Genomic DNA, 144,179 nt, shown 5'->3' with positions numbered 1-144,179 from the left:
CTCTGTAATATACCAGTGTCTCTCCTGTCTTCTGTCTCTGTAATATACCAGTGTCTCTCCTGTCCTCTGTCTCTGTAATATACCAGTGTGTCTCTCCTGTCCCCTGTGTCTGTAATATACCAGTGTCTCTCCTGTCCCCTGTGTCTATAATATACCAGTGTCTCTCCTGTCCTCTGTCTCTGTAATATACCAGTGTCTCTCCTGTCCTCTGTCTCTCTGTCTCTGTAATATACGAGTGTCTCTCCTGTCCTCTATCTCTGTAATATACCAGTGTCTCTCCTGTCCTCTGTCTCTGTAATATACCAGTGTCTCTCCTGTCCTCTGTCCTCTGTCTCTGTAATATACCAGTGTATCTCCTGTCCTCTGTCTCTGTAATATACCAGTGTCTCTCCTGTCTTCTGTCTCTGTAATATACCAGTGTCTCTCCTGTCTCTCTGTCTCTGTAATATACTAGTGTCTCTCCTGTCTCTCTGTCTCTGTAATATACCAGTGTCTCTCCTGTCCTCTGTCCTCTGTCTCTGTAATATACCAGTGTCTCTCCTGTCCTCTGTCTCTGTAATATACCAGTGTCTCTCCTGTCCTCTGTATCTGTAATATACCAGTGTCTCTCCTGTCCTCTGTCTCTGTAATATACCAGTGTCTCTCCTGTCTTCTGTCTCTGTAATATACCAGTGTCTCTCCTGTCCTCTGTCTCTGTAATATACCAGTGTCTCTCCTGTCCCCTGTGTCTGTAATATACCAGTGTCTCTCCTGTCCCCTGTGTCTGTAATATACCAGTTTCTCTTCTGTCCTCTGTCTCTATGTCTCTGTAATATACCAGTGTCTCTCCTGTCCTCTGTCTCTGTAATATACCAGTGTCTCTCCTGTCCTCTGTCCTCCGTCTCTGTAATATACCAGTGTCTCTCCTGTCCTCTGTCTCTGTAATATACCAGTGTCTCTCCTGTCCTCTGTCTCATGTCTCTGTAATATACCAGTGTCTCTCCTGTCCTCTGTCTCTGTAATATACCAGTGTCTCTCCTGTCCTCTGTCTCTGTAATATACCAGTGTCTCTCCTGTCCCCTTTGTCTGTAATATACCAGGTTGGAGGTTCAGGCTTTGGAAGGAGAATGAGGGATAGTTGGGAACGTCTGTCTCTCTCTTTGAGAACGTCCCTGAACTCTCTGAAACCTTTCCATGACGACTGGCAGAGGCCCAGACAGCACACACACACACACACACACACACACACACACACACACACACACACACACACACACACACACACACACACACACACACACACACACACACACACACACACACACACACACACACACACACACACACACACACACACACACCACCACAACAACATTCTTTCTCGGATGTTTTATGGGTTATGAGATGATGGGAGAGAGAGAGATGATGGGAGAGAGAGAGATGAGGGGATAGCGAGTAGAGGGAGAGAGAGATGATAGAGATGAGGAGAGAGATGAGGGGAGAGAGAGGAGAGAGAGAGAGATGAGTGGAGAGAAAGGAGAGAGAGAGAGATGAGGGGAGAGAGAGGAGAGAGATGAGGGGAGAGAGAGGAGAGAGATGAGGAGAGAGAGAGGAGAGAGATGAGGGGAGAGAGAGAGGAGAGAGAGAGAGGAGAGAGATGAGGGAGAGAGAGAGGGGAGAGAGAGAGATGAGGGAGAGATGAGGGGAGAGAGAGAGAGATGAGGAGAGAGAGAGGAGAGAGAGAGGGAGGGGAGAGAGAGAGAGAGAGATGAGGGGAGAGAGAGAGGAGAGAGATGAGGGGAGAGAGAGGAGAGAGATGAGGAGAGAGAGAGAGGAGAGAGATGAGGGGAGAGAGAGAGGAGAGAGATGAGGGGAGAGAGAGGAGAGAGAGGAGAGAGATGACGGGAGAGAGAGGAGAGAGATGATGGGAGAGAGAGGAGAGAGATGACGGGAGAGAGAGGAGAGAGAGAGATGAGGGGAGAGAGAGGAGAGAGAGAGAGGAGAGAGATGAGGAGAGAGAGAGGAGAGAGATGAGGGGAGAGAGAGAGGAGAGAGATGAGGGGAGAGAGAGAGGAGAGAGAGGAGGGGAGAGAGAGGAGAGAGATGAGGAGAGAGAGAGAGGAGAGAGATGAGGGGAGAGAAAGGAGAGAGATGACGGGAGAGAGAGGAGAGAGATGAGGGGAGAGAGAGAGGAGAGAGATGAGGGGAGAGAGAGGAGAGAGAGGAGCGAGATGACGGGAGAGAGAGGAGAGAGATGATGGGAGAGAGAGGAGAGATGACGGGAGAGAGAGGAGAGAGAGAGATGAGGGGAGAGAGAGGAGAGAGAGATAGGAGAGAGATGAGGAGAGAGAGAGAGAGGAGAGAGATGAGGAGAAAGAGAGAGAGGAGAGAGATGAGGGGAGAGAGAGAGGAGAGAGATGAGGGGAGAGAGAGGAGAGAGAGGAGAGAGATGACGGGAGAGAGAGGAGAGAGATGACGGGAGAGAGAGGAGAGAGAGAGAGATGAGGGGAGAGAGAGGAGAGAGATGAGGGGAGAGAGAGGAAAGAGATGACGGGAGAGAGAGGAGAGAGAGAGATGAGGGGAGAGAGAGGAGAGGAGAGAGAGAGGGGAGAGAGAGAGGAGAGAGGAGTGAGATGACGGGAGAGAGAGGAGACAGAGAGAGATGAGGGGAGAGAGAGGAGAGAGAGAGAGATGAGGGGAGAGAGAGGAGAGAGATGAGGAGAGAGAGAGAGGAGAGAGATGAGGGGAGACAGAGAGAGATGAGGGGAGAGAGAGGAGAGAGATGAGGGGAGAGAGAGGAGAGAGATGACGGGGAGAGAGAGGAGAGAGATGAGGGGAGAGAGAGAGAGAGAGATGAGGGGAGAGAGAGGAGAGAGAGGAGCGAGATGACGGGAGAGAGAGGAGAGAGATGATGGGAGAGAGAGGAGAGAGATGACGGGAGAGAGAGGAGAGAGAGAGATGAGGGGAGAGAGAGGAGAGAGAGAGAGGAGAGAGATGAGGAGAGAGAGAGAGAGGAGAGAGATGATGAGAAAGAGAGAGAGGAGAGAGATGAGGGGAGAGAGAGGAAAGAGATGACGGGAGAGAGAGGAGAGAGAGAGATGAGGGGAGAGAGAGGAGAGCGAGAGAGATGAGGGGAGAGAGAGAGGAGAGAGGAGAGAGATGACGGGAGAGAGAGGAGACAGAGAGATGAGGGGAGAGAGAGGAGAGAGAGAGAGATGAGGGGAGAGAGAGGAGAGAGATGAGGAGAGAGAGAGGAGAGAGATGAGGGGAGACAGAGAGAGATGAGGGGAGAGAGAGGAGAGAGATGAGGGGAGAGAGAGGAGAGAGATGAGGAGAGAGAGAGAGGAGAGAGATGACGGGAGAGAGAGGAGTGAGAGAGAGATGAGGGGAGAGAGGAGAGAGATGAGGGGAGAGAGAGGAGAGAGATGAGGGGAGAGAGAGGAGAGAGAGGAGCGAGATGACGGGAGAGAGAGGAGAGAGAGAGAGAGAGAGAGAGAGAGAGAGAGGAGAGAGATGAGGGGAGAGAGAGGAGTGAGAGAGAGATGAGGGGATAGAGAGGAGTGAGAGAGAGATGAAGGGAGAGAGATGAGAGAGAGGAGAGAGATCAGGGGAGAGAGAGGAGAGAGAGTAGAGAGATGAGGGGAGAGAGAAGAGAGAGAGGAGAGAGATGAGGGGAGAGAGAGAGAGAGATGAGGGGAGAGAGAGTAGAGAGATGAGGGGAGAGAGAGGAGAGAGATGAGGAGAGAGAGAGAGGCGAGAGATGAGGGGAGAGAGAGGAGAGAGATGAGGAGAGAGAGAGAGGAGAGAAATGAGGGGAGAGAGAGGAGAGAGAGAGGAGAGAGAGAGGAGAGAGATGACGGGAGAGAGAGGAGAGAGATGAGGGGAGAGAGAGGAGAGAGAGAGGAGAGAGATGAGGGGAGAGAGAGGAGAGAGATGACGGGAGAGAGAGGAGTGAGAGAGAGAGAGGAGAGAGATGAGGGGAGAGAGAGTAGAGAGATGAGGGGAGAGAGAGGAGAGAGAGAGGAGAGAGATGAGGGAGAGAGATGAGGGGAGAGAGAGGAGAGAGATGACGGGAGAGAGATGAGGGGAGTGAGAGGAGAGAGATGAGGGGAGAGAGAGGAGAGAGATGAGGGGAGAGAGAGGAGAGAGTAGAAAAATGAGGAGTGAGAGAGATGAGGGGAGAGAGAGGAGTGAGAGAGATGAAGGGAGAGAGAGAGAGAGAGGAGAGAGATGAGGGGAGAGAGAGTAGAGAGATGAGGGGAGAGAGAGAGAGAGAGAGATGAGGGGAGAGAGAGGAGAGAGTAGAGAGATGAGGGGAGAGAGAGGAGTGAGAGAGAGATGAGGGGAGAGAGAGGAGTGAGAGAGAGATGAAGGGAGAGAGATGAGAGAGAGGAGAGAGATGAGGGGAGAGAGAGGAGAGAGAGTAGAGAGATGAGGGGAGAGAGAAAAGAGAGAGGACAGAGATGAGGGGAGAGAGAGTAGAGAGATGAGGGGAGAGAGATGAGAGAGAGGAGAGAGAGAGAGAGAGAGAGAGAGAGAGATGAGGGGAGAGAGAGGAGAGAGTAGAGAGATGAGGGGAGAGAGAGGAGTGAGAGAGAGATGAGGGGAGAGAGAGGAGTGAGAGAGAGATGAAGGGAGAGAGATGAGAGAGAGGCGAGAGATGAGGGGAGAGAGAGGAGAGAGAGTAGAGAGATGAGGGGAGAGAGAAAAGAGAGAGGATAGAGATGAGGGGAGAGAGAGTAGAGAGATGAGGGGAGAGAGGAAAGAGAGAGGAGAGAGATGAGGGGAGAGCGAGGAGAGAGATGAGGGGAGAGATGAGGGGAGAGAGAGGAGAGAGAGCAGAGAGATGAGGGGAGAGATGAGGGGAGAGAGAGGAGAGAGAGTAGAGAGATGAGGGGAGAGAGAAGAGAGAGAGATGAGGGGAGAGATGAGGGGAGAGAGAGAAGAGAGAGAGAGATGCAAACACACTACTTACACACATAATGCGTAAGTATTCAGTTCTATACTTTTAACCAGGGCCTAATAGCCTTTTGGAAGCCTGGCTGAATACAGACCAGTTCCACCTGTTTACATGGACCATTTTACTGCCACCAGTTTGTAAACAGCAGCACCGCGAAGTGGACTTAACTTAACCAGTTCTGTATGATAACATGTCTTGTTATTGTGTGTTTTCTGTTTAGACCTAGGGGTTGTTGTGACAACATGGACCAGCTAACCCAGGTCTGACTCAGATTAGAAGAATGAAAACCAGAAATAGAAGAGAAACCTCAAATGTGTTTTAAGTCGTGATAGATGAGAATCACTTGTTTCAATGTTAACTGGCGGAACACAGAAGCCAAACATCACAGAAGTGTTCTCGTCCTTGGCTTGGAACCAGCTTTAAAATTCACCCAAGATGCAGCGCTGGAGGAAACTGTTATTGTTCCCTGGGAACTCTGGGAAAGGGCTTTCTCTGGCGGAGGAATAATATGATTCACACACACACACACACACACACACACACACACACACACACACACACACACACACACACACACACACACACACACACACACACACACACACACACACACACACACACACACACACACACACACACACACACACACACACACATCTAATGAAACAAGAGTGTTAAGTGCAGTTAGCTGTGGGAACTGCATGTTTGACTCAGAGCCTGCAATCCAAATGGAACCTTGTTCCCTATGTAGTGCACTACTTTAGACCAGAGTCCTATGGACCCCTATTCCCTATATAGTGCACTACTTTAGACCACAGTCCTATGGAACCCTATTCCCTATATAGTGCACTACTTTAGACCAGAGCCCTATGGAACCCTATTCCCTATATAGTGCATTACTTTAGACCAGAGTCCTATGGAACCCTATTCCCTATATATAGTGCACTACTTTAGACCAGAGTCCTATATAGTGCACTACTTTAGACCAGAGTCCTATGGAACCCTATTCCCTATATAGTGCACTACTTTAGACCAGAGTCCTATGGAACCCTATTCCCTATATAGTGCACTACTTTAGACCACAGTCCTATGGAACCCTATTCCCTATATAGTGCACTACTATAGACCACAGTCCTATGGAACCCTATTCCCTATATAGTGCACTACTTTAGACCAGAGGCCAATGCTGAATAGGATGCCATTTGGAACTCAGTCCAGATAGACTGGCAGGGGGAACAGAATCACACATTCCTCTCCACAACACTGGAGCGAGTGGTCGCATCGGCGCTCCCGCTCCCGCAGGTAGTAGTATAACTTTTTACATTTCATTATATTTCATTATAGCACAACGGTTTGATTTGTCTAATCTTGATTTGTTTGATCGTAGCTAGCTACATAGCCGTCTTTGTATCAAAGATAATTGTGTAGTCTAGAGCGATTTTCTAGGTTAGCTAGCCAGCTATTGTCGTTCTTTTAACGCAACGTAACGTAAACAACACTACTAGCTATCCAGCTAGCCCCCGAATAGCAGCACTGTAGAAACTATTACACTCAACGGAACGACTTGATTAGTGTAGTGTCAACAACGCACCCACTGCCAGCTAGCCTACTTCAGCAGTACTGTATCATTTTAATCATTTTAGTCAATAAGATTCTTGCTACGTAGCTTAACTTTCTGAACATTCGAGACGTGTAGTCCACTTGTCATTCCAATCTCCTTTGCATTAGCGTAGCCTCTTCTGTAGCCTGTCAACTATGTGTCTGTTTATCCCTGTTCTCTCCTCTCTGCACAGACCATACAAACGCTCCACACCGCGTGGCCACGGCCACCCTAATCTGGTGGTCCCAGCGCGCACGACCCACGTGGAGTTCCAGGTCTCCGGTAGCCTCTGGAATTGCCGATCTGCGGTCAACAAGGCAGAGTTCATCTCAGCCTATGCCTCCCTCCAGTCCCTCGACTTCTTGGCACTAACGGAAACATGGATCACCACAGACAACACTGCTACTCCTACTGCTCTCTCTTCGTCCGCCCACGTGTTCTCGCACACCCCGAGAGCTTCTGGTCAGCGGGGTGGTGGCACCGGGATCCTCATCTCTCCCAAGTGGTCATTCTCTCTTTCTCCCCTTACCCATCTGTCTATCGCCTCCTTTGAATTCCATGCTGTCACAGTTACCAGCCCTTTCAAGCTTAACATCCTTATCATTTATCGCCCTCCAGGTTCCCTCGGAGAGTTCATCAATGAGCTTGATGCCTTGATAAGCTCCTTTCCTGAGGACGGCTCACCTCTCACAGTTCTGGGCGACTTTAACCTCCCCACGTCTACCTTTGACTCATTCCTCTCTGCCTCCTTCTTTCCACTCCTCTCCTCTTTTGACCTCACCCTCTCACCTTCCCCCTACTCACAAGGCAGGCAATACGCTCGACCTCATCTTTACTAGATGCTGTTCTTCCACTAACCTCATTGCAACTCCCCTCCAAGTCTCCGACCACTACCTTGTATCCTTTTCCCTCTCGCTCTCATCCAACACCTCCCACACTGCCCCTACTCGGATGGTATCGCGCCGTCCCAACCTTCGCTCTCTCTCCCCGCTACTCTCTCCTCTTCCATCCTATCATCTCTTCCCTCCGCTCAAACCTTCTCCAACCTATCTCCTGATTCTGCCTCCTCAACCCTCCTCTCCTCCCTCTCTGCATCCTTTGACTCTCTATGTCCCCTATCCTCCAGGCCGGCTCGGTCCTCTCCTCCCGCTCCGTGGCTCGATGACTCATTGCGAGCTCACAGAACAGGGCTCCGGGCAGCCGAGCGGAAATGGAGGAAAACTCGCCTCCCTGCGGACCTGGCATCCTTTCACTCCATCCTCTCTACATTTTCCTCCTCTGTCTCTGCTGCTAAAGCCACTTTCTACCACGCTAAATTCCAAGCATCTGCCTCTAACCCTAGGAAGCTCTTTGCCACCTTCTCCTCCCTCCTGAATCCTCCTCCCCCTCCCCCCCTTCCTCCCTCTCTGCAGACGACTTCGTCAACCATTTTGAAAAGAAGGTCGACGACATCCGATCCTCGTTTGCTAAGTCAAACGACACCGCTGGTTCTGCTCACACTGCCCTACCCTGTGCTCTGACCTCTTTCTCCCTCTCTCTCCAGATGAAATCTCGCGTCTTGTGACGGCCGGCCGCCCAACAACCTGCCCGCTTGACCCTATCCCCTCCCCTCTTCTCCAGACCATTTCCGGAGACCTTCTCCCTTACCTCACCTCGCTCATCAACTCATCACTGACCGCTGGCTACGTCCCTTCCGTCTTCAAGAGAGCGAGAGTTGCACCCCTTCTGAAAAAACCTACACTCGATCCCTCCGATGTCAACAATTACAGACCAGTATCCCTTCTTTCTTTTCTCTCCAAAACTCTTGAACGTGCCGTCCTTGGCCAGCTCTCCCGCTATCTCTCTCTGAATGACCTTCTTGATCCAAATCAGTCAGGTTTCAAGACTAGTCATTCAACTGAGACTGCTCTCCTCTGTATCACGGAGGCGCTCCGCACTGCTAAAGCTAACTCTCTCTCCTCTGCTCTCATCCTTCTAGATCTATCGGCTGCCTTCGATACTGTGAACCATCAGATCCTCCTCTCCACCCTCTCCGAGTTGGGCATCTCCGGCGCGGCCCACGCTTGGATTGCGTCCTACCTGACAGGTCGCTCCTACCAGGTGGCGTGGCGAGAATCTGTCTCCTCACCACGCGCTCTCACCACTGGTGTCCCCCAGGGCTCTGTTCTAGGCCCTCTCCTATTCTCGCTATACACCAAGTCACTTGGCTCTGTCATAACCTCACATGGTCTCTCCTATCATTGCTATGCAGACGACACACAACTAATCTTCTCCTTTCCCCTTCTGATGACCAGGTGGCGAATCGCATCTCTGCATGTCTGGCAGACATATCAGTGTGGATGACGGATCACCACCTCAAGCTGAACCTCGGCAAGACGGAGCTGCTCTTCCTCCCGGGGAAGGACTGCCCGTTCCATGATCTCGCCATCACGGTTGACAACTCCATTGTGTCCTCCTCCCAGAGCGCTAAGAACCTTGGTGTGATCCTGGACAACACCCTGTCGTTCTCAACCAACATCAAGGCGGTGGCCCGTTCCTGTAGGTTCATGCTCTACAACATCCGCAGAGTACGACCCTGCCTCACACAGGAAGCGGCGCAGGTCCTAATCCAGGCACTTGTCATCTCCCGTCTGGATTACTGCAACTCGCTGTTGGCTGGGCTCCCTGCCTGTGCCATTAAACCCCTTCAGAACGCCGCAGCCCGTCTGGTGTTCAACCTTCCCAAGTTCTCTCACGTCACCCCGCTCCTCCGTTCTCTCCACTGGCTTCCAGTTGAAGCTCGCATCCGCTACAAGACCATGGTGCTTGCCTACGGAGCTGTGAGGGGAACGGCACCTCAGTACCTCCAGGCTCTGACCTGCTCGCCTCCCTACCACTGAGGAAGTACAGCTCCCGCTCAGCCCAGTCAAAACTGTTCGCTGCTCTGGCCCCCCAATGGTGGAACAAACTCCCTCACGACGCCAGGTCAGCGGAGTCAATCACCACCTTCCGGAGACACCTGAAACCCCACCTCTTTAAGGAATACCTAGGATAGGATAAGTATTCCCTCTCCCCCCCCCCTTTAAGATTTAGATGCACTATTGTAAAGTGACTGTTCCACTGGATGTCATAAGGTGAATGCACCAATTTGTAAGTCGCTCTGGATAAGAGCGTCTGCTAAATGACTTAAATGTAATGTAAATGTAATGTAATGTCTGGTTTAGGAGAAAACCTGTCATGTTATGAAACACTCATACTTCATACTGTATGGGTCATACTTCAAACTGTATGGGTCATACTTCATACTGTATGGGTCATACTTCATACAGTATGGGTCATACTTCATAGTGTATGGGTCATACTTCATAGTATGGGTCATACTTCATACTGTATGGGTCATACTTCATAGTATGGGTCATACTTCATACTGTATGGGTCATACTTCATACTGCATGGGTCATACTTCATACTGCATGGGTCATACTTCATAGTATGGGTCATACTTCATACTGTATGGGTCATACTTCATACTGCATGGGTCATACTTCATAGTATGGGTCATACTTCATAATGTATGGGTCATACTTCATAGTATGGGTCATACTTCGTAATGTATGGGTCATACTTTATGGGTCATACTTCATACTGTATGGGTCATACTTTATGGGTCATACTTAATAATGTATGGGTCATACGTCATAGTATGGGTCATACTTCATAATGTATGGGTCATACTTTATGGGTCATACTTCATACTGTATGGGTCATACTTTATGGGTCATACTTCATACTGTATGGGTCATACATCATACTGTATGGTTCATACTTCATACTGTATGGGTCATACTGTATGGTTCATACTTCATACTGTATGGTTCATACTTCATACTGTATGGTTCATACTTCATACTGTATGGGTCATACTTCATACTGTATGGATCATACTTCATACTGTATGGGTCATACTTCATACTGTATGGGTCAAACTTTATACTGTATGGGTCAAACTTCATACTGTATGGGTCATACTTCATACTCTTACGGTCAAACTTCATACTGTATGGGTCAAACTTCATACTGTATGGGTCATACTTCATACTGTATGGGTCATACTGTATGGCTCATACTTCATACTGTATGGTTCATACTTCATACTGTATGGCTCATACTTCATACTGTATGGTTCATACTTCATACTGTATGGGTCATACTTCATACTGTATGGGTCAAACTTCATACTGTATGGGTCATACTTCATACTGTATGGGTCATACTTCATACTGTATGGGTCAAACTTCATACTGTATGGGTCAAACTTCATACTGTATGGTTCATACTTCATACTGTATGGGTCATACTGTATGGTTCATACTTCATACTGTATGGGTCATACTGTATGGTTCATACTTCATACTTTATGGGTCATACTTCATACTGTATGGGTCAAGCTTCATACTGTATGGGTCATACTTCATACTGCATGGTTCATACTGTATGGGTCATACTGTATGGTTCATACTTCATACTGTATGGTTCATACTTCATACTGTATGGGTCATACTTCATACTGTATGGGTCATACTGTATGGGTCATACTTCATACTGTATGGGTCATACTTCATACTGTATGGGTCATACTTCATACTGCATGGGTCATACTTCATACTGTATGGGTCATACTGTATGGTTCATACTTCATACTGTATGGGTCATACTTCATACTGTATGGGTCATACTTCATACTGTATGGGTCATACTGTATGGGTCATACTTCATACTGTATGGTTCATACTTCATACTGTATGGGTCATACTTCATACTGTATGGGTCATACTGTATGGTTCATACTTCATACTGTATGGGTCATACTTCATACTGTATGGGTCATACTTCATACTGTATGGGTCATAATTCATACTGTATGGGTCATACTTCATACTGTATGGGTCATACTTCATACTGTATGGGTCATACTTCATACTGTATGGGTCATAATTCATACTGTATGGGTCATACTTCATACTGTATGGGTCATACTTCATACTGCATGGGTCATACTTCATAGTATGGGTCATACTTCATACTGTATGGGTCATAATTCATACTGTATGGGTCATACTTCATACTGCATGGGTCATACTTGCCAACATTATAAGAATATGAAGTTTTAGGTTCTTATAAGCATCAGCCAATTCAAATGATTGACTATTTAAAAGTATTGACTCATGAGCAAAGGCAATGCTGTTTCAATTATATTACATTTAGTCCTATGCTAACCTCGCGAGGTGGCAGGGTAGCCTAGTGGTTAGAGCGTTGGACTAGTAACCGAAAGGTTTCTACATCGAATCGCCGAGCTGACAAGTTAAAACAATCTGTGGTTCTGCCCCTGAACAAGGCAGTTAACCCACTGTTCCCCTGAACAAGGCAGTTAACCCACTGTTCCCCTGAACAAGGCAGTTAACCCACTGTTCCCCTGAACAAGGCAGTTAACCCACTGTTCCCCTGAACAAGGCAGTTAACCCACTGTTCCCCTGAACAAGGCAGTTAACCCACTGTTCCCCTGAACAAGGCAGTTAACCCACTGTTCCCCTGAACAAGGCAGTTAACCCACTGTTCCCCTGAACAAGGCAGTTAACCCACTGTTCCCCTGAACAAGGCAGTTAACCCACTGTTCCCCTTTACGAGGCAGTTAACCCATCGTTCCCCTGAACAAGGCAGTTAACCCACTGTTCCCCTGAACTGTTATGCAGGTGAAGGAGGACCCAAACGCGACTTAACAGAAACAGAGTTTATTAATGCTCAAAACCGAATAACTGAAATCCTCTAGATAGTAGAGGGGAAAACAACTGGAGAAGCGGCCACAGACTGCAGGTCGCTTCGGGTAGGCGCAGGCCGTAGTCAACTGAGACACCTGCTCACACGCAGCGTCTGAAGAAGGCACAAAACACGACAGGACAGGGTGATACACAATCACGGCAAAAAACACGACAGGACAGGGCGAAACGCAATTACAGCATGGAATACAAAACAAGGAACCGATGGAACAGGAACGGATCACAAAGGAATAAATAGGGAGTCTAATCAGGGGAAAGGATCGGGAACAGGTGTGGGAAGACTAAATGATGATTAGGGGAATAGGAACAGCTGGGAGCAGGAACGGAACGACAGAGAGAAGAGAGAGCGAGAGAGTGAAAGGGGGAGGGGGAGAGAGAGGGATAGAACCAAACAAGACCAGCAGAGGGAAACGAATAGCATGGGGAGCACAGGGACAAGACATGACAATAAATGACAAACATGACAGTACCCCCCACTCACCGAGCGCCTCCTGGCGCACTCGAGGAGGAATCCTGGCGGCAACGGAGGAAATCATCGATGAGCGAACGGTCCAGCACGTCCCGAGACGGAACCCAACTCCTCTCCTCAGGACCGTAACCCTCCCAATCCACTAGGTATTGGTGACCCCGTCCCCGAGAACGCATGTCCATAATTTTATGTACCTTGTAAATAGGTGCGCTCTCGACAAGGACGGGAGGGGGGAGGGAAGACGAACGGGGTGCGAAGAAAGGGCTTAACACAGGAGACATGGAAGACAGGATGGACGCGACGAAGATGTCGCGGAAGAAGCAGTCGCACAGCGACTGGATTGACGACCTGGGAGACACGGAACGGACCAATGAACCGCGGAGTCAACTTACGAGAAGCTGTCGTAAGAGGAAGGTTGCGAGTGGAAAGCCACACTCTCTGGCCGCAACAATACCTTGGACTCTTAATCCTGCGTTTATTGGCGGCTCTCACCGTCTGTGCCCTGTAACGGCAAAGTGCAGACCTCACCCTCCTCCAGGTGCGCTCACAACGTTGGACAAACGCTTGAGCGGAGGGAACGCTGGACTCGGCAAGCTGGGATGAGAACAGAGGAGGCTGGTAACCCAGACTACTCTGAAACGGAGATAACCCGGTAGCAGACGAAGGAAGCGAATTGTGAGCGTATTCTGCCCAGGGGAGCTGTTCTGCCCAAGACGCAGGGTTCCTGAAAGAAAGGCTGCGTAGTATGCGACCAATCGTCTGATTGGCCCTCTCTGCTTGACCGTTAGACTGGGGATGAAACCCGGAAGAGAGACTGACGGACGCACCAATCAAACGACAGAACTCCCTCCAAAACTGTGACGTGAATTGCGGACCTCTGTCTGAAACGGCGTCTAACGGGAGGCCATGAATTCTGAATACATTCTCAATAATGATTTGTGCCGTCTCCTTAGCGGAAGGAAGTTTAGCGAGGGGAATGAAATGTGCCGCCTTAGAGAACCTATCGACAACCGTCAGAATCACAGTCTTCCCCGCAGACAAAGGCAGACCGGTAATGAAGTCTAAGGCAATGTGAGACCATGGTCGAGAAGGAATGGGGAGCGGTCTGAGACGACCGGCAGGAGGAGAGTTACCCGACTTAGTCTGCGCGCAGTCCGAACAGGCAGCCACGAAACGGCGCGTGTCACGCTCCTGAGTCGGCCACCAAAAGCGCTGGCGAATAGACGCAAGAGTGCCTCGAACACCGGGATGACCCGCTAACTTGGCAGAGTGAGCCCACTGAAGAACAGCCAGACGAGTGGAAACAGGAACGAAAAGGAGGTTACTAGGACAAGCGCGCGGCGACGCAGTGTGCGTGAGTGCTTGCTTAACCTGTCTTTCAATTCCCCAGACTGTTAACCCGACAACACGCCCATAAGGAAGAATCCCTCGGGATCAGTAGAAGCCACAGAAGAACTAAACAGACGGGATAAGGCATCAGGCTTGGTGTTCTTGCTACCCGGACGGTAAGAAATCACAAACTCGAAACGAGCGAAAAACAACGCCCAACGAGCTTGACGGGCATTAAGTCGTTTGGCAGAACGGATGTACTCAAGGTTCTTATGGTCTGTCCAAACGACAAAAGGAACGGTCGCCCTCCAACCACTGTCGCCATTCGCCTAGGGCTAAGCGGATGGCGAGCAGTTCACGGTTACCCACATCATAGTTGCGCTCAGATGGCGACAGGCGATGAGAAAAATAAGCGCAAGGATGAACCTTATCGTCAGACTGGAAGCGCTGGGATAGAATGGCTCCCACGCCTACCTCTGAAGCGTCAACCTCGACAATGAATTGTCTAGTGACGTCAGGAGTAACGAGGATAGGAGCGGACGTAAAACGTTCTTTTAGAAGATCAAAAGCTCCCTGGGCGGAACCGGACCACTTAAAACACGTCTTGACAGAAGTAAGAGCTGTGAGAGGGGCAGCAACTTGACCGAAATTACGAATGAAACGCCGATAGAAATTAGCGAAACCTAAAAAGCGCTGCAACTCGACACGTGACCTTGGAACGGGCCAATCACTGACAGCTTGGACCTTAGCGGAATCCATCTGAATGCCTTCAGCGGAAATAACGGAACCGAGAAAAGTAACGGAGGAGACATGAAAAGAGCACTTCTCAGCCTTTACATAGAGACAATTCTCTAAAAGGCGCTGTAGAACACGTCGAACGTGCTGAACATGAATCTCGAGTGACGGAGAAAAAATCAGGATATCGTCAAGATAGACAAAAACGAAAATGTTCAGCATGTCTCTCAGAACATCATTAACTAATGCCTGAAAAACAGCTGGCGCATTGGCGAGACCGAACGGCAGAACCCGGTACTCAAAATGCCCTAACGGAGTATTAAACGCCGTTTTCCACTCGTCCCCCCTCTCTGATGCGCACGAGATGGTAAGCGTTACGAAGGTCCAACTTAGTAAAGCACCTGGCTCCCTGCAGAATCTCGAAGGCTGATGACATAAGGGGAAGCGGATAACGATTCTTAACCGTTATGTCATTCAGCCTCGATAATCCACGCAGGGCGCAGAGTACCGTCCTTCTTCTTAACAAAAAGAACCCCGCCCCGGCCGGAGAGGAAGAAGGCACTATGGTACCGGCGTCAAGAGACACAGACAAATAATCCTCGAGAGCCTTACGTTCGGGAGCCGACAGAGAGTATAGTCTACCTCGAGGAGGAGTGGTCCCCGGAAGGAGATCAATACTACAATCATACGACCGGTGAGGAGGAAGGGAGTTGGCTCGGGACCGACTGAAGACCGTGCGCAGATCATGATATTCCTCCGGCACTCCTGTCAAATCGCCAGGTTCCTCCTGAGAAGTAGGGACAGAAGAAACGGGAGGGATGGCAGACATTAAACACTTCACATGACAAGAAACGTTCCAGGATAGGATAGAATTACTAGACCAATTAATAGAAGGATTATGACATACTAGCCAGGGATGACCCAAAACAACAGGTGTAAACGGTGAACGGAAAATCAAAAAAGAAATAGTCTCACTGTGGTTACCAGATACTGTGAGGGTTAAAGGTAGTGTCTCAAATCTGATACTGGGAAGATGACTACCATCTAAGGCGAACATGGGCGTAGGCTTATCTAACTCTCTGAAAGGAATGTCATGTTTCCGAACCCATGCTTCGTCCATGAAACAACCCTCAGCCCCAGAGTCTATCAAGGCACTACATAATATATGTAGCGCCCGAACCGGTCCAGCGTAGGTGGACCGACAAAGTAGTACAGGACTTTGATGGAGAGACTTGAGTAGTTGCGCTCACCTGTAGCCCTCCGCTTACAGATGAGCTCTGGCTTTTACTGGACATGAATTAACGAAATGTCCAGCAACTCCACAATAGAGGCACAGGCGGTTGGTGATCCTCCGTTCCCTCTCCTTATTCGAGATGCGAATCCCTCCCAGCTGCATGGGCTCAGTCTCAAAGCCAGAGGGGGGAGATGGCTGCGATGCGGAGCAGGGAAACACCGTTGATGCGAGCTCTCTTCCACGAGCCCGGTGACGAAGATCTACCCGTCGTTCTATGCGGATGGCGAGAGCAATCAAAGAGTCCACATCTGAAGGAACCTCCCGGGAGAGAATCTCATCCTTAACCACAGCGTGGAGTCCCTCCAGAAAACGAGCGAGCAGCGCCGGCTCGTTCCACTCACTAGAGGCAGCAAGAGTGCGAAACTCAATGGAATAATCCGTTATGGACCGTTCACCTTGGCATAAGGAAGCCAGGGCCCTAGAAGCCTCCCCACCAAAAACTGAACGGTCAAAAACCCGAATCATCTCCTCTTTAAAGTTCTGGAAATCGTTAGAGCAAACAGCCCTTGCCTCCCAGATAGCTGTGCCCCATTCTCGAGCCCGGCCAGTGAGGAGTGAGATGACGTAAGCAACCCGAGCTCTCTCTCTAGAGTATGTGTTGGGTTGGAGAGAGAACACAATCTCACACTGCGTGAGAAAGGAGCGGCACTCAGTGGGCTGCCCGGAGTAGCAAGGTGGGTTATTAACCCTAGGTTCTGGAGACTCGGCAGGCCAGGAAGTAACAGGTGGCACGAGACGTAGACTCTGGAACTGTCCAGAGAGGTCGGAAACCTGAGCAGCCAGGTTTTCCACGGCCTGGCGAGCAGCGGACAATTCCTGCTCGTGTCTGCCGAGCATGGCTCCTTGGATCTCGACGGCAGTGTAACGAGCGTCAGAAGTCGCTGGGTCCATTCTTTGATCGGTTCCTTCTGTTATGCAGGTGAAGGAGGACCCAAACGCGACTTAACAGAAACAGAGTTTATTAATGCTCAAAACCGAATAACTGAAATCCTCTAGATAGTAGAGGGGAAAACAACTGGAGAAGCGGCCACAGACTGCAGGTCGCTTCGGGTAGGCGCAGGCCGTAGTCAACTGAGACACCTGCTCACACGCAGCGTCTGAAGAAGGCACAAAACACGACAGGACAGGGTGATACACAATCACGGCAAAAAACACGACAGGACAGGGCGAAACGCAATTACAGCATGGAATACAAAACAAGGAACCGATGGAACAGGAACGGATCACAAAGGAATAAATAGGGAGTCTAATCAGGGGAAAGGATCGGGAACAGGTGTGGGAAGACTAAATGATGATTAGGGGAATAGGAACAGCTGGGAGCAGGAACGGAACGACAGAGAGAAGAGAGAGCGAGAGAGTGAAAGGGGGAGGGGGAGAGAGAGGGATAGAACCAAACAAGACCAGCAGAGGGAAACGAATAGCATGGGGAGCACAGGGACAAGACATGACAATAAATGACAAACATGACATGAACAAGGCAGTTAACCCACTGTTCCCCTGAACAAGGCAGTTAACCCACTGTTCCCCTGAACAAGGCAGTTAACCCACTGTTCCCCTTTACGAGGCAGTTAACCCATCGTTCCCCTGAACAAGACAGTTAACTCACTGTTCCCCTGAACAAGGCAGTCACTAACTAACGACAGACCCCTTACCAACCTGTGTGTTGCCGCTTTCCATGTTGTCTGTTGTCTGTAGCTTGTGAGGTGTGGAAACACTTTGTTGCTTTTATGAATTTTGTTTTGCTGCTTTTTGTTCTATGTTGCTCTGTCTGTATGCTATGTCTTGCTTGTCCTATGTTGCTCTGTCTGTATGCTATGTCTTGCTTGTCCTATGTTGCTATGTCTTGCTTGTTCTATGGTGCTATTGTCTATATTGTAATTGTTTTTAATAACCTGCCCAGGGACTGCGGTTGAAAATTAGCCGGCTGGCTAAAACCGGCACTTTTACTGAAACGTTGATTAATGTGCACTGTCCCTGTAAAAATAAAATAAAATAAAATAAAACTAAAACCAGTCACTAACTAACGACAGACCCCTTACCAACCAGTCACTTTTGACCTCTTTCCAGAAGTTGGGTGTTTCAAACTATTTTGAGGAGGGTTTATTTCCTCTAGAGCCCTGTCTGCTTTCACACTGTAAACCTGACAGTAAAGAGGAGAGGAAGACTGAGACATGATCCCTCCTTTCTCTCTCTGGCGGAGGAGTGCTGAATGCCAAGGGCTTGCAGCGACACCACTCAGGTCACAGAGTCAGGGAGAGAAATGTCTCTATTCCTTTGGAGCTTCTGTGGGTGCATTTGTTACTGTTCGTTTTTTTCCTCCAGCCTTACAGCAGCCTTTTCCCTCCAGTCTTACAGCAGCCTTTTTCCTCCAGCCTTACAGCAGCCTTTTTCCTGCAGCCTTACAGCAGCCTTTTTCCTGCAGCCTTACAGCAGCCTTTTTCCTCCAGCCTTACTGCAGCCTTTTTCCTGCAGCCTTTTCCTCCAGCCTTACAGCAGCCTTTTTCCTCCAGGATTACAGCAGCCTTTTTCCTGCAGCCTTTTCCTCCAGCCTTACAGCAGCCTTTTTCCTCCAGCCTTACAGCAGCCCTTTTCCTCCAGCCTTACAGCAGCCTTTTTCCTCCAGCCTTACAGCAGCCTTTTTCCTCCAGCCTTACAGCAGCCTTTTTCCTCCAGCCTTACAGCAGCCTTTTTCCTCCAGCCTTACAGCAGCCTTTTTCCTCCAGCCTTACAGCAGGCTTTTTCCTCCAGCCTTACAGCAGCCTTTTTCCTGCAGCCTTACAGCAGCCTTTTTCCTCCAGCCTTACTGCAGCCTTTTTCCTGCAGCCCTTTCCTCCAGCCTTACAGCAGCCTTTTTCCTCCAGCCTTACAGCAGCCTTTTTCCTGCAGCCTTTTCCTGCAGCCTTACAGTTTCCTATATTACAACACAGAGCCTCTCTGACATTCTCTCTCTCTCTCTCTCTCTCTCTCTCTCTCTCTCTCTCTCTCTCTCTCTTCTCTCTCTCTCTCTCTCTCTCTCTCTCTCTCTCTCTCTCTCTCTTCTCTCTCTCTTCTTTCTCTCTCTCTCTCTCCCCCTGCCCCCCTTCCCTTCCCCTCTCTCTCTCTCTCTCTCTCTCTCTCTCTCTCTCTTCTCTCTCTCTCTCTCTCCCCTGCCCCCCTTCCCTTGCCCCCTTCCCTTCCCTTCCCTCTCTCTCTCTCTCTCTCTCTCTCTCTCTCTCTCTCTCTCTCTCTCCCCCTGCCCCCTCCCTCTTCTCTCTCTCTCTCTCTCTCTCTCTCTCTCCTCTCTCTCTCTCCCCCTGCCCCCCCCTTCCCTTCCCCTCTCTCTCTTTCTCTCTCTTCTCTCTCTCTCTTTCTCTCTCCCTTCCCTTCCCTTCCCTTCCCTTCCCCTCTCTCTCTCTCTCTCTCTCTCTCTCTCTCTCTCTCTCTCTCTCTCTCTCTCTCTCTCTCTCTCTCTCTCTCTCTCTCTCTCTCTCTCTCTCTCTCTCTCTCTCTCTCTCTCTCTCTTTCTCTCTCTCCCCCTGCCCCCCTTCCCCTCTCTCTCTCTCTCTCTCTTTCTCTCTCTCTCTGTTTGTCTCTCTCAATTCAATTAAATTGTCTTTATTGTCATGACTTAACAATGTACATATTGCCAAGCTTACTTTGGATATTTACGATATTAAAATAATAAGAATAAAAATTGTCAACGGGACAACAGTGACAACAACCAAGGGTCAAAATAACCATACATTGAACAATAACAATAAGTATACAGTAGAGGACATGTGCAGGTTGATTAGTCTGTCAGACACTGTCCCTCATCTTATGGCAGGCAGCAATGTGGTGCGCTGCCAACCCACAGCTCTCTGCCTTGAATAAGGGTTTCAAATTTGGTGAAATGACTCTGATTCTTTTATATTTTTTGACATTTTGTCAGAAAATGCAGCTCCGTCTAAGGTTCTGCTATTGTGCAGTGGTTGAACAGCCTTTCCTCTACAGGGAGCCAGGTTCTGCTGTGTCTAGCCTTCTCAATGGCAAGGCTGTGATCACACAGCATATACTTTGTCAGGGATTTTCAAAGGTTTTGATCAGTAATCATGGTCAAATATTTAGCCACGGTGTTGATTTAGGGCCAGATAGCACTGCATTTTGCTTTGTGCTTTGTGCTTGTGTTTCCCAATAAGCAATAGAGTTTTGTTTTGACTGTGTTGTAATTTGGTTTATCCTGATTGATTGGATGTTCTGGTCCTGAGGCTTCAGTGTGTTAGTAGAACAGGTTTGTGAACTCAGGACCAGCTGGATGAGGGGACTGAGGCTTCAGTGTGTTAGTAGAACAGGTTAGTGAACTCAGGACCAGCTGGATGAGGGGACTGAGGCTTCAGTGTGTGTATTCTACTACATTCCTTTCACATTTCTATAAACCTCAACGTGTTTCCTTTCAAATGGTACCAATAATATGCATGTCCTTGCTTCAGGGCCTGAGCTACAGGCAGTTAGATTTAGGTATGTCATTTTAGGAGAAATTTTAAATAAAAAGGGCTAGTCCCAAATTCTTCGGGATCGGTGTCCCTTCCATGGGACGGTTGAGCTAACTAATGCGATTAGCATGAGGTAAGTAACAAGAACATTTCCCAGGACATCGACATATCTGACATTGGCAGAAAGCTTAAATTATTGTTCATCTAACTGCACTGTCCAATTTACAGTAGCTATTACAGTGAAATAATACCATGCTATTGTTTGAGGAAAGTGCACAATTTTGAACATGAAAAGTAATTAATAAACAAATTAGGCACATTTGAGCAGTCTCGATACAACATTTTGGATCAGTCTAAAACTGTGTACATACACTGCTGCCATCTAGTGGCCAAAATCTAAATTACGACCTGATCTGGAAAATTACATTATGGCCTTTTTCTTGCATTTCAAAGATGATGGAACAATGAAAAAATACAAAATAACTGTTGGTTTTCTTTGTATCATCTTTTACCAGATCTAATGTGTTATGTTCTCCTACATTCCTTTCACATGTCCACAAACTTCAAAGTGTTTCCTTTCAAATGGTACCAAGAAAATGCATATCTTTGCTTATATATACCTGGCTTCAGGTCCTGAGCTACAGGCAGTTAGATTTGGGTCCTGAGCTACAGGCAGTTAGATTTGGGTCCTGAGCTACAGGCAGTTAGATTTGGGTCCTGAGCTACAGGCAGTTAGATTTGGGTCCTGAGCTACAGGCAGTTAGATTTGGGTACTGAGCTACAGGCAGTTAGATTTGGGTCCTGAGCTACAGGCAGTTAGATTTGGGTCCTGAGCTACAGGCAGTTAGATTTGGGTCCTGAGCTACAGGCAGTTAGATTTGGGTCCTGAGCTACAGGCAGTTAGATTTGGGTCCTGAGCTACAGGCAGTTAGATGTGGGTCCTGAGCTACAGGCAGTTAGATTTGGGTATGCCATTTTAGGAGAAAATTGAAAAAAAGGGACTGATCTTTTTTAAACAAATATATTTTAGATTTAAGATTTTTCAAAGTAGTCACCCTTTGCCTTGATGACGTAGGCCTCCTTGTTGTCCCTAGAACTTCAAAGCAAACAGCTGGAGGCAGGGCTTTCTCTATTAGAGCTCCATTTTTATGGAATGATCCGTCTATCCATGTGAGAGACGCAGACAGGGTCTCGACCTTTAAGTCTTTATTGAAGACTCATCTCTTCAGTAGGTCATATAATTGAGTGTAGTCTGGCCCAGGAGTGTGAAGGTGAATGGAAAGGCTCTGGAGCAACGAACCGCCCTTGCTGTCTCTGCCTGGCCGGTTCCACTCTTTCCACTGGGATTCTCTGCCTCTAACCCTATTACAGGGTCTGAGTCACTGGCTTACTAGTGCTCTTCCATGCCGTCCCTAGGAGGAGTGAGTCACTTGAGTGGGCTGAGTCACAACCCCTTGGGTTGTGCTGTGGCGGAGATCATTGTGGGATATACCTCAGCCTTGCCTCAGGATGGTGGTTGAAGATATCCCTCTAGTGGTGTGGGGTCTACACTCGGCCTTGTCTCATGGTAGTAAGTTAGGGGTCTGTTGATATCCCTCTAGTGGTGTGGGGTCCACACTCGGCCTTGTCTCATGGTAGTAAGTTAGGGGTCTGTTGATATCCCTCTAGTGGTGTAGTGGCTGTGCTTTGGCAAAGTGTGTGGGGTTTATAGCCTGCCTGGATGGCCCTGTCCAGTATCGGTGGACAGGGCCCCCCCGTCTCAGTCTCCAGTATCTATTCTGCAATAGTTTTTGTCGGGGGGCTAGGGTCAGTCTGTTATATCTGGTGTAATTCTCCTGTCTTATCCGGTGTCCAGTGTGAATTTAAATATGCTCCCTCTAATTCTCTCTCTCTCCCTCTCTCTCCACCCCCGGGGGACCTGAGCCCTGGGAACCTGCCTCAGGACTACCAGTCCTGATGACTCCTTGCTGTCCCAGTCCACCTGGTTGTGCTGCTGCTCCAGTTTCAACTGTTCTGCCTGCGACTATGGTACCCTGACCTGTTCACCGGACGTGCTACCTTGTCCCAGACCTGCTGTTTTCAACTCTCTCTCTCTACCACACCTGCTGTCTCTAACTCTGAATGATAGGCTATGAAAAGCCAACTGTTGCACAACCACTGTGATTATTATTATTTGAGCCTGCTGGTCATCTATGAACGTTTGAATATCTTGGCAATGTACTGGTATAATCTCCACCCAGCACAGCCAGAAGAGACTGGCCACCACTCATTGCATGGTTCCTCTCTAGGTTTCTTCCTAGGTTTTGGCCTTTCTAGGGAGTTTTTCCTAGCCACCGTGCTTTTACACCTGCATTGTTTGCTGTTTGGGGTTTTAGGCTGGGTTTCTGTACAGCACTTTGTGACATCGGTGATGTAAAAAGGGCTTCATAAATACATTTGATTGATTGATTGATTGATTGATGACAGCTTTGCAGACTCTAAGCATTCTCGCAGCCAGCTTCACCTTGAATGCTTTTCCAACAGTCTTGAAGGAGTTCCCACATATCCTGAGCACTTGTTGGCTGCTTTACCTTCACTCAGCGGTCCTACTCATCCCAAACCATCTCAATTTGGTTGATGTCGGGGGATTGTGGAGGCCAGGTCATCTAATGCAGCACTCCATCACTCTCCTTCTTGGTCAAATAGCCCTTACACATTCTGGAGGTGTGTTGAGTCATTGTCCTGTTGAAAAACAAATGATTGTCCCACTAAGCCCAAACCAGATGGGATGGCTTATCACTGCAGAATACTGTGGTAGCCATGCTGGTTAAGTGTGCCTTTAATTTACCCACACCATCACACCACCTCCTCCATGCTTCACGGTGGGAACATTTCACCTACTCTGCGTCTCAGAAAGACACAGTGGTTGGAACCAAACGTCTCCAATTTGGACTCATCAGACCAAAGGACAGATTTCCACTGGTCTAATGTCCATTGCTCATGTCTCTTGGCCCAAGTAAGTCTCTTCTTCTGATTGATGTCCTTTAGTAATGGTTTCTTTGCAGCAATTCTACCATGAAGGCCTGATTCACACAGTCTCCTCTGAACAGTTCATGTTGAGATGTGTCTGTTACTTGAACTCTGTGAAGCATTTATTTGGGCTGCAATTTCTGAGGCTGGTAACTCTAATGAACGTATCCTCTGCAGCAGAACTCTGGGTCTTCCTTTGCTGTGACGTTCCTCATGAGAGCCAGTTTCATCATAGCGCTTGATGATTTTTGCGACAGCACTTGAAGAAACTTTGAAACTTCTTGAAATTTTACAGATTGACTGACATTCATGTCTTAAAGAAATTTAACTGTAGTTAAACTGTAGATGGACTGTAGTTTCTCTTCGCTTATTTGAACTGTCTTGCCATAATATGGACTTAGTATTATGTAGTATTATTAGTATTAGTATTATTATTAATACATAGTATTTTACCACCTCTACCTTGCCACAACACAGTTGATTGGCTCAAACGCATTAGGAAGGAAAGAAATTCCACAAATTAACTTTTAACTAGGCACACCTGTTATTTGAAATGCATTCCAGGTGACTACCTCATGAAGCTGGTTGAGAGAATGCCAAACGTTTGAAGTATCTCAAATATAAAATATATTTTATTTTGTTTAACACATTTTTTGGTTACTACATGATTAAATATATTAAATATATATAATTTAATGTTTTTGGATTTCTTCACTATTATTCTACATTGTAGAAAATAGTGAAAAATCAATAAAAACCCTTGAATGAGTAGGTCTGTCCAGACTTTTGACTGGTACTGTACATAGTGGAAGGTGATCATACAGTCATATTGTTACACAACAGTTTCAGAACAAGCAACAAGCAACAGTTCCAGAACAAGCAACAAGCAACAGTTCCAGAACAAGCAACAGTTCCAGAACAAGCAACAGTTCCAGAACAAGCAACAGTTCCAGAACAAGCAACAAGCAACAGTTCCAGAACAAGCAACAAGCAACAGTTCCAGAACAAGCAACAAGCAACAGTTCCAGAACAAGCAACAAGCAAAAGTTCCAGAACAAGCAACAAGCAACAGTCCCAGAACAAGCAACAAGCAACAGTTCCAGAACAAGCAACAGTTCCAGAACAAGCAACAAGCAACAGTTCCAGAACAAGCAACAGTTCCAGAACAAGCAACAGTTCCAGAACAAGCAACAAGCAACAGTTCCAGAACAAGCAACAAGCAACAGTTCCAGAACAAGCAACAAGCAAAAGTTCCAGAACAAGCAACAAGCAACAGTCCCAGAACAAGCAACAAGCAACAGTTCCAGAACAAGCAACAAGCAGCCGTTCCAGAACAAGCAACAGTTCCAGAACAAGCAACAAGCAACAGTTCCAGAACAAGCAACAGTTCCAGAACAAGCAACAGTTCCAGAACAAGCAACAAACAACAATTCCAGAACAAGCAACAAGCAACAGTTCCAGAACAAGCAACAGTTCCAGAACAAGCAACAAGCAACAGTTCGAGAACAAGCAACAAGCAACAGTTCCAGAACACAACGGCCTTGTGTTAAGGTGCAGAAATACCAGGAGTTTATGAAAGACATAACATCACATAGACATACCAGACAATGTTTCAGTGTACACACAAGACAATGTTTCATTGGACACACCAGACAATGTTTCAGTAGACAGACCAGACAATGATTCAGTAGACACACCAGACAATGTTTCAGTAGACACACCAGGCAATGTTTCAGTAGACACACAAGACAATGATTCTGTAGACACACCAGGCAATGATTCAGTCGACACACCAGACAATGTTTCAGTAGACACACCAGACAATGATTCAGTCGACACACCAGACAATGATTCAGTCGACACACCAGGCAATGATTCAGTAGACACACCAGACAATGTTTCAGCAGACAGACCAGACAATGATTCAGTAGACACACCAGACAATGATTCAGTAGACACACCAGACAATGTTTCAGTAGACAGACCAGACAATGATTCAGTCGACACACCAGACAATGATTCAGTAGACATGTGGACAATGTTTCAGTAGACACACCAGACAATGTTTCAGTAGACAGACCAGACAATGTTTCAGTTGACACACCAGGCAATGTTTCAGTCGACACACCAGGCAATGATTCAGTAGAAAAACTAAACAATGTTTCAGTAGACTTTTTTTATTTTTTATTTTTTTATTTCACCTTTATTTAACCAGGTCGGGTAGTTGAGAACAAGTTCTCATTTACAACTGCAACCTGGCCAAGATAAAGCATAGCAGTCCGACACAAACAACGACACAGAGTTACACATGGAATAACACAATAGAAAAAAATCTATATACAGTGTGTACAAATGAGGTAAGATTAAGGAAATAAGGCAATACATAGGCCATGATGGTGAAGTAATTACAATATATCAATTAAACACTGGAGTGATAGATGTGCAGAAGATGGATGTGCAAGTAGAGATACTGGGGTGCAAAGGAGCAAAATAAATAAATAACAGTATGGGATGAGGTAGTTGGATGGGCTTTTTACAGATGGGGTGACGAGCTAAATATACCCGCTGTAGCGCGTGCTACGGGTGGGTGCTGCTTTGGTGACCAGTGAGCTCAGATAAGGCGGGGCTTTACCTAGCAGAGACTTGTAAATGACCTGGAGCCAGTGGGTTTGGCGATGAATATGAAACGAGGGCCAGCCAACGAGAGCGTACACGTCGCAGTGAGGGGTAGTATATGGGGCTTTGGTGACAAAACGGATGGCACTGTGATAGACTGCATCCAATTTGCTGTTGGATGCTGTTTTGTAAATGACATCGCCGAAGTCAAGGATTGGTAGGATAGTCTGTTTTACAAGGGTATGTTTGGCGACATGAGTGAAGGAGGCTGATTCTAGATTTAATTTTGGATTGGAGATGCTTAATGTGAGTCTGGAAGGAGAGTTTACAGTCTAACCAGACACCTAGGCATTTGTAGTTGTCCACATATTCTAAGTCAGAACTTAGTAGTTTTGTAGTAGTGAGTAGTGATGGCAGGTGCAGGCAGCGATTGGTTGAAGAGCATGCATTTAGTTTAACTTGCATTTAAGAGCAGTTGGAGACCACGGAAGGGGTGTTGTATGGCATTGAAGCTCGTCTGAAGGTTTGCTAACACAGTGTCCAAAGAAGGGCCAGAAGTATACAGAATGGTGTCGTCTGCGTAGAGGTGGATCAGAGAATCACCAGCAACAAGAGCGACATCATTGATGTATACAGAGAAAATTGTTGGCCCGAGAATTGAACCCTGTGGCACCCCCATAGAGTCTGCCAGAGGACCGGACTACAGGCACTCCGATTTGACACACTGATGAACCAGGCGAGGCAGTCATTTGAGAAGCCAAGGCTGTTGAGTCTGCCGATAAGAAAGTGGTGATTGACAGAGTCGAAAGCCTTGGCCAGGTCGATTAAGACTGCTGCACAGTACTGTCTTTTATCGATGGCGATTATGATATCATTTAGGACCTTGACTGAGGTGCACCCATGATTGCATAGCGGAGAAGGTACCGTGGGATTTGAAATGGTCGGTGATCTGGCCATGAAGTCATGGGTGAACAGGGAGTACAGGAGGGGACTGAGCATGCACCCCTGAGAGGCCCCATGTTGAGGATCAGCGTGGCAGATGTGTTATTACCTACCCTCACCACCTGGGGGCGGCCCGTCAGGAAGTCCAGGATCCAGTTGCAGAGGGAGGTGTTTAGTCCCAGGGTCCTTAGCTTAGTGATGAGCCTTGAGGGCTCTATGGTGTTGAACGCTGAGCTGTAGTCTATGAATATCATTCTCACATAGGTGTTCCTTTTGACCAGATGAGAAAGGGCAGTGTTGAGTGCAATAGATGTCGCATCGTCTGTGGATCTGTTGTGGCGGTATGCAAATTGGAGTGGGTCTAGGGTTTCTGGGATAATGGTGTTGATGTGAGCCATGACCAGCCTTACTAGACGATGTTTAAAAATTTGCGGCCAGTGCAGCATACTTAGTTTTGGGAAAAGTTTACGCCAAAGCTTATTGAATTCAAATGATCTATTTACAGGTCTACAACATTTTTCTTTCATAACATTTTCAGGCTTAATTCCATTTCTACAAAATTATACAGCAAATTATATGTCACTATTGTCACCATAAAAGGTGAGTGAGTTTTCAGTCATAATGAAAGGTGAGTGAGTTTTCAGTCATAATGAGTCATTTCTTCCAAGATGGCGTAGCAGTCGGACGTCTTGTCGTGTCGTGTCCCTTGTATTTATAGTTTTTTTAAACATATTTTTCTTCACATATCTTTTAAAACATTTCGGTAAACCTCAACTTCGAAATACTAATAATATAATAATATCTGCTTTCTTTTCTAAAGTACTTATATTTACTTCGGATCCGGAACCCCTCAACTGAAGCTAGCCAGCTATCTACCAGCAAACCATTGCTAGCGGTCATCAGCTAACTGGTCATCAGCTAACCTTTAGCTCGGAAAGCTCTCGCCAGTTCGAACAACGCGACTCTAACCAGAGCATAACGGACCTATTATTTTTTGTATTTTTTTTTATCCCCGGATTCCCACCGCAAACGGAACATTTTCAGCTGGATCTTCACAACTAGCTAACTAGCTAACCGCAACCCCGGAGGATTACTCCTGGCTAGCGTTTCCATCCACTTAGCTTGAAGCTAGCCCGGCCAGAGCTCCTGTGCTACCACCGAAGCATACTCCTGGGCTACAATATCCGGACCCATGACCGGTCTATCGATGTCACCACATGAAGAGGCATAAACAGACTCACCCCATCGCGACGTCCCCCAAAGACTAACTTTCTAGCCCTTGCTATCTGCTTGCTTGCTAATTCGGCCTGCTAACTGCTAGCTTGTTTAGCCCCGGTCCGCTAACTGCTACCTTGCTCAGCCCCGGCCTACTAACTGTTAGCTTGTTAGCACAGGCCTGCTAACTGTCTGAATCGCCGCGTCCCCAACCACTCACTGGACCCATATTTACTTTCAATCTCTTTTAGATTTTTAATTTGTTTATACCTTCCGGTAAACTGCCTCATCCAATGTGATACGGAATCGCTATTATTTTTAATTTTTAGAACACATTCAAGAACCTCCAGAAGCTAACCAGCTAACTAGCTACAAGCTATTTGTTGTTAGCCACTGCTAGCGGCTTTACCTTCTGCACAGCCAGACAGTTTTTTTTTTACCTGGATAATACTCGCCAGTCCCATCCACCGCTGCCCCCTGGACACTGATCACTTGGCTACATAGCTGATGCATGCTGGACTGTCCATTAATCACGGTACTCCATTCTGCTTGTTTATGTTGTATCTGTCGGCCCCAGCCGCACTCAGGCTCTGTGTGTAGTTAATCCGACCCTCCCTGCCAACACCATTTTACCTGCTGTTGTTGTGCCAGCTGATTAGCTGTTGTTGTCTCACCTCCTGTTTAGCTAGCTCTCCCAATTCAACACCTGTGATTACTGTATGCCTCACTGTATGTCTCTCTCAAATGTCAATATGCCTTGTATACTGTTGTTCAGGTTAGTTATCATTGTTTTAGTTTACAATGGAGCCCCTAGTTCCACTCTTCATACCCCTGATACCTCCTTTGTCCCACCTCCCACACATGCGGTGACCTCACCCATTACAACCAGCATGTCTAGAGATACAACCTCTCTCATCATCACCCAGTGCCTCCACTTATCTCCGCTGTACCCGCACCCCACCATACCCCTGTGTACGTATTATGCCCTGAATATATTATACCATGCCCAGAAATCTGCTCCTTTTACTCTCTGTCCCCAACGCTCTAGGCGACCAGTTTTGATAGCCTTTAGCCGCACCCTCATACTACTCCTCCTCTGTTCCACGGGTGATGTGGAGGTAAACCCAGGCCCTGCATGTCCTCAGGCACCCTCATTTGTTGACTTCTGTGATCGAAAAAGCCTTGGTTTTATGCATGTCAACATCAGAAGCCTCCTCCCTAAGTTTGTTTTACTCACTGCTTTAGCACACTCTGCTAACCCTGATGTCCTTGCCGTGTCTGAATCCTGGCTCAGGAAGGCCACCAAAAATTCTGAGATTTCCATACCCAACTATAACATTTTCCGTCAAGATAGAACCGCCAAAGCAGGAGGAGTTGCAGTCTACCGCAGAGATAGCCTGCAAAGTAACTGTTGCCGCCTGCTGTTGCCGCCTGCTACCAACCCCCCTCAGCTCGCAGCTGTGCCCTGGACACCATTTGTGAATTGATCGCCCCCCATCTAGCTTCATAGTTTGTTCTGTTAGGTGACCTAAACTGGGATATGCTTAACTCCCCGGCAGTCCTACAATCTAAGCTAGATGCCCTCAATCTCACACAAATCATCAAGGAACCCACCAGGTACAACCCTAAATCTGTAAACAAGGGCACCCTCATAGATGTCATCCTGACCAACTGGCCCTCCAAATACACCTCCGCTGTCTTCAACCAGGATCTCAGCGATCACTGCCTCATTGCCTGTATCCGCTACGGAGCCGCAGTCAAACGACCACCCCTCATCACTGTCAAACGCTCCCTAAAACAATTCTGTGAGCAGGCCTTTCTAATCGACCTGGCCCGGGTATCCTGGAAGGACATTGACCTCATCCCGTCAGTTGAGGATGCCTGGTCATTCCTTAAAAGTAACTTCCTCACCATTTTAGATAAGCATGCTCCGTTCAAAAAATGCAGAACTAAGAACAGATATAGCCCTTGGTTCACTCCGAACCTGACTGCCCTCGACCAGCACAAAAACATCCTGTGGCGGACTGCAATAGCATCGATGTCATGTTTGTCATTTATTATCATGTCTTGTCCCTGTGCTCCCCATGCTATTCGTTTCCCTCTGCTGGTCTTATTTGGTTCTTTCCCTCCTTCTATCCCTCTCTCTCCCCCTCCCTCTCTCACTCTCTCGCTCTCTCTTCTCTCTATCGTTCCGTTCCTGCTCCCAGCTGTTCCTATTCCCCTAATCATCATTTAGTCTTCCCACACCTGTTCCCGATCCTTTCCCCTGATTAGAGTCCCTATTTATTCCTTTGTGATCCGTTCCTGTCCCGTCGGTTCCTTGTATTGTATTCACCATGCTGTGATTGCGTTTCGCCCTGTCCTGTCGTGTTTTTGCTGTGATTGTGTATCGCCCTGTCCTGTCGTGTTTTTTTGCCTTCATCAGATGCTGCGTGTGAGCAGGTGTCTCTGTCGACTACGGCCTGCGCCTACCCGAAGCGACCTGCAGTCTGTGGCCGCTTCTCCAGTTATTTCCCCTCTACAAGTCTAGAGGATTTCTGTTATTCCCCGTTTGGACTTAAATAAACTCTGTTTCTGTTAAGTCGCTTTTGGGTCCTCTTTCACCTGCATGACAGAAGGAACCGACCAAGGAATGGACCCAGCGACTTCAGACGCTCGTTACACTGCCGTCGAGATCCAAGGAGCCATGCTCGGCAGACACGAGCAGGAATTGTCCGCTGCTCGCCATGCCGTGGAGAACCTGGCCGCTCAGGTTTCCGACCTCTCTGGACAGTTCCAGAGCCTACGTCTCGTGCCACCTGTTACTTCCTGGCCTGCCGAGCCTCCAGAACCTAGGGTTAATAACCCACCTTGCTACTCCGGGCAGCCCACTGAGTGCCGCTCCTTTCTCACGCAGTGTGAGATTGTGTTCTCTCTCCAACCCAACACATACTCTAGAGAGAGAGCTCGGGTTGCTTACGTCATTTCACTCCTTACTGGCCGGGCTCGAGAATGGGGCACAGCTATCTGGGAGGCAAGGGCTGATTGCTCTAACAAATTCCAGAACTTTAAAGAGGAGATGATTCGGGTTTTTGACCGTTCAGTTTTTGGTGGGGAGGCTTCTAGGGCCCTGGCTTCCTTATGCCAAGGTGAACGGTCCATAACGGATTATTCCATTGAGTTTCGCACTCTTGCTGCCTCTAGTGAGTGGAACGAGCCGGCGCTGCTCGCTCGTTTTCTGGAGGGACTCCACGCAGTGGTTAAGGATGAGATTCTCTCCCGGGAGGTTCCTTCAGATGTGGACTCTTTGATTGCTCTCGCCATCCGCATAGAACGACGGGTAGATCTTCGTCACCGGGCTCGTGGAAGAGAGCTCGCATCAACGGTTTCCCTGCTCCGCATCGCTACCATCTCCCTCCTCTGGCTTTGAGACTGAGCCCATGCAGCTGGGAGGGATTCGCATCTCGAATAAGGAGAGGGAACGGAGGATCACCAACCGCCTGTGCCTCTATTGCGGAGTTGCTGGACATTTTGTTAATTCATGTCCAGTAAAAGCCAGAGCTCATCTGTAAGCGGAGGGCTACAGGTGAGCGCAACTACTCAAGTCTCTCCATCAAAGTCCTGTACTACTTTGTCGGTCCACCTACGCTGGACCGGTTCGGGTGCTACATGTAGTGCCTTGATAGACTCTGGGGCTGAGGGTTGTTTCATGGACGAAGCATGGGTTCGGAAACATGACATTCCTTTCAGAGAGTTAGATAAGCCTACGCCCATGTTCGCCTTAGATGGTAGTCATCTTCCCAGTATCAGATTTGAGACACTACCTTTAACCCTCACAGTATCTGGTAACCACAGTGAGACTATTTCTTTTTTGATTTTCCGTTCACCGTTTACACCTGTTGTTTTGGGTCATCCCTGGCTAGTATGTCATAATCCTTCTATTAATTGGTCTAGTAATTCTATCCTATCCTGGAACGTTTCTTGTCATGTGAAGTGTTTAATGTCTGCCATCCCTCCCGTTTCTTCTGTCCCTACTTCTCAGGAGGAACCTGGCGATTTGACAGGAGTGCCGGAGGAATATCATGATCTGCGCACGGTCTTCAGTCGGTCCCGAGCCAACTCCCTTCCTCCTCACCGGTCGTATGATTGTAGTATTGATCTCCTTCCGGGGACCACTCCTCCTCGAGGTAGACTATACTCTCTGTCGGCTCCCGAACGTAAGGCTCTCGAGGATTATTTGTCTGTGTCTCTTGACGCCGGTACCATAGTGCCTTCTTCTTCTCCGGCCGGGGCGGGGTTCTTTTTGTTAAGAAGAAGGACGGTACTCTGCGCCCCTGCGTGGATTATCGAGGGCTGAATGACATAACGGTTAAGAATCGTTATCCGCTTCCCCTTATGTCATCAGCCTTCGAGATTCTGCAGGGAGCCAGGTGCTTTACTAAGTTGGACCTTCGTAACGCTTACCATCTCGTGCGCATCAGAGAGGGGGACGAGTGGAAAACGGCGTTTAACACTCCGTTAGGGCATTTTGAGTACCGGGTTCTGCCGTTCGGTCTCGCCAATGCGCCAGCTGTTTTTCAGGCATTAGTTAATGATGTTCTGAGAGACATGCTGAACATTTTTGTTTTTGTCTATCTTGACGATATCCTGATTTTTTCTCCGTCACTCGAGATTCATGTTCAGCACGTTCGACGTGTTCTACAGCGCCTTTTAGAGAATTGTCTCTACGTAAAGGCTGAGAAGTGCTCTTTTCATGTCTCCTCCGTTACTTTTCTCGGTTCCGTTATTTCCGCTGAAGGCATTCAGATGGATTCCGCTAAGGTCCAAGCTGTCAGTGATTGGCCCGTTCCAAGGTCACGTGTCGAGTTGCAGCGCTTTTTAGGTTTCGCTAATTTCTATCGGCGTTTCATTCGTAATTTCGGTCAAGTTGCTGCCCCTCTCACAGCTCTTACTTCTGTCAAGACGTGTTTTAAGTGGTCCGGTTCCGCCCAGGGAGCTTTTGATCTTCTAAAAGAACGTTTTACGTCCGCTCCTATCCTCGTTACTCCTGACGTCACTAGACAATTCATTGTCGAGGTTGACGCTTCAGAGGTAGGCGTGGGAGCCATTCTATCCCAGCGCTTCCAGTCTGACGATAAGGTTCATCCTTGCGCTTATTTTTCTCATCGCCTGTCGCCATCTGAGCGCAACTATGATGTGGGTAACCGTGAACTGCTCGCCATCCGCTTAGCCCTAGGCGAATGGCGACAGTGGTTGGAGGGGGCGACCGTTCCTTTGTCGTTTGGACAGACCATAAGAACCTTGAGTACATCCGTTCTGCCAAACGACTTAATGCCCGTCAAGCTCGTTGGGCGTTGTTTTTCGCTCGTTTCGAGTTTGTGATTTCTTACCGTCCGGGTAGCAAGAACACCAAGCCTGATGCCTTATCCCGTCTGTTTAGTTCTTCTGTGGCTTCTACTGATCCCGAGGGGATTCTTCCTTATGGGCGTGTTGTCGGGTTAACAGTCTGGGGAATTAAAAGACAGGTTAAGCAAGCACTCACGCACACTGCGTCGCCGCGCGCTTGTCCTAGTAACCTCCTTTTCGTTCCTGTTTCCACTCGTCTGGCTGTTCTTCAGTGGGCTCACTCTGCCAAGTTAGCTGGTCATCCCGGTGTTCGAGGCACTCTTGCGTCTATTCGCCAGCGCTTTTGGTGGCCGACTCAGGAGCGTGACACGCGCCGTTTTGTGGCTGCTTGTTCGGACTGCGCGCAGACTAAGTCGGGTAACTCTCCTCCTGCCGGTCGTCTCAGACCGCTCCCCATTCCTTCTCGACCATGGTCTCACATTGCCTTAGACTTCATTACCGGTCTGCCTTTGTCTGCGGGGAAGACTGTGATTCTGACGGTTGTCGATAGGTTCTCTAAGGCGGCACATTTCATTCCCCTCGCTAAACTTCCTTCCGCTAAGGAGACGGCACAAATCATTATTGAGAATGTATTCAGAATTCATGGCCTCCCGTTAGACGCCGTTTCAGACAGAGGCCCGCAATTCACGTCACAGTTTTGGAGGGAGTTCTGTCGTTTGATTGGTGCGTCCGTCAGTCTCTCTTCCGGGTTTCATCCCCAGTCTAACGGTCAAGCAGAGAGGGCCAATCAGACGATTGGTCGCATACTACGCAGCCTTTCTTTCAGAAACCCTGCGTCTTGGGCAGAACAGCTCCCCTGGGCAGAATACGCTCACAATTCGCTTCCTTCGTCTGCTACCGGGTTATCTCCGTTTCAGAGTAGTCTGGGTTACCAGCCTCCTCTGTTCTCATCCCAGCTTGCCGAGTCCAGCGTTCCCTCCGCTCAAGCGTTTGTCCAACGTTGTGAGCGCACCTGGAGGAGGGTGAGGTCTGCACTTTGCCGTTACAGGGCACAGACGGTGAGAGCCGCCAATAAACGCAGGATTAAGAGTCCAAGGTATTGTTGCGGCCAGAGAGTGTGGCTTTCCACTCGCAACCTTCCTCTTACGACAGCTTCTCGTAAGTTGACTCCGCGGTTCATTGGTCCGTTCCGTGTCTCCCAGGTCGTCAATCCTGTCGCTGTGCGACTGCTTCTTCCGCGACATCTTCGTCGCGTCCATCCTGTCTTCCATGTCTCCTGTGTTAAGCCCTTTCTTCGCACCCCGTTCGTCTTCCCTCCCCCCTCCCGTCCTTGTCGAGAGCGCACCTATTTACAAGGTACATAAGATCATGGACATGCGTTCTCGGGGACGGGGTCACCAATACCTAGTGGATTGGGAGGGTTACGGTCCTGAGGAGAGGAGTTGGGTTCCGTCTCGGGACGTGCTGGACCGTTCACTCATCGATGATTTCCTCCGTTGCCGCCAGGATTCCTCCTCGAGTGCGCCAGGAGGCGCTCGGTGAGTGGGGGGTACTGTCATGTTTGTCATTTATTATCATGTCTTGTCCCTGTGCTCCCCATGCTATTCGTTTCCCTCTGCTGGTCTTATTTGGTTCTTTCCCTCCTTCTATCCCTCTCTCTCCCCTCCCCTCTCTCACTCTCTCGCTCTCTCTTCTCTCTATCGTTCCGTTCCTGCTCCCAGCTGTTCCTATTCCCCTAATCATCATTTAGTCTTCCCACACCTGTTCCCGATCCTTTCCCCTGATTAGAGTCCCTATTTATTCCTTTGTGATCCGTTCCTGTCCCGTCGGTTCCTTGTATTGTATTCACCATGCTGTGATTGCGTTTCGCCCTGTCCTGTCGTGTTTTTGCTGTGATTGTGTATCGCCCTGTCCTGTCGTGTTTTTTTGCCTTCATCAGATGCTGCGTGTGAGCAGGTGTCTCTGTCGACTACGGCCTGCGCCTACCCGAAGCGACCTGCAGTCTGTGGCCGCTTCTCCAGTTATTTCCCCTCTACAAGTCTAGAGGATTTCTGTTATTCCCCGTTTGGACTTAAATAAACTCTGTTTCTGTTAAGTCGCTTTTGGGTCCTCTTTCACCTGCATGACAATCGAATAGTCCCCGCGATATGCAACTGTTCAGGGAAGTCAGGAACCAATACACACAGTCTGTCATGAAAGCTAAGGCCAGCTTCTTCAGGCAGAAGTTTGCATCCTGTAGCTCCAACTCCAAAAAGTTCTGGGACACTGTGAAGTCCATGGAGAACAAGAGCACCTCCTCCCAGCTGCCCACTGCACTGAGGCTAGGTAACACGGTCACCACCGATAAACCCATGATTATTGAAAACTTCAACAAGCATTTCTCAACGGCTGGCCATGCCTCCCGCCTGGCTACTCCAACCTCGGCCAACAGCTCCCCCCCCCCCCCGCAGCTACTCGCCCAAGCCTCTCCAGGTTCTCCTTTACCCAAATCCAGATAGCAGATGTTCTGAAAGAGCTGCAAAACCTGGACCCGTACAAATCAGCTGGGCTTGACAATTTGGACCCTCTATTTCTGAAACTATCTGCCGCCATTGTCGCAACCCCTATTACCAGCCTGTTCAACCTCTCTTTCATATCGTCTGAGATCCCCAAGGATTGGGAAAGCTGCCGCAGTCATCCCCCTCTTCAAAGGGGGAGACACCCTGGACCCAAACTGTTACAGACCTATATCCATCCTGCCCTGCCTATCTAAGGTCTTCGAAAGCCAAGTCATAAAACAGGTCACTGACCATCTCGAATCCCACCGTACCTTCTCCGCTATGCAATCTGGTTTCCGAGCCGGTCACAGGTGCACCTCAGCCACACTCAAGGTCCTAAACGATATCATAACCGCAATCGATAAAAGACAGTACTGTGCAGCCGTCTTCATGGACCTTGCCAAGGCTTTCAACTCTGTCAATCACCATATTCTTATCGGCAGACTCAGTAGCCTCGGTTTTTCGGATGACTGCCTTGCCTGGTTCACCAATTACTTTGCAGACAGAGTTCCGTGTGTCAAATCGGAGGGCATGCTGTCCGGTCCTCTGGCAGTCTCTGTGGGGGTGCCACAGGGTTCAATTCTCGGGCCGACTCTTTTCTCTGTATATATCAATGATGTTGCTCTTGCTGCGGGCGATTCCCTGATCCACCTCTACGCAGACGACACCATTCTATATACTTCCGGCCCGTCCTTGGACACTGTGCTATCTAACCTCCAAACGAGCTTCAATGCCATACAACATTCCTTCCGTGGCCTCCAACTGCTCTTAAACGCTAGTAAAACCAAATGCATGCTTTTCAACCGTTCGTTGCCTGCACCCGCGTGCCTGACCAGCATCACCACCCTGGATGGTTCCGACCTTGAATATGTGGACATCTATAAGTACCTAGGTGTCTGGCTAGACTGTAAACTCTCCTTCCAGACTCATATCAAACATCTCCAATCGAAAATCAAATCAAGAGTCGGCTTTCTATTCCGCAACAAAGCCTTTCGTTCCAGTTCTCTGCTGCCTGTGACTGGAACGAATTGCAAAAATCGCTGAAGTTGGAGACTTTTATCTCCCTCACCAACTTCAAACATCTGCTATCTGAGCAGCTAACCGATCGCTGCCGCTGTACATAGTCTATCTGTAAATAGCCCATCCATTTTTACCTACCTCATCCCCATACTGTTTTTATTTATTTTATTTTCTTCTCTTTTGCATACCAATATCTCTACCTGTACATGACCATCTAATCATTTATCACTCCAGTGTTAATCTGCAAAATTGTAATTATTCGCCTACCTCCTCATGCCTTTTGCACACAATGTATATAGACTCCTTTTTTCTACTGTATTATTGACTTGTTAATGGTTTACTCCATGTGTAACTCTGTGTTGTCTGTTCACACTGCTATGCTTTATCTTGGCCAGGTCGCAGTTGTAAATGAGAACTTGTTCTCAACTAGCCTACCTGGTTAAATAAAGGTGAAATAAAAAAAATAAAAAATAAAAAAATGTACGCACAGTTTTACATCAGCTCTGATTAACTCATTAAAGGAAAAGCGTATGTATGGTGTGAGCAATGTCTAAAAATCGGAGTATTATTCTACAGTGGTATAGACTGGTGTAAACGAGGTCCCAGGTTGACCTCACTGTGCTCCGTAGACTGGTGTAAACGAGGTCCCAGGTTGACCTCACTGTGCTCCGTAGACTGGTGTAAACGAGGTCCCAGGTTGACCTCACTGTGCTCCGTAGACTGGTGTAAACCAGGTCCCAGGTTGACCTCACTGTGCTCCGTAGACTGGTGTAAACGAGGTCCCAGGTTGACCTCACTGTGCTCCGTAGACTGGTGTAAATGAGGTCCCAGGTTGACCTCACTGTGCTCCGTAGACTGGTGTAAACGAGGTCCCAGGTTGACCTCACTGTGCTCCGTAGACTGGTGTAAACCAGGTCCCAGGTTGACCTCACTGTGCTCCGTAGACTGGTGTAAACGAGGTCCCAGGTCTCTCCAAAGTTAGTATGACCTCACTGTGCTCTGTAGACTGGTGTAAACGAGGTCCCAGGTCTGTCTGTAGTTAGTATGACCTCACTGTGCTCCGTAGACTGGTGTAAACGAGGTCCCAGGTCTCTCTGTGTAGTTAGTATGACCTCACTGTGCTCCGTAGACTGGTGTAAACGAGGTCCCAGGTCTCTCTATAGGATGACCTCACTGCGCTCCGTAGACTGGTGTAAACCAGGTCCCAGGTCTCTCTATAGGATGACCTCACTGTGCTCCGTAGACTGGTGTAAACGAGGTCCCAGGTTGACCTCACTGTGCTCTGTAGACTGGTATAAATGAGGCCCCAGGTCTCTCTGTAATTAGTATTACCTCACTGCGCTCCGTAGACTGGTATAAATGAGATCCCAGGTCTCTATGTAGTTAGTATGACCTCACTGCGCTCCGTAGACTGGTATAAATGAGATCCCAGGTCTCTCTGTAGTTAGTATGACCCTGTAACGGTGTGTAACTGTGTAGGATAATGTATGTGTTACTTTCTGATTACGGATCTACGCTCTATGTAATCCCAACTGAAATCATGCAAATGACTTGTAAATGTAAATCTCAAGATCACGGTCTTCATTATAACTTTATGAATGGGAACTTAAGAGTTTTACTGAAGGAACATGTTACACGCTGACTGTTCTTACAGTAACACCGTTGTATCTCGTACGGTCACATAGATGAGAGGACAAAGGGGAAAGGTGTGAGTGAGTGAGTGAGTGAGTGAGTGAGTGAGTGAGTGAGTGAGTGAGTGAGTGAGTGAGTGAGTGAGTGAGTGAGTGAGTGAGTGAGTGAGTGAGTGAGTGAGTGAGTGAGTGAGTGAGTGAGTGAGTGAGTGAGTGAGAGAAAGAATGAGGACAAGGGAAGAGTGAATGAGAGGGGGTGACTGCAGGTTTTAATCTTAGTGAGGAGAGTCTAGGAGAGATGTTTTAATCTTAGTGAGGAGAGTCTAGGAGAGATGTTTTAATCTTAGTGAGGAGAGTCTAGGAGAGATGTTTTAATCTTAGTGAGGAGAGTTGAGGAGAGAGGTTTTAATCTTAGTGAGTGAAAGTGAAGAGTGTAGGAGATTTTCCCTTCCCCTCTAATCAGGGACTGATTCTGACCATTAATTAATCAATGAACTGCCAGGTAAACAAGACGAACAGCAATACCCTGGCTCTACAGGGCCATTGAATAGACCTGAGGAACAGTGGAGCTCTCCAGGTGGGCGGGGAGAGAGAGGTGGGTAGGCACTAGGACCTGCAGGCAGCCTAACGGGCGGGTGGGACAAGCTTTGAGAACCCTTTAACTTTCAGAACAATTCTTTCCCAAAGAGAGTGGGAGACCAACCAACACACACAGTGGATGGATCGGGAGCTGCGTCTAAGGCTTTAAAAGAGGATGCCAGATTGGGTGTTTGGGATCATTCTGACAGGGAGCAGAGCAGAGCAATAGGTGGACTATATTTTTCCCCTTTCACTGGGATCTGTCTCTCACTGGGGGGAGGAGAGAGGAAGAGAGGGACAGACGGAAAGCATAGACGGAGGTAGGAGCACATGCAAAGTTTTCAGTGTGTGTGTGTGTGTGTGTGTGTGTGTGTGTGTGTGTGTGTGTGTGTGTGTGTGTGTGTGTGTGTGTGTGTGTGTGTGTGTGTGTGTGTGTGTGTGTGTGTGTGTGTGTGTGTGTGTGTGTGTGTGTGTGTGTGTGTGTGTGTGTGTGTGTGTGTGTGTGTGTGTGTGTTGTATAGGGCTGTAGGTTGTGTGTGTTGTATAGGGTTGTAGGTTGTGTGTGTGTTGTATAAGGCTGTAGGTTGTGTGTGTTGTATAGGGCTGTAGGTTGTGTGTGTTGTATAGGGCTGTAGGTTGTGTGTGTTCTATAGGGCTGTAGGTTGTGTGTGTGTTGTATAAGGCTGTAGGTTGTGTGTGTTCTATAAGGCTGTGGGTTGTGTGTGTGTTGTATAGGGCTGTAGGTTGTGTGTGTTCTATAAGGCTGTGGGTTGTGTGTGTGTTGTATAGGGCTGTAGGTTGTGTGTTTGTGTATGTGTGTGTATACATGTTTAACCTGAAATACCCACAAGAATAGTAAACTAAGACTAATTTGACAAACTGGGGACATTTTCTTGGTCTCCACAAGGGAAACAACAGGATTTTGAGTGTTCCCCCACTAGGTTAGTTATACACGACTCTCTCTGTGTGTGTGTGTGTGTGTGTGTGTGTGTGTGTGTGTGTGTGTGTGTGTGTGTGTGTGTGTGTGTGTGTGTGTGTGTGTGTGTGTGTGTGTGTGTGTGTGTGTGTGTGTGTGTGTGTGTGTGTGTGTGTGTGTGTGTGTGTGTGTGTGTGTGTGTGTGTGCCTGTCATTGAGTGAAAGTACATACTCATTTGTAGCAAACCGCTAAGTTGGATCGAAGGTCCCACAGACAGCCCATGGTATGTAAACTACATGATGACCAGCATAGCAGTGACTGGTAAGTAACCAGGGTGTTTTCCTAGTATGTCTGTATGTCTATAGAACAGAGTTTCAACAGTGAATTGTGACAGACAGGTTTTTGAGGTAAATGGTTGTACAGAGATAAATGTGATCCTGGTCTCTATAGTGTGATCCTGGTCTCTATGGTGTGATCCTGGTCTCTATCTATGGTGTGATCCTGGTCTCTATAGTGTGATCCTGTGGTAGTTGTATTGATCCTGGTCTCTATGGTGTGATCCTGTGGTAGTTGTATTGATCCTGGTCTCTATAGTGTGATCCTGGTCTCTATGGTGTGATCCTGGTCTCTATGGTGTGATCCTGGTCTCTATGGTGTGATCCTGGTCTCTATGGTGTGATCCTGTGGTAGTTGTATTGATCCTGGTCTCTATAGTGTGATCCTGGTCTCTATGGTGTGATCCTGGTCTCTATGGTGTGATCCTGGTCTCTATGGTGTGATCCTGGTCTCTATAGTGTGATCCTGGTCTCTATGGTGTGATCCTGGTCTCTATGGTGTGATCCTGGTCTCTATGGTGTGATCCTGGTCTCTATGGTGTGATCCTGGGCTCTATGTTGTGATACTGGTCTCTGTGGTGTGATCCTGTGGTAGTTGTATTGATCCTGGTCTATGTGGTGTGATCCTGGTCTCTATGGTGTGATCCTGTGGTAGTTGTATTGATCCTGGTCTCTATGGTATTGATCCTGGTCTCTATGGTGTGATCCTGTGGTAGTTGTATTGATCCTGGTCTCTATGGTGTGATCCTGGTCTCTATGGTGTGATCCTGGTCTCTATGGTGTGATCCTGGTCTCTATAGTGTGATCCTGGTCTCTATGGTGTGATCCTGGTCTCTATGGTGTGATCCTGGTCTCTATAGTGTGATCCTGTGGTAGTTGTATTGATCCTGGTCTCTATGGTGTGATCCTGTGGTAGTTGTATTGATCCTGGTCTCTATAGTGTGATCCTGGTCTCTATGGTGTGATCCTGGTCTCTATGGTGTGATCCTGGTCTCTATAGTGTGAACCTGTGGTAGTTGTATTGATCCTGGTCTCTATGGTGTGATCCTGTGGTAGTTGTATTGATCCTGGTCTCTATAGTGTGATCCTGGTCTCTATGGTGTGATCCTGGTCTCTATGGTGTGATCCTGGTCTCTATGGTGTGATCCTGGTCTCTATGGTGTGATCCTGTGGTAGTTGTATTGATCCTGGTCTCTATAGTGTGATCCTGGTCTCTATGGTGTGATCCTGGTCTCTATGGTGTGATCCTGGTCTCTATGGTGTGATCCTGGTCTCTATAGTGTGATCCTGGTCTCTATGGTGTGATCCTGGTCTCTATGGTGTGATCCTGGTCTCTATGGTGTGATCCTGGTCTCTATGGTGTGATCCTGGGCTCTATGTTGTGATACTGGTCTCTGTGGTGTGATCCTGTGGTAGTTGTATTGATCCTGGTCTCTGTGGTGTGATCCTGTGGTAGTTGTATTGATCCTGGTCTATGTGGTGTGATCCTGGTCTCTATGGTGTGATCCTGTGGTAGTTGTATTGATCCTGGTCTCTATGGTATTGATCCTGGTCTCTATGGTGTGATCCTGTGGTAGTTGTATTGATCCTGGTCTCTATGGTGTGATCCTGGTCTCTATGGTGTGATCCTGGTCTCTATGGTGTGATCCTGGTCTCTATAGTGTGATCCTGGTCTCTATGGTGTGATCCTGGTCTCTATGGTGTGATCCTGGTCTATGTGGTGTGATCCTGGTCTCTATGGTGTGATCCTGTGGTAGTTGTATTGATCCTGTTCTCTATGGTGTGATCCTGGTCTCTATGGTGTGATCCTGGTCTCTACCAGGACAAAATGCAATCAGGAAAATGTTTTGAACGCTATGTTGACAGTAAATTTTGGAATTATATGACAAGGGAACAACATCCCCATCTTTCTCATTGACAAGGGAACAACATCCCCATCTTTCTCATTGATAAGGGAACAACATCCCCATCTTTCTCATTGACAAGGGAACAACATCCCCATCTTTCTCATTGACAGGGGAACAACATCCCCATCTTTCTCATTGACAAGGGAACTAAAATCCCCATCTTTCTCATTGACAAGGGAACAACATCCCCATCTTTCTCATTGACAAGGGAACAACATCCCCATCTTTCTCATTGACAGGGGAACAACATCCCCATCTTTCTCATTGACAAAAAGGAATTTTCACTGGTTTATTTTTTATTTCTTTATCCCAAAATGTTGTCATATCCAATTGGTAGTTACAGTCTTGTCCCATCACTGCAACTCCCGTACAGACTCAGGAGAGGCGAAGGTCGAGAGCCGCTCCTCTGAAACACAACCCAGCCAATCCGCACTGCTCCTTGACACACTGCCCGCTTAACCTGGAAGCCAGCTGCACCAATGTGTCAGAGGAAACACCGTACACCTGGCGACCATGTCAGTGTGCATGTACCCAGCCTGCCACAGGAGTCGCTAGAGCGCGATGAGACAAGGACATCCCAGCCGGCCAAACCCTCCCCCTAACCCTGACGACACTGGGCCAAACCCTCCCCTAACCCGGACGACACTGGGCCAAACCCTCCCCTAACCCGGACGACGCTGGGCCAAACCCCCCCCCTAACCCAGACGACGCTGGGCCAAATCCCCCCTAACCCGGACGACGCTGGGCCAAACCCCCTCCTAACCCGGACGACGCTGGGCCAAACCCTCCCCTAACCAGGACGACGCTGAGCCAAACCCTCCCCTAACCCGGACGACACTGAGCCAAACCCTCCCTAACCCAGACAACGCAGGGCCAAACCCTCCCCTAACCCAGACGATGCAGGGCCAAACCCTCCCCTAACTCAGACGGTGCTGGGCCAAACCCCCCCTAACCCGGACGACGCTGGGCCAACCCCCCCCTAACCCGGACGACACTGAGCCAAACCCTCACCTAACCCGGACGACGCAGGACCAAACCCTCCACTAACCCGGACGACGCTGGGCCAAACCTGAGCCTCTCGGGAGTCCCCAATAAGCTCACTGGTTTGAGAATCTCTACCTGTATACTAAAAATACTCTGTTTGACGAAAACTTGTTCGGAGATACAATTATTAAGATATGTAGGTTCATTATAATTTCTACACACTTTCTACCTTGTTTTAGTTGTTTAAAATCAGATTGGATACATTTTTTCATTTTATATAAAAAAATATATATATTTAAATGTTTCGGGGGGGTGCCCTCGGCCCAATAAAAACCTCCCGCAACCCACCAGTTGAGAATCACTGAGTTAAACAGTCTTACCAGCTGGAGAGGGGGGAGAGAGAAAGGACGAAAGGAGACGAAGGGAGAAAAGAGAGGCGGGAGAAGGAGGCAGGGGTTGAACAACTTCAACGTGAGCAAGTTCAGTTCAGTTTAGAGTTTAGAGCTGTAAGAAAACTCTAGAGACATCAGGTTACACTAGTGACATCAGGTTACTCTAGAGACATCAGGTTACACTAGAGCAATCAGGCTACATCAGGTTATACCAGAGACATCAGGTTACAATAGAGACATCAGGTTACATTGGGTTATTCTAGAGACATCAGGTTACACTAGAGACGGCAGGTTACACTAGAGACGGCAGGTTACTCTAGAGACATCAGGTTACTCTAGAGACATCAGGTTACTCTAGAGACATCAGGTTACTCTAGAGACATCAGGTTACATCAGGTTACTCTAGAGACATCAGATTACACTAGAGACATCAGGTTACTCTAGAGACATCAGGTTACACTAGAGACATCAGGTCTCTAGAGACATCAGGTTGAACTAGAGACATCAGGTCACTCGAGAGACATCAGGTGACACTAGAGACATCAGGTTACATCAGGTTACTCTAGAGACATCAGGTTAAACTAGAGACATCAGGTTACTCGAGAGACATCAGGTTACACTAGTGACATCAGGTTACTCTAGAGACATCAGGTTACACTAGAGCAATCAGGCTACATCAGGTTATACCAGAGACATCAGGTTACAATAGAGACATCAGGTTACATTGGGTTATTCTAGAGACATCAGGTTACACTAGAGACGGCAGGTTACACTAGAGACGGCAGGTTACTCTAGAGACATCAGGTTACTCTAGAGACATCAGGTTACTCTAGAGACATCAGGTTACATCAGGTTACTCTAGAGACATCAGATTACACTAGAGACATCAGGTTACTCTAGAGACATCAGGTTACACTAGAGACATCAGGTTACTCTAGAGACATCAGGTTGAACTAGAGACATCAGGTCACTCGAGAGACATCAGGTGACACTAGAGACATCAGGTTACATCAGGTTACTCTAGAGACATCAGGTTAAACTAGAGACATCAGGTTACTCGAGAGACATCAGAATACACTGGAGACATCAGGTTACATCGGGTTATTCGAGAGACATCAGGTTATATCGGATTATTCTAGAGACATCAGGTTAAACTAGACACATCAGGTTACACTAGAGACATCAGGTTACACTAGAGACATCAGGTTATATCAGGTTACTCCAGAGACATCAGGTTACTCTAGAGACATCAGGTTATATCAGGTTACTTTAGAGACATCAGGTTACTCTAGAGACACCAGGTTATATCAGGTTACTCTCGAGACATCAGGTTACTCTAGAAACATCAGGTTATATCCAGGTTACTCTAGAGACATCAGGTTACTCTAGAGACACCAGGTTACACTAGAGTCATCAGGTTACATCGGGTTACTCTAGAGACATCAGGTTACACTAGAGACATCGGGTTACATCAGGTTACTCTAGAGACATCAAGTTACTCTAGAGACATCAGGTTACACTAGAGACATCAGGTTACACTAGAGACATCTGGTTACTTCAGGTTACTCGAGAGACATCAGGTTACTCTAGAGACATCAGGTTATATCAGGTTACTCTAGATACATCAGGTTACTCTAGAGACATCAGGTTATATCCGGTTACTCTAGAGACATCAGGTTATATCAGGTTACTCTAGAGACATCAGGTTACACTAGAGTCATCAGGTTACACTAGAGACATCAGGTTACATTAGAGACATCAGGTTACACTAAAGACATCAGGTTACACTAGAGACATCAGGTTACATTAGAGACATCAGGTTACTCTAAAGACATCAGGTTACTCTAGAGACATCAGGTTACACTAGAGACATCAGGTTACATCGGGTTATTCCAGAGACATCGGGTTACACTGGAGACATCAGGTGACACTAGAGACATCAGGTTACATCAGGTTACTCTAGAGACTTCAGGTTACACGAGAGAGAGCAGGTTACTCTAGAGACATCAGGTTACTCAAAAGACATCAGGTTACACTAGAGACATCAGGTTACATCAGGTTACTCTGGAGACATCAGGTTACACTAGAGACATCAGGTTACTCTGGAGACATCAGGTTACACTAGAGACATCAGGTTACATCAGGTTACTCCAGATACATCAGGTGACTCTAGAGACATCAGGTTATATCAGGTTACTCTAGAGACATCAGGTTACACTAGATACAGCAGGTTACTCAAGAGACATCAGGTTACTCTAGAGACATCAGGTTAAACTAGAGACATCAGGTTACTCGAGAGACATCAGGTTACATCAGGTTACTCTAGAGACATCAGGTTACTCTAGAGACATCAGGTTATATCAGGTTACTCTAGAGACATCAGGTTACACTAGAGACATCAGGTTACACTAGAGACATCAGGTTACATTAGAGACATCAGGTTACACTAAAGACATCAGGTTACACTAGAGACATCAGGTTACATTAGAGACATCAGGTTACTCTAAAGACATCAGGTTACACTAGAGACATCAGGTTACACTAGAGACATCAGGTTACATCGGGTTATTCCAGAGACATCGGGTTACACTGGAGACATCAGGTGACACTAGAGACATCAGGTTACATCAGGTTACTCTAGAGACATCAGGTTACACTAGAGACTTCAGGTTACACGAGAGACATCAGGTTACTCTAGAGACATCAGGTTACACTAGATACAGCAGGTTACTCAAGAGACATCAGGTTACTCTAGAGACATCAGGTTAAACTAGAGACATCAGGTTACTCTAGAGACATCAGGTTGAACTAGAGACATCAGGTCACTCGAGAGACATCAGGTGACACTAGAGACATCAGGTTACATCAGGTTACTCTAGAGACATCAGGTTAAACTAGAGACATCAGGTTACTCGAGAGACATCAGGATACACTGGAGACATCAGGTTACATCGGGTTATTCGAGAGACATCAGGTTATATCGGATTATTCTAGAGACATCAGGTTAAACTAGAGACATCAGGTTACACTAGAGACATCAGGTTACACTAGAGACATCAGGTTATATCAGGTTACTCCAGAGACATCAGGTTACTCTAGAGACACCAGGTTATATCAGGTTACTCTCGAGACATCAGGTTACTCTAGAGACATCAGGTTATATCCGGTTACTCTAGAGACATCAGGTTACTCTAGAGACACCAGGTTACACTAGAATCATCAGGTTACATCGGGTTACTCTAGAGACATCAGGTTACACTAGAGACATCAGGTTACATCAGGTTACTCTAGAGACATCAGGTTACTCTAGAGACATCAGGTTACACTAGAGACATCAGGTTACATCAGGTTACTCTAGAGACATCAGGTTACTCTAGAGACATCAGGTTACACTAGAGACATCAGGTTACACTAGAGACATCTGGTTACACTAGAGACATCTGGTTACATCAGGTTACTCGAGAGACATCAGGTTACTCTAGAGACATCAGGTTATATCAGGTTACTCTAGATACATCAGGTTACTCTAGAGACATCAGGTTATATCCGGTTACTCTAGAGACATCAGGTTACTCTAGAGACATCAGGTTATATCAGGTTACTCTAGAGACATCAGGTTACACTAGAGTCATCAGGTTACACTAGAGACATCAGGTTACATTAGAGACATCAGGTTACACTAAAGACATCAGGTTACACTAGAGACATCAGGTTACATTAGAGACATCAGGTTACATCGGGTTATTCCAGAGACATCGGGTTACACTGGAGACATCAGGTTACATCAGGTTACTCTAGAGACATCAGGTTACACTAGAGACTTCAGGTTACATGAGAGAGAGCAGGTTTCTCTAGAGACATCAGGTTACTCAAAAGACATCAGGTTACAGTAGAGACATCAGGTTACATCAGGTTACTCTGGAGACATCAGGTTACACTAGAGACATCAGGTTACATCAGGTTACTCTAGAGACATCAGGTTACACTAGAGACTTCAGGTTACATGAGAGAGAGCAGGTTTCTCTAGAGACATCAGGTTACTCAAAAGACATCAGGTTACAGTAGAGACATCAGGTTACATCAGGTTACTCTGGAGACATCAGGTTACACTAGAGACATCAGGTTACTCTGGAGACATCAGGTTACACTAGAGACATCAGGTTACATCAGGTTACTCTAGAGACATCAGGTTAAACTAGAGACATCAGGTTACACTAGAGACATCAGGTTACACTAGAGACATCAGGTTATATCAGGTTACTCCAGATACATCAGGTGACTCTAGAGACATCAGGTTATATCAGGTTACTCTAGAGACATCAGGTTACACTAGATACAGCAGGTTACTCAAGAGACATCAGGTTACTCTAGAGACATCAGGTTAAACTAGAGACATCAGGTTACTCGAGAGACATCAGGATACATCAGGTTACTCGAGAGACATCAGGTTACTCTAGAGACATCAGGTTATATCAGATTACTCTAGAGACATCAGGTTACACTAGAGTCATCAGGTTACTCTAGAGACATCAGGTTACACTAGAGCAATCAGGCTACATCAGGTTACACTAGAGACATCAGGTTACATTGGGTTATTCTAGAGACATCAGGTTACACTAGAGACGGCAGGTTACACTGGAGACGGCAGGTTACTCTAGAGACATCAGGTTACTCTAGAGACATCAGGTTACTCTAGAGACATCAGGTTAAATCAGGTTACTCTAGAGACATCAGATTACACTAGAGACATCAGGTTACTCTAGAGACATCAGGTTACTCTAGAGACATCAGGTTACACTAGATACAGCAGGTTACTCAAGAGACAGCAGGTTACTCTAGAGACATCAGGTTAAACTAGAGACATCAGGTTACTCTAGAGACATCAGGTTGAACTAGAGACATCAGGTCACTCGAGAGACATCAGGTGACACTAGAGACATCAGGTTACATCAGGTTACTCTAGAGACATCAGGTTAAACTAGAGACATCAGGTTACTCGAGAGACATCAGGATACACTGGAGACATCAGGTTACATCGGGTTATTCGAGAGACATCAGGTTATATCGGATTATTCTAGAGACATCAGGTTAAACTAGAGACATCAGGTTACACTAGAGACATCAGGTTACACTAGAGACATCAGGTTATATCAGGTTACTCCAGAGACATCAGGTTACTCTAGAGACATCAGGTTATATCAGGTTACTTTAGAGACATCAGGTTACTCTAGAGACACCAGGTTATATCAGGTTACTCTCGAGACATCAGGTTACTCTAGAGACATCAGGTTATATCCGGTTACTCTAGAGACATCAGGTTACTCTAGAGACACCAGGTTACACTAGAGTCATCAGGTTACATCGGGTTACTCTAGAGACATCAGGTTACACTAGAGACATCAGGTTACATCAGGTTACTCTAGAGACATCAGGTTACTCTAGAGACATCAGGTTACACTAGAGACATCAGGTTACACTAGAGACATCTGGTTACATCAGGTTACTCGAGAGACATCAGGTTACTCTAGAGACATCAGGTTATATCAGGTTACTCTAGATACATCAGGTTACTCTAGAGACATCAGGTTATATCCGGTTACTCTAGAGACATCAGGTGACTCTAGAGACATCAGGTTATATCAGGTTACTCTAGAGACATCAGGTTACACTAGAGTCATCAGGTTACACTAGAGACATCAGGTTACATTAGAGACATCAGGTTACACTAAAGACATCAGGTTACACTAGAGACATCAGGTTACATTAGAGACATCAGGTTACTCTAAAGACATCAGGTTACACTAGAGACATCAGGTTACACTAGAGACATCAGGTTACATCGGGTTATTCCAGAGACATCGGGTTACACTGGAGACATCAGGTGACACTAGAGACATCAGGTTACATCAGGTTACTCTAGAGACATCAGGTTACACTAGAGACTTCAGGTTACACGAGAGAGAGCAGGTTACTCTAGAGACATCAGGTTACTCAAAAGACATCAGGTTACACTAGAGACATCAGGTTACATCAGGTTACTCTGGAGACATCAGGTTACACTAGAGACATCAGGTTACTCTGGAGACATCAGGTTACACTAGAGACATCAGGTTACATCAGGTTACTCCAGATACATCAGGTGACTCTAGAGACATCAGGTTATATCAGGTTACTCTAGAGACATCAGGTTACACTAGATACAGCAGGTTACTCAAGAGACATCAGGTTACTCTAGAGACAGCAGGTTAAACTAGAGACATCAGGTTACTCGAGAGACATCAGGTTACATCAGGTTACTCTAGAGACATCAGGTTACTCTAGAGACATCAGGTTATATCAGGTTACTCTAGAGACATCAGGTTACACTAGAGTCATCAGGTTACACTAGAGACATCAGGTTACATTAGAGACATCAGGTTACACTAAAGACATCAGGTTACACTAGAGACATCAGGTTACATTAGAGACATCAGGTTACTCTAAAGACATCAGGTTACACTAGAGACATCAGGTTACACTAGAGACATCAGGTTACATCGGGTTATTCCAGAGACATCGGGTTACACTGGAGACATCAGGTGACACTAGAGACATCAGGTTACATCAGGTTACTCTAGAGACATCAGGTTACACTAGAGACTTCAGGTTACACGAGAGACATCAGGTTACTCTAGAGACATCAGGTTACACTAGATACAGCAGGTTACTCAAGAGACATCAGGTTACTCTAGAGACATCAGGTTAAACTAGAGACATCAGGTTACTCTAGAGACATCAGGTTGAACTAGAGACATCAGGTCACTCGAGAGACATCAGGTGACACTAGAGACATCAGGTTACATCAGGTTACTCTAGAGACATCAGGTTAAACTAGAGACATCAGGTTACTCGAGAGACATCAGGATACACTGGAGACATCAGGTTACATCGGGTTATTCGAGAGACATCAGGTTATATCGGATTATTCTAGAGACATCAGGTTAAACTAGAGACATCAGGTTACACTAGAGACATCAGGTTACACTAGAGACATCAGGTTATATCAGGTTACTCCAGAGACATCAGGTTACTCTAGAGACATCAGGTTATATCAGGTTACTTTAGAGACATCAGGTTACTCTAGAGACACCAGGTTATATCAGGTTACTCTCGAGACATCAGGTTACTCTAGAGACATCAGGTTATATCCGGTTACTCTAGAGACATCAGGTTACTCTAGAGACACCAGGTTACACTAGAGTCATCAGGTTACATCGGGTTACTCTAGAGACATCAGGTTACACTAGAGACATCAGGTTACATCAGGTTACTCTAGAGACATCAGGTTACTCTAGAGACATCAGGTTACACTAGAGACATCAGGTTACACTAGAGACATCTGGTTACATCAGGTTACTCGAGAGACATCAGGTTACTCTAGAGACATCAGGTTATATCAGGTTACTCTAGATACATCAGGTTACTCTAGAGACATCAGGTTATATCCGGTTACTCTAGAGACATCAGGTGACTCTAGAGACATCAGGTTATATCAGGTTACTCTAGAGACATCAGGTTACACTAGAGTCATCAGGTTACACTAGAGACATCAGGTTACATTAGAGACATCAGGTTACACTAAAGACATCAGGTTACACTAGAGACATCAGGTTACATTAGAGACATCAGGTTACTCTAAAGACATCAGGTTACACTAGAGACATCAGGTTACACTAGAGACATCAGGTTACATCGGGTTATTCCAGAGACATCGGGTTACACTGGAGACATCAGGTGACACTAGAGACATCAGGTTACATCAGGTTACTCTAGAGACATCAGGTTACACTAGAGACTTCAGGTTACACGAGAGAGAGCAGGTTACTCTAGAGACATCAGGTTACTCAAAAGACATCAGGTTACACTAGAGACATCAGGTTACATCAGGTTACTCTGGAGACATCAGGTTACACTAGAGACATCAGGTTACTCTGGAGACATCAGGTTACACTAGAGACATCAGGTTACATCAGGTTACTCCAGATACATCAGGTGACTCTAGAGACATCAGGTTATATCAGGTTACTCTAGAGACATCAGGTTACACTAGATACAGCAGGTTACTCAAGAGACATCAGGTTACTCTAGAGACAGCAGGTTAAACTAGAGACATCAGGTTACTCGAGAGACATCAGGTTACATCAGGTTACTCTAGAGACATCAGGTTACTCTAGAGACATCAGGTTATATCAGGTTACTCTAGAGACATCAGGTTACACTAGAGTCATCAGGTTACACTAGAGACATCAGGTTACATTAGAGACATCAGGTTACACTAAAGACATCAGGTTACACTAGAGACATCAGGTTACATTAGAGACATCAGGTTACTCTAAAGACATCAGGTTACACTAGAGACATCAGGTTACACTAGAGACATCAGGTTACATCGGGTTATTCCAGAGACATCGGGTTACACTGGAGACATCAGGTGACACTAGAGACATCAGGTTACATCAGGTTACTCTAGAGACATCAGGTTACACTAGAGACTTCAGGTTACACGAGAGACATCAGGTTACTCTAGAGACATCAGGTTACACTAGATACAGCAGGTTACTCAAGAGACATCAGGTTACTCTAGAGACATCAGGTTAAACTAGAGACATCAGGTTACTCTAGAGACATCAGGTTGAACTAGAGACATCAGGTCACTCGAGAGACATCAGGTGACACTAGAGACATCAGGTTACATCAGGTTACTCTAGAGACATCAGGTTAAACTAGAGACATCAGGTTACTCGAGAGACATCAGGATACACTGGAGACATCAGGTTACATCGGGTTATTCGAGAGACATCAGGTTATATCGGATTATTCTAGAGACATCAGGTTAAACTAGAGACATCAGGTTACACTAGAGACATCAGGTTACACTAGAGACATCAGGTTATATCAGGTTACTCCAGAGACATCAGGTTACTCTAGAGACATCAGGTTATATCAGGTTACTTTAGAGACATCAGGTTACTCTAGAGACACCAGGTTATATCAGGTTACTCTCGAGACATCAGGTTACTCTAGAGACATCAGGTTATATCCGGTTACTCTAGAGACATCAGGTTACTCTAGAGACACCAGGTTACACTAGAATCATCAGGTTACATCGGGTTACTCTAGAGACATCAGGTTACACTAGAGACATCAGGTTACATCAGGTTACTCTAGAGACATCAGGTTACTCTAGAGACATCAGGTTACACTAGAGACATCAGGTTACACTAGAGACATCTGGTTACACTAGAGACATCTGGTTACATCAGGTTACTCGAGAGACATCAGGTTACTCTAGAGACATCAGGTTATATCAGGTTACTCTAGATACATCAGGTTACTCTAGAGACATCAGGTTATATCCGGTTACTCTAGAGACATCAGGTTACTCTAGAGACATCAGGTTATATCAGGTTACTCTAGAGACATCAGGTTACACTAGAGTCATCAAGTTACACTAGAGACATCAGGTTACATTAGAGACATCAGGTTACACTAAAGACATCAGGTTACACTAGAGACATCAGGTTACATTAGAGACATCAGGTTACATCGGGTTATTCCAGAGACATCGGGTTACACTGGAGACATCAGGTGACACTAGAGACATCAGGTTACATCAGGTTACTCTAGAGACATCAGGTTACACTAGAGACTTCAGGTTACACGAGAGAGAGCAGGTTTCTCTAGAGACATCAGGTTACTCAAAAGACATCAGGTTACAGTAGAGACATCAGGTTACATCAGGTTACTCTAGAGACATCAGGTTAAACTAGAGACATCAGGTTACACTAGAGACATCAGGTTACACTAGAGACATCAGGTTATATCAGGTTACTCCAGATACATCAGGTGACTCTAGAGACATCAGGTTATATCAGGTTACTCTAGAGACATCAGGTTACACTAGATACAGCAGGTTACTCAAGAGACATCAGGTTACTCTAGAGACATCAGGTTAAACTAGAGACATCAGGTTACTCGAGAGACATTAGGATACATCAGGTTACTCGAGAGACATCAGGTTACTCTAGAGACATCAGGTTATATCAGATTACTCTAGAGACATCAGGTTACACTAGAGTCATCAGGTTACTCTAGAGACATCAGGTTACACTAGAGCAATCAGGCTACATCAGGTTACACTAGAGACATCAGGTTACATTGGGTTATTCTAGAGACATCAGGTTACACTAGAGACGGCAGGTTACACTGGAGACGGCAGGTTACTCTAGAGACATCAGGTTACTCTAGAGACATCAGGTTACTCTAGAGACATCAGGTTACATCAGGTTACTCTAGAGACATCAGATTACACTAGAGACATCAGGTTACTCTAGAGACATCAGGTTACTCTAGAGACATCAGGTTACACTAGATACAGCAGGTTACTCAAGAGACATCAGGTTACTCTAGAGACATCAGGTTAAACTAGAGACATCAGGTTACTCTAGAGACATCAGGTTGAACTAGAGACATCAGGTCACTCGAGAGACATCAGGTGACACTAGAGACATCAGGTTACATCAGGTTACTCTAGAGACATCAGGTTAAACTAGAGACATCAGGTTACTCGAGAGACATCAGGATACACTGGAGACATCAGGTTACATCGGGTTATTCGAGAGACCACAGGTTATATCGGATTATTCTAGAGACATCAGGTTAAACTAGAGACATCAGGTTACACTAGAGACATCAGGTTACACTAGAGACATCAGGTTATATCAGGTTACTCCAGAGACATCAGGTTACTCTAGAGACATCAGGTTATATCAGGTTACTTTAGAGACATCAGGTTACTCTAGAGACACCAGGTTATATCAGGTTACTCTCGAGACATCAGGTTACTCTAGAGACATCAGGTTATATCCGGTTACTCTAGAGACATCAGGTTACTCTAGAGACACCAGGTTACACTAGAGTCATCAGGTTACATCGGGTTACTCTAGAGACATCAGGTTACACTAGAGACATCAGGTTACATCAGGTTACTCTAGAGACATCAGGTTACTCTAGAGACATCAGGTTACACTAGAGACATCAGGTTACACTAGAGACATCTGGTTACATCAGGTTACTCGAGAGACATCAGGTTACTCTAGAGACATCAGGTTATATCAGGTTACTCTAGATACATCAGGTTACTCTAGAGACATCAGGTTATATCCGGTTACTCTAGAGACATCAGGTTACTCTAGAGACATCAGGTTATATCAGGTTACTCTAGAGACATCAGGTTACACTAGAGTCATCAGGTTACACTAGAGACATCAGGTTACATTAGAGACATCAGGTTACACTAAAGACATCAGGTTACACTAGAGACATCAGGTTACATTAGAGACATCAGGTTACTCTAAAGACATCAGGTTACACTAGAGACATCAGGTTACACTAGAGACATCAGGTTACATCGGGTTATTCCAGAGACATCGGGTTACACTGGAGACATCAGGTGACACTAGAGACATCAGGTTACATCAGGTTACTCTAGAGACATCAGGTTACACTAGAGACTTCAGGTTACACGAGAGAGAGCAGGTTACTCTAGAGACATCAGGTTACTCAAAAGACATCAGGTTACACTAGAGACATCAGGTTACATCAGGTTACTCTGGAGACATCAGGTTACACTAGAGACATCAGGTTACTCTGGAGACATCAGGTTACACTAGAGACATCAGGTTACATCAGGTTACTCCAGATACATCAGGTGACTCTAGAGACATCAGGTTATATCAGGTTACTCTAGAGACATCAGGTTACACTAGATACAGCAGGTTACTCAAGAGACATCAGGTTACTCTAGAGACATCAGGTTAAACTAGAGACATCAGGTTACTCGAGAGACATCAGGTTACATCAGGTTACTCTAGAGACATCAGGTTACTCTAGAGACATCAGGTTATATCAGGTTACTCTAGAGACATCAGGTTACACTAGAGTCATCAGGTTACACTAGAGACATCAGGTTACATTAGAGACATCAGGTTACACTAAAGACATCAGGTTACACTAGAGACATCAGGTTACATTAGAGACATCAGGTTACTCTAAAGACATCAGGTTACACTAGAGACATCAGGTTACACTAGAGACATCAGGTTACATCGGGTTATTCCAGAGACATCGGGTTACACTGGAGACATCAGGTGACACTAGAGACATCAGGTTACATCAGGTTACTCTAGAGACATCAGGTTACACTAGAGACTTCAGGTTACACGAGAGACATCAGGTTACTCTAGAGACATCAGGTTACACTAGATACAGCAGGTTACTCAAGAGACATCAGGTTACTCTAGAGACATCAGGTTAAACTAGAGACATCAGGTTACTCTAGAGACATCAGGTTGAACTAGAGACATCAGGTCACTCGAGAGACATCAGGTGACACTAGAGACATCAGGTTACATCAGGTTACTCTAGAGACATCAGGTTAAACTAGAGACATCAGGTTACTCGAGAGACATCAGGATACACTGGAGACATCAGGTTACATCGGGTTATTCGAGAGACATCAGGTTATATCGGATTATTCTAGAGACATCAGGTTAAACTAGAGACATCAGGTTACACTAGAGACATCAGGTTACACTAGAGACATCAGGTTATATCAGGTTACTCCAGAGACATCAGGTTACTCTAGAGACATCAGGTTATATCAGGTTACTTTAGAGACATCAGGTTACTCTAGAGACACCAGGTTATATCAGGTTACTCTCGAGACATCAGGTTACTCTAGAGACATCAGGTTATATCCGGTTACTCTAGAGACATCAGGTTACTCTAGAGACACCAGGTTACACTAGAGTCATCAGGTTACATCGGGTTACTCTAGAGACATCAGGTTACACTAGAGACATCAGGTTACATCAGGTTACTCTAGAGACATCAGGTTACTCTAGAGACATCAGGTTACACTAGAGACATCAGGTTACACTAGAGACATCTGGTTACATCAGGTTACTCGAGAGACATCAGGTTACTCTAGAGACATCAGGTTATATCAGGTTACTCTAGATACATCAGGTTACTCTAGAGACATAAGGTTATATCCGGTTACTCTAGAGACATCAGGTTACTCTAGAGACATCAGGTTATATCAGGTTACTCTAGAGACATCAGGTTACACTAGAGTCATCAGGTTACACTAGAGACATCAGGTTACATTAGAGACATCAGGTTACACTAAAGACATCAGGTTACACTAGAGACATCAGGTTACATTAGAGACATCAGGTTACTCTAAAGACATCAGGTTACACTAGAGACATCAGGTTACACTAGAGACATCAGGTTACATCAGGTTATTCCAGAGACATCGGGTTACACTGGAGACATCAGGTGACACTAGAGACATCAGGTTACATCAGGTTACTCTAGAGACATCAGGTTACACTAGAGACTTCAGGTTACACGAGAGAGAGCAGGTTTCTCTAGAGACATCAGGTTACTCTAGAGACATCGGGTTACACTGGAGACATCAGGTGACACTAGAGACATCAGGTTACATCAGGTTACTCTAGAGACATCAGGTTACACTAGAGACTTCAGGTTACACGAGAGAGAGCAGGTTTCTCTAGAGACATCAGGTTACTCAAAAGACATCAGGTTACACTAGAGACATCAGGTTACATCAGGTTACTCTGGAGACATCAGGTTACACTAGAGACATCAGGTTACTCTGGAGACATCAGGCTACACTAGAGACATCAGGTTACATCAGGTTACTCTAGAGACATCAGGTTAAACTAGAGACATCAGGTTACACTAGAGACATCAGGTTACACTAGAGACATCAGGTTACTCTAGAGACATCAGGTTAAACTAGAGACATCAGGTTACACTAGAGACATCAGGCTACACTAGAGACATCAGGTTACATCAGGTTACTCTAGAGACATCAGGTTAAACTAGAGACATCAGGTTACACTAGAGACATCAGGTTACACTAGAGACATCAGGTTACTCTAGAGACATCAGGTTAAACTAGAGACATCAGGTTACACTAGAGACATCAGGTTACACTAGAGACATCAGGTTATATCAGGTTACTCCAGATACATCAGGTTACTCTAGAGACATCAGGTTATATCAGGTTACTCTAGAGACATCAGGTTACACTAGATACAGCAGGTTACTCAAGAGACATCAGGTTACTCTAGAGACATCAGGTTAAACTAGAGACATCAGGTTACTCGAGAGACATCAGGTTACATCAGGTTACTCGAGAGACATCAGGTTACTCTAGAGACATCAGGTTATATCAGATTACTCTAGATACATCAGGTTACACTAGATACAGCAGGTTACTCAAGAGACATCAGGTTACTCTAGAGACATCAGGTTAAACTAGAGACATCAGGTTACTCGAGAGACATCAGGTTACATCAGGTTACTCCAGATACATCAGGTGACTCTAGAGACATCAGGTTATATCAGGTTACTCTAGAGACATCAGGTTACACTAGATACAGCAGGTTACTCAAGAGACATCAGGTTACTCTAGAGACATCAGGTTAAACTAGAGACATCAGGTTACTTGAGAGACATCAGGTTATATCAGGTTACTCGAGAGACATCAGGTTACTCTAGAGACATCAGGTTACTCTAGAGACATCAGGTTATATCAGATTACTCTAGATACATCAGGTTACACTAGATACAGCAGGTTACTCAAGAGACATCAGGTTACTCTAGAGACATCAGGTTAAACTAGAGACATCAGGTTACTCGAGAGACATCAGGTTACATCAGGTTACTCGAGAGACATCAGGTTACTCTAGAGACATCAGGTTATATCAGATTACTCTAGAGACATCAGGTTACACTAGAGTCATCAGGTTACTCTAGAGACATCAGGTTACACTAGAGACATCAGGTTACATCAGGTTACTCTAGAGACATCAGGTTAAACTAGAGACATCAGGTGACATCGGGTTATTCGAGAGACATCAGGTTACATCGGATTATTCTAGAGACATCAGGTTAAACTAGAGACATCAGGTTACACTAGAGACATCAGGTTACACTAGAGACATCAGGTTATATCAGGTTACTCTAGAGACATCAGGTTACTCTAGAGACATCAGGTTATATCAGGTTACTCTAGAGACATCAGGTTACTCTAGAGACATCAGGTTATATCAGGTTACTCTCGAGACATCAGGTTATATCCAGTTACTCTAGAGACATCAGGTTACTCTAGAGACATCAGGTTGTTTCAGGTTACTCTAGAGACATCAGGTTAAACTAGAGACATCAGGTTATATCAGGTTACACTAGAGACATCGGGTTACATTGGGTTATTCTAGAGACATCAGGTTACACTAGAGACAAGAGGTTACATTGGGTTATTCTAGAGACATCAGGTTACACTAGAGATGGCAGGTTACTCTAGAGACATCAGGTTACTCTAGAGACATCAGGTTACTCTAGAGACATCAGGTTACATCAGGTTACTCTAGAGACATCAGATTACACTAGAGACATCAGGTTACTCTAGAGACATCAGGTTACTCAAGAGACATCAGGTTACTCTAGAGACATCAGGTTAAACTAGAGACATCAGGTTACTCGAGAGACATCAGGTTACATCAGGTTACTCGAGAGACATCAGGTTACTCTAGAGACATCAGGTTATATCAGATTACTCTAGATACATCAGGTTACACTAGATACAGCAGGTTACTCAAGAGACATCAGGTTACTCTAGAGACATCAGGTTAAACTAGAGACATCAGGTTACTCGAGAGACATCAGGTTACATCAGGTTACTCGAGAGACATCAGGTTACTCTAGAGACATCAGGTTATATCAGATTACTCTAGAGACATCAGGTTACACTATAGTCATCAGGTTACTCTAGAGACATCAGGATACACTGGAGACATCAGGTTACATCGGGTTATTCGAGAGACATCAGGTTACATCGGATTATTCTAGAGACATCAGGTTACTCTAGAGACATCAGGTTACTCTAGAGACATCAGGTTACACTAGAGACATCAGGTTACACTAGAGACATCCGGTTACATCAGGTTACTCTAGAGACATCAGGTTACACTAGAGACATCAGGTTACTCTAGAGACATCAGGTTACACTAGAGACATCAGGTTACACTTGAGGCATCAGGTTACACTAGAGACATCAGGTTACACTAGAGACACCAAGTTACACTAGAGACATCAGGTTACACTAGAGGCATCAGGTTACACGAGAGACATCAGGTTACACTAGAGACATCAGGTTACACTAGAGACATCAGGTTACATTAGAGACATCAGGTTACATCAGGTTACACTAGAGACATCAGGTTACACTAGAGACACCAGGTAACACTAGAGACATCAGGTTACACTAGAGACATCAGGTTACACTAGAGACACCAAGTTACACTAGAGACATCAGGTTACACTAGAGGCATCATGTTACACGAGAGACATCAGGTTACACTAGAGACATCAGGTTACATCAGGTTACTCTCGAGACATCAGGTTACTCTAGAGACATCAGGCTGCACTAGAGACATCAGGTTACACTAGAGACATCAGGTTACATCAGGTTACTCTAGAGACATCAGGTTACACTAGAGTTATCAGGTTACATCAGGTTACTCTAGAGACATCAGGTTACACTAGAGTTATCAGGTTACATCAGGTTACTCTAGAGACATCAGGTTACTCTAGAGACATCAGGTTACACTAGAGACATCAGGTTACATCAGGTTACACTAGAGACATCAGGTTACTCTGGAGACATCAGGTTACTCTAGAGACATCAGGTTACTCTAGAGACATCAGGTTACATCAGGTTACTCTAGAGACATCAGGTTACTCTAGAGACATCAGGTTACGTCAGGTTAGTAAATACAGTATCATGTGATTTAAGGCCTTTATGTCTGTATAGTAAATACAGTATCATGTGATTTAAGGCCTTTATGTCTGTATAGTAAAAAAAAAAATATATTTTTTTAATTTTACCTTTATTTTACTAGTCAGTTAAGAACAAATTCTTATTTTCAATGACGGCCTATTAACAGTGGGTTAACTGCTTGTTCAGGGGCAGAACGACAGATTTGTACCTTGTCAGCTCGGGGATTTGAACTTGCAACCTTTCGGTTACTAGTCCAACGCTCTAACCACTAGGCTACCCTGCCGCCCCAGTATCAAATTATTTAAGGCCTTTACGTCTGTGTTACGACTGATGAAAAGGGTCTGACTTTAAATAAAGTCCTACGATGTAGAGTCTTTATGGATGTGTTATGAAGGACCGAAGGTGTCTCACACCAAACTAAGTATTACAGGACACGACATAAAGTATCAATTAATAGGTTGTTAACGTTCTGATGATTCATGTTCGTGTGTGTGTGTGTGTGTGTGTGTGTGTGTGTGTGTGTGTGTGTGTGTGTGTGTGTGTGTGTGTGTGTGTGTGTGTGTGTGTGTGTGTGTGTGTGTGTGTGTGTGTGTGTGTGTGTGTGTGTGTGTGTGTGTGTGTGTGTGTGTGTGTGTGTGTGTGTGTGTGTGTGTGTGTCAGAACCAAGATGATTTGAACTTGTCCAACCTGAGACAACTGCACCAGGAGACAACTGTTCCCATGGAGACCAGGGCTTGATTACAACCTGTTACAATGGCGCCAGGAAAATCTAGTGTTGTGTTCCGATTCTCTACCGTTCGCTCAGAAGGGTCCACGTGTTTACGTTATATCTCTTGACATCTATGAGGGGGGGGGGGGGAGTACACCAGTGAATAGATAGAGAATCAGATGGCAGTGTCAGGCACTTAGACAAAAGAGGAAAAAGAGAGACAGAAAAATGGACAGAGAAGTAAAGGAGAAACTGTGCAACTGTGTTTGACATCAGGACTTCCATGGTGATATAAAGCAGTGCATTATTCTCCTTCTCAGGGTCTGCTCTACCTAAGCCTTGTCCAAACCAGAACAGCCCAAAGGACAGGAGCCCATCTCCTGTTTCTGTAGCGTGAGGCAGCTTGATGAACAGTACACCCCCTGGACAGGAAGGAACTCTATCTTGGTCCAACATAAATATTAAATGTGGGATTATTTAAGATATTCTTTGAAGAGGTATGGTTTCAGATGTTTCCAGGAAGATGGGCAGGGACTCTGCTGTCCTAGCTTCAGGGGGAAGTGGGTTGTCAGGATAGAGAAGAGTTTGGACTGAGCTGAGAGAAACCTGGTGTGGGGTGGGGGCCAAGAAACCAGACGTGGCAGAACGGATTACTTGGGTTGAGGTGTAGGGTTTGAGCAGAGCCTGAAGGTAGGGATGGGCAGTTCCTCTTGCTGCTCCGTAGGTAAGCACCATCGTTTTGTAGAGGATTCAAGCTTTTGATTAGAAGCCAGTGGAGTGTGAGGAGGAGCAGGGTCACATGGGAGAACTTGGAAAGGTTAGACACCAGGCGGAATGCAGCATTCTGGATAATTCCCAGGGGTTGGATGACAAAAGCAGGGAGCCCAACCAACATCCAATTGCAGTAGCCCAGACAGGAGATGACAAGTGCCTGGATTAGGATCTGTGCCACTTCCTGTGTGAGGTAGGGTCATAGTCTACGGATGTTCCACTTCCTGTGTGAGGTAGGGTCGTACTCTACGGATGTTCACTTCCTGTGTGAGGTAGGGTCGTACTCTACGTATGTCCCTCTTCCTGTGTGAGGTAGGGTCATACTCTATGGATGTTCCACTTCCTGTGTGAGGGAGGGTCGTACTCTACGTATGTCCCTCTTCCTGTGTGAGGGAGGGTCGTACTCTACGTATGTCCCTCTTCCTGTGTGAGGTAGGGTCGTACTCTATGGATGTTCCTCTTCCTGTGTGAGGGAGGGTCATACTCTACGTATGTCCCTCTTCCTGTGTGAGGGAGGGTCGTACTCTACGTATGTCCCTCTTCCTGTGTGAGGTAGGGTCATAGTCTACGTATGTCCCTCTTCCTGTGTGAGGGAGGGTCGTACTCTACGTATGTCCCTCTTCCTGTGTGAGGTAGGGTCATAGTCTACGTATGTCCCTCTTCCTGTGTGAGGGAGGGTCGTACTCTACGTATGTCCCTCTTCCTGTGTGAGGTAGGGTCATAGTCTACGTATGTCCCTCTTCCTGTGTGAGGTAGGGTCGTACTCTATGGATGTTCACTTCCTGTGTGAGGGAGGGTCGTACTCTACGGATGCTATAGAGCATGACCCTGCAGGAGTGAGTCACTGCTTTGATGATTGCAGAGAATGACAGGGAGTGGTTTCAGGATCACACCAAGGTTCTTTGCACCCTGGGAGGGGAACACCGTGGAGTTGTAAACCGTGATGGAGAGGTCTTTGAGCGGGCATGTCTTTCCTGGGACGAAGAACAGCTCCATCTTGTCGAGGTTGAGCTTGAGGTGGAGGGCCGACATCCGAGCTGAGATATCTGCCAGAGGTGTTTGTCGCCATCTGGGTGTCAGAAGGGGGGTGTCATAGTTGAGTGTCATCCTCATAACAATGTAACAATGTTAGAAGAGACCATAAGAGGATATGACAGAGCTGAGTGACTTGGTGTATAGACTTGGTGTATAGAGAGAAGAGGAGAGGGCCAAGAAGCGAGCCCTGGGGGACACCAGTAGTGAGAGTACATGGTGCAGACACAGATCCTCTCTATGTCACCTGGTAGGAGAGACCAAGAGTGTGCAGGGCCTGAGACACCCAGCCCTGAGAGGGTGGAGAGGAGGATCTGATAGAGCCTGAGACACCCAGCCCTGAGATGGTAGAGAGGAGGATTTGATAGAGCCTGAGACACCCAGACCTGAGAGGGTGGAGAGGAGGATCTGATAGAGCCTGAGACGCCCAGCCCTGAGAGAGTGGAGAGGAGGATCTGATAGAGCCTGGGACACCCAGTCCTGAGAGGGTGGAGAGGAGGATCTGATAGAGCCTGGGACACCCAGTCCTGAGAGGGTGGAGAGGAGGATCTGATGGTTCATGGTGTTGAAGGCAGTGGATAGATCTGCGAGGATGAGAACAGAGGAGAGAGAGTCAACTTGACACAGAGGAGCACAGTCTCGGTTAAGTGAGCCGTCTTGAAGTCCGACTGGTTAGGGTCCAGAAGATCATTCTGAGAGAGAGAGAGAGAGAGAGAGAGAGAGAGAGAGAGAGAGAGAGAGAGAGAGAGAGAGAGAGAGAGAGAGAGAGAGAGAGAGAGAGAGGGAGAGGGAGAGGGAGAGGGAGAGGGAGAGTTGATCTGAGACAGCACGCTCAAGTATCTTGGAAAAAAAAGAAAGAAGGGGTACTGATCTGTAGTTTTTGACATCAGAGGAGTCGAGTTTTGGTTTCTTGAGGAGGGGAGCGACTCGGCCATTTTGTATCAAATCAAATATATTTATAAAGCCCTTTTACATCAGCAGATGTCACAAAGTGCTGTACAGAAACCCAGCCTAAAACCCCAAACAGCAAGCAATGCAGGTGTAGAAGCACGGTGGCTAGGAAAAACTCGCTAGAAAGGCAAGACTCTAGGAAGAAACCTAGAGAGGAACCAGGCTCTGAGGGGTGGCCAGTCCTCTTCTGGCTGTGCCGGGTGGAGATTATAACAGAACATGGCCAAGATGTTCAAATGTTCATAGATGACCAGCAGGGTCAAATAATAATCACAGGGGTTGTAGAGGGTGCAAGAAGTCAGCACCTCAGGAGTAAATGTCAGTTGGCTTTTCATAGACGAGCATTCAGAGGTCAAAACAGCAGGTGAGTGAGGGAGGGAGGGAGGGAGGGAGGGGGAGGGAGGGAGGGAGGGAGGGAGGGAGGGAGGGAGGGAGGGAGGGAGGGAGGGAGGGAGGGAGGGAAACAGCATGCCTGGGACATGTAGCACATCTGGCGAACAGGTCAGAGTTCCACAGCCACAGGCAAAACAGCAGAAATTGGATTAGCAGCATGACCAGGTGGACTGGGGACCGGGACAGCCAGGAGTCATCAGGCCAGGTACTTCTGAGGCCTGGTCCTAGGGCTCAGGTACAGACAGGCGGACAGACGGACGGACGGAGAGAAAATACTTAAGTTCACACAGCCCCCGTAATAGGGTCAGAGGCAGAGAATCCCAGTGGAGAGAGGGCGTTTCGTCATTCCAGTGCCTTGCCGTTCACCATCGCACACCTGGGCCAAACTACATTCAATCAATGAAGAGATGACTCTTCAGCAAGGACTTAAAGGTCGAGACCGAGTCTGCATCGCTCACATGGATAGGCAGACCCATTCCATAAAAATGTAGGAGAAAGCCCTCCAGCTGTTTGCTTAGAAATTCTAGGGACAATTAGGAGGCCTGCGTCATGTGATCGTAGGGTACGTGTAATTATGTACGGCAGAACCAAATTGGAAAGATAGGTAGGAGCAAGCCCACGCAATGCTTTGTAGGTTACGGAGACGTCTCCGTCTCCAGCTCTGTGTCTGTCTTCCCTGTCTCTGTCTCCAGCTCTGTGTCTGTCTTCCTCGTCTCCGTCTCCAGCTCTGTGTCTGTCTTCCTTGTCTCTGGCTCCAGGTCTGTGTCTGTCTTCCTCGTCTCTGGCTCCAGCTCTGTGTCTGTCTTCCTCGTCTCCGTCTCCAGCTCTGTGTCTGTCTTCCTTGTCTCTGGCTCCAGTTCTGTGTCTGTCTTCCTCGTCTCTGGCCTCAGCTCTGTGTCTGTCTTCCTAGTCTCTGGCCTCAGCTCGTGTCTGTCTTCCTCGTCTCTGGCCTCAGCTCTGTGTCTGTCTTCCTCGTCTCTGGCCTCAGCTCTGTGTCGGTCTTCCTCATCTCTGGCCTCAGCTCTGTGTCGGTCTTCCTCGTCTCTGGCCTCAGCTCTGTGTCGGTCTTCCTCGTCTCTGGCCTCAGCTCTGTGTCGGTCTTCCTCGTCTCTGGCTCCAGCTCTGTGTCGGTCTTCCTCGTCTCTGGCCTCAGCTCTGTGTCTGTCTTCCCTCTCTCTGGCTCCAGCTCTGTGTCTGTCTTCCCTCTCTCTGGCTCCAGCTCTGTGTCGGTCTTCCTCATCTCTGGCCTCAGCTCTGTGTCTGTCTTCCCTCTCTCTGGCTCCAGCTCTGTGTCTGTCTTCCTCGTCTCTGGCCTCAGCTCTGTGTCTGTCTTCCTCGTCTCTGGCCTCAGCTCTGTGTCGGTCTTCCTCGTCTCTGGCTCCAGCTCTGTGTCTGTCTTCCTCATCTCTGGCCTCAGCTCTGTGTCTCTCTTCCTCGTCTCTGTCTCCAGCTCTGTGTTGGTCTTCCTCGTCTCTGTCTCCAGCTCTGTGTCTCTCTTCCTCGTCTCTGTCTCCAGCTCTGTGTTGGTCTTCCTCATCTCTGTCTCCAGCTCTGTGTCTGTCTTCCTCGTCTCTGTCTCCAGCTCTGTGTCTGTCTTCCTCGTCTCCGTCTCCAGCTCTGTGTCGGTCTTCCTCGTCTCTGGCCTCAGCTCTGTGTCTGTCTTCCTCGTCTCTGGCCTCAGCTCTGTGTCTGTCTTCCTCGTCTCTGGCCTCAGCTCTGTGTCGGTCTTCTGAGAGAGAATGTGAGAGAGTTGGTCAGAACCAGCACACTCAAGTGTTTTGGAAAGAAACACAGAACAACGCAAACTGTCTCTAACCAGAACAGAAAGAGGAGTGGGAGGCCCCGGTGCACAATTGAGCAAGAGGATAAGTACATTAGAGTGTCTATTTTGAGAAACAGACGGCTCACAATTCCTCAACTGGCAGCTTCATTAAATAGCACCGCAAACACTAGTCTCAACTTCAACAGTGAAGAGGCGACTCCAGGATCCTGGCCTTCTAGGCAGTGTTCCTCTGTCCAGTCTCAACTTCAACAGTGAAGAGGCGACTCCAGGATCCTGGCCTTCTAGGCAGAGTTCCTCTGTCCAGTCTCAACTTCAACAGTGAAGAGGCGACTCCAGGATCCTGGCCTTCTAGGCAGAGTTCCTCTGTCCAGTCTCAACTTCAACAGTGAAGAGACGACTCCAGGATCCTGGCCTTCTAGGCAGAGTTCCTCTGTCCAGTCTCAACTTCAACAGTGAAGAGGCGACTCCAGGATCCTGGCCTTCTAGGCAGAGTTCCTCTGTCCAGTCTCAACTTCAACAGTGAAGAGGCGACTCCAGGATCCTGGCCTTCTAGGCAGAGTTCCTCTGTCCAGTCTCAACTTCAACAGTGAAGAGGCGACTCCAGGATCCTGGCCTTCTAGGCAGAGTTCCTCTGTCCAGTCTCAACTTCAACAGTGAAGAGGCGACTCCAGGATCCTGGCCTTCTAGGCAGAGTTCCTCTGTCCAGTCTCAACTTCAACAGTGAAGAGGCGACTCCAGGATCCTGGCCTTCTAGGCAGAGTTCCTCTGTCCAGTCTCAACTTCAACAGTGAAGAGGCGACTCCAGGATCCTGGCCTTCTAGGCAGAGTTGAAAAGAAAAAGCCATATCTCAGACTGGCCAATAATAAATAAAAGATTAAGATGGGCAAAAGAACAGACGCTGGACAGAGGAACTCTGCCTAGAAGATCAGCATCCCAGAGTCGCCTCTTCACTGTTGATGTTGAGACTGGTGTTTTGCAGTGTAGTATAGTGGTGTGTTAGTATAGTGGTGTGTTAGTGTAGTATAGTGGTGAGATCCACATGGATTTCTACCCAAAGTTATTATCCATTTAATAAACACAATGGAACAGCAACATTAACAAATGGGTAAGGTGGCAGAGGCAGGAACAGTGGCATCTTGTGGCCAAAACCTGGTACTGTCACACTATTTCATGGTAAATAATGCAAGCGAATTCAAGGACTAATTTCTCTGAAGAGTTGAAAAAAAATTCACAGGAAATACATTACAAAGGAAGAAGAAGCAATAATCAAAGCTGACCTCAATAGATGTTAGGTACTTGTATTTATTGAAGTTAGCTTAATTTCTCAAAAATCATATTATATTTCAACAAAATAGCGTTTCATGAATGATGATCTTATCTGTTTCTAAGTACAGAAATTATTTTAGAAAATGTTTCGATATTAGGTGTCAAAATCCTCTTTTTTCAGATTTTTTTTTCGTAGACTCACTCCGCTGCTTTGCGACCTTAATCCGCAGCTTTCACAGGTCTAAACCAGGGCTGCAGTCTAACAAGTTATTTTTCACCCCTCAGACCTCGCGCTAGACACTTTCCCTCAGGGGAATCCCTGTCGAGACCAGATGCAGTTTAATTGCCATTTTAAGATTGTCCCTGTTATTGTAGAGCACACCAGGGAGCTCCAGGGTGCACCTGTCGGGTACATCTACAGGTGAGCCCGACAGGTGCGCATTTGATAAGGAAAAAGCATATTCCAGTCGCCAGAAGGTTAAGTCCGATGTTTCTAAACCTGTACAGCATGTTCCCTGCCAACGCATCACTGTGCTCTCGCTGTCGGTGTCACTAAGTCCTGGCTAAAAGACATTCATGATACCTCAACGAATACAGAGAGAGCTGTCTGCTATGTGTCACTAAGACCTGGCTAAAAGACATTCATGATACCTCAACGAATACAGAGAGAGCTGTCTGCTATGTGTCACTAAGTCCTGGCTAAAAGACATTCATGATACCTCAACGAATACAGAGAGAGCTGTCTGCTATGTGTCACTAAGACCTGGCTAAAAGACATTCATGATACCTCAACGAATACAGAGAGAGCTGTCTGCTATGTGTCACTAAGACCTGGCTAAAAGACATTCATGATACCTCAACGAATACAGAGAGAGCTGTCTGCTATGTGTCACTAAGTCCTGGCTAAAAGACATTCATGATACCTCAACGAATACAGAGAGTGCTGTCTGCTATGTGTCACTAAAACCTGGCTAAAAGACATTCATGATAGCAATGAACTGAAAATAGAAGGCTTGGGAACCCCAAGTAGAAGAGACAGAGATCCCGTAATCCCCAAAAAGCCACGGAGGCCGTTTACATATTAATAATGGTGTAAGGATTTTACTGTACTGTCATTTTGCAGTGGGGAAGTCATGTCTTTACCTCTTCAGATTTTCCACCTGCCGAGAGAGTTTGGACAAATATTTGTGACTCTGGTGTCGTGTCTTTGGCTATGCTGGATTACATGCTTTTTTATAAAATCCTTTCTCTGTAATTAATATTACCTGATTGAGCTAATCATGTAAATGTAATTAACTAGAAAGTCGGGGAACCACAAAATAATATTTATAGAGCTGTTATCTTTCGAATAAACTCTTAAAGACCTAATAATATTTTACATCAATAGCAGTCAATATTAATCATCACCTTAATTCAGTCTCATCTGAAAGTTGTACATTCTTGGTTATCTTCACGAACCCTGGCTAACAAGTTGAATCAGCAATACAAAATTGGGTTTAATTATGTATTACTAAATACCTAACTAATCACACAGACTTACATATACACAGAATGAATCATACCTTGATTACAAATGACATCATAAAGAAAAACTTCCCTAGCGGACGGAACAGATATGACAGCTGGTTACACAAAAGAAAAGGGGTCTGGTTTTGAGTGAAAGAGAAGGAAGACTGAGGAACAAAGGGAGAAGCGATGTCTCTATCAGGCCGTAGGCAGCTACACTATCGTAAATACAGTATCTTATGCATTCTAAATTACTGCCCATTTGGAAACGGAAAATGCAATAAATATTTACTCTGAGTTGCGCTTCGGTAGGTTGGTGGTAGATGGAAGGCCGTGTTGCCAAACCGAGTCCTTTGAAGAATGGCTCTGCTGGTAAATTGGATACGTTGTAGTAACGTCGTTGTGTGGTAGACGGGATACTCTGGCTGTTCTTTCCTAGCCCACATTTACAGCTGCTGTTGCTAACTCAACGGGCTAAGAGGTATCACTTCTGTAGTGAAGAAGAATTCAAAGTTCATAACATTCTCAACCAAAGCTCACGCTGAGGTTGGCTTCGTTCTGTAGTTATTATCTGAACCATTCTGACATCGGATAGTCATCCTAATGTATCCGGAACAGGAGGTTACATTTTCGTCAAGGCTTTATATAGTGGAGGGATAGAAGGGTATGTTTCATAGTTTTATAACCCATGTCCCTTCACAGGGGCGGGCCACTGATTGAGCAGAGCCCGAACCTTATGAAAACCCAAATCTCTCATTTGGAAGCTAAAATTACATTTCATCCTTTCACCAATAATTTTATATTTCAAACATTTAAATTGAACAACAATTCCATGTGAATCCGATAACTACAACGTGTAGACTTTCCACTGTAGAGTTTGTCATCCTATCATTGATGAGAATGTCTCAGATGACAACCGAACTAACATCATATTCATTAAGTACCAACGCATATGTTCAACTGGTCGGATTACCAGAATATGGTTAATTTCCCCCCACCTTCTGATGTTCCCAGAATCTCTATGGTAACCTGAAGGGTTTGCAAATGTCACATCAGTAGGGTCGAGAGAGGAAAAAGTGGGGAGAGGTATTTCTGATTGTCATAAACCTACCCCCAGGCCAACGTCATGACACTGGTATATATAAAGCCAACTGTAAAGCCAACTACAACAAGGCTGCTGACATCATCCATCATCTCATCGGGAGATTGTTGCCCCAAAACTCGTCCTCTGTGATTTTACCTGGTGATTTTACCTGGTGATTTTACCTGGTGAAACGCCTCGCAAATTATGAACAATATGTAACCTGCCACACTCGATATTTTAAAAATAAACTAGATATCTGTTATGGAGGTGGCTATAAAGCACCACTTGGGGACTCAGATTATAAATTAATTTTGCTCTCACCTAGTATAATCCATGGCTACAAAGCTATCCAGGCTGTATCACAACCGGCCGTGATTGGCAGTCCCACAGAGCAGCGCACAATTGGCCCAGCGTCGTCTGGGTTTTGCCGGTGTAGGCCGTCATTGTAAATACGATTTTGTTGTTAACTGACTTGTCTAGTTATTTGAAAATATATATATATATACAGTGGGGGAAAAAAAAGTATTTAGTCAGCCACCAATTGTGCAAGTTCTCCCACTTGTTTGAAGGTGACCAAATACTTATTTTCCACCATAATTTGCAAATAAATGTATTAAAAATCCTACAATGTGATTTTCTGGAATTTATTTTCTAATTTTGTCTGTCATAGTTGAAGTGTACCTATGATGAAAATTACAGGCCTCTCTCTTCTTTTTAAGTGAGAGAACTTGCACGATTGGTGGCTGACTAAATACTTCTTTGCCCCACTGTATATTAAATCTCATGTGCAGCTGACAATTATCACCTCGCTATTTGAGATGCACTAATCAGGATGTGTTAGATTAGGGTCGTAGGCTGAAAACTGTTCATTATCAGGAGGTCAATTACATGTAGAGAGAGAGAGCTCCCTTTGGTGTTGATTGGATTTGATGCTTTCTCTGCTAATGTCAGCTAGCATTGTGCTGTAAGGAGAATGGTTGTGTAATATAGAGTATATGAACAGTGCTACCCAGAAGTAAGTTACGTACAATATTTTTTTAATCTGAGAAACCTAAAAGTTGGTGAGGGAACAAATGGACATGTTGAAAGGCTGCTTTTGAGAGGAATTCTGGGAAAACATGGAGGAATTTAACTATAAAGACACTAAATATTTTCCTAATGCAAAAACCCTGGATAACTAAGGAAGTAAAACTGTTACTTGACCAAAAGCAAAACAGCTGAAGGAAGGACACAATTCTGATGAGTTCCATACAAAGAGACATTAAACAACATTAAACATTAAACATTAAACAACAGATCAACAAGAAAAAGATGGATTAATGACTCCAAACGGACCACATGCTTGAAAATAACAAGGGGAGGCATTAAAATGTATCAAACAAAAGACTCTTCCTTCTTCATACCATCTAGATGCACCTGGGGTTCGTGCTGTGGGGGAGATCTTTGTGGGCTATACTCGGCCTTGTCTCAGGGTAGTAAGTTGTAGGTTGAAGATATCCCTCTAGTGGCTATACTCGGCCTTGTCTCAGGGTAGTAAGTTAGGGGTCTGTTGATATCCCTCTAGTGGTGTGGGGTCTACACTCAGCCTTGTCTCAGGGTAGTAAGTTAGGGGTCTGTTGATATCCCTCTAGTGGTGTGGGGTCTATACTCGGCCTTGTCTCAGGGTAGTAAGTTAGGGGTCTGTTGATATCCCTCTAGTGGTGTGGGGTCTATACTCGGCCTTGTCTCAGGGTAGTAAGTTAGGGGTCTGTTGATATCCCTCTAGTGGTGTGGGGTCTATACTCGGCCTTGTCTCAGGGTAGTAAGTTAGGGGTCTGTTGGTATCCCTCTAGTGGTGTGGGGTCTACACTCGGCCTTGTCTCAGGGTAGTAAGTTAGGGGTCTGTTGATATCCCTCTAGTGGTGTGGGGTCTATACTCGGCCTTGTCTCAGGGTAGTAAGTTAGGGGTCTGTTGATATCCCTCTAGTGGTGTGGGGTCTACACTCGGCCTTGTCTCAGGGTAGTAAGTTAGGGGTCTGTTGATATCCCTCTAGTGGTGTGGGGTCTATACTCGGCCTTGTCTCAGGGTAGTAAGTTAGGGGTCTGTTGATATCCCTCTAGTGGTGTGGGGTCTATACTCGGCCTTGTCTCAGGGTAGTAAGTTAGGGGTCTGTTGATATCCCTCTAGTGGTGTGGGGTCTATACTCGGCCTTGTCTCAGGGTAGTAAGTTAGGGGTCTGTTGATATCCCTCTAGTGGTGTGGGGTCTACACTCGGCCTTGTCTCAGGGTAGTAAGTTAGGGGTCTGTTGATATCCCTCTAGTGGTGTGGGGTCTATACTCGGCCTTGTCTCAGGGCAGTAAGTTAGGGGTCTGTTGATATCCCTCTAGTGGTGTGGGGTCTATACTCGGCCTTGTCTCAGGGTAGTAAGTTAGGGGTCTGTTGATATCCCTCTAGTGGTGTGGGGTCTATACTCGGCCTTGTCTCAGGGTAGTAAGTTAGGGGTCTGTTGATATCCCTCTAGTGGTGTGGGGTCTACACTCGGCCTTGTCTCAGGGTAGTAAGTTAGGGGTCTGTTGATATCCCTCTAGTGGTGTGGGGTCTACACTCGGCCTTGTCTCAGGGTAGTAAGTTAGGGGTCTGTTGATATCCCTCTAGTGGTGTGGGGTCTATACTCGGCCTTGTCTCAGGATGGTAAGTTGTAGGTTGAAGATATCCCTCTAGTGGCTATACTCGGCCTTGTCTCATGGTAGTAAGTTAGGGGTCTGTTGATATCCCTCTGGTGGTGTGGGGTCTATACTCGGCCTTGTCTCAGGGTAGTAAGTTAGGGGTCTGTTGATATCCCTCTAGTGGTGTGGGGTCTATACTCGGCCTTGTCTCAGGGTAGTAAGTTAGGGGTCTGTTGATATCCCTCTAGTGGTGTGGGGTCTATACTCGGCCTTGTCTCAGGGTAGTAAGTTAGGGGTCTGTTGATATCCCTCTAGTGGTGTGGGGTCTATACTCGGCCTTGTCTCAGGGTAGTAAGTTAGGGGTCTGTTGATATCCCTCTAGTGGTGTGGGGTCTATACTCGGCCTTGTCTCAGGGTAGTAAGTTAGGGGTCTGTTGGTATCCCTCTAGTGGCTATACTCGGCCTTGTCTCAGGGTAGTAAGTTAGGGGTCTGTTGATATCCCTCTAGTGGTGTGGGGTCTATACTCGGCCTTGTCTCAGGGTAGTAAGTTAGGGGTCTGTTGATATCCCTCTAGTGGTGTGGGGTCTATACTCGGCCTTGTCTCAGGGTAGTAAGTTAGGGGTCTGTTGATATCCCTCTAGTGGTGTGGGGTCTATACTCGGCCTTGTCTCAGGGTAGTAAGTTAGGGGTCTGTTGGTATCCCTCTAGTGGTGTGGGGTCTAGGGTCTGTTGATATCAGCCTTGTCTCAGGGTAGTAAGTTAGGGGTCTGTTGATATCCCTCTAGTGGTGTGGGGTCTATACTCAGCCTTGTCTCAGGGTAGTAAGTTAGGGGTCTGTTGGATATCCCTCTAGTGGTGTGGGGTCTATACTCGGCCTTGTCTCAGGATGGTAAGTTAGGGGTCTGTTGGTATCCCTCTAGTGGTGTGGGGTCTATACTCGGCCTTGTCTCAGGGCAGTAAGTTAGGGGTCTGTTGATATCCCTCTAGTGGTGTGGGGTCTATACTCGGCCTTGTCTCAGGGTAGTAAGTTAGGGGTCTGTTGATATCCCTCTAGTGGTGTGGGGTCTATACTCGACCTTGTCTCAGGGTAGTAAGTTAGGGGTCTGTATATATCCCTCTAGTGGTGTGGGGTCTATACTCGGCCTTGTCTCCTTGTCTCAGGGTAGTAAGTTAGGGGTTTGAAGATATCCCTCTCATGGTGTGGGGTCTATACTCGGCCTTGTCTCAGGGTAGTAAGTTAGGGGTCTGTTGATATCCCTCTAGTGGTGTGGGGGCTGTGCTTTGGCAGAGTGGGTGGGTTATATCCTGCCTGGTTGGCCCTGTCCTCGGGTATCGTTGGACTGGGCCACAGTGTCTCCTGACCCCTCCTGACCCCTCCTGTCTCAGCCTCCAGTATTTATGCTGTAGTAGTTTATGAGTCGGGGGGCTAGGGTCAGTTTGTTATATCTGGAGTATTTCTCCTGTCCTGTGTGAATATGCCAGAATTATTTTTGTAGATTTTTTTATCTTTCTTTGACACATCCTGATATTCTGGTGAACAAGCAAAAATACTTTTGATTGACTTATTCCAAAACATTTTAAGTTACAGTCTTATTCTAAAATAGATTTTTTTTAAATCCTCAGCAAACAAATACTCCCATTAAAACAAAGTAAAAACAGGTATTTAGAAAATAAAAACAGAAAAAACAGAAAAAACGTATTTATATAAGTATTCCGACTGGGGAGAAGGTTCACCTTCCAACAGGACAACGGCACTAAGCACAGAGCTAAGACAACGCAGGAGTGGCTTCGGGACAGGTCTCTGAATGTTCTTGAGTGGCCCAGCCAGATACTTGATTTGAACCCGATCTAACATCTCTGGAGAGACCTGAAAACAGCTGTGCAGTGATGCTCCCCTTCCAACCTGACAGAGCTTGAGAGGATCTGTAGAAAAGAATCGTAGAAACTCTCCAAATACAGGTGTGCCATGTTTGTAGCATCATACCCAAGAAGACTGGAGGCTGTAATCGCTACCAAAGGTTCTTCAACAAAGTACTGCGTAAAGGGTCTAAATGCTTATCACATTTACATATTTCATATCTTTGAAAATTCATAAATTTGCAAAAATGTTTAAAAACCTGTTTTTGCTTTTACATGATGGGGGTATTGTGTGTAGATTGATGAAGGAAACAAAATAATATAATACATTTTAGAATAAGTGTGTAAAGTAACAAAATGTGGAAAATGTAACGGGGTCTGAATACTTTCCCTGTAGTGTTGTCGAATCATACAAAACGTTGTTATGGCAGTCAAACAAATGTAAAATGACCAAAGTTGCGAAGCTTTCTTGAACCAAATGACAGATTATCTCCTATTATGCTAAATCTAGTTGATGATTATACAGGTGGCAGATCAGCTCATGGATAACGGGGAGATGAAAAAGAGGAAATAGTTGAAATATCAAAGGTGTAATAACGGAGATCAATTTATTTTATTTTTTTCCCCCATATCTACTGTCATAGCGTTTGTTGATCACACACTCTCTACCGAAGCTCTCGTCTGGGCAGCAATAGGAGACAGCGCAGAGAAGCAGGGGAAATGCTACAGTTGTATTTTGACATGCTTAGTCGAGACATGCTTTGATAATGCATCCTATAATGGATTACAGAATAAAGTTAGGACTTTTCAAGCGAAACAGGAGTCAGGATTTTGGGTTTCAGTGGGATTGGGACGATAGGAAAATAGCCTCTATATAAAGATATATAAAGCAACCATGTGACTCAATAGATACATAATACTCTTGATTTAAGCTACATTATTACATTAAACGAGGTAAACTATGACAAGACCAGCTAGAGAACATATTAATGTTTTGTTTAGTTTTTAGTTTAGGTTAAGTTTAGGTTTTAGTTTAGGTTAGGTTTAGTTTTTAGTTTAGGTTAGGTTTAGTTTTAATTTAGGACAGGTTTAGTTTTTAGTTTAGGTTAGGATTAGTTTTTAGTTTAGGTTAGGATTAGTTTTTAGTTTAGGTTAGGATTAGTTCTTAGTTTAGGTTAGGTTTAGTTTTTAGTTTAGGTTAGGTTTAGTTTTTAGTTTTGGTTAGGATTAGTTTTTAGGTTAGGTTTAGTTTTTAGTTTTGGTTAGGATTAGTTTTTAGGTTAGGTTTAGTTTTTAGTTTAGGTAAGGTTTAGTTTAGGTTAGGATTAGTTTTTAGGTTAGGTTTAGTTTTTAGTTTAGGTTAGGTAAGTGAAAGGGGATTCCAGCCACTCGCCAGTTCTGGTGAGTCAGATTGGGCCAAGGGACCACCACACAGGTGAAGGAAGGTGGCTCTTCTCATCCTGAAATTGAGGAGCCGTTATCTGTCAGTCCAGAAGTCAAATTGCCCAGGCTGGGCTGGGCTGCTGTGTGATTATAACAGCCTGGGCTGCTGTGTGATTATAACAGCCTGGGCTGCTATGTGGTTATAACAGCCTGGGCTGCTGTGTGATTATAACAGGCTGGGCTGCTGTGTGGTTATAACAGGCTGGGCTGGGCTGCTGTGTGATTATAACAGCCTGGGCTGCTGTGTGATTATAACAGCCTGGGCTGCTGTGTGGTTATAACAGGCTGGGCTGCTGTGTGGTTATAACAGCCTGGGCTGCTGTGTGATTATAACAGGCTGGGCTGCTGTGTGATTATAACAGCCTGGGCTGCTGTGTGATTATAACAGCCTGGGCTGCTGTGTGGTTATAACAGGCTGGGCTGTTGTGTTTTTATAACAGGCTGGGCTGCTGTGTGGTTATAACAGCCTGGGCTGCTGTGTGGTTATAACAGCCTGGGCTGCTGTGTGGTTATAACAGCCTGGGCTGGGCTGCTGTGTGGTTATAACAGTCTGGGCTGGGCTGCTGTGTGGTTATAACAGGCTGGGCTGCTGTGTGGTTATAACAGGCTGGGCTGCTGTGTGGTTATAACAGCCTGGGCTGCTGTGTGGTTATAACAGCCTGGGCTGCTGTGTGGTTATAACAGCCTGGGCTGGGCTGCTGTGTGGTTATAACAGTCTGGGCTGGGCTGCTGTGTGGTTATAACAGGCTGGGCTGCTGTGTGGTTATAACAGCCTGGGCTGCTGTGTGGTTATAACAGCCTGGGCTGGGCTGCTGTGTGGTTATAACAGTCTGGGCTGGGCTGCTGTGTGGTTATAACAGCCTGGGCTGCTGTGTGGTTATAACAGGCTGGGCTGCTGTGTGGTTATAACAGCCTGGGCTGCTGTGTGGTTATAACAGCCTGGGCTGCTGTGTGGTTATAACAGCCTGGGCTGGGCTGCTGTGTGGTTATAACAGTCTGGGCTGGGCTGCTGTGTGGTTATAACAGGCTGGGCTGCTGTGTGGTTATAACAGCCTGGGCTGCTGTGTGGTTATAACAGTCTGGGCTGGGCTGCTGTGTGGTTATAACAGTCTGGGCTGGGCTGCTGTGTGGTTATAACAGCCTGGGCTGCTGTGTGGTTATAACAGGCTGGGCTGCTGTGTGGTTATAACAGCCTGGGCTGCTGTGTGGTTATAACAGCCTGGGCTGCTGTGTGGTTATAACAGCCTGGGCTGCTGTGTGGTTATAACAGCCTGGGCTGGGCTGCTGTGTGGTTATAACAGCCTGGGCTGGGCTGCTGTGTGGTTATAACAGCCTGGGCTGCTGTGTGGTTATAACAGCCTGGGCTGCTGTGTGGTTATAACAGGCTGGGCTGCTGTGTGGTTATAACAGGCTGGGCTGGGCTGCTGTGTGGTTATAACAGGCTGGGCTGCTGTGTGGTTATAACAGCCTGGGCTGCTGTGTGGTTATAACAGCCTGGGCTGCTGTGTGGTTATAACAGCCTGGGCTGGGCTGCTGTGTGGTTATAACAGCCTGGGCTGCTGTGTGGTTATAACAGGCTGGGCTGCTGTGTGGTTATAACAGGCTGGGCTGGGCTGCTGTGTGGTTATAACAGGCTGGGCTGCTGTGTGGTTATAACAGCCTGGGCTGCTGTGTGGTTATAACAGCCTGGGCTGCTGTGTGGTTATAACAGCCTGGGCTGCTGTGTGGTTATAACAGGCTGGGCTGCTGTGTGGTTATAACAGCCTGGGCTGCTGTGTTATTAAACAGCCTGGGCTGCTGTGTGGTTATAACAGGCTGGGCTGCTGTGTGATTATAACAGGCTGGGCTGCTGTGTGGTTATAACAGCCTGGGCTGCTGTGTGGTTATAACAGGCTGGGCTGCTGTGTGGTTATAACAGGCTGGGCTGCTGTGTGGTTATAACAGCCTGGGCTGCTGTGTTATTAAACAGCCTGGGCTGCTGTGTGGTTATAACAGCCTGGGCTGCTGTGTGGTTATAACAGGCTGGGCTGCTGTGTGGTTATAACAGCCTGGGCTGCTGTGTTATTAAACAGCCTGGGCTGCTGTGTGGTTATAACAGGCTGGGCTGCTGTGTTATTAAACAGCCTGTATGAAAACTACCAATAAACAGCCTGTATGAAAACTACCAATAAACAGCGTGGTGATGCAATCCAAACGATGCTGAAATGATCATCTAGGTGACCACATGGCTTAATGCTTTACATCAGTACACCATTTAGACAACTACAGCAGTTTGAATCATGCCTTCAACTGCATTAGCCTAATGTATTCTATTATGTTCCTGATTCAGTTGATCAAGTTGTCTTGACCTCGTCTCCCAACTCCGCTGCCTCCCAATGGCTGTTCCCTCGTCTCCCAACTCCACTGCCCCCCCGATGGCTGTTCCCTCGTCTCCCAACTCCACTGCCCCCGATGGCTGTTCCCTCGTCTCCCCACTCCCCCAATGGCTGTTCCCTCGTCTCACCACTCCGCCCCCAATGGCTGTTCCCTGCCCCCAATGGCTGTCTCCCCCCACTGCCCCCAATGGCTGCCCCCAACTCCATGGCTGTTCCCTCGTCTCACCACTGCCCCCGCTGTCCCCCAATGGCTGCTTCCCTCGTCTCCCAACTCCGCTGCCCCCAATGGCTGTTCACTCCGCTGCCCCCTCGTCTCCCAACTCCCATCTGCCCCCAATGGCTGTCTCCCTGCCCCCAATGGCTCTCCCAACTCCCAACTGCTGCCTCCCAATGGCTGTTCCCTCGTCTCCCAACTCCACTGCCCCCCAATGGCTGTTCCCTCGTCTCCTAACTCCGCTGCCACCCAATGGCTGTTCCCTCGTCTCCCAACTCCGCTGCCCCCGTCTCCCAATGGCTGCCCCCTCGTCTCGTCTCCCACTCCGCTGCCCCCTCGTCTCCCCACTCCGCTGCCCCCCAATGGCTGTTCCCTCGTCTCCCAACTCCGCTGCCTTCCCAACTCCGCTGCCCCCTCGTCTCCCACTCCTCTGCCCCCCACTGGCTGTTCCCTCGTCTCCCCACTCCGCTGCCCCCCAATGGCTGTTCCCTCGTCTCCCAACTCCGCTGCCCCCCAATGGCTGTTCCCTCGTCTCCCAACTCCGCTGCCCCCCAATGGCTGTTCCCTCGTCTCCCATCACCTAGCTTACAGTCCACGGTGGCATCAACAGTCCTGAACCTAGCTTACAGTCCACGGTGGCATCAACAGTCCTGAACCTAGCTTACAGTCCACGGTGGCATCAACAGTCCTGAACCTAGCTTACAGTCCACCATAGTCCTTATCTTCAATGTCCTTTTCCTCCAATTATAGTAAATGTTCTATTCAGTTCAGTCCCACAATCCATTAAGAAATCTAATTAATCCAGCCTTTGTATGTGTATCTGTAGTCTTCGTACCACTAACCGAAAGGAAAAACTGTCTGCATAGAAAAAGCCAAAATATTTTATCTGCGCCGGTCGGACTATAGTGTGTATTGTTTGAAACTCAGTGGTAAATTAAAATCTCCCTACCATCATATGTAAGCCAATATGACACCAATGTTGATTCAAAAAATTCGCAAATCAACAATGTTTCGGAGGACGCATGACTCGACCTTGGCCTCTCCCGCGTTTGTTGAGGAGTTACAGCGACGAGACGATCGTAATTGGATCGCAATGGGATCGGGGAGAAAAAATGGGGTTAAAATGTATAAATAACTAAATATATAAAATAAAATAATAAAAATGGCTGATTCTAACAGGACCAAAAGACACTGGTGTAGGTACCCTTAGTGGGAAGTGGACGTCAACAACTAAACAACTGGACTCCTTTCCGAATGCTCACTCAGCCAACTAATTCAGTACTTTCAGTCTCTTACAGGAACTGGTACGTGCCTAATGTAAAGCAGCTGTTGATTTTGAACCCCCTTCCCCTCTTTAAAAGGAGAAACCATATGTTTTACATAAATGTAATAGCCAGGAGGCGATCTCCCGATAGCGATGGAACTTAAGCTTACGGATGTTTTAACGATGCATAGTTTCTATAACAGCCAAAGAACACACACGCGTTTCCCAACATGTTAGAACATGTGTCAATGCTGATCGGATCGAAAGAAAGGCAGCCTTGCTCTCAGATGAGCGTTCTCCATTCAAATCTTGCCTTAAGCTTAGATACCGAGGAAGGATCAGCTCCTAGAAATAAATGATCACCCATTGCTGCAAATATCGAGTCGGCTTATTCTAATGCTTAGGACACATGACCTACACATCGTGAAATTAGATAGTAGCCTACAATGAGCAAAATATAACTAATTGATTGAACATGAAAATTATTTCAATGTGATTTAAATACACTGCTCCAAACAAATAAAGGGAACACTTAAACAACACAATGTAACTCCAAGTCAATCACACTTCTGTGAAATCAAACTGTCCACTCAGGAAGAAACACTGATTGACAATAAATGTCACATGCTGTTGTGCAAATGGAATAGACAACAGGTGGAAATTATAGGCAATTAGCAAGACACCCCCAATAAAGGAGTGGTTCTGCAGGTGGTGACCACACAGACCACTTCTCAGTTCCTATCCTTCCTGGCTGATGTTTTGGTCACTTTTGAATGCTGGTGGTGCTTTCACTCTAGTGGTAGCATGAGACGGAGTCTACAACCCACACAAGTGGCTCAGGTAGTGCAGCGCATCCAGGATGGCTCATCATTGCGAGCTGTGGCAAGAAGGTTTGCTGTGTCTGTCAGTGTAGTGTCCAGAGCATGGAGGCGCTACCAGGAGACCGGCCAGTACATCAGGAGACGTGGAGGAGGCCGTAGGAGGGCAACAACCCAGCAGCAGGACCGCTACCTCCGCCTTTGTGCAAGGGGGAGCAGGAGGACCACTGCCAGAGCCCTGCAAAATGACCTCCACAGGCCACAAATGTGCATGTGTCTGCTCAAACGGTCAGAAACAGACTCCATGAGGGTTGTATGAGGGCCCGACGTCCACAGGTGGGGGTTGTGCTTACAGCCCAACACCGTGCAGGACATTTTTCATTTGCCAGAGAACACCAAGATTGGCAAATTCGCCACTGGTGCCCTGTGCTCTTCACAGATGAAAGCAGGTTCACACTGAGCACATGTGACAGACGTGACAGTCTGGAGACGCCGTGGAGAACGTTCTGCTGCCTGCAACATCCTCCAGCATGACCGGTTTGGCGGTGGGTCAGTCATGGTGTGGGGTGGCATTACTTTGGGGGGCCGCACAGCCCTCCGATGTTGCTCGCCAGAGGTAGCCTGACTGCCATTAGGTACCTCAGACCCCCTGTGAGACCAGTCGCTTAAATAACAATCGTTTTCAAGGGAAACTTTAGTAACTATGTTTTTTTGGAAACAGCTCAGAGATATAATGATGTGCCTACGGAGGTTCTAACCATGATCTTAACCTTTTGGATGTTTTGGGGAAACTGGGTTCTGGACAATACATTATGTGAGACAAACAAAAATATATTTTACATTTTCATAATTTGGTACAATCACCTTCCGGGGGTAAAAACCTTGGAAATTAAAAACAAAAAAAACAATGTTTTAATTAAGAAGTGAGCGTTGGTCTTAAGCCGAAAAAGAAAGGAAATTGACATGAGTTTAAGGGTTGGAGGGTTGGAGGGTTGGAGGGTTGGAGGGTTAAGGGTTGGAGGGTTGGAGGGTTGGTGGGTTGGAGGGTTGGAGGGTTAAGGGTTGGAGGGTTGGTGGGTTGGAGGGTTGGAGGGTTAAGGGTTGGAGGGTTGGTGGGTTGGAGGGTTTAATGGATGGATGGTTTGAGGGTTGGAGGGTTGGATGGTTTAATGGGTGGATGGTTTGAGGGTTGGAGGGTTGGATGGTTTAAGGGTTGGAGGGTTGGAGGGTTGGAGGGTTTAAGGGTTGGTGGGTTGGAGGGTTGGTTGGGGTTGGAGGGTTGGAGGGTTGGAGGGTTGGAAGGTTGGAGGGTTGGTGGGTTGGAGGGATGGAGGGTTGGAGGGATGGAGGGTTGGAGGGATGGAGGGTTGGTGGGTTGGTGGGTTAAGGGTTGCAGGGATGGAGGGATGGTTGGAGGGTTGGAGGGTTGGAGGGTTGGAAGGTTGGAGGGTTGGTGGGTTGGAGGGATGGAGGGTTGGAGGGATGTAGGGTTGGAGGGATGGAGGGTTGGTGGGTTGGTGGGTTAAGGGTTGCAGGGATGGAGGAATGGAGGGTTGGAGGGTTGGAGGGTTGGAGGGTTAAGGGTTGGAGGGTTGGAGGGTTGGTGGGTTGGAGGGTTTAATGGATGGATGGTTTGAGGGTTGGAGGGTTGGAGGGTTTAATGGATGGATGGTTTGAGGGTTGGAGGGTTGGATGGTTTAAGGGTTGGATGGTTTAAGGGTTGGTGAGTTGGAGGGTTGGAGGGTTGTTGGGTTGGAGGGATGGAGGGTTGGAGGGATGGAGGGTTGGAGGGATGGAGGGTTGGAGGGATGGAGGGTTGGTGGGTTGGTGGGTTGGAGGGATGGAGGGTTGGAGGGATGGAGGGTTGGTGGGTTGGTGGGTTAAGGGTTGCAGGGATGGAGGGATGGAGGGTTGGAGGGTTGGAGGGTTGGAGGGTTGGAAGGTTGGAGGGTTGGTGGGTTGGAGGGATGGAGGGTTGGAGGGATGTAGGGTTGGAGGGATGGAGGGTTGGTGGGTTGGTGGGTTAAGGGTTGCAGGGATGGAGGAATGGAGGGTTGGAGGGTTGGAGGGTTGGAGGGTTAAGGGTTGGAGGGTTGGTGGGTTGGAGGGTTGGAGGGTTAAGGGTTGGAGGGATGGAGGGTTGGAGGGTTAAGGGTTGGAGGGTTGGAGGGTTGGTGGGTTGGAGGGTTGGAGGGTTAAGGGTTGGAGGGTTGGTGGGTTGGAGGGTTGGAGGGTTAAGGGTTGGAGGGTTGGTGGGTTGGAGGGTTTAATGGATGGATGGTTTGAGGGTTGGAGGGTTGGATGGTTTAATGGGTGGATGGTTTGAGGGTTGGAGGGTTGGATGGTTTAAGGGTTGGAGGGTTGGAGGGTTGGAGGGTTTAAGGGTTGGTGGGTTGGAGGGTTGGAGGGTTGGAGGGTTGGAGGGTTGGTGGGTTGGAGGGATGGAGGGTTGGAGGGATGGAGGGTTGGAGGGATGGAGGGTTGGTGGGTTGGTGGGTTAAGGGTTGCAGGGATGGAGGGATGGAGGGTTGGAGGGTTGGAGGGTTGGAGGGTTGGAAGGTTGGAGGGTTGGTGGGTTGGAGGGATGGAGGGTTGGAGGGATGTAGGGTTGGAGGGATGGAGGGTTGGTGGGTTGGTGGGTTAAGGGTTGCAGGGATGGAGGAATGGAGGGTTTACGGGTTGGAGGGTTAAGGGTTGGAGGGTTGGAGGGTTGGTGGGTTGGAGGGTTTAATGGATGGATGGTTTAAGGGTTGGAGGGTTTAAGGGTTGGTGAGTTGGAGGGTTGGAGGGTTGTTGGGTTGGAGGGATGGAGGGTTTGAGGGTTGGAGGGTTGGTTGGTTAAGGGTTGGTGGGTTAAGGGTTGGTGGGTTGGAGGGTTTAATGGATGGATGGTTGGAGGGTTGGAGGGTTGGAGGGTTTAATGGATGGATGGTTTGAGGGTTGGAGGGTTGGATGGTTTAAGGGTTGGAGGGTTTAAGGGTTGGTGAGTTGGAGGGTTGGAGGGTTGGAGGGATGGAGGGTTGGAGGGATGGAGGGTTGGTGGGTTGGTGGGTTGGAGGGTTGGAGGGTTGGAGGTTTGGAGGGATGGAGGGTTGGAGGGTTGGAGGGTTGGAGGGTTGGTGGGTTGGAGGTTTGGTGGGTTGGAGGGTTGGAGGGTTGGAGGGTTTAAGGGTTGGAAGGTTGGAGGGTTTAAGGGTTGGAGGGTTTAAGGGTTGGAGGGTTTAAGGGTTGGAGGGTTGGAGGGTTTAAGGGTTGGAGGGTTGGAGGGTTTAATGGGTGGATGGTTTGAGGGTTGGAGGGTTTAAGGGTTGGAGGGTTGGAGGGTTGGAGGTTGGAGGGTTGGAGGGTTGGTGGGTTGGAGGTTTGGTGGGTTGGAGGGTTGGAGGGTTGGAGGGTTTAAGGGTTGGAAGGTTGGAGGGTTTAAGGGTTGGAGGGTTTAAGGGTTGGAGGGAGGGTTGGAGGGTTTAAGGGTTGGAGGGTTGGAGGGTTTAATGGGTGGATGGTTTGAGGGTTGGAGGGTTGGATGGTTTAAGGGTTGGTGGGTTGGAGGGTTGGAGGGTTGGAGGGTTGGAAGGTTGGAGGGTTGGTGGGTTGGAGGGATGGAGGGTTGGAGGGATGGAGGGTTGGAGGGATGGAGGGTTGGTGGGTTGGTGGGTTAAGGGTTGCAGGGATGGAGGGATGGAGGGTTGGAGGGTTGGAGGGTTGGAAGGTTGGAGGGTTGGTGGGTTGGAGGGATGGAGGGTTGGAGGGATGGAGGGTTGGAGGGATGGAGGGTTGGTGGGTTGGTGGGTTAAGGGTTGCAGGGATGGAGGGATGGAGGGTTGGAGGGTTGGAGGGTTAAGGGTTGGAGGGTTGGAGGTTTGGTGGGTTGGAGGGTTTAATGGATGGATGGTTTGAGGGTTGGAGGGTTGGAGGGTTTAATGGATGGATGGTTTGAGGGTTGGAGGGTTGGATGGTTTAAGGGTTGGAGGGTTGGAGGGTTGGAGGGTTTAAGGGTTGGTGGGTTGGAGGGTTGGAGGGTTGGAGGGTTGGAGGGTTGGAAGGTTGGAGGGTTGTTGGGTTGGAGGGATGGAGGGTTTGAGGGTTGGAGGGTTGGTTGGTTAAGGGTTGGTGGGTTAAGGGTTGGTGGGTTGGAGGGTTTAATGGATGGATGGTTGGAGGGTTGGAGGGTTGGAGGGTTTAATGGATGGATGGTTTGAGGGTTGGAGGGTTGGATGGTTTAAGGGTTGGAGGGTTTAAGGGTTGGTGAGTTGGAGGGTTGGAGGGTTGGATGGTTGGAGGGATGGAGGGTTGGAGGGATGGAGGGTTGGTGGGTTGGTGGGTTAAGGGTTGCAGGGATGGAGGGATGGAGGGTTGGAGGGATGGAGGGTTGGAGGGTTGGAGGGATGGAGGGAGGGTTGGAGGGTTGGTGGGTTGGAGGGTTGGAGGCTTGGAGGCTTGGAGGGTTGGAGGGTTGGAGGGTTGGAGGGTTGGAGGGTTGGAGGGTTTAAGGGTTGGAGGATTGGAGGGTTGGAGGGTTGGTGGGTTGGAGGTTTGGTGGGTTGGGGGGTTGGAGGGTTGGAGAGTTTAAGGGTTGGAAGGTTGGATGGTTTAAGGGTTGGAGGGTTTAAGGGTTGGAGGGTTTAAGGGTTGGAGGGTTTAAGGGTTGGAGGGTTGGAGGGTTTAAGGGTTGGAGGGTTTAAGGGTTGGAGGGTTGGGAGGTTGGAGGGTTTAAGGGTTGGAGGGTTTAAGGGTTGGAGGGTTGGAAGGTTGGAGGGTTTAAGGGTTGGAGGGTTTAAGGGTTGGAGGGTTTAAGGGTTGGAGGGTTTAAGGGTTTAAGGGTTGGTGGGTTGGAGGGTTGCAGGGATGGAGGAATGGAGGGTTTAAGGGTTGGAGGGTTAAGGGTTGGAGGGTTGGAGGGTTGGTGGGTTGGAGGGTTTAATGGATGGATGGTTTGAGGGTTGGAGGGTTGGATGGTTTAAGGGTTGGAGGGTTTAAGGGTTGGTGAGTTGGAGGGTTGGAGGGTTGTTGGGTTGGAGGGATGGAGGGTTTGAGGGTTGGAGGGTTGGTTGGTTAAGGGTTGGTGGGTTAAGGGTTGGTGGGTTGGAGGGTTTAATGGATGGATGGTTGGAGGGTTGGAGGGTTGGAGGGTTTAATGGATGGATGGTTTGAGGGTTGGAGGGTTGGATGGTTTAAGGGTTGGAGGGTTTAAGGGTTGGTGAGTTGGAGGGTTGGAGGGTTGGAGGGATGGAGGGTTGGAGGGATGGAGGGTTGGTGGGTTGGTGGGTTAAGGGTTGCAGGGATGGAGGGATGGAGGGTTGGAGGGATGGAGGGTTGGAGGGTTGGAGGTTTGGAGGGATGGAGGGTTGGAGGGTTGGAGGGTTGGAGGGTTGGTGGGTTGGAGGTTTGGTGGGTTGGAGGGTTGGAGGGTTGGAGGGTTTAAGGGTTGGAGGGTTTAAGGGTTGGAGGGTTTAAGGGTTGGAGGGTTGGAGGGTTTAAGGGTTGGAGGGTTGGAGGGTTTAATGGGTGGATGGTTTGAGGGTTGGAGGGTTTAAGGGTTGGAGGGTTGGAGGGTTGGAGGATTGGAGGGTTGGAGTGTTGGTGGGTTGGAGGTTTGGTGGGTTGGAGGGTTGGAGGGTTGGAGGGTTTAAGGGTTGGATGGTTGGAGGGTTTAAGGGTTGGAGGGTTTAAGGGTTGGAGGGTTTAAGGGTTGGAGGGTTGGAGGGTTTAAGGGTTGGAGGGTTGGAGGGTTTAATGGGTGGATGGTTTGAGGGTTGGAGGGTTGGATGGTTTAAGGGTTGGTGGGTTGGAGGGTTGGAGGGTTGGAGGGTTGGAAGGTTGGAGGGTTGGTGGGTTGGAGGGATGGAGGGTTGGAGGGATGGAGGGTTGGAGGGATGGAGGGTTGGTGGGTTGGTGGGTTAAGGGTTGCAGGGATGGAGGGATGGAGGGTTGGAGGGTTGGAGGGTTGGAAGGTTGGAGGGTTGGTGGGTTGGAGGGATGGAGGGTTGGAGGGATGGAGGGTTGGAGGGATGGAGGGTTGGTGGGTTGGTGGGTTAAGGGTTGCAGGGATGGAGGGATGGAGGGTTGGAGGGTTGGAGGGTTGGAGGGTTAAGGGTTGGAGGGTTGGAGGGTTGGTGGGTTGGAGGGTTTAATGGATGGATGGTTTGAGGGTTGGAGGGTTGGAGGGTTTAATGGATGGATGGTTTGAGGGTTGGAGGGTTGGATGGTTTAAGGGTTGGAGGGTTGGAGGGTTGGTGGGGGTTTAAGGGTTGGTGGGTTGGAGGGTTGGAGGGTTGGAGGGTTGGAGGGTTGGAAGGTTGGAGGGTTGTTGGGTTGGAGGGATGGAGGGTTTGAGGGTTGGAGGGTTGGTTGGTTAAGGGTTGGTGGGTTAAGGGTTGGTGGGTTGGAGGGTTTAATGGATGGATGGTTGGAGGGTTGGTGGGTTGGAGGGTTTAATGGATGGATGGTTTGAGGGTTGGAGGGTTGGATGGTTTAAGGGTTGGAGGGTTTAAGGGTTGGTGAGTTGGAGGGTTGGAGGGTTGGATGGTTGGAGGGATGGAGGGTTGGAGGGATGGAGGGTTGGTGGGTTGGTGGGTTAAGGGTTGCAGGGATGGAGGGATGGAGGGTTGGAGGGATGGAGGGTTGGAGGGTTGGTTGGTTAAGGGTTGGTGGGTTAAGGGTTGGTGGGTTGGAGGGTTTAATGGATGGATGGTTGGAGGGTTGGTGGGTTGGAGGGTTTAATGGATGGATGGTTTGAGGGTTGGAGGGTTGGATGGTTTAAGGGTTGGAGGGTTTAAGGGTTGGTGAGTTGGAGGGTTGGAGGGTTGGATGGTTGGAGGGATGGAGGGTTGGAGGGATGGAGGGTTGGTGGGTTGGTGGGTTAAGGGTTGCAGGGATGGAGGGATGGAGGGTTGGAGGGATGGAGGGTTGGAGGGTTGGAGGGATGGAGGGTTGGAGGGTTGGTGGGTTGGAGGGTTGGAGGCTTGGAGGCTTGGAGGGTTGGAGGGTTGGAGGGTTGGAGGGTTGGAGGGTTGGAGGGTTTAAGGGTTGGAGGATTGGAGGGTTGGAGGGTTGGTGGGTTGGAGGTTTGGTGGGTTGGAGGGTTGGAGGGTTGGAGAGTTTAAGGGTTGGAAGGTTGGATGGTTTAAGGGTTGGAGGGTTTAAGGGTTGGAGGGTTTAAGGGTTGGAGGGTTGGAGGGTTTAAGGGTTGGAGGGTTGGAGGGTTTAAGGGTTGGAGGGTTTAAGGGTTGGAGGGTTGGAAGGTTGGAGGGTTTAAGGGTTGGAGGGTTTAAGGGTTGGAGGGTTTAAGGGTTGGAGGGTTGGAAGGTTGGAGGGTTTAAGGGTTGGAGGGTTTAAGGGTTGGAGGGTTTAAGGGTTTAAGGGTTGGTGGGTTGGAGGGTTGGAGGGTTGGAGGGATGGAGGGTTGGAGGGTTGGAGGGTTGGAGGGTTGGAGGGTTGGAGGGTTGGAAGGTTGGAGGGTTGTTGGGTTGGAGGGATGGAGGGTTTAAGGGTTGGAGGGTTGGAGGGTTGGAGGGTTGGAGGGTTGGAGGGTTTAAGGGTTGGTGGGTTGGAGGGTTGGAGGGTTGGAGGGTTGGAAGGTTGGAGGGTTGTTGGGTTGGAGGGATGGAGGGTTTGAGGGTTGGAGGGTTGGTTGGTTAAGGGTTGGTGGGTTAAGGGTTGGTGGGTTGGAGGGTTTAATGGATGGATGGTTGGTTGGAGGGTTGGAGGGTTTATTGGATGGATGGTTTGAGGGTTGGAGGGTTGGATGGTTTAAGGGTTGGAGGGTTTAAGGGTTGGTGAGTTGGAGGGTTGGAGGGTTGGGGGGTTGGAGGGATGGAGGGTTGGAGGGATGGAGGGTTGATGGGTTGGTGGGTTAAGGGTTGCAGGGATGGAGGGATGGAGGGTTGGAGGGATGGAGGGTTGGAGGGTTGGAGGGTTGGAGGGATGGAGGGTTGGAGGGTTGGAGGGTTGGTGGGTTGGAGGGTTGGAGGCTTGGAGGGTTGGAGGATTGGAGGGTTGGAGGGTTGGAGGGTTGGAGGGTTTGGAGGGTTGGAGGGTTGGAGGGTTGGTGGGTTGGAGGTTTGGTGGGTTGGAGGGTTGGAGGGTTGGAGGGTTTAAGTGTTGGAGGATTGGAGGGTTGGAGGGTTGGTGGGTTGGAGGTTTGGTGGGTTGGAGGGTTGGAGGGTTGGAGGGTTGGAGGGTTTAAGGGTTGGAAGGTTGGAGGGTTTAAGGGTTGGAGGGTTGGTGGGTTGGAGGGTTGGAGGGTTTAAGGGTTGGAGGGTTGGAGGGTTTAAGGGTTGGAGGGTTGGAGGGTTTAAGGGTTGGAGGGTTTAAGGGTTGGAGGGTTGGAAGGTTGGAGGGTTTAAGGGTTGGAGGGTTTAGGGTTGGAGGGTTGGAGGGTTTAAGGGTTGGAGGGTTGGAAGGTTGGAGGGTTTAAGGGTTGGAGGGTTTAAGGGTTGGAGGGGGTTTAAGGGTTTAAGGGTTGGAGGGTTGGAGGGTTGGAGGGTTGGAGGGTTGGAGGGTTGGAGGGTTGGAGGGTTGGAGGGTTGGAGGGTTGGAGGGTTGGAGGGTTGGAGGGTTGTTGGGTTGGAGGGATGGAGGGAGGGTTGGAGGGTTGGAGGGTTGGAGGGTTGGTTTAAGGGTTGGTGGGTTGGAGGGTTGGAGGGTTGGAGGGTTGGAAGGTTGGAGGGTTGTTGGGTTGGAGGGATGGAGGGTTTGAGGGTTGGAGGGTTGGTTGGTTAAGGGTTGGTGGGTTAAGGGTTGGTGGGTTGGAGGGTTTAATGGATGGATGGTTGGAGGGTTGGAGGGTTTATTGGATGGATGGTTTGAGGGTTGGAGGGTTGGATGGTTTAAGGGTTGGAGGGTTTAAGGGTTGGTGAGTTAGAGGGTTGGAGGGTTGGGGGGTTGGAGGGATGGAGGGTTGGAGGGATGGAGGGTTGGTGGGTTGGTGGGTTAAGGGTTGCAGGGATGGAGGGATGGAGGGTTGGAGGGATGGAGGGTTGGAGGGTTGGAGGGTTGGAGGGATGGAGGGTTGGAGGGTTGGAGGGTTGGTGGGTTGGAGGGTTGGAGGGTTGGAGGGTTGGAGGGTTGGAGGGTTTGGGTTGGAGGTTTGGTGGGTTGGAGGGTTGGAGGGTTGGAGGGTTGGTGGGTTGGAGGGTTGGAGGGTTGGAGGGTTTAAGGGTTGGAGGGTTTAAGGGTTGGAGGGGAGGGTTGGAGGGTTGGAGGGTTGGAGGGTTGGAGGGTTTGGAGGGTTGGAGGGTTGGATGGTTTAAGGGTTGGAGGGATGGAGGGATGGAGGGTTATGGAGGGTTGGAGGGTTGGAGGGTTTGGAGGGTTGGAGGGTTGGAGGGTTGGTTTGGAGGGTTGGAGGGTTGGAAGGTTGGGGTTGGAGGGTTGGAGGGTTGGGGTTGGAGGGTTGGAGGGTTGGAAGGGTTGGAGGGTTGGAGGGTTGGAGGGTTTGGAGGGTTGGAGGGAGGGTTGGAGGGTTGGAGGGTTGGAGGGTTGGAGGTTGGAGGGTTGGAGAGGGTTTGGAGGGTTGGGGTTGGAGGGTTTAAGGGTGGAGGGTTTAAGGGTTGGAGGGTTGGAGGGTTGGAGGTTGGAGGGTTGGAGGGTTGGGGTTTAAGGGTTGGAGGGTTGGAGGGTTGGAAGGTTGGAGGGAGGGTTGGAGGGTTTGGAGGGTTGGAGGGTTTAAGGGTTGGAGGGTTGGAGGGTTTAAGGGTTGGGTTTTTAAGGGTTTAAGGGTTGGAGGGTTGGAAGGTTGGAGGGTTGGAGGGTTGGAGGGTTTGGAGGGTTGGAGGGTTTAAGGGTTGGAGGGTTGGGAAGGTTGGAGGGTTTGGAGGGTTGGAGGGAGGGTTGGAGGGTTTAAGGGTTTAAGGGTTGGTGGGTTGGAGGGTTGGAGGGTTGGAGGGATGGAGGGTTGGAGGGTTGGAGGGTTGGAGGGTTGGAGGGTTGGAGGGTTGGAAGGTTGGAGGGTTGTTGGGTTGGAGGGATGGAGGGTTTAAGGGTTGGAGGGTTGGAGGGTTGGAGGGTTTAAGGGTTGGTGGGTTGGAGGGTTGGAGGGTTGGAGGGTTGGAAGGTTGGAGGGTTGTTGGGTTGGAGGGATGGAGGGTTTGAGGGTTGGAGGGTTGGTTGGTTAAGGGTTGGTGGGTTAAGGGTTGGTGGGTTGGAGGGTTTAATGGATGGATGGTTGGAGGGTTGGAGGGTTTATTGGATGGATGGTTTGAGGGTTGGAGGGTTGGATGGTTTAAGGGTTGGAGGGTTTAAGGGTTGGTGAGTTAGAGGGTTGGAGGGTTGGGGGGTTGGAGGGATGGAGGGTTGGAGGGATGGAGGGTTGGTGGGTTGGTGGGTTAAGGGTTGCAGGGATGGAGGGATGGAGGGTTGGAGGGATGGAGGGTTGGAGGGTTGGAGGGTTGGAGGGTTGGATGGAGGGTTGGAGGGTTGGAGGGTTGGTTGGAGGGTTGGAGGGTTGGTGGGTTGGAGGGTTGGAGGGTTGGAGGGTTGGAGGGTTGGAGGGTTGGAGGGTTTAAGGGTTGGAGGGTTTAAGGGTTGGAGGGTTGGTGGGTTGGAGGTTTGGTGGGTTGGAGGGTTGGAGAGGGTTGGAGGGTTGGAGGGTTTAAGGGTTGGAGGGTTGGAGGGTTTAAGGGTTGGAGGGTTTAAGGGTTGGAGGGTTTAAGGGTTGGAGGGTTGGAGGGTTTTAGGGGCGGAGGGTTGGAGGGTTTAAGGGTTGGAGGGTTTAAGGGTTTAAGGGTTGGAGGGTTGGAAGGTTGGAGGGTTTAAGGGTTGGAGGGTTTAAGGGTTGGAGGGTTGGAAGGTTGGAGGGTTTAAGGGTTGGAGGGTTTAAGGGTTGGAGGGTTTAAGGGTTTAAGGGTTGGTGGGTTGGAGGGTTGGAGGGTTGGAGGGATGGAGGGTTGGAGGGTTGGAGGGTTGGAGGGTTTAAGGGTTGGAGGGTTGGAGGGTTGGAGGGTTTAAGGGTTGGAGGGTTGGAGGGTTGGAGGGTTTAATGGATGGAGGGTTTGAGGGTTGGAGGGTTGGTGGGTTAAGGGTTGGTGGGTTAAGGGTTGGAGGATTGGAGGGTTGGAGGGTTGGAGGGTTGGAGGGTTTAAGGGTTGGAGGGTTGGAGGGTTGGAGGGTTGGAGGGTTGGAGGGTTTAAGGGTTCATGTGTTTAAAAAGGTTGGAGGGTTTAAGGGTTGGAGGGTTGGAGGGTTTGAGGGTTGGAGTGTTGGTGGGTTAAGGGTTGGTGGGTTAATGGTTGGTGAGATGGACGTTTAAGGGTTTTAACTTAGTGATGAGAATTGGTACACACACACACACAGGATGTTAAGCTTATCCCATAGGCTTTGCTAGATGACACATTTTTGTATCTGTCCCATTATGATGCATGTGCAGCGCCATTAAGGCCGTCTCCATTCTGAAGTAGGCCATTTTCTTCCACTACTTCTATGAGTAGGTTGCATACAGTCACCTGGAGGTTTTTTACTGGTGATTTACTGTTATGGAATTCATCTACAGCTATGGAATGTTTGCTCAGGAGTATAATTCATTGGCTGATTCTTCCTGATAACCTGGATGGAAATGTTTGATTCTTCTATAACCCATAGGAAGTCCCACCCAGTTCCTAAGTCCTCAATGTCCATGCCAAAACAGGTCATCTTTATCTCTATAGAGTATCCGTAGTAACTGTCTGTGTTTCAGGACGTGTGTCCATGAGGTCCATGTGGCTATGGCATGATGTTGTTGTTGTTGACATGCAATGTGTTGTTTTTGTTGACAGTATGTTGTGTTGTTGTTGTTAACAGGATGTGTGTTGATGCTGTTGTCGTTGACAGGATGTGTGTTGATGCTGTTGTTGTTGACAGGATGTGTGTTGATGTTGTTGTTGACAGGATGTGTGTTGATGTTGTTGTTGTTGACAGGATGTGTGTTGATGTTGTTGTTGACAGGATGTGTGTTGATGTTGTTGTTGACGTTGTTGTTGACAGGATGTGTGTTGATGTTGTTGTTGACAGGATGTGTGTTGATGTTGTTGTTGACAGGATGTGTGTTGATGTTGTTGTTGACAAGGAGTGTGTTGATGTTGTTGTTGTTGACAGGGCGTGTGTTGATGTTGTTGTTGTTGACTGGGCATGTGTTGATGCTGTTGCTGTTGACAGGACGTGTGTTGATGCTGTTGTTGTTGACCGGATGTGTGTTGTTGTTGTTGACGGAACATGTGTTGTTGTTGTTGTTGACAGGACGTGTGTTGTTGTTGTTAACAGGACATATGTTGTTGCTGTTGTTGTTGTTGACAGGACATATGTTGTTGATGACAAGACGTGTGTTGTTGTTGTTGACAGGACATATGTTGTTGTTGTTGAGAGGACGTGTGTTGTTGTTGTTGACAGGACGTGTGTTGTTGACAGGACGTGTGTTGTTGTTGACAGGACGTGTGTTGTTGACAGGACGTGTGTTGTTGTTGACAGGACGTGTGTTGTTGTTGACAGGACGTGTGTTGTTGTTGACAGGACGTGTGTTGTTGTTGTTGACAGGAATGTGTTTATGTTGTTGTTGACAGGACGTGTGTTGTTGTTGTTGACAGGAATGTGTTTATGTTGTTGTTGACAGGACGTGTGCCCATGAGGTCGTTGCTGTTGGTGCTTCTGCTGATTGGCGTCCAGGCTGTACTGAACATGGGAGGTGTCCTGAGCCCGGTGGCAGCCAACCACAGCACAGAACACAACACAGTAGCCAATGGCAGAGCAAAACAGCAGCGGGCGGCCCGCCTCTCAGTGTCACCTCAGCAGGAGCAGCAGACTCAGCAGAGACCCAGCCGGACCAGACAGGCCCACAGGCCAGCCTCTCTACCCCAGGGCAGGATCTCTTCCCTGGGCCACTCTGAGACAGGCTCCCCCTCTACCTCCTCCATCCCGGAGGTGGACACCAAACTGTTCAGCAAGCGGCTCTACCACTCCTCACCGCGCGTCGTCTTCAGCGACGTACCCCCCTCTCACCACGGCCTGGGGGGGGAAACGGGGGAAGAGGAGGGAGAGGAGGAAGTGGGGAGGGTGATGGGTGGGCGAGTGAGGGTGAGGCGGAAGGCGGGGGGTCAGCCCATGCACAGGGGGGAGTACTCCGTGTGCGACAGCATCAGCGTGTGGTTGGGGAACCTGACCAAGGCCACAGACATCGCCGGCAACGAGGTGGAGGTTCTGCCAGAGGTGAAGATAGACAACGTCCGCAAGAGACAGTTCTTCTACGAGACCACCTGCCGCGTGGCCACACCCCCGGGGGGCGAAGCTGGGGCTGGGGGAGGAGTCATGGGAGGCGGGCCCAAGGCGGGGGCCAAATCAGGGTGCCGCGGCATCGACAGCCGTCACTGGAACTCGTACTGCACCAACACGCACACGTACGTGCTCGCGCTCACCAAGTCCAAGGAGCAGATGGCGTGGAGGCTGATACGCATCAACGCAGCGTGTGTGTGCGTCCTCAGCCGCAAGTCCTGGAGGCACTGACCTTTAACCCCTGGGACTATGGACCCTGAACCACACACCATCATCACTGACCTTTAACCCCTGGGAATATGGACCATGAACCCTGAACCACACACAGTACACACATCATCATCACTGACCTTTAACCCCTGGGAATATGGACCATGGACCATGGACCCTGAACCACACACCATCATCACTGACCTTTAACCCCTGGGAATATGGACCATGAACCCTGAACCACACACCATCATCACTGACCTTTAACCCCTGGGACTATGGACCCTGAACCACACACAGTATACACATCATCATCGGCCATCATTAGGGGTCGAGAATGATTGCCCTCCTGGTGGGTCTCACACACACACTCTTGAATCACCCCCCCCCCCCCTACCTCAGTCAGTGTCCTGGTTCTTCTAAGTTATGAGGACTGTAAGTCATATTTATATTTTAAACAGTCAAATATGAATATATATATATTAAATAAGTGTGTATATATACACGCATCATGAAATCAAGCTTTCATTGTTGTGTTGTTGTTGATGCTATTATTTATTAAACTCTTTAGTATGTGCCTGGTTCCTTTCTCTCATTGGCTGTTGGAGCTTTTCAGAGATCTCTATTGACACCATGCAGAGAGACATGGTGTGTGTGTGTCTGGTGATACTCTCCTTATGGGTACCAGAAGTCCTCACAAACAAGTGGGGACATTTCACCGGTCCCTACAAGGTTAAAAGGCTATTTTAGGCTTAGGGGTTAGGTTTAGGGTTCAAATGAGGGTTAGGGTTAAGGGTTAAGTTTAGGGTTTAACGGTTTAGGAAAATAGGATTTGAATGGGAATCAATTGTTTGGTCCCCACAAGGATAGCATAACAAACATGTGTGTTTGTGTGTTTGTGTGCATGTGTGTATGCCGGTGAGAGTTTGCATGGTGCCTGTGGACATGTCGGAGAATCTCACCCTGGCCGTGCTGGCCCTCACTGGTCGACCAGGCAGAGTACAAGAATACACACACTGTCTGGGACCAACCTGATGCTGGAACTTCGGTATTCCTGTCACCTTGGAGTGCTGGTGTTAATAAAGCCGATGGTGTTGAGAACTATGTGATGTTAGAGCTATCACAGGAGGGACGGTCCCAACTAACATCTGGACACCGAGGGAGAGGTGGAGAGAGAAGGGAGAGGAGGGGGTGAGTGCAGGGGTAGGATAGAGTGGAGGAGTTATGGAAGGAGAGAGGAGGGGAAAGAGGGAGAAGAGGGGGAGAGTATGAGGAGGTATGGAGAGGGAGAGAGGATGGAGAGAGGATGGAGGGAGAGAGGATGGATGGAGAGAGAGAGGATGGATGGAGAGAGAGAGGATGGATGGATGGAGAGAGAGAGGATGGAGGGAGAAAGAGAGGATGGAGGGAGAGAGAGAGGATGGATGGAGAGAGAGAGGATGGAGGGAGAGAGAGAGAGGATGGAGGGAGAGAGAGAGGATGGATGGAGAGAGAGAGGATGGAGGGAGAGAGAGAGGATGGATGGAGAGAAGATGGAGGGAGAGAGGGAGGATGGAGAGGGGCTGGAGGGAGGGATCGTGGGAGGATGGAGAGAGGCTGTAGAGAAGATGTTGCTTGGTTACCACGTAGCTGTCGCGAAGGAAGGAGGACAGTTGGAGTTCCATTTCACCTGAATTATTACCTCAGAATTGCTCTCCAAGGACGGTGACAATCTGCCGCTTCAGAGGACCGAAAAGACTGGAAAGAGATCCTCCTTGACCATATATTTGTTTTTATATAAGAACATTTGTTAAATCGGAAAAAAGCTGTTTTTAGATTTGACGTTTACTGTACTTATTTACCTCAGCCTGTCTAGTCAGCTAAAGCCGGCTACAATAGCCAGACAGTTTTATCTAGCTAACGTCAGCTAGCTAGCTACTGTAACTGTTATTGTAGCTTTCTGTTTGTATGTAATATAATAATAATATAATAATAATATATGCCATTTAGCAGACGCTTTTATCCAAAGCGACGTACAGTCATGTGTGCATACATTCACTTCAATGGCATCCCTCGAAGGAGATTTTATTGTATCTTTCCAACCAGGCGAGGTACTATAAAGACACCACTGATCTCGACAAGAGACACCACATTCAGAGAAATTCACAATTCAGGGTAACGTTATGCAGTTCACTTCTATTAGATAACTGGTTGGATTTACCAATGAAAAAACATTTTTCAATGACCAAGATGCATGCTGGACATGTCAGAGTGAAGCACATGATTGCCAGAATCAACCTACTCTTCTTCTGGTGGAGGTGGTGGACAGCTGGGTAAGTGAAAGAACCTTTTGTTTATCAATCACATTCTAGTATATCTGGAATGATTAGGATTTCAATGAATGTCATATCAGAGAGCACACAATGTTTCAATGTGTTACTTTGTACTTAAAGGTCATTACCTTGTCTAGCCTCCCAGAAGTCTGAGAGGGTGAAGACTGTGGTACCAGAGTCCTGTCTAGCCTGCCAGAAGTCTGAGAGGGTGAAGACTGTGGTACCAGAGTCCTGTCTAGCCTGCCAGAAGTCTGAGAGGGTGAAGACTGTGGTACCAGAGTCCTGTCTAGCCTGCCAGAAGTCTGAGAGGGTGAAGACTGTCACCGGAGTCCAAGTCCATCAAAGTTGTTTTCACCAGGGCACATGATCTGTAAGTGCAAATGATGCCCGGATAAGTTATGTAATGGTTGCTGTATTTGACCACAGCAGAGTTCAATATTATAGAATGAGTGTGTGTGTGTGTGTGTGTGTGTGTGTGTGTGTGTGTGTGTGTGTGTGTGTGTGTGTGTGTGTGTGTGTGTGTGTGTGTGTGTGTGTGTGTGTGTGTGTGTGTGTGTGTGTGTGTGTGTGTGTGTGTGTGTGTGTGTGTGTGTGTGTGTGTGTGTGTGTGTGTGTGTGCTTTCAAATATGAACATCTGCATACTGTATGACACAGATACGGGTAAGAATGAAGTAATCTTGTATACACAATTATCTCATATACTGTGGTCTTTCAAATGTGTGATTGACTTTTAGTGTTGTTGTTTGTCTATTGCTATTTTTGTATAATGTCCTTTCAGATCACTGAAACCACACCTGGTGTGGTGGACGTTGTCGAACCAGATCAGAACTCCTTTCAGGACCACCTTCAGACCAGCTTCAGACCACCTTCAGACCACCTTCAGACCACCTTCAGACCACCTTCAGACCACCTTCAGACCACCTTCAGACCACCTCCAGACCACCTTCAGGACCACCTTCAGGACCACCTTCAGGACCACCTCCAGGACCACCTTCAGGACCACCTTCAGGACCACCTCCTCAGACCACCTTCAGACCACCTCCAGGACCACCTTCAGACCACCTCCAGACCTTCTCCAGACCACCTTCAGACCACCTTCAGGCACGGACTGAGAAGGATGGGGAGGTTTCTGACCAGGTAAAAATTATGTGAGACTGAACATGGACGAGGTGCAGGACAAACAGGAGAGCTACCTGAGGAGAATCAAGAAGGGGACCAAGTGCTACGACATCTGGGCCAATTACTTGGTTTGGAAGAAGGTCGAAAGGAAAGCGAGACCTGCGAAACCTCGCTGCTCTTTCGCTCCTAGCTGAGGTCACCATCTGTTAAGGTAAATATAAAACATCTCTGATAATAACTATTTGCAAAATGAGCTCACATCAACCACATCCATCATAACATCAACCTTGACCACAAAAACCAACCAGAGCCTCAACCACACATCAAACTTAAACTGAACCACAGCCATCAAACTCAAACAAAACCCCAACCTCAACCACAACCACAACCACAACCTCAACCTCAACCACAACCACAACCCCAACCACAACCACAACCACAACCACAACCACAACCACAACCTCAACCACAACCACAACCACAACCTCAACCTCAACCACAACCTCAACCTCAACCACAACCACAACCTCAACCACAACCACAACCTCAACCACAACCACAACCTCAACCACAACCCCAACCTCAACCTCAACCACAACCACAACCTCAACCACAACCACAACCCCAACCTCAACCTCAACCTCAACCACAACCTCAACCTCAACCTCAACCAGCCTCAACCACAACCACAACCCCAACCCCAACCTCAACCTCAACCACAACCTCAACCACAACCTCAACCTCAACCACAACCACAACCACAACCACAACCTCAACCACAACCACAACCACAACCACAACCTCAACCACAACCACAACCTCAACCACAACCTCAACCACAACCCCAACCACAACCACAACCTCAACCTCAACCACAACCTCAACCACAACCACAACCACAACCTCAACCACAACCTCAACCTCAACCACAACCACAACCTCAACCACAACCTCAGCCACAACCACAACCACAACCTCAACCTCAACCACCAACCCCAACCCCAACCACAACCTCAACCACAACCACAACCACAACCCACCTCAACCCCAACCTCAACCACAACCACAACCTCAACCACAACCACAACCCCAACCTCAACCTCAACCACAACCCCAACCCCAACCTCAACCTCAACCTCAACCACAACCACAACCACAACCACAACCTCAACCCAACCTCAACCACAACCACAACCTCAACCACAACCACAACCACAACCCCCCTCAACCTCAACCTCAACCACAACCACAACCTCAACCACAACCTCAACCACAACCTCAACCACAACCACAACCACAACCTCAACCTCAACCACAACCTCAACCTCAACCTCAACCACAACCTCAACCACAACCTCAACCTCAACCTCAACCACAACCACAACCACAACCTCAACCACAACCACAACCTCAACCTCAACCACAACCACAACCACAACCTCAACCTCAACCTCAACCACAACCTCAACCACAACCACAACCTCAACCACAACCACAACCTCAACCTCAACCACAACCTCAACCTCAACCTCAACCACAACCACAACCTCAACCACAACCACAACCACAACCTCAACCACAACCACAACCACAACCACAACCACAACCACAACCACAACCACAACCTCAACCTCAACCACAACCACAACCTCAACCTCAACCACAACCTCAACCTCAACCACAACCTCAACATCAACCACAACCACAACCTCAACCACAACCCCAACCTCAACCTCAACCTCAACCTCACTGCCCTCTGGTGACTGTTACCATGTAGCTATATCAGGGGTCGGCAACGGGCGTCCAAAACCGGCCCACAAGTGATTTATTTTGCATTTGACATTTGTTCGCAAGAATAAAAATAAGAGTTTGGGATTGTGTCTCAATGTTTTTATTTTACCTTCATTTAACCAGGCAAGTCAGTTAAGAACAAATTCTTATTTTCAATAACAGCCTAGGAACAGTGGGTTAACTACCTGTTCAGGGGCAGAACGACAGATTTGTACCTTGTCAGCTCGGGGATTTGAACTTGCAACCTTTCGGTTACTAGTCCGACGCTCTAACCACTAGGCTACCCTGCCACCCCTACACTCTAACCTCTAGGCTACCCTGCCTCCTCTACACTCTAACCACTAGGCTACCCTGCCGCCCCTACACTCTAACCTCTAGGCTACCCTGCCTCCTCTACACTCTAACCACTAGGCTACCTGCCTCCTCTACACTCTAACCACTAGGCTACCCTGCCACCTCTACACTCTAACCACTAGGCTACCCTGCCTCCTCTACACTCTAACCACTAGGCTACCCTGCCGCCCCATGTAATCAAGGTATGATTTGCCGGGTTCAAAATGATTATAACTATGTTCTGTCCTCACAACCATTCGCTCAGACAATAAACCTTCCCGCTGCTGAGTTGCCTACCCGTGCACTAGATGGTGCTGTTTACCTATAACAGGGACTCTTATTACTTCTTCTTGAGAAATGAAGGAAACTGTTTGCAGATCAGGGGGAGGAAAATAGGTTCATTCAAAGAGAACAAATCAAGAATGGGAGAAATTTCCCAAATACAGGTGTACCAAGCTTGTAGCATCATACCTGTTAGCAGCTGATGTTGTTCTTTAATAACACAGACCCCAAAGTAAATAGCTAGCTTTAAGCACACGCTCCAGCAGGTATATCTCTCTTGTCACCCCCAAAACCAATTATTTCTTTGGCCGCCTCTCCTTCCAGTTCTCTGCTGCCAATGACTGGAACGAACTACAAAAATCTCTGAAACTGGAAACACTTATCTCCCTCACTAGCTTTAAGCACCAGCTGTCCGAGCAGCTCACAGATTACTGCACCTGTACATAGCCCATCTATAATTTGTCCCAAACAACTACCTCTTTTCCTACTGTATTTATTTATTTATTTATTTATTTTGCTCCTTTGCACCCCATTATTTTTATTTCTACTTTGCACATTCTTCCATTGCAAAACTACCATTCCAGTGTTTTACTTGCTATATTGTATTTACTTTGCCACCATGGCCTTTTTTGCCTTTACCTCCCTTCTCACCTCATTTGCTCACATCGTATATAGACTTATTTAAACTGTATTATTGACTGTATGTTTGTTTTACTCCATGTGTAACTCTGTGTCGTTGTATCTGTCGAACTGCTTTGCTTTATCTTGACCAGGTCGCAATTGTAAATGAGAACTTGTTCTCAACTTGCCTACCTGGTTAAATAAAGGTGTTAACTAGCCTACCTGGTTACATAAAGGTGAAATAAAATTTTAAAAATTAAAAAATCAGGGGGAGGAAAATAGGTTTATTTGAAGAGGACAAATCATACAGAGAGGTAGGTGGTCATTCTTCCCTGTCCTCAGTGGTTCTCTCCTGTGATTCTCTCCTGTGATTCTCTCCTTAGTGGTTCTCTCCTGTGATTCTCTCCTGTGATTCTCTCCTTAGTGGTTCTCTCCTCAGTGGTTCTCTCCTGTGATTCTCTCCTGTGATTCTCTCCTTAGTGGTTCTCTCCTCAGTGGTTCTCTCCTGTTATTCTCTCCTGTTATTCTCTCCTCAGTGGTTCTCTCCTGTGATTCTCTCCTGTGATTCTCTCCTGTGATTCTCTCCTCAGTGGTTCTCTCCTGTGATTCTCTCCTGTGATTCTCTCCTGTGATTCTCTCCTCAGTGGTTCTCTCCTCAGTGGTTCTCTCCTGTGATTCTCTCCTGTGATTCTCTCCTCAGTGATTCTCTCCTGTGATTCTCTCCTGTGATTCTCTCCTGTGATTCTCTCCTGTGATTCTCTCCTCAGTGATTCTCTCTCCTGTGATTCTCTCCTGTGATTCTCTCTCCTGTGATTCTCTCCTGTGATTCTCTCCTTAGTGATTCTCTCCTGTGATTCTCTCCAGTGATTCTCTCCAGTGATTCTCTCCTGTGATTCTCTCCTGTGATTCTCTCCTGTGATTCTCTCCTGTGATTCTCTCCTCAGTGATTCTCTCTCCTGTGATTCTCTCCTGTGATTCTCTCTCCTGTGATTCTCTCCTGTGATTCTATCCTCAGTGATTCTCTCCTGTGATTCTCTCCTGTGATTCTCTCCTGTGGTTCTCTCCTGTGATTCTCTCCTCAGTGATTCTCTCCAGTGATTCTCTCCTGTGATTCTCTCCTGTGATTCTCTCCTGTGATTCTCTCCTCAGTGATTCTCTCTCCTGTGATTCTCTCCTGTGATTCTCTCTCCTGTGATTCTCTCCTGTGATTCTCTCCTCAGTGATTCTCTCCTGTGATTCTCTCCTCAGTGGTTCTCTCCTGTGATTCTCTCCTCAGTGATTCTCTCCTGTGATTCTCTCCTCAGTGGTTCTCTCCTGTGATTCTCTCCTCAGTGGTTCTCTCCTGTTATTCTCTCCTCAGTGGTTCTCTCCTGTGATTCTCTCCTGTGATTCTCTCCTGTGATACTCTCCTCAGTGGTTCTCTCCTGTGATTCTCTCCTCAGTGATTCTCTCCTGTGATTCTCTCCTCAGTGATTCTCTCCTCAGTGATTCTCTCCTGTGATTCTCTCTCCTGTGATTCTCTCCTGTGATTCTCTCCTGTGATTCTCTCCTGTGATTCTCTCCTCAGTGATTCTCTCCTGTGATTCTCTCCTGTGATTCTCTCCTCAGTGATTCTCTCCTGTGATTCTCTCCTGTGATTCTCTCCTGTGATTCTCTCCTGTGATTCTCTCCACAGAACAAAGGGACAGGATGTAGTTTTATAACCCAGCCCTTGCCTGTGGTTGACCAATTAGAATTCCTTGCAGTGAAACTGGGCCAATGGCCAAATAACAAGAATCCTATTTCAGGCTCACTGTATAGACAAATTCCTCCCATGGCTCTGACCCATTGATCAATAATTCCCTATAAGAGAAAAATCACTATTTACATTGATCGTTAGTCCTATCGACTTCTCCTACTCTGTCTCTGTGTTGTGTATTTATGTTACAAATATTCTTCAGAAACCAAAACATGATTACTGTTTGGTTGGTGTCAAAATAATGTTGATTGCAGTTTGTCAGTTAAAATGTCTCTTGTATTGTGCCGTTCCATATGACTCTCTCTATTTAAAATGTCTCTTGTTTAATAAAGCACTAATTCACCTTCGCTTTGTGCAGCTTAAGGTTCCAGGAAAACCTCTGGGCCCTAGTCATAAAGGTTCCAGGAAAACCTCTGGGCCCTAGTCATAAAGGTTCAAGGAAAACCTCTGGGCCCTAGTCATAAAGGTTCCAGGAAAACCTCTGGGCCCTAGTCATAAAGGTTCAAGGAAAACCTCTGGGCCCTAGTCATAAAGGTTCAAGGAAAACCTCTGGGCCCTAGTCATAGAGGTTCAAGGAAAACCTCTGGGCCCTAGTCATAGAGGTTCAAGGAAAACCTCTGAGCCCTAGTCATAAAGGTTCCAGGAAAACCTCTGGGCCCTAGTCATAAAGGTTCAAGGAAAACCTCTGGGCCCTAGTCATAGAGGTTCAAGGAAAACCTCTGGGCCCTAGTCATAAAGGTTCAAGGAAAACCTCTGGGCCCTAGTCATAAAGGTTCAAGGAAAACCTCTGGGCCCTAGTCATAAAGGTTCCAGGAAAACATCTGGGCCCTAGTCATAGAGGTTCAAGGAAAACCTCTGGGCCCTAGTCATAGAGGTTCAAGGAAAACCTCTGGGCCCTAGTCATAAAGGTTCAAGAAAAACCTCTGGGCCCTAGTCATAAAGATTCAAGGAAAACCTCTGGGCCCTAGTCATAAAGGTTCAAGGAAAATCTCTGGGCCCTAGTCATAAAGGTTCAAGGAAAACCTCTGGGCCCTAGTCATAAAGGTTCCAGGAAAACCTCTGGGCCCTAGTCATAAAGGTTCAAGGAAAACCTCTGGGCCCTAGTCATAAGGGTTCAAGGAAAACCTCTGGGCCCTAGTCATAAAGGTTCAAGGAAAACCTCTGGGCCCTAGTCATAGAGGTTCAAGGAAAACCTCTGGGCCCTAGTCATAGAGGTTCAAGGAAAACCTCTGGGCCCTAGTCATAAAGGTTCAAGGAAAACCTCTGGGCCCTAGTCATAGAGGTTCAAGGAAAACCTCTGGGCCCTAGTCATAGAGGTTCAAGGAAAACCTCTGGGCCCTAGTCATAAAGGTTCAAGGAAAACCTCTGGGCCCTAGTCATAAAGGTTCAAGGAAAACCTCTGGGCCCTAGTCATAAGGGTTCAAGGAAAACCTCTGGGCCCTAGTCATAAGGGTTCAAGGAAAACCTCTGGGCCCTAGTCATAGAGGTTCAAGGAAAACCTCTGGGCCCTAGTCATAAGGGTTCAAGGAAAACCTCTGGGCCCTAGTCATAAGGGTTCCAGGAAAACCTCTGGGCCCTAGTCATAGGTTCAGGAAAAGACCTCTGGGCCCTAGTCAAGGAAAACCTCTGGGCCCTAGTCATAGGGTTCAAGGAAAACCTCTGGGCCCTAGTCATAAGGGTTCAAGGAAAACCTCTGGGCCCTAGTCATAGAGGGTTCAAGGAAAACCTCTGGGCCCTAGTCATAGAGGTTCAAGGAAAACCTCTGGGCCCTAGTCATAAGGGTTCATAGGAAAACCTCTGGGTTCAAGGAGGAAAACCTCTGGGCCCTAGTCATAGAGGTTCAAGGAAAACCTCTGGGCCCTAGTCATAAGGGTTCAAGGAAAACCTCTGGGCCCTAGTCATAAGGGTAAGTTGTAGGAGGCACTTTCTCTCTCGGGTCACCTATCCCCACCAGAGAGGTCTTTGAATAAACCTTGAATAAGGGTTTAAAATTTGGAGAAATGACACTAATTGTTTTATATTTTTGACATTTTGTCAGGAAATGCAGCTCCGTCTCAGGTTCTGCTGTGGTGCAGTGGTTGCACAGCCTTTCCTCTGCAGGAAGACAGGTTTTCCTGCGTCTACCCTTCTCAATGGCAAGGCTGTGATCACTCAGCCTGTACTTTGTCAAGGTTTTTGATAAACTATGGTCAAATAGTTTGCCATGGTATACTGTCGATCAGGGCCAGATAGCTCAGCATTTTGCTTTGTGTTTCCCAATAGGTAATCAGTGGTCGGCCCGTCATTCAGTGCAGGTGGCAGAGCTTGTCTTGAGCCCCACCTGATTTGCATGTTATTTTAGCATTAGTACGTGTCACATATCAGTTTGTAAACAATGTAAAATAAAAGAAAGAAAAAAAGATAATTGAGTTAATGAAGCCGCATACGAACATGATTTCTGTTTTGTTTTCTTGAGTAAAGCAGCTCCATAATGCAGGTGTTTCAGTCTAGCCCAGTGCTTTCTATGATGGTGGGGCAGCTCCAAAGTGCAGGTGTTTCAGTCTAGCCCAGTGCTTTCTATGGTGGTGGGGCAGTTCCAAAGTGCAGGTGTTTCAGCCTGGCTCAGTGCTTTCTATGATGGTGGGGCAGCTCCAAAGTGCAGGTGTTTCAGTCTAGCCCAGTGCTTTCTATGATGGTTATTTGGGGCAGCTCCAAAGTTTGTAAACAGGTGTTTCAGTCTAGCCCAGATTTCTTTTTGGTGGTGGGGCAGTTCCAAAGTGCAGGTGTTTCAGCCTGGCTCAGTGCTTTCTATGATGGTGGGGCAGTTCCAAAGTGCAGGTGTTTCAGTCTATCTCAGTGCTTTCTGTGGTGGTGGGGCAGTTCCAAAGTGCAGGTGTTTCAGCCTGGCTCAGTGCTTTCTATGATGGTGGGGCAGTTCCAAAGTGCAGGTGTTTCAGTCTAGCCCAGTGCTTTCTATGATGGTGGGGCAGTTCCAAAGTGCAGGTGTTTCAGCCTATCTCAGTGCTTTCTGTGGTGGTGGGGCAGTCAGTGGGAAATACAGAGCGTAGGGGTTGGTAAATGTTCTCTAGTTGCGTCGTGATTGGCTCAGTGTCCTGTCACTCATGGGGACACTACATCACTGCAAAGTCTCCAGGGAGAGCACAAAAGTTCAAGCCCCTTCTTTGGTGCTGCCATAGTTACATTAGAGGTAACCATCCAAGAAGGCTCAAGGTCATTGGCCACAGATAAAATTGTTAAATCACATTATATCTATCGTAGTTTTGATTGGAGTGATCATGTCAACATCTAACTTTCATAATCTTAGCTAGCGGTCATCATGAATCAAGTCGACAATCTACTGGCAAATCCTTTTTAATCCTTGTCATGTGAAGAGAAATTATAAAGAGAAATTATAGATAAAACATATCGGTGCGCATCGGCCATAAAAATTACACAACAAGTTGAAAATGGCAAATTCAACAATGAGTGGTTTGGAAGGAATCAGTGGCTAACTGCAAGTGTTTCAAAGCAATCATTAGCCTGCTATTCAGTGGAGTGGGTGTGTTGTCCAGGTCTGGGATTAAGGGTCTCTCTTCCAAGCATAAAACCTGAGTGTCGTTAATGTCTCTAGGACGGTCTCTGCTGCCCCCTGGTGACAGGTGGAACCATGACACTCTATGGCAGCACCCGAGGGGCTAGATAAGAATTTACCCTTAGACTTGGTGGTGACGTAGTATCCCCATGAGTGACAGAACACTGAGCCAATCATGGCGCAATGCATTTTCTGCTAGCTTGCCCCACCACCACAGAAAGCACGGAGCTAGGCTGAAACACCTGCATTTTGGAGCTGCCTTACTCAAGGAAACAAAAAAAAAGACCATGTTTGTATGTGGCTTTATTAACTCAATGATATATATGTATTTTGTACATTGTTTGCAAACTGATATGTGACACATATTAATGTCAAATAAAATGCAAAACAGGCAACAACAAAAAATGTATTAATTTATTTTTGCTAAAAATGTGGGTCTCAAAACAGTTGGGCTCTGCCCTGAATGACAGGTCGCCACTGCTTATATGGCCCCTTTAATTATCCTACGGTCCTGACTTGGTGTACAGGGAGAATACTGCAAGAACGGCCCATGTTCGGAATTCTGTCGCTGTACATTTCAAAAGTACTGAACACGAACAACGTCCTTCCTAGCTCGCTCATTAATGTCTTAATCGAAATTACGGATTGCCTCTAATCCGCTCTCCATCCCCTTATGCTGTGGTTTGTACACCTCGATTGTCAGTAGAAACCACATTTGTTCAAGCAAGTCAGCCATGTCAGCTGTTTTTTTGTTTTTTTAAAGGCAGTAAATGAGGTTGAATTAGTTGTTTCCCGATAGCCAAGAAAGCGCTGCTGTTGGGACAGCTTTATGTATGCCGTAACAGTTTGTGTGCACCGTTTTTCACGTTATCGTGCAATTCATGTTGTGCTATGGCTTTGCTGGCATGGATAAAAAAAAATGGTTTGCCCCACCAAGATTTACATGCTAAAATCGCCACTGAATCAGCTCTGTCTGAGGAAAAAAATAAGAGACGGCCTAACCACCATCAGACCAAATCATGCAGGAGAGGACACGGCCAGCCAGCTTCATATCCAATCAGAATCAACCATGCAGTCACTGGACTGGAATCAGCGAGTCCGCATGTCTGCTGTCCCCGTCTGTCTGTGTCGAGTTGGATCCGCCGGTCTGGAAACACAGTGAGAAGAACCTCAGGTGCTTTACTCTGCTGACGATATTGACAGCAGCACCGTGCACCGATATATTGTTTACAATTTTTTTTTTTAAAGAGAAAGAATATCGACAAAACTCCGATTTACGTTTTGTGAATTAGCGGTGCATTTTTTGAGCCAACAATGGGGAAAGTGGAAGGAGGAATGAAATGTGTCAAATATCTACTTTTCATCTTCAACTTCATATTCTGGGTAAGTCGTGATACAGTTTTTAAAATTAATTTTTGGCGAAATATGTTTGTTTGTATGAAGCGGTCTGCTGTGGCGATGCTGCAGTTAACGTTCGCCTATCCAGCCTACAACAAATGCATGTTGCATCGCCATGCGGACATACCAAAGCGCTGAATTATTTTAGCCTATTGTTTGTTTTTTGTAACATTGCTTCTCGAATAGCGACCTTGCAGCTCTAGTCATTTTGCCGGTTAATTTGAGTCTCCCCGTCCTCGGCTATTTGTGTCCCTTTATTCATCGCGTATATTAAGTAAATCGCGTCGGCATGGAAAGGGTGACTGTTAGGAGGTTGAGTTTTGGCTCGTCGGACACTCGGACTCAAATCACATTTTCCACTGAAGGAAAATCCGCCCTTTCCCCAAGCCTTGGCGCGGTGTGTTTTGATCGGAAGGGGAGACGGATAGTCAGGGAGTTATATTACGCTGGCCCGGATTGAACCGGGCAATGGCCCGTCACATCATCGGTCGAAAGCAGGGAGGTAGTAGCGATCTTCCCAAATCAAACAGTAATTTGCACCACTCTAGGTACATCGACCAGAAACATATTTTTTTAAACATAAAATACATGTTTTGAATATGAAGATCGTTTTCATCGGGAAGGCAGATGAAGCGTTTATCAAAAGCAATCACCTTTGCATGTGAAAACACATGGGCCTAATCCTATTCGTCACTCCACGTGCTTGTTTACGTTATGTTTGTTTTGAGCCGACTTCGAGAGGGGCATCGAGCTCATTCCCGGGAGGCAGCCAGGTTCCAAAACGAACGCTATTGTTTTAACACCCGGAAACTCCCCAGACGGTGTGACGCGGGCCAGATAAACGAATCCCCTCGGAGTGAGTTCGGGGCGGTATGGAACAACACCATCTCAGCAATTGGCGCTCTCTCTCTACGTCTGGGTCATTCATTATAAAACAGACATATTATTGATAAACACACAGTGGCGTTTATTCATGATGTCAGACTTCCTCAGATATTTGACCAATAAATTATCTTATTTTTTGTATCTTTCGTCTCTCTGTGTTTTTTCATAATTTTCCTTCAATTCGCAAGTGTCTGAATCTCTCTGGATAAATAATCCAAGCGAGGGAAACAGCACCCGTCTGTCTCAGTATGTGTAGTCTGGACCATAATAGTATAACTTGTTTCTGTCGTAGCATTTGCTTGATTGATGCCAGCAAGCGTTTGGCCTCCCCTGATACAAACAATTATAAAAGAATGAGCCAATCCGCGTTGGTCTGGCGCAGCAAAACGTTCCCCAAGGGAGGTCAGTTTGGATTTGGCTTCAGACCAAATTACTTCCTTTGCAAAACATCAATTTCAGAAAAACGTGTCTGTTTCTGGTCTGTTTGTGTTTGATGTCCTGCAGTAGCTAGCTTGCTAACTCAGTCCTTTCCCAAGACATGGATGGAGATGGGGATTTGGACTTAATTCTCTGTTCAGGTAATTCTGATGTAACCATACATTAATTAATATCTTGTGCCACTGGCCTGAGACGATTGGACTTCATATATGTAGCTTAGATGTAGGCTCACGTTAACTAGCTAGCTAACTTAGCTGGTTCAATGTTGACCATGCTAGGAAGTCAGCTTAGCAAGCATTTTAGCTAGGTAGCCTATGACAACAAACTAAAAGTGTACTGTATGACAGAGCGGTTTGCCAACATGAAGGAGAGCAGGGTGACATTGGAGTTCAACTAGTCTACAAGTAGGATTAGTTTAAAAAACTACGTTTTACATCAGCGGGCACACAGAAATCAGTCCCATGGACAGCCACGTTATATTAAGGAACGTTGGACTAAATTGTTTTTGGCATCTTTTAAGTTTGTTTTCAGTGTAGTTGTTTAGTAAACGGTTGAAAACATTAACTTGCTTGACCGTGTTGCAGGTGATATAGCTGCAGGTCCTATAACTGTTTGTCTGTGGAGCCGATGTGAAATTGCTAGCTAGTTAGCGGTGGTGCGCGCGCTAGTGGCGTTTCAATCGGTGACGTCACTTGCTCTGAGACCTTGAAGTAGTGGTTCCCCTTGCTCTGCAATGGCAGCAGCTTTAGTGGAGTGATGGGTAACGATGCTTCGAGGGTGACTGTTGTTGATGTGTGCAGAGCGTCCCTGGTTCGCGCCCCCGGGTCGGGGCGAGGGGACGGGCGTAAAGTCTACGCTGTTACAGATGCAGCATCTGTTTTGTGGACTTCACCAGACAGATGTTGCTCTCCACTTTTGTGTTGAAACAAACGTAAATGTGCATTTTGAATATATTCTACCACTTTGTGACAGTTGTCTTTTTGTTGTCACAGGCCTTATTGTATATCACTGTGGCTTAGGGGTTATAGAGCCTCATCGTGTGGGCCTTATGTGGCTTAGGGGTTATAGAGCCTCATCATGGGCCTTATTGTATATCACTGTGGCTTAGGGGTTATAAGAGCCTCATCACGGGCCTTATTGTATATCACTGTGGCTTAGGGGTTATAGAGCCTCATCGTGTGGGCCTTATGTGGCTTAGGGGTTATAGAGCCTCATCGCGGGCCTTATTGTCTATCACGGTGGCTTAGGGGTTATAGAGCCTCATCACGGGCCTTATTGTCTATCACGGTGGCTTAGGGGTTATAGAGCCTCATCATGGGCCTTATTGTCTATCGCTGTGGCTTAGGGGTTGTAGAGCCTCATCGCGGGCCTTATTGTATATCACTGTGGCTTAGGGGTTGTAGAGCCTCATCACGGGCCTTATTGTATATCACAGTGGCTTAGCGGTTATAGAGCCTCATCGCGGGCCTTATTGTCTATCACGGTGGCTTATTAACGAATGGGTTATAGAGCAAACTACACAATTATCACAACATACAGTAGGTTGTAATATGGCTTTTATACTGGCTTGGCTTCCCCAGCGATATTCCCCACGTACCTCTACTGTTGTGTACACAGCTAAGCAGATGTTATAGCGGGTGCAGTGAAATGCTTACGTTACTAGCTCCAAACAATGCAGTAAAATGTCACACAGGCAGTGCTTGGGACTGTTTACATGTAGGTGCAGGAGAGCTCCACAATACTTCTGATTATGGTGTTGTATAGAAGGAACGGGCTGCTCAAGCAGTAGCCCATTTGAGGTGCCAGTGCTCGGCTCCTGTGAGCTCCTGCCCATTTCAAGCACTGCAAACTTAAGGGTATATAACGCACACAATCAATGACAAAAAACCCCAGATAGGACGGAAATATTTTAATTCCTCGGAGGTGTTGAACAGCGGCTATTCACCACTGTTGGAGTTTTCTAGGCCTGCCTACATTATGTCCTTATTTGGAAGTTGCATGGCACAAATTAGTAGTTTTTCATTCCTTAGAAGTCTCAACATGTAACGTTTTTTTTTGGGGGGGGGGCAAACTGACCAAATTCACATAGAAATGTAGTTGTAGATCTGTCATTCTACTTGACAGCAAGTCTAATAAGCGGCATATCTGTTCTATGTGTGCTATTTCTATGCTTCCTGTTATTAAGTTTTGTACGTGCATCTTATACTGTGGGTTTTGTACACTGGCTGAAACAACCAGTGTTTTTGGTTATGGAAAATATACTTCATAGTGGTTTAGATGGTACAATGATTCTCTATACTATACTAGTTTTTATTTTTGTCACAAACTGAAATTAAGCAAACTATTAGAATTTTCACAACTAGTAAATGGCGGAGGGATTTATGCGTAGTGCGGCTTTAAAGTTATCTCATCTCTGCTCAGACAGTCTAGCTGGCTGACTGCTACTATCTATTATCTCTACCATCTCTGTTCTCCCCGTACTGTACCGTCTCTAGTCATCCTATCTAACTAGCCTGACTAAGGATGCTGCAGAGCTGTCTGACTAAACTATGTATTATCTCTACCATCTCACGTTATCTCTGTTCTCCCCGTACTGTCTCTAGTCATCCTATCTAACTAGCCTGACTAAGGATGCTGCAGAGCTGTCTGACTAAACTATGTATTATCTCTACCATCTCACGTTATCTCTGTTCTCCCTGTACTGTCTCTAGTCATCCTATCTAACTAGCCTAAGGATGCTGCAGAGCTGTTTGGTGAAATAAATGGACTAGTTTTTCAAAGTAGATAAGGTGTACTTTCACAAACTCTCTCTCTCTCTCTCTCTCTCTCGTTGTTGTGTACATTCGTCTCTCGCTGCGGTCTGTGTGTATCTAATCTAAGTAGCAACCATAATGGTGTACCCATTAGGGGCGGCAGGGTAGCCTAGTGGTTAGAGAATTGGACTAGTAACCGGAAGGTTACAAGTTCAAATCCCCGAGCTGACAAGGTAAAAATCTGTCATTCTGCCCCTTAACAAGGCAGTTAAATCCACTGTTCCTAGGCAGTCATTGAAAATAAGAATTTGTTCTTAACTGACTTGCCTAGTAAAATAAAGGTACAAAATAAAAATCTGAAAGAACAAGCGCAAGGATTGTGGTCATTGTAGTTAATTACCGCGTTTTATGAACTGAACTAGGTTGTCCCAAGCACCTGCTCTCTCTCGATCTCTCTTTCTCTTATCTTACACACAACAGGAAGTGAAGAAAGTGTTGCCACTGTGACAGGAAGTGAAGAAAGTGTTGCCACTGTGACAGGATGTGAAGAAACTATTGCCACTGTGACAGGATGTAAAGAAACTGTTGCCACGGTGTTTGAACTTAGCCTCTGATGAAATTAGTGACACACGTGCTGCCGTGACACTTTAGACTCATGAGCATGGTTTTCGTTAGCCGGTAATAGCTGATAAATGAAATTGGTTCCGGCCAATTGTCCAAGAGAAGAAACAATCCCATTCCTCTGCGCTGTCACTGTGTCCGTCTGCTTTATAGCCTCGACACTGATGGAAATACCAGTTGACTGGTCGGCTTTATAGCCTCTACACTGATGGAAATACCAGTTGACTGGTCGGCCTTATAGCCTCGACACTGATGGAAATACCAGTTGACTGGTCGGCCTTATAGCCTCTACACTGATGGAAATACCAGTTGACTGGTCGGCTTTATAGCCTCTACACTGATGGAAATACCAGTTGACTGGTCGGCTTTATATCCTCTACACTGATGGAAATACCAGTTGACTGGTCGGCTTTACAGCCTCTACACTGATGGAAATACCAGTTGACTGGTCTGCTTTATAGCCTCTACACTGATGGAAATACCAGTTGAATGGTCGGCTTTATAGCCTCTACACTGATGGAAATACCAGTTGACTGGTCGGCTTTATAGCCTCCACTGGAAATACCAGTTGAATGGTCGGCTTTACAGCCTCTACACTGATGGAAATACCAGTTGACTGGTCGGCTTTATAGCCTCTACACTGATGGAAATACCAGTTGACTGGTCGGCTTTATAGCCTCGACACTGATGGAAATACCAGTTGACTGGTCGGCTTTATAGCCTCTACACTGATGGAAATACCAGTTGACTGGTCGGCTTTATATCCTCTACACTGATGGAAATACCAGTCAATAAATACATTTGACTGGTAATGCTCTTTGATCTATATTTGCATACTTTAGAGGAATTAAATTGGCGCTTGTTAACAATATATTTGTTACGTATTAGGGATGCACCGATGTCCAATATTTTCCTTGCCCAGAAAAACTATACCCGATAACCAATATTAAGTCTTTTAAGCATTCTAGTACAGTTAAATAATTGAAACACACCACACTAGCCAAAAACGTTAATTTGTTGGTATTTACATATGTCCCCAATAACAGTAAAACTTCTATTTATTTACTAAACCTATTTCTTTCACTTACAGCTGTTTCGTTGTTCAGTTGTTCAGTCGTTTCATTCTCAACCAGGATTTCATCATACATGCCAAGCAGTGAAGTTTCAGCTCTGTCTGTCCGTGGTCTCTCTTCCTCTACATCTTGTCCAGCTCTGTCTGTCCGCGGTCTCTCTTTACATCTTGTCCAGCTCTGTCTGTCCGTGGTCTCTCTTCCTCTACACTGTCACTGTGTCCGTTTACATCTTGTCCAGCTCTGTCTGTCCGTGGTCTCTCTTCCTCTACACTGTCACTGTGTCCGTTTACATCTTGTCCAGCTCTGTCTGTCCGTGGCCTCTCTTTACATCGTGTCCAGCTCTGTCTGTCCGTGGTCTCTCTTCCTCTACACTGTCACTGTGTCCGTTTACATCTTGTCCAGCTCTCTGTCCGTGGTCTCTCTTTACATCTTGTCCAGCTCTGTCTGTCCGTGGTCTCTTCCTCTACAACTTGTCCAGCTCTGTCTGTCCGTGGTCTCTCTTCCTCTACATCTTGTCCAGCTCTGTCTGTCCGTGGTCTCTCTTCCTCTACATCTTGTCCAGCTCTGTCTGTCCGTGGTCTCTCTTTACATCTTGTCCAGCTCTGTCTGTCCGTGGTCTCTTCCTCTACAACTTGTCCAGCTCTGTCTGTCCGTGGTCTCTCTTCCTCTACATCTTGTCCAGCTCTGTCTGTCCGTGGTCTCTCTTCCTCTACATCTTGTCCAGCTCTGTCTGTCCGTGGTCTCTCTTCCTCTACATCTTGTCCAGCTCTGTCTGTCCGTGGTCTCTCTTCCTCTACATCTTGTCCAGCTCTGTCTGTCCGTGGTCTCTCTTCCTCTGCACTGTCACTGTGTCCGTTTACATCGTGTCCAGCTCTGTCTGTTCGTGGTCTCTCTTCCTCTGCACTGTCACTGTGTCCGTTTACATCTTGTCCAGCTCTCTGTCCGTGGTCTCTCTTTACATCTTGTCCAGCTGTGTCTAACCTGTTTCTTGTCTGCATCGAAGTAGCGGTCCTTGTACCTGGCATCTAGCATGGTGGCGACACAGTAGAGGTCCTTTTACCTAGCATCTAGCATGGTGGCGACACAGTAGAGGTCCTTGTACCTAGCATCTAGCATGGTGGCGACACAGTAGAGGTCCTTGTACCTGGCATCTAGCATGGTGGTGACACAGTAGAGGTCCTTTTACCTAGCATCTAGCATGGTGGTGACACCGAGGTCGTTGTACCTAGCATCTAGCATGGTGGCGACACAGTAGAGGTCCTGGTATCTGGCATCTAGCATGGTGGTCACACAGTAGAGGTCCTTGTACCTGGCATTGAGCATGTTGGTGACACAGTAGAGGTCCTTGTACCTGGCATCTAGCATGGTGGTGACACAGTAGAGGTCCTTGTACCTGGCATCTAGCATGGTGGTGACACAGTAGAGGTCCTTGTACCTGGCATCTAGCATGGTGGTGACACAGTAGAGGTCCTTGTACCTGGCATCTAGCATGGTGGTGACACAGTAGCGGTCCTTGTACCTGGCATCTAGCATGGTGGTGACACAGTAGAGGTCCTGGTATCTGGCATCTAGCATGGTGGTGACACAGTAGAGGTCCTTGTACCTGGCATCTAGCATGGTGGCGACACGTTAACTTAGTGGAGTGTGTTTGTTTTATCCATGTGAATTCAATTAGTTTTTGACAGCATCCCTTTTTGATTTAAACACAACTTTCCATACATGTTTGGCCATGTTGCTCAGAAAGTGCCTTCTTGGACCTGAATGCCAAAACGATCATGAGATAAAGGTACTGGAAGTTGACTCCTTTTGTAAATACTATATCATTAACGTTTCAATTGACAGTTTAGTTGTATTTACTTTTCACAAGACGCAGTCAAATCAAAATCGGATTCAATAGAAAACGTTACATTCTTCAGTAAGAAGGTAATCAATATTTTTAATTACCCGACTGTGACCAGAACACGAGGTCCTTTTATAAAACATAAAGTGTATTTACCTAGTAGAGACCCGAGGACCTTCGAGTTAACAAACCTTGTGGATGGGTTTGGAATCTCTTGTAGTAGAGCTTTTGTAATGAAGGGATCTATGGGACTTCATTTAGCAGACACTCTAATCCAGAGAAAATTACAGGAGCAATTAGGGTTGTGTCTTGCTTAACACATCGACAGATTTTTCAGCTAGTTGGCAAGGGGATTTGAACGAGCACCACGCTCTTAACTGCTTCCTGACACCATGAGACATCCATTGCTTCATCACTGGAAAAGATACGGTTGACTTTTTATATCATTTAAAAGCTTCCAAACATTGTTGTCAATTTATTGTCTTTAAAAAACATCCTTTTAACGTAAATGATTAAATAATTACTTATTTCCCTCATTAATAATAATAATAATAATATATGCCATTTAGCAGACGCTTTTATCCAAAGCGACTTACAGTCATGTGTGCATACATTCTACGTATGGTGCAAATCAATTTATAACATTCTTGACATGTGTTTCTCTGGATGTTGTTCTTATTCTGTCTCTCACTGTTCAAGTAAACCATTACAATTATTAGGGTTGGACTAGTAACCAGCAGGTAGACTAGTGGTTGGACTAGTAACCAGCAGGTAGACTAGTGGTTGGACTAGTAACCAGCAGGTAGACTAGTGGTTGGACTAGTAACCAGCAGGTAGACTAGTGGTTGGACTAGTAACCAGCAGGTAGACTAGTGGTTAGAGGGTTGGACTAGTAACCGGCAGGTAGACTAGTGGTTGGACTAGTAACCAGCAGGTAGACTAGTGGTTAGAGGGTTGGACTAGTAACCAACAGGTAGACTAGTGGTCGGAGTGTTGGACTAGTAACCAGCAGGTAGACTAGTGGTCAGAGGGTTGGACTAGTAACCAGCAGGTAGCCTAGTGGTTAGAGGGTTGGACTAGTAACCGGCAGGTAGCCTAGTGGTTAGAGTGTTGGACTAGTAACCAGCAGGTAGCCTAGTGGTTAGAGTGTTGGACTAGTAACCGGCAGGTCGCTGGTTTGAAAGCTGACCCGACAATGTGAAAACTCTGTCCATGTGCCCTTGAGAAAGGCACTCAACCCTAATATGCTACATGATGGCTACTGAACCCTAATATGCTACATGATGGCTACTGAACCCTAATATGCTACATGATGGTTACTAAACCCTAGTATGATCCACCATGGTTACTGAAGCCTAATACGATTTGATCCACCATGGTTACTGAACCCTAGTATGATCCACCATGGTTACTGAACCCTAGTATGATCCACCATGGTTACTGAACCCTAATACGATCCACCATGGTTACTGAACCCTAATACGATCCACCATGGTTACTGAACCCTAGTATGATCCACCATGGTTACTGAACCCTAATACGATCCACCATGGTTACTGAACCCTAATACGATCCACCATGGTTACTGAACCCTAATACGATCCACCATGGTTACTGAACCCTAATACGATCCACCATGGTTACTGAACCCTAGTATGATCCACCATGGTTACTGAACCCTAGTATGATCCACCATGGTTACTGAACCCTAATACGATTTGATCCACCATGGTTACTGAACCCTAGTATGATCCACCATGGTTACTGAACCCTAATACGATCCACCATGGTTACTGAACCCTAATACGATCCACCATGGTTACTGAACCCTAATACGATCCACCATGGTTACTGAACCCTAATACGATCCACCATGGTTACTGAAGCCTAATACGATCCACCATGGTTACTGAACCCTAATTTCATCCACCATGGTTACTGAACCCTAATTTCATCCACCATGGTTACTGAACCCTAATACGATTTGATCCACCATGGTTACTGAACCCTAATACGATCCACCATGGTTACTGAAGCCTAATACGATTTGATCCACCATGGTTACTGAACCCTAATTTCATCCACCATGGTTACTGAACCCTAATACGATCCACCATGGTTACTGAAGCCTAATACGATTTGATCCACCATGGTTACTGAACCCTAATACGATCCACCATGATTACTGAACCCTAATTTGATCCACCATGGTTACTGAACCCTAATACGATCCACCATGGTTACTGAAGCCTAATACGATTTGATCCACCATGGTTACTGAACCCTAATTTGATCCACCATGGTTACTGAACCCTAATTTGATCCACCATGGTTACTGAACCCTAATTCGATCCACCATGGTTACTGAACCCTAATATTATTTTATATTAATTTAGATTAAAATGATGTAGTTTAGATTCAATTGGATTGACCTAATAATTGTTTAACTATGTCTCTATCCATCAGAGAGAGGGAGACCCCAACGGTCTCTCTCTATGATCCTGACCTAGGTAAAGAGAGGAGACACACCAGAGTGGATGTTGCTTCTATCTCTCCTTTCATAGTTTATCCTCCTCTCCTACCCAGTCCCCAGACCTCCTCCACTGCAGACAGAGGGGGGGATGAAATCCAGTGGGGGAGGGGCCTGGTAGTACTTTCAAATCCCTTGTTAGAGAGAGATTGGAGAGGATAGAGAGACCAGACGGGAGAGGGGAGGATAGAGAGCCCAGACGGGAGAGGGGAGGATAGAGAGCCCAGACGGGAGAGGGGAGGATAGAGAGCCCAGATGGGAGAGGGGAGGATAGAGAGCCCAGATGGGAGAGGGGAGGATAGAGAGACCAGACGGGAGAGGGGAGGATAGAGAGACCAGACGGGAGAGGGGAGGATAGAGAGACCAGACGGGAGAGGGGAGGATAGAGAGACCAGACGGGAGAGGGAAGGATAGAGAGACCAGACGGGAGAGGGGAGGATAGAGAGACCAGACGGGAGAGGGGAGGATAGAGAGACCAGACGGGAGAGGGGAGGATAGAGAGACCAGACGGGAGAGGGGAGGATAGAGAGACCAGACGGGAGAGGGGAGGAGACCAGACGGGAGAGGGGAGGATAGAGAGACCAGACGGGAGAGGGGAGGATAGAGAGACCAGACGGGAGAGGGGAGGATAGAGAGACCAGACGGGAGAGGGGAGGATAGAGAGACCAGACGGGAGAGGGGAGGATAGAGAGACCAGACGGGAGAGGGGAGGATAGAGAGACCAGACGGGAGAGGGGAGGATAGAGAGACCAGACGGGAGAGGGGAGGATAGAGAGACCAGACGGGAGAGGATAGAGAGACCAGACGGGAGAGGATAGAGAGGATAGAAGCGCATATATATATTTTTTTTTTGCATTTTTAGCTCAGAAAGTGTCTTATGCAGAACCAGAAAGTCAATTCAAATTTAGAAAATGCTTGGCCAATAGCAAGTGTGTAAATGAATTTGACAGTTTTTCACGATATCATCGATGTTATTGATCTAGATAGTAAACAATAGCTCGTACCAATGACTAGCGGGGCCACCTTTCTGAAGCTCCAGAACCTCCCATACTGCCGTGATGGCTCGGGATCTTTCATGGAGATAATGATTTAACCCTAAGCAAACGTCAGAGCCCAGTCCAATCGAAAGACCGCTTCTTTTAGTTCCCTGATCAGTGTCGAACGCTTTCGATAGGTCAGTAAACACGGCAGCACAACTTTTTCTATTATCCAAGGCGTTCGCAATATCATTCACAACAATGGTTGCTTAGCAACTGGATACCAACGTGTTCTGTGGAGAGAGGGGAAAAAAAAGGTGATAGTTCCAATATTTGGATAATTGTTGTGATTGGAGGATAGATTGGAGGGGTTATCGAATCAGGATCTTCGCCTCAAGCTCATATAATGATAGAATGTTGATGTTTGAAGATGGCAGAAAGGTGATTCTCTTTGGCAGTGACCAGGAGTAAACTTCCAACTTGGATGTCATAAGGTGAATGCACCAATTTGTAAGTCGCTCTGGATAAGAGAGTCTGCTAAATGACTTAAATGTAAATGTCAACTGTAGTTCTGACACTGGTAAAGGCTGCTGAATGAATGTGCTCATGTGCGTGCACGTCTCTCCAGCACAGAATGCAAAGCCATTTTAGGAGATGAAAAACACACTAGTGTTTCCCCTATGATTTTTTTTCCCTTTCTTCAGCGGTGGTGGAAAAGTTGGCGTGGGGGGAGGAGTGGGTGTGGTCACCCACTCCTCCCCCCACGGTCAGACATAAGGGTAAAACCCTTTGGGCTGAGGTATCTAGCTGTATTCAGACACACCATTGTCTGTAGCCAACCCCTCTGTGAAGGATGGTTATAGATGTGGAAAGAGGGAGAGAATTGTTAAACAACATCGTACAACAGGGTTCCCCCTTTTAAACCCCCTTTCCCTCCACTCTCTCATCAGATACAATGGGGTTTGCCCCCCCCCTCCCCACCCGTCCTTCCTCTTTCACTCTCATACTTTCTTTTCATCTTCATTCTTTCTCTGTTTACCCCCCCCTCTCTCTCTTTGTGATAACCCACAATAACAGACCTTAGAGCAACACCCCCTCCCCCTCTCTCTCTCTTTTGATAACCCACAATAACAGACCTTAGAGCAACACCCCCCCCCCCCCTCTCTCTCTCTTTGTGATAACCCACAATAACAGACCTTAGAGCAACACCCCCCTCCCCCCTCTCTCTCTTTGTGATAACCCACGATAACAGACCTTAGAGCAACACAGACCTTAGAGCAACACCCCCCTCCCCCCTCTCTCTCTCTTTGTGATAACCCACAATAACAGACCTTAGAGCAACACCCCCCCCCCCACTCTCTCTCTTTGTGATAACCCACGATAACAGACCTTAGAGCAACACCCCCCTCCCCCCCCTTTGTGATAACCTCACGATAACAGACCTTTGCTGATCTCTTTGTGATAACAATAACAGACCTTAGAGCACACACCCCCTAACCCACAATAACAGACCTTAGCGCTGAGGGAAATTACCCTCACAAACAGACCATTAGACTACACTGAACAGACCATTAGACTACACTGAACAGACCATTAGACTACACTGAACAGACCATGAACAGACCATTAGACTACACTGAACAGACCATTAGACTACACTGAACAGACCATTAGACTACACTGAACAGACCATTAGACTACACTGAACAGACCATTAGACTACACTGAACAGACCATTAGACTACACTGAACAGACCATTAGACTACACTGAACAGACCATTAGACTACACTGAACAGACCATTAGACTACACTGAACAGACCATTAGACTACACTGAACAGACCATTAGACTACACTGAACAGACCATTAGACTACACTGAACAGACCATTAGACTACACTGAACAGACCATTAGACTACACTGAACAGACCATTAGACTACACTGAACAGACCATTAGACTACACTGAACAGACCATTAGACTACACTGAACAGACCATTAGACTACACTGAACAGACCATTAGACTACACTGAACAGACCATTAGACTACACTGAACAGACCATTAGACTACACTGAACAGACCATTAGACTACACTGAACAGACCATTAGACTACACTGAACAGACCATTAGACTACACTGAACAGACCATTAGACTACACTGAACAGACCATTAGACTACACTGAACAGACCATTAGACTACACTGAACAGACCATTAGACTACACTGAACAGACCATTAGACTACACTGAACAGACCATTAGACTACACTGAACAGACCATTAGACTACACTGAACAGACCATTAGACTACACTGAACAGACCATTAGACTACACTGAACAGACCATTAGACTACACTGAACAGACCATTAGACTACACTGAACAGACCATTAGACTACACTGAACAGACCATTAGACTACACTGAACAGACCATTAGACTACACTGAACAGACCATTAGACTACACTGAACAGACCATTAGACTACACTGAACAGACCATTAGACTACACTGAACAGACCATTAGACTACACTGAACAGACCATTAGACTACACTGAACAGACCATTAGACTACACTGAACAGACCATTAGACTACACTGAACAGACCATTAGACTACACTGAACAGACCATTAGACTACACTGAACAGACCATTAGACTACACTGAACAGACCATTAGACTACACTGAACAGACCATTAGACTACACTGAACAGACCATTAGACTACACTGAACAGACCATTAGACTACACTGAACAGACCATTAGACTACACTGAACAGACCATTAGACTACACTGAACAGACCATTAGACTACACTGAACAGACCATTAGACTACACTGAACAGACCATTAGACTACACTGAACAGACCATTAGACTACACTGAACAGACCATTAGACTACACTGAACAGACCATTAGACTACACTGAACAGACCATTAGACTACACTGAACAGACCATTAGACTACACTGAACAGACCATTAGACTACACTGAACAGACCATTAGACTAACACTGAACAGACCATTAGACTACACTGAACAGACCATTAGACTACACTGAACAGACCACACAGACACACACAGACTACACTGAACAGACCATTAGACTACACTGAACAGACCATTAGACTCTACTAAACACTGAACAGACCATTAGACTAAACTACTGAACAAACATACTGTACTAAACACTGTACTCTATTAAACTACTGTACTCAATACTGTAAAAGGCCTTAACTAAACTACAGATAAATTTCCACTGTGTCTAAAAATTCCTGGCTTAATAAACTGTACTCTACTGTACTAAACTACTCTACTAAACTACTCTACTAAACTACTCCACTAAACTACTGTACTGTACTAAACTACTGTACTAAACTACTGTACTGTACTAAACTACTCTACTAAACTACTGTACTAAACTATTGTACTGTACTAAACTACTATACTAAACTACTGTACTAAACTACTCTACTAAACTAATGTACTAAACTACTGTACTGTACTGAACTACTCTACTAAACTACTGTACTGTACTAAACTACTGTACTAAACTACTACTACTGTACTAAACTACTGTACTAAAACTACTCTACTAAACTACTGTACTAAACTACTGTACTACTAAAACTACTGTACTAAACTACTGTACTAAACTACTGTACTAAACTACTGTACTGTAAACTAAACTACTATACTAAACTACTATACTAAACTACTGTACTGTACTACTGTACTAAACTAACTACTACTATTAAACTACTCTATTAAACTACTCTATTAAACTACTGTACTAAACTACTGTACTAAACTACTGTACTAAACTACTGTACTAAACTACTGTACTGTACTAAACTACTGTACTAAACTACTACTAAACTACTGTACTAAACTACTGTACTGTACTAAACTACTATACTAAACTACTGTACTAAACTACTGTACTGTACTAAACTACTGTACTACTACTATAAAACTACTGTACTAAACTACTGTACTAAACTACTGTACTAAACTACTCTACTAAACTACTCTACTAAACTACTGTACTGTACTAAACTACTGTACTAAACTACTGTACTAAACTACTGTACTAAACTACTCTACTCTACTAAACTACTGTACTGTACTAAACTACTACTATACTAAACTACTATACTAAACTACTGTACTCTACTAAACTACTGTACTGTACTAAACTACTGTACTAAACTACTGTAAACTACTGTACTAAACTACTGTACTAAACTACTGTACTAAACTACTGTACTAAACTACTGTACTCTACTAAACTACTGTACTAAACTACTCTACTAAACTACTGTACTAAACTACTGTACTACTAAAACTACTAAACTACTGTACTGTACTAAACTACTAAAACTGTACTAAACTAACTGTACTAAACTACTACTACTAAAGTACTCTACTAAAACTGTACTAAACTACTAAAACTGTACTCTACTAAACTACTCTACTAAACTACTGTACTAAACTAAACTACTACTGTACTAAACTACTGTACTGTACTAAACTACTGTACTGTACTAAACTACTGTACTAAACTACTGTACTGTACTAAACTACTCCACTAAACTACTCCACTAAACTACTCCACTAAACTACTGTACTAAACTACTGTACTAAACTACTGTACTAAACTACTGTACTAAACTACTATACTAAACTACTGTACTGTACTAAACTAAACTACTGTACTGTACTAAACTACTATACTAAACTACTGTACTAAACTACTATACTAAACTACTGTACTGTACTAAACTACTCTACTAAACTACTGTACTAAACTACTCTACTAAACTACTCTACTAAACTACTGTACTAAACTACTCTACTAAACTACTGTACTAAACTACTGTACTCTACTAAACTACTCTACTAAACTACTCTACTAAACTACTCTACTAAACTACTGTACTAAACTACTGTACTAAACTACTGTACTGTACCAAACTACTGTACTAAACTACTGTACTAAACTACTGTACTATTGTACTTAATGTTCTGTACTAAACTACTCTACTAAACTACTGTACTAAACTACTGTACTAAACTACTCTACTAAACTACTGTACTAAACTACTGTACTAAACTACTCTACTAAACTACTGTACTAAACTACTCTACTAAACTACTCTACTAAACTACTGTACTAAACTACTGTACTGTACTATTGTACTAATGTTCTGTACTAAACTACTGTACTAAACTACTATACTAAACTATTGTACTAATGTTCTGTACTAAACTACTGTACTAAACTACTGTACTAAATTATTGTACTAAACTACTGTACTAAACTATTGTACTCTACTAAACTATTGTACTAAACTACTCTACTAAACTATTGTACTCTACTAAACTACTCTACTAAACTATTGTACTCTACTAAACTATTGTACTAAACTACTCTACTAAACTATTGTACTCTACTAAACTACTGTACTGTACTATTGTACTAATGTTCTGTACTAAACTACTGTACTAAACTACTGTACTAAACTACTGTACTAAACTACTGTACTGTACTATTGTACTAAACTACTGTACTAAACTATTGTACTAAACTACTCTACTAAACTACTGTACTAAACTACTGTACTAAACTACTCTACTAAACTACTGTACTCTACTAAACTATTGTACTAAACTACTCTACTAAACTACTGTACTCTACTAAACTACTGTACTCTACTAAACTACTGTACTAAACTACTGTACTGTACTACTGTACTGTACTATTGTACTAATGTTCTGTACTAAACTACTGTACTGTACTATTGTACTAATGTTCTGTACTAAACTACTGTACTAAACTACTGTACTGTACTACTGTACTGTACTATTGTACTAATGTTCTGTACTAAACTACTGTACTGTACTCTACTGTACTACTCTACTGTACTATTGTACTAATGTTCTGTACTAAACTACTGTACTGTACTCTACTGTACTACTGTACTGTACTATTGTACTAATGTTCTGTACTAAACTATTGTACTGTACTGACTTCCTACGGTACTGGCTCAGATTGGTCTGGTTTGGACCAACCAGATGTGGTCTTGTTTATGGAAGGAGGTAATTCCGACAATAGCCGGTGTGTATACCCCTAATATGCAAAAATAAGTGTGTTCCTATTTAGCATAAATTACCACGAAGAGAAGGATATTCATGTCCATCATTATGCATTTCTGTATAGTACCGATCTGTTCCGTTACCGGGTGTTACCTCCTGTAGTTCAGTTACCAAAGGACAACCTGTCGAGGTGTGATGTCATAGCTGACGCATCATTCTCCCTGCAGACATCATGGAATGTAAATCCCAGATAGAAAACATTAAAAATGCATATATTTTTTTTAAACCCCAGAGGGAGATTTTGACCGTAATCCTGTTACCATACTTTGCATCGTCGCAGTTATTAAACTAAAATTTTTTTTTTTGAAATGCACGTGTAAATTGATCAAAGCCCCTGTCCATAGAGTTGAATGAGCCCCTGTCCATAGAGTTGAATGAGCCCCTGTCCATAGAGTTGAATGAGCCCCTGTCCATAGAGTTGAATGAGCCCCTGTCCATAGAGTTGAATGAGCCCCTGTCCATAGAGTTGAATGAGCCCCTGTCCATAGAGTTGAATGAGCCCCTGTCCATAGAGTTGAATGAGCCCCTGTCCATAGAGTTGAATGAGCCCCTGTCCATAGAGTTGAATGAGCCCCTGTCCATAGAGTTGAATGAGCCCCTGTCCATAGAGTTGAATGAGCCCCTGTCCATAGAGTTGAATGAGCCCCTGTCCATAGAGTTGAATGAGCCCCTGTCCATAGAGTTGAATGGTTTGTTAAACTTTTTGGAATCAATGTTTTTTTGTTGTTGTTTTTTTGGCGTACATTATGAAAGTTTAATTCCGTTACCGTGGAAATGCACGAGGGGAGGAGGGGAGGGGAGGAGGGAGGAGAGGGGGGGAGGGGGAGAGGAGAGGGGGGGAGGGAGAGGGGGGAGGGGAGGAGGAGAGGGGGGGGGGGGAGAGGAGAGGGGGGGGAGGGAGGGGGAGAGAGGGGGGAGGGGAGGAGGAGAGGGAGGGAGAGGGGGGGAGGAGGAGGGGGGGGGGAGGGAGGAGGAGGGAGGGGGGAGAGGGAGGAGGAGGAGGGGGGAGAGGGAGGAGGAGGAGGGGGGGGGAGGGAGGGGGGAGAGGGGGAGGAGGAGGAGGAGGAGGGGAGGGGAGGAGATGTAGGTGTATGCTGATGGTCTGTTGTTGAGGGGAAATGTGAGTAAGACACAAATAGCCTTCTAACTATTTCTCTTATCTTCTTTCCTCTCTGTCATGCTCACTCTCGCTCCCCCTCTCTCCTCTCTCTACTAGTTGATGGGCTCGTTGGTCCTTGCAGTCGGGCTGTGGTTGCGGTTCGATCCTGAGACCGTCGCTCTGCTGAACGGAGACGGCGCGCCAGACACCTTCTTTTATGGTGAGTACAGGGACAGGAATCAGCCAATCAGTAGTGAGGGGATGTGTGAGTTAGCCAATGGGACTGGAGGAGGCCTATAAATGAACCAATGATCATGGAGGACTGACATAATGTCAGAGAGGCTGAAAGTGGCCCTGGAGAAGCGGTGAGGATTGTAATTTCAATAGGGTCACAAAAATGTCTGCTTATAAATTGTATGAAAAACAGCGATGTCTAATTCTATACAGCGTTGTCCCCCCTATACTGAACAGAAATTTAAACACAACGTGCACTAATAAAAGGCCACTGTAAAATACCTCAAGTTTCGACGGAATGAGTAATTGGCATGCTGACTGCAGGAATGTCCACCAGAGCTGTTACCAGATCATTTAATGTTCATTTATCTACCATAAGCCGCCTCCGACCGGCCTCACAATCGTAGACCGTGTGTAACCGGCCTGATCAGCTCGATGCAAAGGATGGTGATCACACCGGATACTGACTGGTCTCCTGATCCACGCCCCCTACCTTTATTTTTAAAGGTGTCTGTGCCCAACCGGTGTCTGTGCCCAACGGGTGTCTGTGCCCAACGGGTGTCTGTGCCCAACGGGTGTCTGTGCCCAACTGGTGTCTGTGCCCAACGGGTGTCTGTGCCCAACGGGTGTCTGTGCCCAACGGGTGTCTGTGCACAACACTGTCATCTACATGGTTAGTTAGTCTATAGACACACTGTCAACTATATGGTTAGTTAGTCTATAGACACACTGTCAACTATATGGTTAGTTAGTCTATAGACACACTGTCAACTGCATTGTTACTCTATAGACACACTGTCAACTATATGGTTAGTTAGTCTATAGGCACACTGTCAGCTATATGGTTAGTTAGTCTATAGACAGACACACGGTCAACTACATTGTTAGTCTGTAGACACACTGTCAACTATATGGTTAGTCTATAGACACACTGTCAACTATATGGTTAGTCTATAGACACACTGTCAACTATATGGTTAGTCTATAGACACACTGTCAACTATATGGTTAGTTAGTCTATAGACACACTGTCAACTATATGGTTAGTTAGTCTATAGACACACTGTCAACAATATGGTTAGTCTATAGACACACTGTCAACAATATGGTTAGTCTATAGACACACTGTCAACAATATGGTTAGTCTATAGACAGACACACTGTCAACTATATGGTTAGTTAGTCTATAGACACACTGTCAACTATATGGTTAGTTAGTCTATAGACACACTGTCAACTATATGGTTAGTTAGTCTATAGACACACTGTCAACTATATGGTTAGTTAGTCTATAGACACACTGTCAACTATATGGTTAGTTAGTCTATAGACACACTGTCAACAATATGGTTAGTCTATAGACACACTGTCAACAATATGGTTAGTCTAGACAGACACACTGTCAACTATATGGTTAGTTTGTCTATAGACAGACACGCTGTCAACTATATGGTTAGTTAGTCTATAGACAGACACGCTGTCAACTATATGGTTAGTTAGTCTATAGACACGCTGTCAACTATATGGTTAGTTAGTCTATAGACACGCTGTCAACTATATGGTTAGTTAGTCTATAGACACACTGTCAACTATACGGTTAGTTAGTCTATAGACACACTGTCAACTATACGGTTAGTTAGTCTATAGACACACTGTCAACTATATGGTTAGTCTATAGACACACTGTCAACTATATGGTTATTTAGTCTATAGACACACTGTCAACTATATGTTTAGTCTATAGACAGACACTGTCAACTATATGGTTAGTCTATAGACACACTGTCAGCTATATGGTTAGTTAGTCTATAGACAGACACACGGTCAACTACATTGTTAGTCTATAGACACACACTGTCAACTATATGGTTAGTCTATAGACACACTGTCAACTATATGGTTAGTCTATAGACACACTGTCAACTATATGGTTAGTTAGTCTATAGACACACTGTCAGCTATATGGTTAGTTAGTCTATAGACAGACACACGGTCAACTACATTGTTAGTCTATAGACACACACTGTCAACTATATGGTTAGTTAGTCTATAGACACACTGTCAACTATATGGTTAGTTAGTCTATAGACACACTGTCAACTATATGGTTAGTTAGTCTATAGACACACTGTCAGCTATATGGTTAGTTAGTCTATAGACACACTGTCAACTATATGGTTAGTTAGTCTATAGACACACTGTCAACTATATGGTTAGTTAGTCTATAGACACACTGTCAACTATATGGTTAGTTAGTCTATAGACACACTGTCATCTATATGGTTAGTTAGTCTATAAACACACTGTCAGCTGGTCACTGGTCCTGCTGGTCAGTACATTATGTTGTTTTAGTCCACAGTTATAATACTGTCTCTCCTGCTGGTCACTACATTATGTCTGTTTAGTCCACAGTTATAATACTGTCTCTCCTGCTGGTCAGTACATTATGTCTGTTTAGTCCACAGTTATAATACTGTCTCTCCTGCTGGTCACTACATTATGTCTGTTTAGTCCACAGTTATAATACTGGCTCTCCTGCTCTCTCTCACATGATCTGGTTGATAAGTGTTTGTGTGGTCTAATGCTGCCCTCTGCTGGTGCTCCTGGGAACTGCAACAGTCTCGCTGAATATATAATACCCTGAATGGTCTTTCATCTGATTTGTTTTCCTCTCCCTCTCTCTCTCTGTCTCTGTCTCTCTCTGTCCCCCTCTCTCTCTCTCTCTCTCTGTCCCCTCTCTCTCTCTGTCCCCCCCTCTCTCTCTCTCCCCCCCAGGTGTATATATCCTGATCATAGCAGGCAGTCTAGTGATGTTGGTGGGATTCTTTGGCTGCTGTGGAGCCATACGAGAGTCCCAGTGTCTGCTGGGGTCGGTGAGTTGACGCACTTCCCCGAGGGGCAGAAAACACAATCAAGCTAGCTAGATAATTAGTCCGATCTTGACTGAACTCAGAATCTTCAGTAACATTGTATTTTAGAAGTACACACACTAGCCACTAATTTGTAGTTAGTCAGTATGTGTCAGGACCCGGTTACGAACCCGGGTCTCCGGAGTGAGAAACAGCCACTTAACCAACTGAGCCACGAATAGTCGGCAGAACCCAGAAGATGAGGCAGACACAGCAGTACTTGAGACGGTGTATTTAATGAAGTAAAAAGTGAAGTTCTTCAGGAAAACATGTAACTCCACAACCTCAAAAGGAATCCTACAAGAACAAAGGAAATCCTCCAAGACAAAAAGGTAAATCCACAAGGTGGAAGGTGAAGCACAAAAAGCCTCAAAAGATACTCAAAAATAAATAAACAAGAACAAAAAACAGAATTCCACAAGAGAGTCCACCGGGATCAACAAGAGTTCTCAGAGTACTAGGCCTGGGTGCTAACATACAAACACAGAGCAAAGGACTGAGGAAAACAAAGGGTTTAAATACAATCAGGGGAAACGAGGCACAGGTGCAAATAATAATGGGGATCAAGGGAAAACAAAAGATCAAAAAGCACAATGGGGGCATCTAGTGACCAAAAACCGGAACAACCCTGGCCAAATCCTGACAGTTGCGGCAGCGTGGCCTAGTGGTTAGAGCGTTGGACTAGTAACCGGAAGGTTGCGAGTTCAAACCCCCGAGCTGACAAGGTACAAATCGAAGGTTGCGAGTTCAAACCCCCGAGCTGACAAGGTACAAATCTGTCGTTCTGCCCCTGAACAGGCAGTTAACCCACTGTTCCCAGGCCGTCATTGAAAATAATAATTTGTTCTTAACTGACTTGCCTGGTTAAATAAAGGTAAAAAAATAAAAAATAAGTATCTTATAGGCCCTTTTACTAGGACTCATTCAGTGGAGGAGAAAGTACCCAATTCTTATACTGTAGTAAAAGTAAAGATGCCTTAATAGACAATGACTCAAGTAAAAGTGAAAGTCACTCAGTAAAATACTACTTGAGTAAAAGTCTAAAAGTATTTTGGTTTTAAATATAAATACTGAAGTATCCACAGTAAATGTATAAGTCATTTCAACTTCCTGATATTAAGCAAAGCAGACAGCACAATGTTGTTATTATTATTGTTAGATAGCCAGGGGAACACTCCAACACTCAGACATCATTACAGATAGCCAGGGGAACACTCAGACACTCAGACATCATTACAGATAGCCAGGGGAACACTCAGACATCATTTACAGATAGCCAGGGGAACACTCCAACACTCAGACATCATTACAGATAGCCAGGGGTACAGCCAGGGGAACACAGATCAACACTCAGACATACAGATAGCCAGGGAACACTCCAACACTCAGACATCATTTACAGATAGCCAGAGGAACACTCCAACACTCAGACATCATTACAGATAGCCAGGGGAACACTCCAACACTCAGACATCATTACAGATAGCCAGGGGAACACTCCAACACTCAGACATCATTACAGATAGCCAGGGGAACACTCAGACATTATATACAGATAGCCAGGGGAACACTCAGACATCATTTACAGATAGCCAGGGGAACACTCAGACATCATTTACAGATAGCCAGGGGAACACTCAGACATCATTTACAGATAGCCAGGGGAACACTCCAACACTCAGACATCATTACAGATAGCCAGGGGAACACTCCAACACTCAGACATCATTACAGATAGCCAGGGGAACACTCAAACACTCAGACATCATTTACCAACATTGCATTTGTGTTTAGTGAGTCTGCCAGATCAGAGGCAGTAGGGATGACCAGGGATGTTCTCTGTTTAGTGAGTCCTCCAGATCAGAGGCAGTAGGGATGACCAGGGATGTTCTCTGTTTAGTGAGTCCTCCAGATCAGAGGCAGTAGGGATGACCAGGGATGTTCTCATGATAATTGTGTACAATTGGACCATTTTCCTTTCAAAATGTATGGAGTACTTTTGGGCGTCAGGGATAATGTAAGGAGTAAAAAGTACATTCTTTTCTTTAGGAATGTAGTGAAGTAAAAGCTAAAGTTGTCCATTTTTGTTCTCCATATTACCATACCATATTTCTACCAAACTGTCCAGATATGACCTTGTTGGACATTAAGGGGCATACCTCTCCCTACAGCCAACATTCATGTCAAACTCGGGTAACTTATAATGTTTCAAAAGGAAATCACTTAATTATGGTTCATGAGACCTATTAAAGGCCTTTAGACGTTACTTATATACACATACACACTACAAATTAGTGGCTAGTATGTGTACCTTTTAGAATACAATGTTACCAAATCATCTACTCCCAAGAGCTCAGGATAAAGCCAGATCAGAAACCATGGAAACAGTCCACTCTAACCTGTCTTTGTGTTCCAGATCAGAAACCATGGAAACGGTCCACTCTAACCTGTCTTTGTGTTCCAGATCAGAAACCATGGAAACGGTCCACTCTAACCTGTCTTTGTGTTCCAGATCAGAAACCATGGAAACGGTCCACTCTTACCTGTCTTTGTGTTCCAGATCAGAAACCATGGAAACGGTCCACTCTAACCTGTCTTTGTGTTCCAGATCAGAAACCATGGAAACGGTCCACTCTAACCTGTCTTTGTGTTCCAGTTCTTTGCCTGCCTGCTGATAATCTTTGGCGCCGAGGTTGCTGCTGGTGTGTTTGGCTTCTTGAACAAAGACAAGGTACCCATAATACACCGCATCAGTCCACCACGCTATTGTGGTTCCAACTGTCATTTATTGTCTTACTTCAGATAACCAATCAGACGGAGTTGTCGCGCTAAGGGACGAGCGTTTGCGTCGCAGTAACGCCACCTGTCAGAATATAATAATTATTTTTATGGTCTTGTCTGATTCATTTCTCACAGATAATCGAAGATGTCCAGAACTATTACATCAAATCCTACAACGACAACAAAAACAACAACACAATGATACAAAACTCTTACCACAAAGTTGTAAGTACATTAACACTTAACATTTTTTCTGGTGAAAAAACGATGCTTGAAAACAATAGTCCATACGATAGATGCATATTGTTGATTTCAATGATACTAAACTCTAGTAGAACTACCGATTTACCCTCCATAATTATTGTGACATTTTCTTTTGTTATTTTGTCTCCAGGATTTTAAATTAAACAATGATTATGAGGTTGAAGTGCAGACTGTCAGCTTTAATTTGAGGGTGTTTATGAGACAGGGTTTGGGACCATGTTTTGTGTAGGTACTACTTTAATTTGAGGGTGTTTATGAGACAGCGTTTGGGACCATGTTTTGTGGAGGTACTACTTTTAATTTGAGGGTATCTCCCTTCATATCTGATCAATCATTTAGAAATTACAGTATTTTTGTACTTAGTCCCCCACATTTTGGTGGACCAAAAGTATTGAGACAGATTCACTTACGTGTATTAAAGTAGTTCAGAAGTTTAGTATTTGGTCCCATATGTCTATCACACAATGACCACATCAAACTAGTGACTCTATAAACTTGTTGGATGCTGTTTGTTTTGGTTGTGTTTCAGATTATTTTGTGTCCAATAGAAATGAGATTATAAAGAATGTGTTGTGTCATTTTAGAGTCACTTTTATTGTAAATAACAGAATATGTTTCTAAACACTTCTACATTAATGTGGATGTTACCATGGTTACGGATAATCCTGAATGAATCATGAATAACGAGTGAGAAAGTTAGAGGGATAAATATCATACCCCCTCAAAATGCTAATCTCCCCTGTTATTGTAATGGTGAAAGGTTAGCATGTCTTGGGGCTATGATATAAAATGCTAACCTCTCCTGTTATTGTAATGGGGAGAGGTTAGCATGTCTTGGGGCTATGATATAAAATGCTAACCTCCCCTGTTATTGTAATGGTGAAAGGTTAGCATGTCTTGGGGTTTGGTATAAAATGCTAACTACCCCTGTTATTGTTAATGGTGAGAGGTTAGCATGTCTTGGGGGTATGATATAAAATGCTAACCTCCCCTGTTATTGTAATGGTGAAAGGTTAGCATGTCTTGGGGTATGATATAAAATGCTAACCTCCCCTGTTATTGTAATGGTGAAAGGTTAGCATGTCTTGGGGGTATGATATAAAATGCTAACCTCCCCTGTTATTGTAATGGTGAAAGGTTAGCATGTCTTGGGGGTATGATATAAAATGCTAACCTCCCCTGTTATTGTAATGGTGAGAGGTTAGCATGTCTTGGGCTATGATATAAAATGCTAACCTCCCCTGTTATTGTAATGGTGAGAGGTTAGCATGTCGTGGGGCTATGATATAAAATGCTAACCTCCCCTGTTATTGTAATGGTGAAAGGTTAGCATGTCGTGGGGCTATGATATAAGATGCTATTCTCTCCTGTTATTGTAATGGGAGAGGTTAGCATGTCTTGGGGCTATGATATACAATGCTAACCTCTCCTGTTATTGTAATGGTGAGAGGTTAGCATGTCTTGGGGCTATGATATAAAATGCTAACCTCCCCTGTTATTGTAATGGTGAAAGGTTAGCATGTCGTGGGGCTATGATATAAGATGCTATTCTCTCCTGTTATTGTAATGGGAGAGGTTAGCATGTCTTGGGGCTATGATATACAATGCTAACCTCTCCTGTTATTGTAATGGTGAGAGGTTAGCACGTCTTGAGGGTTTGATATTTGTGTATCTGTAACTTAGTCACTCATCATTATTCACGATTCATTCAGGACTATCCGTAACCATGGTAACATCCACACTCCCTCTCCCCCTGCAGCTCAACTGTTGTGGGACGTCCCAGAGCTTCTGCCCTGAGGCCCCAGCTGGCACCAAGGTGGGACTAATGACAGTAGATAACTACCTCTATAGCCATCATCGCTAACTTGGGGCTAAATATTGGAATTTTAATTTAAATCTTTATGTTGTTTCTAACGTGTGTGTGTGTGTGTGTGTGTGTGTGTGTGTGTGTGTGTGTGTGTGTGTGTGTGTGTGTGTGTGTGTGTGTGTAGGACTGTGAGGTGGGCATCAAGGAGTTCTTCAACAGTAAACTCTACATCATCGGTTACGTGGGGATCGGCATCGCTGGAGTCATGGTGAGAACAGAACTGGGGAGTCTGTCTCTCCCTCTGTCTCTGTCTCTCCGTCTCTGTCTCTCCCTCGGTCTCTCCCTCTGTGTCTCTCCCTTCCAAAGACAGACACATAAACACACTACTTTAAATTGCTCTCCAACAATGTCTCCTTCCTTTCTCTCTGTCTCTCTCTCTGTCTTTGTCTCTCTCTCTGTCTTTGTCTCTGTCTTTGTCTCTGTCTCTCTCTCTGTCTTTGTCTCTCTCTCTGTCTTTGTCTCTCTCTCTGTCTTTGTCTCTCTCTCTGTCTTTGTCTGTCTCTCTGTCTTTGTCTGTCTTTGTCTCTCTCTCTGTGTCTGTCTTTGTCTCTCTCTCTGTCTCTGTCTTTGTCTCTGTCTTTGTCTCTCTCTCTGTCTCTGGCTTTGTCTCTCTCTCTGTCTTTGTCTCTCTCTCTGTCTTTGTCTCTCTCTCTGTCTTTGTCTCTCTCTCTGTCTTTGTCTCTCTCTCTGTCTTTGTCTGTCTCTCTGTCTTTGTCTGTCTCTGTCTCTCTCTCTGTCTCTGGCTTTGTCTCTCTCTGTCTCTGTCTTTGTCTCTCTCTCTGTCTCTCTCTTTGTCTCTCTCTCTGTCTCTCTCTCTGTCTTTGTCTGTCTCTCTGTCTCTGTCTTTGTCTGTCTCTGTCTGTCTCTCTCTGTCTTTGTCTCTCTCTCTGTCTTTGTCTCTCTCTCTGTCTCTCTCTCTCTCTGTCTCTGTCTCTCTCTCTCTCTCTGTCTCTGTCTCTCTGTCTCTGTCTCTGACTGAGAAGACAATGACCTAGTAGTAGACCAGTGTCTCTCTCTCTAGACCAGTCTCAACTCTGTCTCTCTCTCTCAATTCAATAGACTTTAATTACTTACCAGTACAAAAATGGTGAGACCAACAGCAATAAGGCTTTCAATAAAAATAATAGTCGTAGTGGACATGGAATTACCATTAACAACAACGAGAACAACAATACATTAAAGCAATGATAGTGGACCAGTGTCAACATGACTGAGAAGACACATGACCTGGTAGTAGACCAGTGTCAACATGACTGAGAAGACACATGACCTGGTAGTAGACCAGTGTCAACATGACTGAGAAGACACATGACCTGGTAGTAGACCAGTGTCAACATGACTGAGAAGACACATGACCTGGTAGTAGACCAGTGTCAACATGACTGAGAAGACACATGACCTGGTAGTAGACCAGTGTCAACATGACTGAGAAGACACATGACCTGGTAGTAGACCAGTGTCAACATGACTGAGAAGACACGTGACCTGGTAGTAGACCAGTGTCAACATGACTGAGAAGACACGTGACCTGGTAGTAGACCAGTGTCAACATGACTGAGAAGACACATGACCTGGTAGTAGACCAGTGTCAACATGACTGAGAAGACACATGACCTGGTAGTAGACCAGTGTCAACATGACTGAGAAGACACATGACCTGGTAGTAGACCAGTGTCAACATGACTGAGAAGACACATGACCTGGTAGTAGACCAGTGTCAACATGACTGAGAAGACACGTGACCTGGTAGTAGACCAGTGTCAACATGACTGAGAAGACACGTGACCTGGTAGTAGACCAGTGTCAACATGACTGAGAAGACACGTGACCTGGTAGTAGACCAGTGTCAACATGACTGAGAAGACACGTGACCTGGTAGTAGACCAGTGTCAACATGACTGAGAAGACACATGACCTGGTAGTAGACCAGTGTCAACATGACTGAGAAGACACATGACCTGGTATGAAAGACAAAATATTATTGATTTTGATTATCTCTCCCTCTCTATCTCTACCTCGATCTATCAATTCAATTCAAGGGGTTTTATTGGCATGGGAAATATGTGTTAACATTGCCAAAGCAAGTGAAGTAGATAATATACAAAAGTGAAATAAACAATAAAAAGGAACAGTAAATATTACACATACAGAAGTTTCAAAACAAACTGGTTGCCCTTTTCTTGTGGCAACAGGTCACAAATCTTGCTGCTGTGATGACACACTGTGGAATTTCACCCATCAAAATTGGATTTGTTTTTGAATTCTTTGTGGATCCTTGTAATCTCACCTCTCTTCTTTTTTTTTTTTTTCTTTTTTCTTTCTTTCTTTCTTTCTTTCTTTCTTTCTTTCTTTCTTTCTCTCTCTGTCTCTCTCCTCATCTCTCTCTCTCTCTCTTTCTCCTCATCTGTCTCTCTCCTCATCTCTCTCTCTCTTTCTCCTCATCTGTCTCTCTCTCCTCATCTTTCTCTCTCTCTCTCTCTCCTCATCTCTCTCTGTCTCTCTCCTCATCTCTCTCTCTTTCTCCTCATCTTTCTCTCTCCTCATCTCTCTCTCTCTCTCTCCTCATCTCTCTCTTTCTCCTCATCTCTCTCTTTCTCCTCATCTCTCTCTCTCTCTCTCCTCATCTCTCTCTTTCTCCTCATCTTTCTCTCTCCTCATCTTTCTCTCTCCTCATCTCTCTCTCTCTCTCATCTCTCTCTCTCCTCATCTCTCTCTCTCTCTCTCTCTCTCCTCATCTCTCTCTCTCTCTCTCTCTCCTCATCTCTCTCTCCTCATCTCTCTCTCTCTCTCCCTCTCTCTCTCTCTCTCCTCATCTCTCTCTCTCTCTCTCTCTCTCTCTCTCTCTCTCTCTCATCTCTCTCTCTCTCCTCATCTCTCTCTCTCTCCTCATCTCTCTCTCTCTCTCTCTCATCTCTCTCTCTCTCTCTCCTCATCTCTCTCTCTCTCCTCATCTCTCTCTCTCTCTCTCCTCATCTCTCTCTTTCCCTCTTTAGGTTATAGGGATGATCTTCAGTATGGTGTTGTGCTGTGCCATCCGCAACAGCAGGGAGATCATGTAACCAGGCAGAGCTTCCACTCCTCCAGTCCCCCACAACAGCCCTCCTCCAGTCCCCCACAACAGCCCTCCTCCAGTCCCCCACAACAGCCCAACTCCAGTCCCCCCACAACAGCCCAACTCCAGTCCCCCCACAACAGCCCAACTCCAGTCCCCCACAACAGCCCAACTCCAGTCCCCCACAACAGCCCAACTCCAGTCCCCCACAACAGCCCAACTCCAGTCCCCCCCACAACAGCCCAACTCCAGTCCCCCACAACAGCCCAACTCCAGTCCCCACAACAGCCCAACTCCAGTCCCCCACAACAGCCCAACTCCAGTCCCCCACAACAGCCCAACTCCAGTCCCCCCACAACAGCCCAACTCCCCCACAACAGCCCAACTCCAGTCCCCCACAACAGCCCAACTCCAGTCCCCCCACAACAGCCCAACTCCAGTCCCCCACAACAGCCCAACTCCAGTCCCCCCACAACAGCCCAACTCCAGTCCCCCCACAACAGCCCAACTCCAGTCCCCCACAACAGCCCAACTCCAGTCCCCCCACAACAGCCCAACTCCAGTCCTCCCCTCTCACCCCACTGACATCTCCAGTTCTATGTACGTTCTGTAGTCATCGTGACAAAGCTTTTCCACAGCCAGCACACTCTCTTCACGTGCCTTTTTTTTAAAACACAAAACAAACATATTAAAAAACTAATCAGTGGCCAGAATCAAAGTGTGTAGTAATATCTAAACTGCCCGGCAACTAGATTCCAAGACATTACACTGTAAGGTTTTAAAAGACATCTGTAGGTGATATATATATTGGGGTTTTTTGGCCAACAAGTAGCACTAGTGGCATGACTGTTGACACAATGGTCACCTTCCAGACCAACTACATTACAAACGTTGCATTGCACCAACCAATCCTACGGCATCCTATCCCCTTCATATTGCACACCGTTTCAACAGGGCCCTAAAAGGAATCAGATTTCATTTCATGTTTGTTGTTGTTGTTGTTGTTTTACGGTAAATTGACTGAGAACACGTTCTCATTTACAGCAACGACCTGGGGAATGGTTACAGGGTTGGGGGCGGATGGTCATACCGTTTGTGTATCATACCCGGGGTATACGGTATTACCAGAAGTGCACACAAGGGGCGCTATTAAAAAAATATATTTGGGGGGGGGCGCGGGTTGACACGCAAAACATATATATAATAATATATGCCATTTAGCAGACGCTTTTATCCAAAGCAACTTACAGTCATGTGTGCATACATTCTACGTATGGGTGGTCCCGGGGATCGAACCCACTACCCTGGCGTTACACTACCCTGGCGTTACAAGCGCCATGCTCTACCAACTGAGCTACAGAAGGACCACTAGTCTGGGTAACAGTCTCTTTAGCCAAAGTTCCACTCCATGTCATCGCCAAACAGACTGGCCAATCAGCTATCTCAACGCTCAATATGCAGCTGGATTTATGGCAGAGTTGCTCATTGGTTGTTGGAAATAACATTATTAATATTTTCCATGACAAAATGTAATTATAATTAAGAACAAAGTCAGCTGTTTAGCTAGGTCAGTTCTTATGTTTTTAGGTTTAAATTCAATTCAAAGTGTTATTTGGTTTGAATTACAGTATTTATTTAGTTTTTTAAAAGTGAGCTAGCAACTTTTGACAGACTGGTTTCATTTGGACAAACAAAAAAAATGGTTGCTTAGCAACTGGATACCAATGTGTTCTGTGGAGAGAGAAAAAAAAGATGATAGTTCCAATATTTGGATAATTGTTGTGATTGGAGGATAGATTGGAGGGGTTATCGAATCAGGATCAACTCCTGTCTTCGCCTCAAGCTCATATAATGATAGAATGTTGATGTTTGAAGATGGCAGAAAGGTCCGTCTCTTTGGCAGTGACCAGGAGTACAATAAGTGGATTAGCTAAAGACACTGGCACCCAGGCTAGAATGTCTCTGCTGTAACCAAGAAGATTGATCTTGACCTATAGCTAACTTAGCTAGCAAATTAGCAAACCAAATGCATAGCTGGAGCCCTGAGCTGGAGATCACTGATTGGACACATCTTAGATTTCTTTTAGTTACACTGTTTCTTATAGTTATACTTAACGTGTAAGGGATAATCAACGAGATAATAATAATAATAATAAGCAATCAATGAATATCCCTTTCATACCAAGGCTATAACTAGCAAGTTTACTAGATAGCTACAGTAGTTGCCTTGGTCACCAAACAAACAGACTTGCTAGTTTAACTAACCAAACCATCAGTCCTAGCCGGCCATTATGACAATCGAATTCAACAATGCTAGTAATGTTTTCAATTCGACTTTTGCTTTTAAAAGCAGCTCAGCTATTAGAACGTGTAAGAATGAACTGTAGCGTTTGAATTCTACCGTGCGTTATAGGGAAATAATGCACGTTCTAGAATGCACTTCAAGCCAATCAGAAAAGGAGTATTCAACAACGCCATGGTATAAATAGTTCTAGGCAGTTGTGTTGTACTCAGCCTCCCAGTGCCCCTAAGCCACCCCAAAATAAACATTATATAAACGCTATTGAAAATAATACAGTCTGCAGGTTTGTGTGGTATCCAGATTGTCTTACTTTTTATACCGACCGGAATATTCGGGCTGCTATTTTCAAACCCCACCTCCTGTAATCTAAAGGTTAGCAATGCTAACAGGTACATGTAAAATCCCATAGAGGATAGTAAATAAATGCTAACGAGCGCATTGCGAACATTTTATAGTCTCTGACCTAAGCTATTGCAGGACAGACATCCCAGCTCAGGGGATTCTCTGCTGCTACCAAGTGAAGCTTGATTTTTTGGAAGAAGCTAAGCACTTAGCTAGATAGCTAACGAGCTAATAAATTAGCAAACCAATGCAAAACTGCAGAGCATTTTTAGCACATTGTAGACAGTTAACTGTTAATAGTTAGAAGATATCTAGCTGGCCGACATTTAGTTGTGAATCCCCTACGGTAACTAGATCACCTGGTGTATAACAGTGAGTGACATGCAAGGCTCCGGTCTCTAGTCGTTGTTGCTTCTGAACCACGTGACCGGGGGACTACCGGTAAACTTCATAATGGAGACGTTTTTTTTTGTGACTGGTGAAATGAAGAATGAGATCTTCTTTATCTCCTAACTCATTACACAAGCTCTAACTGCAGGTATTTACTTAAAATAGATACAAATATTGAAAATCAGATTAAAAAAAAAAATAATCGTTTCAACGGTATTGAAAAAGCATCCAATGACTATACAGTATACTACCCAAGCCTAATGCCAAGGTCACTAAACTCCTCCTTGTGAAGGACAATAAAGTTGTTTTTGTACTGAATCGTATTCCCTAAAGACCTGTTGCAGTTCCGCTGTCTGTGATTGTGTGTTAATTTATTATTTCATTTTAAAGGCTGATGTCATTTGAGTTCAGATGGTCACTCAGGAAGACTAATGTTCTGTTCAACTAATAAACTTTTAAACCGTTTTACCCCACGTGTCTCTTTACGGCCGTTCTCCTCGTCTCTCTGCTTTACTTTCACTTTCTTTTCTGTTTTAGCAGAATGTGAATCCATCTTCAGAAGTCACACACAATCTCAATCATGAGAGTCAGACATTACAGATGCTGTATCTTAATTTGACCGTGCTGTTGCTGCACGATTTAAAATGCAAACCTGTATTTGTATGTCGACTGTATTATTATGGATCCCCATCCTGGGTTCATGCTAAATGTAAGGTTTTAATAACAATACAATTACATTCACAGATTTCACAACACGGTGTGTTTCACTCAGACCCCTACTCCAACACTACCACATATCTACAATACAAAATACGTGTCTGTGTGCATGTGTCTGTGTGCATGTGTCTGTGTGCATGTGTCTGTGTGCATGTGTCTGTGTGCATGTGTCTGTGTGCGTGTGTCTGTGTGCGTGTGTCTGTGTGCGTGTGTCTGTGTGCGTGTGTCTGTGTGCGTGTGTCTGTGTGTGTGCCTGTGTGTGCGCATGTGTCTGTTTGTGTGTGCGCATCTGTCTGTGTGTGTGTGCATGTGCCTGTCTGTGTGTCTGTGTGTGCCTGTCTGTGTGCCTGTCTGTGTGTGCCTGTCTGTGTGTGTGTGTATGCATGTGTGTGTGTGTGTGTCTGTGTGTGCGTCTGTGTGTGCGTATGTGTGTGTCTCTTCACAGTCCCCACTGTTCCATAAGGTGTATTTTAATCTCTTTTAAAATCAAATTTAAATCTCCTTTTTTACTTTCATCATTTACTTGATGTGGAACACAGTTGCATGTACAGTACCAGTCAACAGTTTACAACACCTACTCATACCAGTCACACTACCAGTCAACAATTTACAACACCTACTCATACCAGTCAACAGTACCAGTCAACCAGTCAGTTTACAACACCTACTCATACCAGTCAACACTACCAGTCAAAAGGTTTACAACACCACCAGTCAACACCACCAGTCAACACCACCAGTCAACAGTTTACAACACCTACTCATACCAGTCAACAGTACCAGTCAACAGTTTACAACACCTACTCATCCAGGGGTTTTCCTTTTTTCTCTATTTTCTACATTGTAGTGAAAACATCAGAACTATGAAATATCACGTATGGAATCAAGTAGTAACCAAAAAAGTGTTTAAACAAATCCATTTTATATTTGAGTTTCTTCAAAGTAGCCTTCCCTTTGCCTTGACAGCTCTGCACAGTCTCTTCGATAAGTTCCTCCATTTCTTTTTGTCTTCCCTCCTATCTTATTCTGTGACTCTGTGGTCCACAGATACTGGCTTTATTTACAGGTTTTATTGCTGTCGAACTGTACTGTTAGTCCTTCAATTTCCTTTGTTAATATGGACTCTTTTTTTTTAACCTAAATTTATTTTGTTTTAGCGATGAGTACTAAATTGCACATTTTTAAAAGTGTTCCATACAATAAGGGGATCTGCTGTTATGTCTGAAAAAGTCTGTTATAAATGATTCTGTCCTAGTTCTAAACAATGTATCATCTAGTCGGCTTTGATTAAATTTCCAATATCTTTCACGTGGAAATTCTGTAATAATAATATACAGTTGAAGTCAGAAGTTTACATACACTTAGGTTGGAGTCATTAAAACTAGTTTATATACACTTAGGTTGGAGTCATTAAAACTAGTTTATATACACTTAGGTTGGAGTCATTAAAACTAGTTTATATACACTTAGGTTGGAGTCATTAAAACTAGTTTATATACACTTAGGTTGGAGTCATTAAAACTAGTTTACATACACTTAGGTTGGAGTCATTAAAACTAGTTTACATACACTTAGGTTGGAGTCATTAAAACTAGTTTACATACACTTAGGTTGGAGTCATTAAAACTAGTTTACATACACTTAGGTTGGAGTCATTAAAACTAGTTTATATACACTTAGGTTGGAGTCAAACTAGTTTATATACACTTAGGTTGGAGTCATTAAAACTAGTTTATATACACTTAGGTTGGAGTCATTAAAACTCGTTTTTCAACCACTCCACAAATTTCTAGTTAACAAACTATAGTTTTGGCAAGTCAATTAGGACATACACCTTGTGCATGATACAAGTCATTTTTCCAACAATTCTTTGCAGACCGATTATTTCACTTATAATTCACGTTATCACAATTCCAGTGGGTCAGAAGTTTACATACATGAAGTTGACTGTGGCTTTAGACAGCTTGGAAAATTCCAGAAAATGATGTCATGGCTTTAGAAGCTTCTGATAGGCTAATTGATATAATTTGAGTCAATTGGAGGTGTACCTGTGGATGTATTTCAAGGCCTACCTTCAAACTCAGGGGGAGGCTTGCAAGCCGAAGAACACCATCGCAACCATGAAGCAAGGGGGTGGCAGCATCATGTTGTGGGGGTTCTTTGCTGCAGGAGGGACTGGTGCACTTCACAAAATAGATGGCTTCATGAGGAGGGGAAATTATGTGGATATATTGAAGCAACATCTCAAGACATCAGTCAGGAAGTTAAAGCTTGGTCACAAATGGACAAAGACCTCAAGATTCTCTGGTCTGATGAAAGATTGAACTCCTTGACCTGAATGCCAAGCGTCACGTCTGGAGGAAACCAGTCACCACTCATCACCTAGCAGCGACGCTCCCCATCCAACCTGACAGAGCTTGAGAGGATCTGCAGAAAACAATGGGAGAAACTCCCCAAATGTGACGGACCGGCTCTATTCTTATGTAGCAAATTTTGAAACTGTATTTTTTACATAGGATACATAAAGAGACTCAGAGCTAGAAAATGGTATAGCATACATTGCAGTCGAGGAACAATGGGAAAGTAATTATGCTTTGAAAGTTGATAAACTTGTAACCTCACTTATGAGAAAATGGCACTTGAATGTTTTTGTACATCTACTGGAGAGCTCTTCGTTCACAACCATTCAGTATCATTCTCACCCTCTAAAGCCTTGGCCCCACCCACCTCTTTAAGGAGTCACATGTGAGGCCATGTACTAAACAACCAAAGATTTCAAGACTAAAGGCTAGTTTATACTACGGGTATATTCGTAAATTCAGAGCGCATACTGGATGCTCTGGCCGAGGGTTGATCTGATCTGACCTAACTTGGGTGCTTGACTGCTGTTGTTAACTGGCTAACGTTGGCTAGCTTGCGAGGTACTTCCAGACACACATGGGAGAACGGCTCTTTCTGACTATTTTACTCCCTAGCAGAGCTGGTCAGGCTGTTTGTATGTTATCCAGAGCATTGGTGATGGTAACTGCTGCTGGCAACAATTTATTTATGCTTTTTTTTTGCCAACGTTTACTGACACCAGTATTATTCAACGGGTGTCAGTTATTCTGCACTCTGGCACACTCCGAATGAGAGTTCTCTGAAATCAGAGTAGAAGTAACAGAACACTCCGAATGAGTGTTCTCTGAAATCAGAGTAGAAGTAACAGAACACTCCGAATGACAGTTCTCTGAAATCAGAGTAGAAGTAACAGAA

The 144,179-nt window shown here is 46.3% G+C and overlaps 2 protein-coding genes across 4 annotated transcripts; both read left to right on the top strand.

Moving 5' to 3' along the window:
* The first annotated feature begins 39,623 nt into the window (after window positions 1-39,623).
* Window positions 39,624-95,092, top strand: LOC124032420 (nerve growth factor-like). The gene is made up of 2 exons (XM_046344805.1): window positions 39,624-39,824; window positions 93,650-95,092. Exon 2 carries the CDS (start codon window positions 93,661-93,663, stop codon window positions 94,534-94,536), a length of 876 nt encoding a protein of 291 aa, XP_046200761.1. The 5' UTR covers window positions 39,624-39,824; window positions 93,650-93,660; the 3' UTR covers window positions 94,537-95,092.
* An 11,805-nt stretch (window positions 95,093-106,897) lies between these two features.
* LOC124032421 (CD9 antigen-like) lies at window positions 106,898-137,314 on the top strand. 3 transcript variants are annotated; one of them, XM_046344806.1, is made up of 8 exons: window positions 106,906-107,666; window positions 126,184-126,286; window positions 129,076-129,173; window positions 131,866-131,940; window positions 132,126-132,215; window positions 134,014-134,070; window positions 134,246-134,329; window positions 137,115-137,314. In XM_046344806.1, exons 1-8 carry the CDS (start codon window positions 107,598-107,600, stop codon window positions 137,178-137,180), a joined length of 642 nt encoding a protein of 213 aa, XP_046200762.1. In that variant the 5' UTR covers window positions 106,906-107,597; the 3' UTR covers window positions 137,181-137,314. The 3 variants fall into 3 exon arrangements, with proteins under 3 accessions (XP_046200764.1, XP_046200762.1, XP_046200763.1); XM_046344807.1 differs by lacking the exon at window positions 106,906-107,666 and adding an exon at window positions 109,000-109,144; XM_046344808.1 differs by lacking the exon at window positions 131,866-131,940 and having other exon boundaries at window positions 106,898-107,666.
* The last annotated feature ends 6,865 nt before the right edge of the window (window positions 137,315-144,179 follow it).

The sequence above is a fragment of the Oncorhynchus gorbuscha genome, linkage group LG03 (genome assembly GCF_021184085.1).
Source record: "Oncorhynchus gorbuscha isolate QuinsamMale2020 ecotype Even-year linkage group LG03, OgorEven_v1.0, whole genome shotgun sequence".
NCBI lineage: Eukaryota > Metazoa > Chordata > Actinopteri > Salmoniformes > Salmonidae > Oncorhynchus > Oncorhynchus gorbuscha.
This window is presented reverse-complemented; position numbering and strand designations above follow the sequence as displayed.

Bases quoted from the DNA above. Each gene is read 5' to 3' on its own strand.
- LOC124032421 (XM_046344806.1), top strand. From the start codon at position 107,598: ATGGGGAAAGTGGAAGGAGGAATGAAATGTGTCAAATATCTACTTTTC. The intron at 107,667-126,183 runs GTAAGTCGTGAT...TCTCTCTACTAG, and splicing joins TCTTCAACTTCATATTCTGG to TTGATGGGCTCGTTGGTCCT. The intron at 134,330-137,114 runs GTGAGAACAGAA...TTCCCTCTTTAG, and splicing joins TCGGCATCGCTGGAGTCATG to GTTATAGGGATGATCTTCAG.
- LOC124032420 (XM_046344805.1), top strand. From the start codon at position 93,661: ATGAGGTCGTTGCTGTTGGTGCTTCTGCTGATTGGCGTCCAGGCTGTA.